The sequence below is a fragment of the Peromyscus leucopus genome, chromosome 1, assembly GCF_004664715.2.
Source record: "Peromyscus leucopus breed LL Stock chromosome 1, UCI_PerLeu_2.1, whole genome shotgun sequence".
Classification (NCBI taxonomy): domain Eukaryota; kingdom Metazoa; phylum Chordata; class Mammalia; order Rodentia; family Cricetidae; genus Peromyscus; species Peromyscus leucopus.
The window spans coordinates 181043058-181187236 of NC_051063.1; the positions used below are offsets into that span (position 1 = coordinate 181043058).

The window sequence follows — 144179 nt, forward strand, 5'->3', positions numbered from 1 at the left end:
CAATCAAGTCTAACCCTCAAAGCTCTGTGAGATTTTAAAAACAGTGATAATGCTAGATGCATACCCACTTAGACATGTGCACAGGTATGGAGAGCCATATCGACAGAGGCTTGCCCTGAGAGCATAATGTGAATAGTGGGGACACAGCTTCTTCTTTACAACCAAGAATATGCTTGGCAGAATTGGTAGTGGACTTGGGCTGAGACTTGGAGGAGTTTCAGCTTCTGATCCTGAGAACACAACACTTAGCACCCAAGGGAGAATGATAATCATTCCCTAGGAAACTGTTTGATCTCTGTTGTCCTTGAAATATCCTGTGTTCCCCTTATGCAGTATTGTTTGATTCAGCCTCCCATTGACTCTGCCTCATTGTATGGCATCCCCTCCCTTTTTTCTTACTATCATTGTCTTATTTCTCCTTTCAGGAAAACCAAGTAAGATGCTGTATAAGTAAGATGAAAGTTTCTTAATAAACCTATTTGGCTTGAGACATAACTTTTGTAAAACCTCCAGATTCCAAAATTTATCTCCTTTGTCCTCCTGTCTCTTTATCTTCTGTTCACCTGGTCCTCTCTCTCTCTGAAGACTCTGACACTGAAGAATGACTTGCTCATCCAGTTCATGTAGGAACACACATGATAATTCACACATACACAGAAGCAAATGTGCACAAGAAATAAATAACATACACCTATCATTTTTAAACCAGTATTGCAGTTGTTTATCATTATCCATAGTGAGTATATATATGGAAAGAAGCAAGAAGCAGCTCCAGAAACTGCTAATTTCAAAAGGTAGCAGAAGATAGTAGTCTCCACTGCTGAGCAAACACCAAGAGCCACAACAGCAGAACCAGTACTAGTGGTTAGGGTCCACAGACTTTCTGCCAAGAAGCTAAGCCACGAGCGAGGTTAACGACAAGCAGCAGATTGGAAAGCCCTGCAGAGATGCCATGCTGCAGGAAGGGTGAACAGCAAGATTCTGAAACCTTTGAGATGATACACTGTGAGAATGGAAATTGGCAGAGAAAGCTCAGTGGTTTGTGTCACCTGAGAAAAGATCAACAGTGAGCAGAGTAGCGGTGAACAGCAGAGATGGCAGATGGCAGAGTTAGACTACTTCCAGAGTGTACTGCAATGCATTGAAAAGCAATTAGCTGGATAGGTACCACAAACCAAAGCCAAATCAAGACCAGATAAACTATTTAAATAGACCAACAATCCGCAAGGAAATAGAAACAGTCATTAAACGTCTCCCAACCAAAAAAAAAAAAAAAGCCCAGGACCAGATGGTTTCAGCACAGAATTCTACCAGATCTTCAAAGAAGAGTTAATACCAATGCTCTAAGAAATTGTTCCACAAAATAGAAATAAAAGAAACATTACCAAACTCTTTTTGTGAGGCTACAGTTACTCTGCTTCCCAAGCCAAACAAAGATGCAACAAAGAGAGAATTACATAACAATCTCCCTTATGAACATTGATGCAAAAATACTGAGTAAAATATTGGCAAATAGACTCCAAGAAGACATCAAAAACATTATCCACCATGAACAAGTAGGCTTCATCCCAGGAATGCAAGGTTGATTCAACATATGAAAGTCTGTCAATGTAATACACCATAAAAACAAATTGAAAGAAAAAAACACACATGATCATTTCATTAGATGCTAAAAAAGCCGCTAACAAAATCTAACACCCCTTCATGATAAAGGTCTTAGAGAGATCAGGAATACAGGGAACATACCTAAACATAATAAAGACAATTTACAGCAAATCAACAACCACAATCAAATTAAATGGAGAGAAACTCAAAGTGGTCCCACTAAAATCAGGAACAAGACAGGTGGTCCACTCTCACCATATTTATTCAGTGTAGTACTTGAAGTTCTAGCTGGAGCAATAAGACAACAAAAGGAGATCAAGGGGATACAAATAGGAAGGAAAATGTCAAACTTTCACTATATGCAGACTATATGATAGTGTTCCTAAGTGACTCCAAAAATTCAACCAAGGAACTCCTACAGTTGATAAACACCTTCAGTAATATGGCAGGATACAAGATTAACTAAAAAATCAGTAGCCCTCTTATATACAAATGACAAATGGGCTAAGAAAGACATCAGAGAAACATCATCCTTTATAATAGCCACAAATAATATAAAATTCCTTAGGGTAACTCTAACTAAGCAAGTGAAGGACCTGTATGACAAGAACTTTAAGTCTCTGAAGAAGGAAATTGAAAAAGATATCAGAAAATGGAAAGATCTCCCGTGCTCATGGACAGGTAGGATTAACATAATAAAAATGGCAATCTCACCAAAAGCAATCTACAGATTCAATGCAATTCCGATCAAAATCCAAACATAATTCTTCACAGACCTGGAAAGAATAATACACAACTTCATAGGGGAAAAAAAACCAAACAGGATAACCAAAACAATCCTGTACAATACTCCTACCTCTGGAGGCATCACGATCCCTGACTTCAAGCTCTACTGTGGAGGTAGAGTATTAAGAACAGCATGGTACTGGAATAATAACCAACATGTGGACCAATGGATACAAATTTAATACCCTGACATCAACCCACACACCTATAAACACCTGATTTTTGACAAGGAAGTCAAAAGTGTACAGTGGAAAAAAGAAAGCATCTTCAACAAATGGTGCTGACATAACTGGGTGTCAACATGTAAAAGATTGCAAATATATCTATACTTGTTACTGTGCACATAACTTAAGTCAAGGTGGATCAAAGACCTCAACATAAATCTAGTTACTCTGAATCTGATAGAAGAGAAAGTAGGAAGTAGTCTTGAATGAATTGGCACTGGAGATCACTTCCTAAATATAACACCGGTAGGGTAGACACTGAAAGCAACAACTAATTAATGGGACCTCTTGAAACTGAGTAGCTTTTATAGGGCAAAGGACATGGTCAATATGAAAAAATGACAGCCTACAGAATGGGAAAAGATCTTCACCAACCCCACATCTGAAAAAAGGTTGATCTCCAGAATATACATAGAACTCAAGAAACTAGACATCAAAATACCTAACAGTCCAATTTAAAAATGGGCTATAGAGTTAAAGAGAGAATTCTCAGCAGAAGAATCTCAAAGGGCCAAAAAACATTTAAGGAATTGTTCAACATCCTCAGTCATCAGGGAAATGCAAATCAAAATGAACCTGAGATACCATCTTACACCTGTCAGAAGGGCTAAGATCAAAACCCCTGAAGACAGCTTATGTTGGAGAGGATGTGGAGCAAAGGGAACACTCCTTTATTGTTCCTGGGAATGCAAACTTGTACAGCCACTCTGGAAATCAATATGACAGTTTCTCAGAAAATTGGGAATCAATCTATCTCAAGACCCAGCTATATCACTCTTGGGCATATAACCAAGGAATGCTCAATCTTACCACAAGTGCACATGCTCAACTATGTTCATAGCAGCATTATTGTAATAGTCAGAACCTGGAAACAATCTAGATACCCTCAAATGAAGAATGGATAAAGAAAATGTGACACATATACACAATGGAGTACTATTCAGCAGAGAAAAACAATGGCATCATGAGGTTTGCAGGCAAAGGGATAGAACTAGAAAATATCATCCTGAGTGAGGTAACCCAGACTCAGAAAGACAAACTACTCACTCATAAGTAGATACTAGATGTAAAGCAAAGGATAAGCAGACTACAACCCACAGCTCTAGGGAGGTTAGCTAGTAAGTAAGACCCTAAAATAGACACAGCGATTGCCCAGCAATGGAGATATGTATGAGATCTACATGAGCAAACTGGGAGTTGGGGGGTTATTGGAGGGCAAGGAATGGAGGAATGAAAGCTCAGGGTAGTGGGAGGTTTGAGCTGGTTCAGGAAGAAAGTGGAAGAACAAGGAAAGAGATACCATGATAAATGAATGCACCATGGGAATAGGGAGAAAGAGAGTGCTGGGAGGTCCCCAGGATCCACAAAGATGAGTCCACCATAGTATACTGGCAATGGTCAAGAGGGTGCCTGAGCTGACCTACTCTGGTGAGTAGATGACTGAATACCCTGTCATCATAGAACCCTCATCCAGTGACCTATGGAAGCAGATGCAGAGATCCACAACTGGGACCTAGGTCGAGCTTCAGGAGTCCAATTGACGAGAGAGGAGGGATTCCATGTGCAAGAGATTGAGACCATGATAGGAAAAATACAGAGACAACTAGCCAAACTAGTAGAAACACATAAACTGTGAACCAATAGCTAAGGAGCCCCATGGTACTGGACTAGGCCCTCTGGATAAATGAGATAGTTGTTTAGCATGAACTGTTTAGGGGGCCCCCAGGCAGTGGGACCAGGATCTGTACCGAGTGCATGATCCAGCTTTTTGGAACCTATGCCTATGGTGAGACACTTTGTGTAGCCTTGGTACAGGGAGGAGGGGCTTGTACCTGCCTCAACTGAATGTAGCAGACTGAGCTGCCTCACCAGGGGAGACCTTGCCTTGAAGGAGGTAGGAATGGAGATGGGTTGGGGGAAGGTCTGGGGGTGAGAAGGGGAAGGACAAGGGAATCTGTGGTTGATATGTGAAATGAATAGAAAAATCTCTGAATTAAAAAAGGAGAAAAAAGAATGATTATATGCCAGCTTTCTATTAAATGACATAGAATATTAGGAAACCAAAGTAGCATTGAATAAAATACAATTAAAATAATAAAAGAACAAAAAACATACCCTTGAATTAAGACTAGACATAGGTGGTATTACTTTCTTCTAACACTGATATCCCCTCCCTAGCATGAATATACATTTGTTTATGTCACCATATATAATGTTCCAACATCACCTCACACCATACTCTTGTAAATCTCCCCAGTTAAAGTCATTGGATAATCAAACTAAACAAGGGTAGAAAAATATTTTTGATCTCTCTTCAGTGCCTAATGTATTTGTGCCTGTCCTCTCAGAAAAATACACACAATTGTCCGTAATCATATTCACAAATTTCACAATCATCAATAATTTTTTATAAATAAGTCTTCCAATAAAATTGGCAAATTGACCTTTCAGAATAATACAAATTAGTGCATGTGAATAGACTTCATTAATTAAATTAACTGATTAAATTATCAAAGAATGCACGTGATAAATAAATTTTAAAGTAAATGATATTTGGTATTCCTCTTCAGAGTACACACTAAACATTGAAAACACAACACTGGTCAATAACCAGACTGTACTATTTAAATATCAGTGCTTATCATTATGTGTCAGGGACGGCATATAAGATGGCTGATGTGCAGTCAGCAGAGATTGGAGAAAAGGGGACCCGAGATTGTGGGCCATCAACTCTCCATGTGTTCCCCTCTGGATCCTCTGCATAACATGCCTATAGAGGGCCAAGGCAGAAATGCCTACGTGTCCCAAGGTTATGCTTTATGGCATGCACACATGTCATGCCTATCTCCATATAAATATTCCTTGTAATACTAGTCTTCTTCTGTCTGATCTTCATGTTCTGTGTTGCTAAATCAATGGCAATTTCTGTGATACAGGAAAGAAGTAAAGTAAATTTCACAGGAAATTATACAGAGATGATCACTCAGGCTGGGGTTAATACAGTTATGTATTTCATGGAAAAGAACCTGAAGCCTTGAGAAGATTTTTAGGCTTGGATAAACTGTACCAAATGTATGGTCAACTAGCACATGGTATGATGTGTATCAACACACTGGACTAAATTGGCCATGATGAATAATTCAGTTTCTGAGGATATTACAAGGGCATTATGTAAAACTTGAGACCCTAAGGGGTATTGGCTGAAGACTGTGGATGGAGTAACATATAGATGGGATGACAAACTAAATGTGTGGGAACCTAGAATAGGAGGAAAAGAGTGGTCTCCACCAAGAAAGGGAGATGGCAACTTTAATTCAGATACTTTTATTTCTTCTGTAGGAGTGTGGAGATATTGTGACAATGGAGTGATTGCTACAAGCTTTATTGGTTTCCTAGATTAAAAAGAGCTGCCAAGAAAGGTGAGCTTCCTATCATAAAAGCTATATAAATTAGATTAGGTCTTCCTTGGGATTGTTGTATATAGAAGGACAGAAGTTGCTGAGTTGCAGAGATAGATTACTTCTCTGAGGTCATTATAGCCCACCAGTCATGGGGCTTGGTGTTTGCAGAGGGCTGAGGAGGAACTTAGGTGGCTGCAGGGGTCTTGAGGTCAGAGCAGGCTGTGTGAGAAGGAAATGACTGTCTGGTACATTGACCACCATTCTTATTTTTACCTTTTTTGTGAAATTACATGTTACTAGCCTTTGGGTCAAGTGCTCAAATGATTGTATAATCACTAATAATAAAAATAGATTATGCTTGCTTTGGTGTTAAGTTTGAGATAGATCTTGTGTTTAGTAAAAGATGATGAAGAATATATTGGTGATTGTTTAAGAATAATTTTTGGAATCATGAGAACATTTTGTCTTGGGTGATTTCCTCTGTTCTTTCTGTTCCCCCTTTACTTATGATAATAAAAGACTGAGGTCACCAGGGCAAAGCAGGAACTAAAGTTAGAGAAGCCAAGAGAAGTTAGAAAAGATAAGAGAAGTTAGAGAAGCTAAGAGAAGTTAAAGATGTTAAGGAAAACTAAGAGAAGCTAAGAGAAATTAAGAGAAACTAAGAGAAGCCAGGGAAGCAAAAGAAACTTAGCAACTGCAGAAGCCTGAAGTGATATATTTACACAGGAGTATTACTTAGTTGTTAGACAAAATGACATCATGAAATTTGTTTACTGATGGAAGTAACTGCAAAAAAATTTCTTTATCCATTCTTCTTTGAAGAGACATCTAGATTGTTTCCACTTTTTGGCCATCATGAAAAAAGCCACTAGGAACATAGTAGAGTCAGTGTCCTTGTGTTAGGATGGGGCATCTTTTGGTTACATGTCTAAGAGTTGGTCACCAATATTCTGAGGAGCTGTCATATTAACTGGACAATGTTGCACTCTCACAAGCAATAGAGGAGTGTTTCCCATGGTTCACATCTTGCCAGCAAGAGCTGTCAAATTGTTATTGATCTTACCCATTCTGAGAGGTATACGCTGGAATTTCAGTGTTGTTTTGATTTACATTTCTCTGGTGGCTCAGGATGTTACATTTCTTTAAGTGTTTCTTCCTCTATTTTGGATTCTCTGTTTATGTATGTCCAGCATGTTTTTTATTCAGTTCTTTGGTTTGTTGATGTGCAGTTTCTTGAGTTCTTTATGTATTTTGGATTTTAGCCCTATATCAGTTGTGGAGTTGATGAAAGTCTTTTCCCATTCTGTGGACTGCTGTTTTGTCTTATTGATAGTGTCTTTTACCATAGAAACACTTTTCAGCTTCATGAAGTCCCATTTATTAATTGTTGATCTTAATGCCTGTGATATTGGTGGTCTGTTTAAGAAACTGTTCCCAGGACTAATTCTTTTAAGGATATTCTCAACTTTCCCTTCCATCAGGTTTAATATCTGGCTTTATGTTTGGGTTTTTGATCCACTTGGGCTTGAGTTTGGTGCAGGGTGATCAATATTGATTTACTTGTATTCTTCTACATGCACACATCCAGTTAGACCGATACCATTCACTGAAGATGCTTCCCTCAAACCCCAGCATGTATTTATGGCTTATTTTTCAATAACATTTTTTAACAATTCTTCTCTAATTCTTTACATCCCAACTGAAGTTTCCCATACCTCCATTCTTCCACATCCTCCTACCCAATCACTCACCTCCCAGTGGGTCTACGTTCCCTTTAGCATTCAACACTTGGCATATAACCATTATCACTATCATGCCATTTTGTCCTTTTAGATATTTTTTCATTTGTTCTCTTTTGCTGACAGCCAGCAATACTTGATTCTGCAATTTAGGATGTGAATCTAGGTGCAGACCTGCACTGGTTCACTTTTGGCCTGAAGGTAAAAATGTTGATTGAAAGTCCTATATTCATAGCCCAGCTAAATCAATATAGTCCACATAGCCCCACAGCTTAATTATCTCTGCTACTGTGATGTTTTCCATGGAAACAATGAGCTGTTATTTCTAATACAAACTATATTAGGAAGAAACTTTGGAGATTATCTGCATGTACTCTGAAAGTTCATATTGACAGTGTGTTCACAGAAAAGAAAATAGAAGGAGAAATGGAAAGAGGGATGCAGACAGCACAGCTTTTAGAGCTCACTGACTACACAAGCACAGTGTGTTGTCTGATGAGAACAGGTGCTGTAAGTCTGAAGAGTGAAGTGTGGTGTCTGATGAACAGAAAGGGTCAGAATGCTGGGAAGAATGCAGCCATGGCTACACCTGCATAGGACAGCCTCCTGGTGTCTTCAGTGACAAACAGATAAGATGTAAAGACAATAGAGGTTACATAGAAAAACACAAAGATGCTCACTAAGGTAAGGATGTTTTGGGTTGCTCTGGTCTCAGGTGATGACCTAGGAGATAGGGATTTGTGGATATGTTGAACCCTCTGCTTGTGTTTGAGCAGAATAAACACATGTAGCCACTGGCCCACATCATCAGTCCCAAAAATATGACATCATTGGATGCCAATAGGATTGTATTAAGTATACCAAGTAGTCATCCAGGATTCATAATAACACAGAATCCAAAATCTTTTATTCCAGTATCATTTTTTTCTACCCAATATATCAGACATATACCAACAGCTGCAGTGGCCAGCCCAGCCTCAGAGAAGAACTAATGATCCTGGGGGCTGTGCCCTTGAGCTCTGCCAACTTGGAATTATTGGGGCTGATGGTGATGGCCTGAAGGACACTCAGCATGGATGTGGAGCCCAGGGACATTTTTCTGGCAACTCTATGAAAATAAAAGATGAGTTTACATGAAACATAATCTAGATAGTAAGTTTGACTAAAAGCAGCAATGGTCTGTGGGATTCCTTTGCAGAGAACAATGAAATTGGCCCAGGTCAGGTGTTTGGGCTTTTCCCTGATTCCAGAGACATCAGCAATGATAAAACAACAAAACATGGCTGAGTTACCCACCATTCCCAGTGTAGTCTGGGACAAGAAGAAGATTCCTACAGCCAAGTCTCTGGTTTCCATTCTGTCATGGTCCTGGGACACTGCATAACACATCCAGAAGACACCTGTTATAGAAGTTGGACTATCTTCTCCATAGCATGTCACATAATGTACTACATAGACACTATCATCTTATTTCCATAAGTATTGTTAAAATGCATCTTGATAGTAAGAAGTTCACTAGGTCTCAATGATTTCCTATTGTTTGAATTATAGGTAATTACCTGGAACATTGTGGTAAAAGTTAAACTTTGTAGAGTCGTTAATAGGTGTTACCATTTTTCAATGCTTTACAATTAATAGCTGGTTTAAAATCCACAAATGCACTTGTGAGAGGGTTTAATGATGAAACTACACTCAGAATAGTGTCCTCTGTGCAGATACAGTGGATTCCAATGTCCCAGCAAGCAGTAAAAGTCAGAGATTTACTAGAAATGAAACTGCCTGACCCCATGGGAAATCCTAACCCCAAACTAAAATGTTACTGACAAACTGATAGCTACTAGGAGATGGGGAATGGCCCCCAATAATTAAACCATGCTCCTGTGGATAACCACACTCCAAAGAGTGTATGGGTAACACAAACTGTGTTTTATGGGTTAAAACATTAAAAAGATAGAAGGATGGTGTATCTGTGAGGAGTTAGAGAGGTATGAAAATGATCATCATACTACTGTGATATTCTCCATGGAAACAACAAGTGGTGAATTTTTCCACCACTCACAAAATACAGGGTGGATTGCCTGTGTCCCAGGCTAAAGTACAAGCAGTATTTGGAAGAAACTGTGTAGATAGTCTGAAGCTACTTTGAAGGTTCATATTGTCAGTGTACACATAGTACAGAACGTAGTAAAAAAATGTAAAGAGGGATACAGACAGGACAGCTTTTAGAGCTCTCTGACTGTACAAGCACAGGGACTTGTCTGATGAGAACAGGTACAGAAAAGCCTGAAAACAGAGGTGTGCTGTCTGATGAGCAGAAAAGGGCACACTGTTGGGAAGCATGCAGCCATGGCTACACTGGTGTTGAACAGCCACCTACTGGTTCCTTCAAGGACAGACAGATAAGATGTAAAGGCAATAGAGGTTACATGGAAAAACATAAAGCTGCTCACCAGTGTGAGGATGCTTTGGGTGGCTCTGGTCTCAGGGGATGACCTAGGAGACAGGGTTCTGTGGATGTGTTGCAACCTCTGCTTGTGTTTGAGCAGGATGAACACCATATAGCAACTTGCCAAAATCATAAGTCCCAAAAAGATTATATCATAGAATGAAAATAGGATTACAAATATTGTCTCTATTAGTCTCCCAGGACTCATAACTGCACAGTATCCATAATCTTTTAACCCACTAACATTTCTTCTACCCCATATGTCAGTTGTGTACACAGGAATGGAACCATATCTCAAAAGTTGGAGGGCCCAACACAGAGCCATTGAAGGGCCAACGATCCTGGGGGCTCTGACCTTGAGCTGGGACCACTTGGAATTAGGGCTGATGGTGATGGCCTGAAGGACACTCAGCAGGGATGTGGAGGCCAGGGACATTCCTCTGGCAACTCTATGAAAATATAAGGCAAGTTTACATGAAACATAATCTAGATAGTAAGTCTGACTAAAAGTAGCAATGGTCTGTGGGATTCCTTTGCAGAGAACAATGAAGTTGGCCCAGGTCAGGTGTTTGACAATCAGGTCTGTGGGCTTTGCCCTGATTCCAGAGATGTCAGCAATGATAAAACAACAAAGCAAGGCTGAGTTTCCCAGCATTCCCAGTGCAGTCTGAGATGTGAAGAAGATGCCCACAGCCATATCTCTGGAAATCATTCTGTAATGGTCATGGGTCACTGCAAAATGTTCCAGGGGACACTCATTAAACAAGTTGGACTATGTTCTTCATAGCATGTCAAAAAGGTATAGACACTATCTACTAATGTTCATAAGTAATGTTAAATTATGTCTTTGTACTAAGAAGTTTCCTGGGTACCAAAGAATTCCTGTTGTTTGAATTGCTGATAATGAACTGGAACAGTGAGGAAAAAATTCAACTTTATAGTGCTATTAATAGGTATTAGCATTTTTAGATGCTTTACAATTAATACTTGGCTTAAAATCCATAATGCACTGGTGAGAGGGTCCAATGATCAAACTGCATTCTGATAAGAGTCCTGGATGGAGAGAGACTACAGGTTTCTAAGATCTCAGCAACTAGTAACAGGTAGATACTTACCAGAAAGGAAATAGTCTTGCTTCAGAGAAAATTGTAATCCCTAACTAAGATGCTATTGACAATGGATAGCTACCAAGAAAGGTGGAGTCAGCTTCCTTTGAACTGTAGCCCCTAACAGGCTGACCATGACCAGTGGATGGTCCCACACCCAGGACCATGTGAAATATCCAATCTGTGCTTCAGATTAAAAAAAAAACTAAAAAGACACAAAGATGGGTGGGTAGAGAATGATGACAATCTGGGAGGAATGGTCAAAGTATAAACATGATCAGTTTAAATAACACAAATTCCTCAAAGATAAAAAATGAGAATAAATATATTGGAAAAATAAAAAAATCAAATTTGAGTAACAAAAATGAGAAAAGAAAATAGTGATTGTGATAATTTGAATTGTTATGTCCCCTATGGCCTCATGTGCTCCAATGCTTGGCCCACAGGGAGTGGCACTGTTAAGGGCTGTGGTCTTGTTGGAAGAAGTGTGTCACTGTGGCAGCAGGCTTTCAGGTCTTATGAGTTAAGATCTGTCCAGTATGGCAAAGTCTTCTTCTCCTGCCTGCAGATCAAGATGTAGAACTCTCAGATCCTTTTCCAGCAAGATGTCTACCTGCATGCTAGCATTCTTCATGCTATGAAAATAAGGAATAAAATTCTCTGCAATTATAGGATAGCTCCAATTTAATCGTGTCTCTTCACAGCAATAAAACCCCAACTAAGACAATGACTATCAGATATCAGGAAAGATAATTTTTGAATTCTCCTTTGTCAGCACATTCACGTATAATTGCAATTGTATATGTCTGTGTGTACATATATGTGCTATGTTTGCTTTTAAGTGGTTCCAAACTTACTTTATAAACTTGAAATTGGTAAATGTTACTTAAAATATCACCCAATCATATATAATCACTTTACAAAAATATAAATAGCAATTACTTGTGAATGTGCCTAAAACAGGGTTATATGAATATATTTCTTTCATAGGAGGATCACTGCTGAGATGTTTGATCTTTCTCTATTCTAAAGCACAATAGATACTATATGAAAATAGTCAGCAACCCTGGCATCTATTTTGAACTTTGGGATATAAAACTTAACTAATATAAATATAATTGGAACATAAACAGACAAGCATTAGAATAGTGTCAAACATGCATGGGTAGCTAATATAAAGCCTAATAATAATTGATATACCTCTTTGATTCAAAAGCAATATCTGGGCTGGGAAGGGTGACACATGCCTTTAATTCCAGCACATTTTAGGCAGAAGCAGGAGGATTCCTGTGGTTTTGAGGCTAGTCTGGTCTACACAACAAGCTGCATAACCACCAAGATTATGTGGGAACCCTGTCTCCAACACCAAATGAGCAAAAAGTAAGCTCTGGGGGACAATGGATATGTGTTTGGGGGAAGTTGATATAGCAAGAATCTCCTACCTGCGTGACATGAGGTTGCACTCATTCAGTTACTAAAATGACCATGGACTTGAAATTTGGATATTGAAACATCAGTTTAACACTTGCTCCTTTTTCACAGCCCCAAATTTGAAGACCTCTAAGAAGGATATTAATTTCTCATTATATCATGCTTCCCAATCTTTTCCAATAAAAAGAATCTGAATCCACACTGAACCCCATTGGAAAGCAGAATTTGGGTATAAACATGCAGAGGCCAAAAAACACAACTCAAATTGCTCTTGTAACTAAACTCTGGGAGATCTTTCACCAGCCTAGTGAACAGTGTCTGTGTTTTCCAAATAAAAACAAGTGCAGGTGAATTCTGAGAAACATTCACAGTTTTCATCACCAGGACCCCACCTTACTGGAAACAGGCACACTGCCACTGTCTTTAAAAAGAGCACCACAAAGGATTTTTCCAGGATAGCATCTCTCACCTGCAGCCCCCTTGAAGCTATGTTAGGTTTAGGTCTTGGACTGATCCTTCCCACTATGAGCATTCAACTTAAGCAGCTAATCTTCCCTGAAAGGGAAGTATCAATTCAGACATCTGCACTCACCCAACTTCCAGAGACTGTCCTGTCCTTTTCAGACTGGGTGCCTAAAAGAAAGCACCTCACCTGTGCAGGTAGGATGCACCTGTGGTGTTGGCTTCTTGATGGAAACTCACTGGCTAATTGGGCCTACACGCCTACTATGGCTACACATTGAAGGCAACTCCCAAGATGAATGCTAAATGTTCTCCAAGCTCATCTCCAAGAGGCTGACAGGATCATGTCACAAGAAGTAACAATGACAGGGTGAGAGAGTTGGCATCACCTCTTAAAAACACCTGTTCCATCAATAAGCAAGAAAAACTCTTAACTGAGTAGTGCACATCACAGAGGGGCAGGCTAGAAGTGTAAAGTGACTCTTCTCTCCTGTGATGTCAGAAGATGAAAGTGTGGTTAGGAGCACAAGGAAGGCATTGCATTGTAGGGAGCATGTACTGATGGCAAAGGAAGAACTTGCATGTACACTCCACTGTGTGAATACATCATTATGAAAATATCCCTTACATCCTAAGAACACAGTTTTCCTGGACCTCACAGCCACAGTTACCGCACCTTGAGGTCATTAAAAATTTAAGATTGCTATCCAACTGTGCTCTCGCTGTTTGTTTAAGCTACTTTTAGAGAACAGTGCAACAACCAATCTTACTTAACTTGGGTTGGATTTCCCATATAAACAGCTTTTAAAACCTAAGCTAATGAATAGCTTTAACCCTAAAATATGAAGTATTCCCTGCCCCTGACCGAAGTATGATATAGGGGTGAATGTATGTTATGGTATTAAATGCTGGAAACAGCAAGTAGTGTGAAAGCAACATTATGAACAAATATGTGCTATAAATGATGTAAGTGAAATGGATATACATTTATACCTGGGTGCAGTGAAATTTGTTATCTGGGTAAGCTGAGTGCAGTTGGAGTCAGTGATTTACTCTCTTGTAAAATATATTTAATGATTTCTGTAAAGTACCCCTCATTACTTTTAGCAGGTAAAACTCCCATGCCAATCAGTAAATACAAAGCATAGTCTTTTTTGAAGCCTACAGAGAGACAGAAAGAACAGGGATGGAAAAATCCACTAGTTATTGTGTAGCTAGACACAGATTCAGACTCCAAGAATAGACATACAGAGAAGGACAGAAGAGGGAGAGAGAATTAGAGAATTCACATCTCGGATATCTCTGTAGTTTTTTTTTTAAAATATATCCAGGGGACATGCTTCATCTTTTATTTCTTTTAATGTGACCCTGACAAATTTTGGGTACTTTGGGAGTTATTATTAGGGCATTCACACGAATTAACTCTGTTTCTTTATAGCCTTTCTTTCTAAAATTTAACTTTCTCCTCCAACCCCCATCTCAAGTGGACCACACAGTTTTTCCCCTACTACGTTCCCTCCTCCTCTCAGTGTTTTATCCCAGCTACCAACCTCAGGACTAGATTGTTTTAGCACAAAAGTGTATCAGAGTTTCAAAGAATAGTTAATCCCAGTCCTCCTCAAATTATTTCACACAATAGAAACAGAAGAGCATTGCAAAACTGTGGTAATATTGTATTCCCCAATATATTGTGCATCCTAATAAACTTATCTGGGGTCAGAGGACAGAACAGTGACTAGATAGACATAGAGGCCAGAAAATGGTGGCACACACACCTTTAATTCTATCACTTGGGAGGCAAATATCCATCTGGATCTTTGAGTTTAAAGCCACACTGGAAACTGCCAGGCATGGTGAGCCTTTAATCCCAGGAATTAATGGCAGAAAGCAGAAAGATTTATAAGGCATGAAAACCAGGAACTAGAGCTGGTTAAGCTTTCAGTCTTTCAAGAAGCAGTTCACCTGAGATCCATTTGGATGAGGACACAGAGGCTTCCAGTCTGAAGAAAGAGGATTAGCTGAAGAATTGGCAAGGTGAGGAAGCAGTGCCTTGTTCTGCTTCTCTGTCTTCCAGGGTTCACCCCAATACCTGGTTCCAGGTTTGTTTTTATTAATAAGACCTTCTAACAATTCATGCTACACACAATTAGTTTTATAAAGCCATAGATACTGTGATACCCAATCCACAAAAAAGATTCAAGAAAGGAAAAAGAATTATAGATCAATTTCCCTTGTGAGTATAGGTGCAAAAATTTTCAATACATGCTTGGCAGCAGCATTCAAGAATATATCAAAGACTTCATCCATCATGTTCAAGCATGCTTCATTAAGAAGGTGCAGGAATCACCAACCAACCAAGATGCCTGACATGACAAAAGCCACAAGAAAAGCAGTTTTATTGGCAGCTGTTTTGCTAGGTCATTTATGCAATAGCTGGGGGAAAGGAGGACTCTAGTAGCTGTAAATGTGGGGTTCAGTGAGTCACATATGGTATGATCAGCTCATGTAAGTGGCTAGTTCACCAGCTGACAAAACCTTCCTACTAATTTGGTTACTCACTGAAAGAGAAGGTAGTACTCCCTTAACTTTCTATATTAATGATCTGAGGGTGATGGGGTAGTACCCTACCAGATACAGTGTAAAAAAAAACATGATTTACATATTAAATATGCACACATTTTTGTTCCTCATTCATACTAAACTATCTGGACACACTGAAGTAATGATTTATAAGAATAATGGGTAACAATGAGGGAGAAAACAAAGAAATGAAGTGATTGGTGTTCACTAGCCCAAAATTGTGATTATATGAAGAGATATGCAGCCCTGAAGACAGAAGAGAGCATATAAAAAGCCCGTGAGTGCTGTGGATGTGTTGAACCCTCTGCTTGTTCTATATATATAAAATGACAACCATAGAGCTGCTTGACCAGGCAATCAGTGCAGAAAATTAAACTTCAGGACAAACCATCAATGCTGCATGAAGTTACTCCCTGATTTCATGACTCCCTGCATTGCTACAATATCCCAAATCTCGTTTCCTTGTCTTGTTCTTTTCTATGCATTGGGAAAAATGGGTAAACAAAGAAAAAGAACCTTTTCAAATTGCACTGGATCCAGAGGGAGTAAATGGAACAGTCAGCATACCTTGCAGGGTTGACTTTATAATTCTTCCAACAGTCCCTGGGACTGCTGATTGTGGACTGGAAGACATTCAAGAGGCAGATGATGCTAATGGACACACTCCTGCCAAACCTTTGAATGTACAAAAGGAGACTGCATATAAAATAATTCAAAACTGCCCCAGGGAGATCATTGTTTCTCCTGTCAGTCATCAAATATGGAAGAACAGTCAGCTGGACAATCATGAACTGGAGTAGAACTGGCCGTGAAGCCTAGGATCTGAAGAAGTATAAACAGAGTGATGAGATGAGCTGGGAACCTAGGAACTGCCAAATATGTATAGTCTCCCCTTCGTCATGGACTGGTTCTATAGTACACTACAGTACAGGTAATGACTGCAGCAGAAAATGGAAACTCCTCCATTAAGTGAGTAATCCATGTTGACAAAGACAGATACCACTGTCCCAAATGTGATTTCCCGGCTTCCAATGTTTATATGTGTGTTTAAGTGAGAGTGAGTGTGTGTAGAGTCCAGGAAACAAAAAAGGGCCCATTAGAGCTTCTAGGAGGAGTGTGCGGACTATATTATTACACATGCTTAAGAAGTGAGAGAACAAACAGCAAACATAGAACAGTGTTAGCTAGGATGAGGCCAGGGAAATGGGGAAGCAGAGGGTTAGGCCAATCAAAGTACTAAGTATTAAAATGCTGAAAGAAAGTTGTTGCTCAGTAAGCTAATAAAATAGGGGGGGATAGCAAACCAAACAAATAGAGATCAATAAAAAGTAAAGGTAGAGAAGTCTGAAAAAAAAAAGATGGGCATCCTAGTAGATGAATGAGGAATCTCTTGCCCCAACAATGTATGTGAATGTCATCCCAGTGTTGAAAAATGAGTTGCACCTGCTAAAGTGGAGCAACTAGAATGCTACACACTGGTAATAACAACCTTTTTCATTTTTCCAAATCATATTCAGTATTTATAATTCTGAGTAGAACATTGTATAATTACAATTTAATTCATGCTACAGAAGTTAAGTTTTTTAATATGCTGTTGTTCCATCGCTTTATTTTTTTAGAAATTAAAATATAATGATATCATTGCCCCTTTTTTCCTTCAAACCACTTCCAAGTCTCCCACCATACAGTTTCTCTAAAATGAATAGAGATTGGCCCATTTTCTATAATTGTTGTTACATATATACATATATGTACGTGAGTGTATTTATATTATATATATATAAAACTATGTATATACATATATACAAACACACAATATATATGTATATGTATATATATATATATATATATGCACATACTCAATCTGTATAATGTTAATTGTATATACATGATTTCAGTGTTCACCATTTTGGGTTGATTTGGGGCTCTTTCCTGGGGAAGACTTTTTTCTCTGGCTTTCAGCAATCATTCATTATTTGTGGTTCTTATCCTTCACAAAGAAGCATCTTTTTACAAAAAGGCCAGACCATTACAAAAGACCACAAATGATGAGTATCAGAAAACGAGTGACTGTATGGTTCTTCTATCTAGAATACAAGTCCTGAACTAATGGCACAGGGAACATTTGAGTAGAAGAAGCAGGAATATTATAAGAGACAAGGGATCAGATATCAGCTCTGGAATTCCATCTCCTAGAAATGTCAGAGAAGCTACACCCTTTAAGCCTCAGCATGGCTGCCTAAATAAGACCTGAAATATGTCACAAACAAATTGCTAACATGGATGGGGAAAATCTCACTGAGCTCCATTAATCCCACATTTTATAATAAATTAATGAAGTACAGTTTTACATCATCCAATAACAATCATGGAAGCTTTGAACTGTAAACCTGCAACATATGACCTGTAACAGACTATGACTTTTTAATTGATATGAGAAAAATAAAATTCTACATTCCTATTCCTGACTCATCATATTCCCTCTCTTCACTGCCTGGGGAGCATGGATGGCTGTTTTTCCCCAGCAATATAGGTATGCACATCAGTCACCATGCTCCAGAGATGAAGCAGTCATCATAACCAAACTTTGTCCTGATGGGTTCACAGCATGAGCCAAGTGTCCTTGCTGTGCTGGAGGATCACACCATAGCCCACAGCCTACAAGAATAAGAGGTTGTACAGTACATGGCATCAACTATTCAGCAGAACTATGTTGGAGGGCTCTGCTGGCTTGTCAAGGCTGCTGCTTTTCTCAAAAGCTAGGTAACATGGGAACTCCCTCCCTCCCCAGCAGAACTTCCTGCCTTTACCTGACTTTATCTGGAAAAGGTCCCTGGGCCTGGATTACTGACATTCTTTGAAAGCATTCTCTAAATAAAAAATAAACTGACATATTTATCTTGAACCCTGGCACAGACTCCTTCTAGAATCCTTTTTGTTGCACATACTAGGAGACTTAAGAGCTTGCCTCTCAATGCAAATTAGGTGATGCTCCAGCCACTGTCCCTAGCCTTTATATTCAATTTTCTTCCTGGAATAAAGTGGAGTTGTAATGCTTAACCATCTCCCCAGACAGCTGTCTAACAAGTTGCCAGACCCCGCTCACTCATTTTGGCTCCCTCCATATTGAGGAGAAAGGCCAATGATCCAGAGGAAGAAATGGGGAGCCACTGAACTATTTGGACCAGCATCATCTCCAGGTGGATAAGCAACTTCAAAAGTAATATCTAAAATCCCAGACTTGGTGAGAGAAATACTACAAAGACCATGAATTAAAAGAGTGAGAAACATCTCAGGAAACCATAAAATGCTGGCAATTGAGGTGGGGAGTGTAGGCATTTAAGAGAAGACAAAGGAGGTCATAGTGCGTCTTTTTAAAAAATGAAGGTTAAAGGAAGAGGAAAGGAAAAAGCATACTCCAAAGTTCTTTGGAGGCATCAGTTACTATGAAGAGGATGGATGACTTTAACCAAGAGTGATGAAGAAGCCATCTCTGCTCCAGCATCAGTGACCCACAGTAATCATGAATGTGATATTGCTGAAACTGACTAGAAATTGCAAAAAAAATATTGTGAAAATTGCTTGATTTCTGATGACTGTTTAAAAGAATGTTACAAGAAAGCAACAGAGTGAGAAACCTTTGGCCAAAGGAAAACTTGTCCCTGATTGCAAGGAAAAGCAGCTAAATCAACACACTCAAAATCAAAAGACAGTGATTAACACAATACTCTAAGATTGACAGGCCATCCCAAACACCACAACATACAATGATGGACCCTGGGTACCTGGATGACTGATATTTTACCAACCAGCATAATGCCATTCCTCATTTCTCAAAATCAGAGTTTTTGTAGAGGAAGCCATAATAAATAATGGTAAATATGCAGCCCTATAAATTGTCTTGTTGAAGCAAATAGTACTGAAAGATAGAAAATGCACTCCACATTGGTTGTTTGTCTTCTATCTGGCATTCTGGAGGGTTACTCTCACTTGTTTTCTTAACTGCAAACACTTTAGATCACTTTTGAAATGAGAATTCCACATAATATTCCTAAGGGAGACAATATATTCACAAATCATATGGGCTAATAAAAACATCAAAATGTGCAGTAGTTACTGATGTAGGACTCCACTTATAAAAGCCCCATGCAAGTAAAAGGTGCTCTAATCTCTCAAATGTTTACCAAGGGGTCTGATCCCTTCAACAGTGCAGCAGAGCTCTGGTTTTGGTTAGTTAAAGGGAACTTTTGAGAGTCCTACAGTATGGTGTTTCCTCTATCTACTCTGTTGCAAGTAGTTCTTCACTTGTAAAATCCCCTTGAAATGTACAGTTAAGATTTTTTCTTTTAATTTAAAAACTACATCACATAAAAAGGATGGAATAAAGGTAGAGATGGAGAGAGGGACAGCCCAAGAAAGGAGGAGAGGGAAACAAGGAGAGAGAAAGAGATGGAAGGAAAGAAAGGAAGAATGAGAGATACAGAAAAAGAGAGATGAAGAAAGAAAGAAAGAAAGAAAGAAGGAAGGAAGGAAGGAAGGAAGGAAGGAAGGAAGGAAGGAAGGAAGGAAGGAAGGAAGAAAATTGAGTTTGGTGAAATGTCACCTAGTTTACACACACACACACATACACACACACATAATTTATGAAATCACAATTTGAGACCATGTACCCAACAATTGTGAACTATGATGCTGGCTCAGATATGAGTTCAATGAAATGTTGTCAGAACCATATCACAAATATGTTCACTATTTATTATTTCATTGCTCCAACTTAGAAAATATGACTTCATTTAGGATACTCACTGTCCAGTGTGGGTCAAGTGAAAAGTTAACTTCCCTGGAAGCTCTATAAAGCTCTACCTACCTAGGATTGTACTTTCTGAGAGACTATTTGTATTCACAGGAATGTAATGGCAGTAGAACTACCCCACCACTTCTGTGAGGATGGAAAAAAATGCAGTTATTGACCAGATGCTCCAACCTGAGGTTTGCTGTGGCCTCTGAGACTCCCTGAATGACAATGACTAAGCAGTATCTGTACCATCTGCTTGAGATTTGAGTATTTGGGTTTCCAACTACATTCAGTGTAGTGTGGTAAAAAGCAATGTTAAAGAAAAGAAACCTAACAACATCTACCACAGAGTGAGATCACTCCTGTGCCCAGATGTGTGAGGCCACTGTTAAATTCAGAAAATGGCTATTTGTCTTCACAGGCAAAGGGTTTTGAAAACTAAGGTACTATGTGTTCATAATAGTCATATCCACTGAAATACCATTATCAATGTTAAATATTTCACTTTGTTTTATTTTGTTCAGAGTTAAATGCATACTTGAAAATGTAATTTTTAAAAATATTCATTTATTTTTATTGTGTGTAGTCTGATCTGTATCATTCAAGACTTACAGCCCTTCTACCTGATCAAGTCCTATGGTGTGGACCAACACAGACCTAGACAAGAATATCAGTGATGGGGTCATGATGATTATTCCTTTTTTAACTCAACAGTGAACACAGACCTATTCTTTTCAGTGAAATGAACAAAAGCTGGCCCTCATGTGTCCAGCTCCATCAATCATGCCTGACCATCTTCTATGATATCTCAGTCTGTTATACTCACTGAAATATCAGCCCATCCCTAGTAACTCATATGATCCAGTTAATCAGGGATTTATTCATCTTACATGGACTCAAGTGGACCTTTTGCTCAATGAGAGGTAGTATCTTCCATTCCTCAATTTCTCTGCATTCAAAACTCTCTCACTGATCATATAACATCCATTTTCAGTGAACTCATATGCCAATTTATGAGAGACACCTTATTTCTTGTTCAGAAGACTCCCCAATATAGGCACTTCAGATATAGAGTATACCTTAATTTTACTAATACCCTGTCCTGGGCCATGATAAAGACCCTACCTCCATGCTCAAACTTAGATCTTTTGCTTTTTATGCATTACAGATTAGACTTCATGGCTGTTTTATACTGTTTTTTTTTCTCTATTTACTCCTCTTGCATCCTTAAAGTTTTAAGAAATCTTAAATGTAACTTTGTATTAGTTAAGTATAGAAACGGCCAGTGGCAGTAACAATTTAAGAGTCACTGCTCAGCTGTCAGTTTGACACCTTTTCTCTTTTTTACTTTTGTAACTGTCTGATGTGGATTGTAGCATTGTTTTCACTGTCTACACCAGATCTTAGAAACACAAAAGTTAGTTGACTCTTTAAATCTAAAAGCTGTTTGTGTCAGGGAGGATACTGGAATGGTCTAGAACATGGCTAGTGTGGTGCAACCACAGTCATCTCAATCTCTGTTCACAAAGCCATGATAGATGTTCTAAAACATAGACCTGTCTTATATGCAGTTTTATTTCCCACTTTGACACTTTGTACCCATTAGTAATATTTATTGTATACTTTCGGTTGTAAAAAAAGTTTTCATTTTGCAGGACTAGAGAGAAGGTTCAGTGGTAAGAAACACTTGCTGCTGTTGGAGAGGAGCTGGGTTGGTTCTTGGCACCCCCCTGGTGGCTCATAACTGCTTGTACCTCTAGTTCCAGGAGGTTCAGACACCCAGTTCTGTCCTCTGTATACAATGCATTACCGTAGTACACATTTACACATGCAGACAAAACATTCAGGCACACAAAACAAAAATAGATATTATCTGTCTAAAACAAATAAATATTTTTAAAGAAGTTTTCTGTTTTTTACAACTTAAAATAATTTAATTAAATATATTGACAATACATCACAACATCTGCTCTTCCACTTTCCACAGATAAACTATATAATACATAAAATAATGATCACAAACATGGATATAATAAGCTGTTTTAGCATTATTCATCATCCTTAACTTTGTAATATCTCTAAGGCAAACATTTCATTTCTTCTATTAATTAAATTACCACCCAACTCAGAAAAATAATACAAAATCCTTTGTCAATGTTAAGTCAGAATGCACATGCCTGCCAGCCTTTGACAAGATAAAAAAAGAACAAAGCACACTTATCAGCACCTCACAGAATCGTGTCATTGCAGAACTTCACTTCTGTGAAGCAGCACTTGTGGCTAATCAAGGTTAGAATCCTTTCCTTATTAGGAACTCTATTATGTCACAACACACATTATTATTTAACTAAAAGACTACCAAAATGCTTCCACTAACAGCTATTTCTTAACCAAAATTACTCCAGCAGACTAGAAAAGACAAAGTCATCCAAAGTAAAATTTTTAAAAAGGAAATTTGTAAAATGATATCTTTCCAGGTTTTACATTATTTAAGAACTGACTGATAAGACATTATTTCAGACTTATATACATCATGATATAGGTCTCAGAAAAATGTACTTCAATTGTAAATGCTACATTATGCAAAAATAAATTCATCACTTTTTTTTAAATTTTAATCACTCTTCCCAATTCCTATATAAAAAAACACTGAAACAACTTAAAATTTAATATGAACAAGGCACTTTCCCAATTTATTAAAAAAATTGTTTTTGTCTTAGTAACCTACAATGTCCTGTTTAAGGCACAAAAATTTTTTGCTTAGGAAAACATGACTATTTTTTTCCTACCTAACACAGTTATAGGACAAAGATATTTTGCATGTATATTGTTAAAAACATCTATATCCATAACTAAAATGAAAACCTACTCTTTGCAGGGAGCAATGATCTACAGAGCCAAGATACGTAATTGCACCTGGAATAATAATATCAACAATTGTTGCTTAAATCTTTCAGGTTGTCCCAGGGAAGCTACCATCAACTGTCACCAAGAAAGTAAAAGTGGGTACCTCCTGTTTTGCATAATACCTCCGCTGTACTTCTGCCTGGGTGACTGGTCTGGCTGAAGTTATTATTTTTAAATACAGTTATATTTTGATAGGCTAATGCTGAATACAAGTAAAGTTTGTGAGAATTTACTAAAATGTAGTGTTCTTTAGTGTGGTTTGTCATGACAGAAAACTGTCCTATCTCCCAGTTTCATTTCACAAACACAAAATGGACCTGATAGGATGCCAACAGAAATATGCTTTGTTTTCACTGCATCAGTAAAGGCTTGTAGTGGTAACTATATGTGGGCTGAAATATTATAAGAAGAAAATTAAGTTAGTAAATTATCTCATTTAAAATTCTGCATATATTTGCTAATTTTTGTATTGATGAATTTATTATAATACAATTTATAATACACTCTAATAGAGGAGATATATTTGAGATATATAAAAAGGAATCTGAAGAATGTAAAACCTTAACATTGATCAAATTAAAATAAAGAACTCAGGTGGAGACAAATGTAGCTGAATAATAGAGCCCTGCTCTGACATGCATAAAGTGCTGTGTTCTGTTAGTAACAATGATAAACAGTAAGGAAAGTAATGGCATCAGTTTGTGCTTATCATTAGAATATAATTGAAATGGGAGATCCCATGTACAAGAGGGAGGTTTCAAGCTGCTCATTTTAACACTGGTCATTCAATACAGACTCAGTTCCTGTTTCTAACTCATAAATGTAGTGTATATAAGAATACCTTTTACTCCAGGAGAAGATTTACATCTATGTCTTCCAGAGTTGTATGCTTCTTATATTTCCATTCGATGTTTACTAGGGGTGTGAAACTCTGGTAAGTTCAACTATAAATATTAAACTGCAAAACAGTCTACACATTTTGTAAGGTAAAGTGAATTATCACATTAACTTTTTACCACAGTCCTTCAGCACCTTCACAGAGAGACTGCATTACCCTGGTGTTACCCACAGTCACCCTCTGTCAGGGACCTATGAACAGAAACAACAGGGACTGACTCGAGGTTGTGAGCACTTCTGTCTTTCTTACTCATCTCTTAGCTATGGAATTCTGTAATTATGGATTCTCTGTCTGTTCTGTAGCTCTGTTTCTACAGATCAAGATTTCCATTACTAAACACAAGCAATTACTCAGGCCTCTGTTCTTTGCTGGCTCCACCACTCAGACTGAAATACAAAGTACTCACCTGGCCTCTTGCTCTTTAGGATGGTGGATTCATTGGGCAGATCCTGACTCATTAATAACCAGTATAGCAGGAGAGTCAGCACATACCTGAGGTAGAGGTCTATGTGACCTCAACCCCTCTAGAACTGCAATTTTCATTTCACATTCAGTGGCAATGACAGCACTGGCTTTGGGAAACAAAATAATTTATGAACCTTTTCTCATTACAAATTAACCAAGACACTTAAGGGTTTTTGTAAATGTCTCCAAAGAGATGTGGTGTTTTGAAGATTCATTGAGTTTTCATGATCTCTGAAGACTGAAGTGGGTCCTGTGTAAGGGGCTAGAAACTTTGAGTTGAGATTTATGAGAAAGATAGAGATCTTTATATTTACCATTGGCTCCAGGGTTCTCTGACTTCCCCCATCACAAATAAACCTATTTTTCCTTTCCCTTCTTTTCTTTTTTTAAACATATTACATTTATTACTTAATTGATTCTTTAAGTATTTTATTCATGCATATATGTTTAGATCAATTATACCCTGCACTATCTTCTTTTTTGTTTGTTTTGCAATATCTTTTTTCCAATTCTTTTATCTCATGTTACTATTCCCTCCAATTTCATAAGAGCAAACAGAAGGGAAGGAGGGAGTGAGGGAGGGAGTGAGGGAGTGAGTGAGTGAGGGAGGGATGGAGGGAGGGAGAAAGGAAAAGGATTGTCTACTTAATGATGGTCACACGTTACCATTTCAGGGGAATCTATGAAAGCAAGAGTAGCCTCTCTCTCAAAGATTGTATTCTTAAAGATTCTGACACTTTCTCTCCCTGAAGCCAGACATGCCCATCAGTTCTTCAGCTATGAATTGGATCTTCTGCCACATCTAATTTGCTTGGATTTTGTATAGCTTGATTTTATGCAAACTGTCCTAACAATTGAATTCATATATGCAGTTTCCTGTTCTGTCTGGATAAAACCTGTTTCCTTGGAATCATCTACCATCTCTGGTTCTTACACATGTTGGCTTCTTTTTTTCCTGATGATTCCTGGGTCTTGGGAAGAAGAGGTGTGATGTAGATGTTCCATTTTAAGCTGGAGTCTTTGGAGTCTCCTATTCTCAGCCACTTTAATGACTGTGGGCTTCTGTGTTAATCACCATAAACTTCCAACGGAAGCTTCTCTGATTAGGATTGAGGGACAGACTAACCCCCCCCAGAATAAAATAAGAGCTTAGGGAGCCTTTTATTGCTCTGTCAACATAGCAGAATATTAGTATTATGTTCTTCCCCAGAATCTCTATACTCTCTAGACTCATATTCTTGTGCATAATGATGGGTCCATGTAAGGGTACCCTCTTGTGAACTGGGCCTTCAATTCAGTCAGTCATGAAGCAGTTTATTACACCCATGATGTTAATAACCAGACTTGTTATTGATCTCAGGGATTGTATCTCTGTATTGTTTATAACTATGTTAAGCACTTTGAAAACTAATCAGTTGGAGGTTCCACCATGATTTCATGTTCTTTGACTCAAGTATGTGGTATTAGCAACAAGGTCTTACCATCTAGGGACCAGAGACCTCTAGAGAATACAGGCTATTGAATATGTTTTTGGTTGTCTTCATTTATTTCTTAACTTTTTAGTTCCTGACCTACCCTATTTTAGATACTTGTCAGAGGAACATAGATAGTTCAATCTGAGAAAACTATCTAAAGGAGTGGGATTAAAATGGAAAGCATGATGTCACAGTTGGCATTGGATATCATTAGAACACTTAGTAAAATATAATACAGATTAGTTTTGTTATAATGGCATAAAATATTCTGAGAAAATAAAAAATAATATTGACCTTGTGAAACAGATTTTTTTCAATTTTAAGAAATATTCTTTGTCATTGAAATTTAATATGATTATCTCATTTCTTCCTCCAACCGTTCCAATAGACACTCTATAATCTCTTTCAAATGAATGGCCTCTGTTTCTTTAACTGTAGTTACTCCCATCTTATACATACTCACATACACATATATACATGTTCTCAATATATGAATGCAACCTGCTTCATCCATATATGTTACTTATATGTATAAAATTTCAATGCTGATGATTTGGTATTGGATGGCTGACTGGAAAGTTCATCCTTTTGGAAGACTATTTCTCACAATTTCATCATTCCTTGGTTGCCTGTAGTTCTCTGTCTGTGGCTGAGTGATGAAGGGCTTCACCTCATCCATGTTAGCATATCCACCAATATTCTTGTTCAGGTATTGTTTAAGAAGTCACATTGAAGAGACTTCATGGGTATACCCTGTATGATATTTGATGAAGATGAATTCTCACAGCAAACTTCCTGTTCCTCTTGCCTTTGCAATATTTACAACCTCTCTTCCACTATGATTCCTGCGCCATTAATGCAGTTCTGTTTAGATGAATCAGATGGGGATGAGCACCTCAAGGTCATTTGCTATTGGAGAAATTTTGGCCACTCCACATAGTTAAAAGGATATTTATTTAATGGCGTAACTCACAAATTAAGTAATGGGTAGGTCGCAGGGTCTGGGGAAGGTGTAACGCAGTCCAGCGGTGTTCTTTAGAGCTCTGCACAGTCCACCTTCACCGCTCAGCATCCCGGCACTGAGAGAGCACACAGAGAGAGTGCTGGCCCATCCAGCTCTCGGATCCCCAGGTGCCTCCCCTCGCCCCACCTCGTAGGCGTGATAGTTTCCAGAGTCTCAATGGGGGTTGGAACTTCCAGATCCAAGCTGGAATGGCTACCTACTACATCTCCCCGTTTTTGTCTAAATAAGAAGATTCTAAACTAATACAAAGGAATGGTTATCAAATATTGTCCAGAAATAATGAGGGATAATGACCTAGATAAGAGGTAACTACAAACAATGCAAACAATATCAAGCAAGAAACACATACTAAAATCCAGAGAAGTATAGAGCATAGGTAAACGGCATGTTATAAAGATCATTCAAAGGTGTCCTATCCTAAAGAACCTGAATCTAATACTTAATATGTTCTATCTAAGATATTATATATACTAAGTTGTAACTATAACTGGTAGTCTTCAATCCCATCAAAGACCTGAGAAGGAACATAATGGTACCTGAGAAATGGTAGATGGATGTAAGCAACTTTTGGGAATCTTGGAAGAGTAGACCAAGACAGCTGGCAGCCTGGACAGTCACCTAATGTTTCTCAGCATTGTTGGTGTATTCAAATTGGCTACCGGCCTAGAGTATCTGACAGACCTGAATAGTTGGTGACTGATTTTTATAGCATGTTATGATATTATTTCTAGAAACATGTATTGGTCTGTATTCCTTTTTTGAAAGTGTAGGAATTTTAATCTGGGTATTTCACTGTTGTAACAGATCTCGGCCCCAAAGATTTATTGTTACATTTGTTACATATGGCTTCAGCCTTCCTCTCTGTCCTTCTGGCCCTATGTATTTAACCCATCTCAAACTCTGTTTTATCTGAGATAGGGTGCCAATCCCTAACAGTTGGACATCTACCTCTTGAAGAGGCCAATTCGGATGCCATGATTTTGGTGTAATTAAAGTCACATCTGCACCTGTGTCTACCAGGCCCTCCAGAACCAGGCCATTAATTCGAATTCTAAGCTTTGGTCTTTGTTCATTTATGGAAGTCTGCCAAAATATTTGTTTTATAATGTTCTTTGTAAACTGTGATCCATCTAACAAAGCTGTTTTATCATCCATTGTAGTATCGGTTTTTACATTAGGCATTGGTTTATTCAGTTGTCCTGGAGAGGAATTTCTTTCACAGTGGCTGGGAATGTTCATACTACGTTTGATTTGGGGGCCTGCAAGAGGCCCCCTGAGGCGTTTCCCGCCAGTAAGGGTTGACTTGTATATCTATTTTTGATCTGCACTCACTGGACCAATGTTGGCCTTTGCCATATCTTCTACATAATCCAGGAGGTGGTTGGGGTCTCCTGTTTAGGCTATTCTTAGAAGGAGTATTGCTTCTAGGAGTACCCCATGTACAGTTTTTACTTATATGACCTGGTGTACCACACTTAAAACATTTGGTAACACGGGGCCTTCTTTCACCTCTGGGATTTGTCTCTCCTATCCAAGCCTCATTACTGTAGTTAAAAGACTGAACACCATTAGTATAGTGAATCCATTCTTCCAAAGGAGCTGATCTGATCTTTAATGGTGTAAGTATTCTTCTGTATTCTGTGTTAGCATTTTCGAATGCCAAGGACTCAGTTAATACTTTTCTTAATTCTTTGTCTGACACAGCTCTTGTTATAGCTGTGTTCAGTCTTTGTAAAAAATCAGTGAAGGATTTGTGCGGTCCCTGAAATATCTTTGTGTATACCTCAGTTGGTTTTCCAGGTTCTGGAATTTTTTTCCAAGCATTTAGAGCTGCTGTATGGCATAGGGATATTGTATGTTCATCATAAGTGGCTTGTACATTTCTGTCAGCGAAACAACCCTCACCAAGTATTTGATCTTGGGAGATCACAAAACCTCTGATTTTACCTTGTTATTCTAAATTTTTTGTCTCTTCTCTCAACCAGCTTTTCCACTGTAACTGCTGGCTATATTCTAGAACAGCTCAAATTAACTGATGCCAGTCATCTGGAATGATTCTATGTGAGGCAGGCCACAAATTTAACATCTGTCTTACATATGTGGAATGTATCCCATATGTAACTACTGCTTCCTTTATATTTTTAAAGTCCCTTGTTGAAATTGGTTGTAATGTATATGTCATATATGGCTCGGGGTGTGTGTCATCTGCTGGCTTCTCATGGACGAAAACAGGATAAGCCATTGTATGATAGCCATTTGGAGATGTTACAACCTCTATGGTCTTGACCTTCTGCTTATTAGTTCCCTTGTCATTTTACTGAGAGTTTCTTCTAGGGCTTGCAAACGAGCACATAGGGTCTGTTCTAGGGAGTGAACCTCCTCTCTTGCAAGGGACTCCATATTTCTCATGGAATCATAGAAGTTTTTATGTTCCTCAGAAACACATGATTCCATGGACCTTATCCTATCAATTAACGATAATCTTTCTTCCTTATATACTGTCTGAGTAGTCACAACTTCACTCTGGAGAGTTAGTGTTCTATTCATTAAATATTCATATTTATTATCAATAAAATCAATTTTGGGTACAAGCCTGTTTTGTAAATCCTGATTAGCAGATTCTAGAGAAAGAATCTTTTTCTGTAAGCCTTCATTGATATCTTTTAAAGCCTGTATCAGTCCCAATAATGACTCATCTTTGTTCTTAAACCAGTGTTTGAACACTGTGTGAATTATTATGATGAATGCCAAAATGGTATAGCCCAGATATGCCTTAGGAATGTCGTATATTTCCAGGAAGATGTCATTCATCATACAGGCAAAAAGGTTTTTAAATTCTTGTGAGGTAATGTTGTCGGCCATATTACATGAATTGCTCCAAATTTGTTAGTCAATTTTAAGGTGTAAAATTATCAAGTACCTTTGCTTGAAACAATATGCTTACCTTTCGTGGGTTTGGGGGCGTGTAGTAGCACTTTTCAGCCAGCAGGTGGCGTTGGTACAGCTCCAGAACAGGGCCTGCTGGCGATCTTGGCTGGAGTCAGAGGGAGATGGCAGAAATGGTGGAGATGGCAGAAATCGGAGCTAGCACTCCCCTGCCTCTTTCGCTGATCTGGGGCTAAGCTAGGGAATTGAGATCGGACTAGCTGCTCCCTTTTTCAGGAATGGAACTGTGTAGGTGTTCCCTGGTTATATGGAACTTTGCAGGCAGGTTTAGGTACCCACCAGCTAGGGAGGAGAGGGCGGGAGGAGCCCAGGCCTTTGGAGTTTGCCCCATGTTGGGCGCCAGATATTGGAGAAATTATTTTGGCCACTCCACGTAGTTAAAAGGATATTTATTTAATGGTGTAATTCACAAATTAAGTAATGGGTAGGTCGCAGGGTCTGGGGAAGGTGTAACACAGTCCAGCAGTGTTCTCCAGAGCTCTGCACAGTCCACCTTCACCGTTCAGCATCCCGGCAACGAGAGAGCACACAGAGAGAGCGCTGGCCCATCCAGCTCTCTAGTCCCCAGGCGCCTCCCCTCACCCCGCCTTGTAGGCATGACAGTTGCCAGAGTCTCAATGGGGGTTGGAACTTCCAGATCCAAGCTGGAATGGCTACCCACTACAATTTGCTCTTAGCAACTTAGTTTGATGTAGTTCTATGCAATGGTCTCCATCTGTGTCAAGTCACATTTCTTTGATGCGATGTGAAATGTAAACTTATTTATGATTTAAGGATAAATATTTACAATGTATTTAGGAATCATGCTGGTTTAGTAAATAACAGTAGCCAATTCTCCTCTAAGATGTACGAGGTCTTGGTAGTTGGGTAGATTTCCACCACCAGGCATTTTTCCCTGACTAAATGCGAAACATTCCCAAATTCTCTATATACAGCCATTATTAGCCTGAAACTAAACACAGTCAAAATCCAACAAAATGTGAGATATATGTGTATATATATATATATATTTGTATATAGACATCTATAATAATTTTTTTCTTTCTAACACTAACTAGGATAAAGTTATGTTGCTTCTATGGAAATGCATTCAAAGTGATAATTATATTAAGTGAATAAAGCCAGTTACAGAAAAAAAGAATTATATTGAATGCATAAAGCTAATCATAGAAAGAAATATTTACAAGCATGGTATGGTGGTGCAAGCTTTAATCCCAGCACTCAAGAGCCAAAGAAGACAGATCTATGAATTCTAGATCAGTTTGGTCTATGTAGTGAGTTCCAGGATAGCGAATGCTATAGAGAGAGATGGTGTTTCAAAATCTATCAATAAATCAAAATAAAAAAGGAAAGAAAATATGAAGAAAAGAAAAAAGGAAAGGCAGTTACATATATATATATATGTGTGTGTGTGTGTGAGTGTGTATAGATTTTGTTTGATTCATATATATTATATAAGAACATAAAATTATGGATGCATACACTTTGCATGAAGACATGAGAAAAACTGTCAAGGGAGACAATTGGGACAATTGTGCAGAAAAAGACATCAGAAGACTACAATGAAATATGGTCAGTGAAATATATGGTTGTATGGAAAGTCCTATTGTGTCACTGTTTCATGTTCAATGAACATTCACAGTGAAAATCACAGCAATAAGATAAAAAGAAGTTTGATACCTCATCCTACAATAGTCCTGTCACAAGGGACTTCCCTGAAGTTGCATCCTTTTTCTGCTGAAACAACTTTTGTCTTCATTCCTCCATCACCTTTCTTTATGCTTTACATGTCTGCTCCTGAGTCTCCAGATGTAGGTCAGTTGTTATCTTGCTGCCATAACATGCATGGAGCCCATCATTTGACCTCTCACACTTTATACACAGAGTGTGGTGTCACATTCTTCTAGTTCTATAGCAGGCAGAAGATAATGACAAGGCACTCAGAGTCATCCTCTGCTACATGTCAAGCTTTAGGATAGCCTAAACTACATGAAACTCTCAGAAAAAAATGATAAGAAGGAATGGAAGAAAAGATTCTATTTTTTGAGTATATTCTCTATTTTTAAACACTTTCTAAAGTATGACTCCCATTGTTTCCTCTTACTGCAAAGTTGCTCACAAGTTTTATATGGAAATGTGAATTTTTTCCTAGTCCTTTGTAATATTTCCTATTTTCACTGTCACTAAATTAGATTTTTTTTGCTGTTACTCCATAGTTAAGAGTGTTATGCCCAGATTGTGACCCCAAAGAGACCACTAAAGACCTTGGATGTCCAGAATGCAACAGCAAGGTTTATTCTGTAGATACAAGTCTAGACAGGGAACTCATTCCTGCACCCAATAGAGTGAGGCAGGGAGGAGTTGCTCTTTCTTTGTGTGGCTAGCTTTTTAAAGGCAAAAACCATAAGCCCTTCAGGGTGGTTGGGGGGGGGTTGCATGGGTGCAACTCAAATTGGTTTATTTTTATCTCTGTTCTCTTTTAATTGGGTGAGGGCATGTAACCTTTGAATTTACTGGTTGGTGGTTACAATTAGCATTTTTGTGGCAGTCCAGCACAAGTCCCAGACTTTGTCCTTGAGCCATCATGGGGGCTGCCTGGCCAAGCATGTACTGACTGTGGGGGCTGACTCAGTGGCCCAGGCTCTGGCCTTGACTCATTCACATAACTCTAAGTTGGTGAGGGGTCCCAGACAGTAAACATCGGCTGAATGTTGAACAGTCAGAGTACATGCAGAAAGGGAGCTACTGCAAGGACTATGTCTTTTGTTCACGGCCCTCCCAGAGACTGCTTGCTTAGTCTCAGGAAAGTGAAATTGAGGCCTGATCTCTGAGAGAAGACTGAGCAGCCTGTTATGGCATCTGCTTGGTCCTTTCAGTCCCCCCTTGAGTTGTATATCAACTCCAATCTTGGAGATGTTGCTTTTGGTAAAAGACTTTAACACCAGGGTAGTAGATCATATCAGAGACTAATTGGACCATAACATAAGAGGTTTCCCAATATCAAAGGCAAAGTGAGCTTCCCTTATTCAGTTTTTGCCATCTGCAAGTGTATCATGGGTTCAGAGGTGGATATTAGAATTCTAGCATCCTCAGTTTAGTGGTGCCCAGACACAAATCATCATTCAGTTAATACATCAGTGATATAAGAGCCAACAGTAATTAGCAGAAGCACAAGGGTCAAAAGGCCTGTGATGGCTGACAAAGTTCCTTATCCTGAAGGAACTTGGAAATGAGAATGGGGACCAGTTATTACTTTATCTCAGGTTCCCTATGACAAGAAATTCCCTTTTGATCTAACATTGGGGGGGGGGCAAGAGTGATGTTTTCTCTTCTGTGATTACTTCCTGCTGACATTGATACATTGTTGTTAGGGCCCTGGAAAACAAGAATGTTAGTTAAAGACAAGATGGAACGTTTTATTGATCAGCTGAAGAGATGGTATGCATATCGGCTGAATTGGTCCATATCAGCTTTCAGCAAGTTCAGGGCTCACAGTCATTTGCAGTAGGTTGTCACCAGCAAATGATGCTTGGATGTATCTGTCAGCCAAGTGGAAACCTATTAAGACAGATATAAACTAGGAACAGGAGTTAAAACTTATGAATTTATTTGGAACTTTTAGAACCATAGTCTCAGTAATTGTAGTATTATCAATTTTCCCTGAAGTCCATACTGTCTTTTCTATCTAGAGAACCAAGTATAGATTGGACTGAAATTTCTTTGGCCCAATGAAAAGCATTGGTAAGTCTATATTTAGAACCTGTTTATCTTTTTTTAAAGAGACTTATTCACTTTAATTAATTAATTCATTGATCAATCTATTACTAAGCTGACAAAACTATAGCTAGTCCAGTCATCAATGTCATCAAAGATCTGAGGATACATTGTACCTGAGTGCAGACTTCCAAATCTATTAAAAAATGACAGAGACTATCCATTACCCAGACTGCCATCATTCCAGGCTCCTGTAGTCTTCACAGTGTTGGCAGGACAGGTGTCAGGACAGCATCAGTCTTGGCTGCTGGGCCCATCATGTGAAATTCTCCCTGTGGGGGAGCAACTTGGGTATGGAGGACACTGCAAAGCCTTCAGACAACTCATAATGATAGAGAGTGTCCTTTCCAAGTGAATCAGTTTGTCTAATCATATTCTATTCAGCTCTGATGTTTTGCTTTCTCCAAGCAGCTGGTCTTGTCTCAAGGATTTTTTTTTTTGCGTATTATCTTGTCTGAGTCTCTCTGCTTTTATTGTTTACTCTGGAAAAGAGGGACATTGTGAATCACATTACTATCAGGGATTTTCTGAGGCCATTTTGAGTCATTTGCCTTCCTGCTAGTGGTAGTTTGAATGAAAATAGGTATCATAGGCTTATAAGGAGTGGAACTCTTAGGAGGTCTGACCTTGTTGGAGTGGTGTGGCCATGGTGGAGAAAGTGTGTCACTGGAGGTGGACTTTGAGGTTTCTGATGCTTGAGTTTCCCCTTGTATAATTCTATTCCTGGTTCTTGCCAATCTGAATGTATTACTCTTGACACCTTCTCCATTACAATGTCTGCCTGCATACCTCCATGCTCCCCACCATAGTGTTAATGCACTAAACCATTGAGCCTGTTAGCCAATACCAGTTACTTTTTTTTCCTTTTTATATTTGCTGAGGTGATGGTATCTTTTCACAGCAACAGAAACTTTAAATAAGACACTGATTAAGGAGATTCCCTGCTAGATGGAATGATTCAATGAAAGAGAAAACTGTGATACAACAGCAGGTGTAGATTTTCTCTCAAGATCCATGACCCCAGTTGCCCATGATTTCTGTGACACATCTCTAAAAATGTTGCCAAGAGAGTTTCAGTGAGTGCATGCCAAACACTGTCTTGTCCTCAAGTCAACACTTCTAATACCATTGATCAGAGAAAAGGTAGCCTGGCTTTGACCTCTGGGGACAAAAGTGCTATCTATGGTAGTTTAAACAGATACTCTGCTGGAATGAATTCTGTAAACTTTCCTATCCAGTTCACACTGCTCTGGGCATCAACATAATCTTCTGTGAATGATCCTTGGAGACCAGACACTACACTGTGCCTAGAATCCAGAAGGCTGTGGGCTCCAGGACTTTAAGTGGAACTATGTTGTCACCAGTGTACTCTCTTTTCTAACAGAAACCAAATCCTAACTGTAAGCATTGCTGATGGAAAGGTACCCTGGCATTCAGAAGACGAAGAATACCACAAAGTCACTGTAAGTGTAGCAGCTTACAGCTCTGCTCCAGGGAAATATTTCCCCAATGCAAATTGTAGAATTCCGCTCAGGCAGTGGAGAGTTTCCCCAGTAAAGTTGTTGCATCTCTTCTCTGCTCTGGAGAAGTTTTACAGCCCTGTTCATGTCCTGAGAAGTTTTGTAACTTTGTTCTTCTAGGAGATAGGCTCCCAAGTGAAAGTGTCACAGTTCTGCTCCACTCTACTCAAATTCTACTCAAAGTTGTTAAACCCGGGCTTCACTCTGGCAAAAGTGTCACACTGCAGGACATACCACACTCAAACAATTTATTGGGTGGAAAAGTCCAGGAGGGTGGCTGCCTCTTGGGTGGGAAACAGCATCTTATGGAACAGGGTAGAGTGCTTATATAGTTTTTCTTGGGGGTGGTGGGTGCAGATCTTTCCAGTGTGACTTGGGATTGGTGGGATTTTGAAGCTTGGTTCTGGGGCAGCCTCAGGGATTGGTGGTACTTCAAGCCCTGGTCCTGGGATCAAGTCAGGAACAGCATGTTTTCTGCTTTTTTCCTTGGAGTTTTTCACCATACATTAACAATCTTGTGAGGCATGAGGTACCAACTCAAGTGTAACTGGTGTAGGAGGACCTGTATCTTTGAGAACTCTGTTCTCCTCCTCCTCTTCCTACTTGTTCTTGTTTTTCTCCTCCTCCTCTTCCTGCTCTTGCTCTTCTTCCTCCTTTGCCATCTTATCCTACTCATCCTCTGCCTCTTTCTTAGTTCTAAACTGATCCACTTACCTTAATATCCTTCTTCAACATGACTCCAGCCAAGATGCTATTCAATACTCACAGCTTTATCAGTCTCTGTTTCACACAAAAAAGCAACTCTACAACCCACACTTTCAACATCTTCCATAATCAATTTCACAATGCTCCCTTCTCCCAGTATGGGACCCCATGATGTCATAATGGCAGTGTTCTGAAATCATAACCTACCATCTCCATGGCATACAGACACTTTAGAAGTTTCCATGATTATAAAGGCTTTACTAGCCACCGAAATCCAGGAGGAATCACAGATATAACACTGAGAAGCAGAAGAGAGACAGCGTGTTCCTGGCAGACTCAAAATTATCTGGAAGCACAAAAAAAACCAAGGTAATTACAGCTCAGGCAGAGCCCTGTGCTAAACTTCTTGTAGTACACGAGATACCCCCTAACTTCTTCACTAATTCTGTGGGACTGTTGTGTGAGAGTATATCTCAGAAATCCAATTAAGCATCTACTGACTGACATCATTATTGATCATTTTTAGTAATGCTTGAAGACTTGTACAGTGCACAAACTCCTCAGCAGATAATCTTAAGTACTAATATAGAAGCTTTGAGTAAATTTGTAGAGGAGATGGTGATCACTTCCCTATGAAGAGTGGAGATCATTCAATCATAAATCTATACTACATTCTCCATTTCATATCTGCATACAGCAACCCACTATGCACTGCTTAGGTATCAAGAACTCACAGGAAGGTATTTTGTGGAGGTGATAGTGTGATATATGTTATTCTGGGCTTCAAATATCTTAAATAACTTGTTCATGGAAATTAAAAAGATACTTATATTATTCATTGAGATCTGAGTGGCTTTGTAATTGCAGATTTGGAATCTTCCGAATTCAAATGAGGGAGTGTGATCAAGCATCACTCTCTCTCTCTCATTCTGTGTGTGTGCCTGTGTGTTTGTGTGTGTGTGTGTGAAGTGTGCTTTTCACACATCTGTTTAAGTTTTAAAATCTCTCTCATTATCTCCCACTGATGCAGTGAACCATTGTCTTCAGGTCCTTCATGGCTTTTGTATAGATTTGTGGAACCTGATATCTTCTGTCTGCTGACTTTGAACAGAACTACATCTGTGACGGCGGAAAAAAAATCACAGGTTGTGCATGTTACTAACACCTGTTGAAATTGATTATCAAAGATACCCATAAGGATAGGCAGAATTACATGCAGGACACTAATACTAAAAATATGGAATAACTATATATAAATATAACATAGGTCCTTTGAGGGATCCTGGCCACAGAAAAGTATTTGCACTGAACACTCATCCTCCATGGCCACCCTGTATACACCATTGAGCTGAAAAGATTTGATTGGATTCATTTAGATGCAAGAAACTTTGATGACATAAACAAATCTGTAAGTCTGTGTCTTAGACTATAGTAATGTAAGTCTTTGTTAGTAACTTAGAATCTACTGTGGGAAGGGATATATGCACACAGAGAGCAGGATGGAAGGTATGGGCAGATGGACAAACAGGAATGAGGAAAGAGAGAGATACATGGTAGACAACCTTTAGAAAATTCCTCTCATATTACCACCCCACTCCCTGCACAGGATGAAAACAGCATCTCTCATCTTCCTTGTTACAGTCCTGACTGAAATTATCCTCATTAACACAACAATAAAGATGCCATCATCACTCTACCCAGACTAAGATTTCAAAGCTAAGACTTTGATGGAGCCATGAGACAGAAGATAAGCTCGAAAAAAGAAAAACAGTCACCTGTGACTGAAAGGGAGGTGTGGGTATGTGTTTAAGATTTGCTGTTTTCTTTCTTTCCTCTTAAGTTTTAGGGAGAGTATATGGACCCAAGGGAGTCTGTGGTGGTATTGTGTTCCCCAAAATATTGTATACTCTAATAAATTTATCTGGGGTCAGAGAACAGGACAGCCACTAGATACAAAGGCTAGAAAATGGTGGCACTCACACCTTTAATCCTAGCACTCCAGAGATAGAAATCCCTCTGGATCTCTGTGAGTTCAAGGCCACATTGGAAATAGGCAAGCATGGTGACACACGCCTTTAATCCCATAGATCTCTGTGTGTTCAGGTATACAGCCAACATTGGAGACATATGCCTTTAAGACCTAGGGGGCTGTACATTCAGACAGTGACGAGGCAGTCAGGTGTTTGGGTTTACAACCAATGAGAAGGCAGAACAATAATACTATAAAAAAGACGTACAGACAGGAAGTAGCTCTCTTTCGGGAAGCTGGGACACCGCAGGCGGAAGGGTGAGATTTTAGCTCTGAGCTCTGACCTCTCGGCTTTCTCTTTTACATTGTTTTTGTGTTTCTTATTTAATAAGACGGTTAGTTACATCTACATCTTTTCAAGATTCCCTAAAGATATCTTCACCCCTAGAAAGCAAAAAGAAAAAGAGAATATAGATATGAGATAGATCATTGAATCTACTCTGAGAAAAAAGATAAAGAAATAATAGGATAAATAGGTGGATCATTGAATCTACACTGAAGAAAAAGGGGAAGATATAAAAATGACAAATGGTAGACTACTGAATCTATTATGAAAAGAAAAAAGAGAAAATATGGATATGATAAGATATAAAGGGAGATTATGGAATCTACTTTTAAAAAGGAACTACTTGTTTTAAATAAGATAAGTAATGAAAATTTTTTGGTCTGAGTTTATCAGATGTTACTGGACTGGACATTGTTAATATATATAATGGAGTTTTTTGTCTGGATCTGTCAAATGTTAATGGACTAGACATTGTTAATGTAATCTTGACTGTATATGGCATATACTTATTGAAGATAGTTTTTCTTGTATTAGTTATAAGCTTTTTTAATTTTAGACAAAAAGAGAGGAAATGTGGTGGTATTGTGTTCCCCAAAATATTGTGTACTCTAATAAATTTATCTGGGGTCAGAGAACAGGACAGCCACTAGATACAAAGGCTAGAAAATGGTGGCACTCACACCTTTAATCCTAGCACTCCAGAGATAGAAATCCCTCTGGATCTCTGTGAGTTCAAGGCCACATTGGAAATAGCCAAGCATGGTGACACACGCCTTTAATCCCAAAAAGCCAGCCTTTAATCCCAGGGAGTGGTGGTAGAAAGCAAAAAGATATATAAGGCGTGAGGACCAGAAACTAGAAGCATTTTGGCTGGTTAAGCATGTGGCTGGTTAAGCTTCAGGCTTTCCAGCTGCAGTTCAGCTGAGAGCCATCGGGAAGAGGACTCAGAGGCCTCCAGTCTGAGGAGACAAGACCAGCTGAGGATCCAGCAAGGTGAGATAGCTGTGGCTTGTTCTGTCTCTCTGATCTACCAGCATGGACCCCAATAACTTGCCTTGGGTTTGATTTTATTAATAAGAACTTTTAAGATTCATGCTACAGGAGTCTACAAACTGTCGTTCTAACATGTATGTTTGTTTTTTAAAAGAAAAACAACATTTATGTATAGGTCAAGAAAGCCCATTCAGTTCTCCATGTTAAAGAAAAAGGCTTGCATTACAACACAGGTGGTTAATGGTTATTCATTGGGGGTGGAGGCATACAGAGAAAGACAGAATCCAAGGAGGGATTTGAACATGTCAATGTAAGAGTTCACCATTATGTTGGTTTGAAACCAGGTGTAGTCAGTGCGGTGCTGTTTTCTTTCCACTATCAATGTTACTATTAGCTATTCTGCAAAATCTTCACACACAAAAAATTAAACTAAAGATCCCTCCCATGGGTGTGTGTAATTTGATACTTGTGTGAGGCCTGTGGCACTGATGTCAGTCATTTCTTCACTTCTCCAGACTCCTGTGATGAGCAGAAATCCAGTACATTCCGCAAAGGTAGATTTCTGCACAAAATTATGAGAAGAATGAGTCAAGCCCACAATTTCAAGACTCCCAGAACAGATTTACAAAAAAAAAACCTTACAATTCAAAATTCATCTCCTCTGCCAGCTGTCCCCATCTTCATTTTGGCATTTGCCTCCCACATCTCCCCCAGTCTTTCCCTTGCACTCAGTTCCCTGCTATACCAGGTCTTGTAGGGTGTGCAACATCCCTTGATTACATGGTACATTACCATGAAACTGGAGAATTCATAATATCTTAATTGAGGAAAAGATAACAGTGCTCTGAACAAATTTTATGCTTTTTAATTTCATGTTCTGTACTGTTTTAATAAGAAATGATATTTTGATGTTATTCTTTCTGCCAGAGTTTCCTATTTCTACTACTTCACTGAAGATAAATAGAAATACAGATTTCTTTAAAAATTATAAGGAGCATATATTAATTATTCAAATAAAACACTAAAGTCAACAAAGTCATGGCCCAAAATGCCCAGGAAATTTGGGACATCATGAAAAGTCCAAAACTAAGAATAATAAGGATAGAAGGAAAAGAATACCAACTCAAAGGCTCAGAAAGTATATTCAATAAAATCATAGAAGAAAACTTTTCCAACCTAAAGAAGGAAATGCGTATAAAGATACAAGAAGGTTACAGAACACCAAATAGGCTGGATCCAAAAAAAATTCTACTTGCCACATAAAAATCAAACCACTAAACATACAGAAAAAAGAAAAAAATATTAAGAGCTGCAAAGGAAAAAGGCCAAGTAACACATAAAGGCAGACCAATAAGAACAACACCTGACTTCTCAATGGAGATTCTAAAAGCCAGAATCCTGGAAAAATGTTATACAGACACTAAGAGACTATAGATGCCAACTCATACCATTATATCCAGCAAAACTAGCAATCAATGTAGACAGAATAAACAAAATATTCCATGATAAAACCATATTTAAACAATATCTTTCCACAAATCTATCCCTACAGAAAGCAATAGAAGGAAAAATCCAGCCTAAGGAAGTTAGATACACCCACGAAAACACAGGCAATAGATAGTCCCACACCAACAAATACCAAAGAAGGGAAACATACAACATGACCAACAAAAAATAACAGAATTTAACAATAATGGTTTATTAATATCCATTAATATCAATGGTCTCAATTCAGCTATAAAAAGACACAGGCTAACAGAATGGATATGAAAACAAGATCCATCCTTCTGCTGCATACAAGAAACACACCTCAAATTCAGAGACAAACACTACCTCAGGATAAAAGGCTGGGAAAAGACCTTCCAATCAAATGGATTTAAGAAGCAAGCTGGTGTAACTATCCTAATATCTAAAAAAATAGACTTCAAACTAAAGTCAATCAACAGAGATTGGGAAGGACATTACATATTTATCATAGGGAAAAATCTGACAAGATGAAGTCCCAATTCTGAACAGTTATGCCCCAAATACAAGGGCACCCACATTTGTAAAAGAAACATTACTAAAGCTTAAATCACACATCAAACCCCACACAATATATAAAATTTCATAAGTCTTTCAAAATGTTTGTTTCTGCTCTTCTCTAAAGACACTTAACACAAATGGTCTTTGTGTAGTCCCAGTTCAATTAAAAATTAAAACTGGCTTTGGAGTTGGAGAATGGCTTTCTCATTTTCTGAACTCAAGCATGTTTATTAAAAGTAAAACACAAAATTTATGTATCATGTCACAAAAGCCATTTGATATGTGACAGAAGAAAACCAAAATTAATGGACTATTCTATTGCCACTAATCTCAGTTCTTTGGTTCTATTTTGATTCTTTAATGGTATGAATTTTATATCAATATTTATAAGATTAATATATATTTTTTCAACTTTTTGTTATGATATTAATAGTCATATAGAGTACTAATTAATTGTAGAAAAGAGTCTTCATTTAACTGCCTATACATGCATTTGTATTAGAGTCTCTATCAGTTTTTTGTAGGGAGTCAAGACCACACTTAACAAATTTGAGATCTTCAAAATGATGATGGGGCCCCACAATGATGAATACACATGGAAAATAATAATACCACTAAGCAGACAAATGTCACCCAAAGATCATATTTAGAGTAAAAACTGCTCAGGACAATTTTGAGATGTCTAGCTGAGATGATTCAGCCTCATAGAATATTCGAGTGGGGACTTGAGATAAGTCCTGCACTTTTGTATTATACAGAGACTGGACAACAAATGATACAGCTACCTCTCCCAGGATTTGACAATTAACTCCAAATTTTTCTTTTGAGGATCCCCTAAAGATGCTTTCACCCACAAACAGCAGGAAGTACATTATGCCCACAATCCCAAGAGGTACAGCAGGTGATTTTTGGTCTTTCAATGGGTTTTGGATAATTGTCATTGTCTAGGATGGGTGGTTACAGTTTTTTGTTAATGGTCAATAAAAGACTAAATGAAGGAGATCAGATTTAAGGTTCTTGTTTGAAAAAAAAATAAAAATGAGGATATAGAGAAGAGGTAGATTATTGAATCTACTCTGAAAAGAAAAAAGGAAAGGCTATAGATTATATATATATATATATATATATATGTATATATATATATATATATATATATATAAAGGTAGATTATTGAATCTGCTTTTAAAAGGCAACTACTGGTTTTAAATATTTTAATTGGATTGGATTTTTGGATATTGTATACAAATTATATATATATATATATATATATATATATATATATATATATATATATATTTATACACAAATTTGAGATTGATTTTGGTAGAAATTGATGTACATATGTTTCTAATCTTTTTCAAGATATTGTACCTATACAGCTCATTTAACAATGTAACACAATTTGCTAATCCTTGAAAGTTATTATTACCAAATATTATGATATAAAGAAATGAAAGTAGTCATTACAATTGAACTTGTAGTCATATTAGATATGTTTTCAAGGTCAAAAAAGATATATTTTAGATAGACAGGTCATCTTCAAACATTTCAGAGATCTATAGAATATAGCATTTAATATATTTTAATAACAGATTTTTCCTATGTTATTAAAACAGTCATTTTTATGACTATGAGACTTGTCTGCTCCTGGCGACACCAATCTACTTCAGAGAAGATATGGGCATTGAAGAACCTCCATAGGGAGTTAACTTTCATTGTGACAAAAGTTAGCCACTGGGCAAGAAATTGCCCTTGCATAGATTGCTGACAGTATGCTGTCCAAAATGGACGATCAGGACAATAAAAAATGTACTGATCCTTGCCAAACTAGTGTGGTTGCAGCTTTGGCAACAGATGTCTTCTGAGGCCAGGACAATATGGCACCATTGCTGAAGTGGATTTACACTGGTAAAGGTACAATGGCCCTTTCTTTGAAGGGAGCTGAACAGGCAGTGGACAGATGGCTTCTGGTGTGCAGTGGAGCAGTAGCTTAAACAGTTATTCTTGAAGGAGTAACTAAGCTGATGGAGTCTAACCTCTCAATGGTAGATTGGAATTTAATAAGGAGATAAAGCCACCCACAAGCTGAGAAGAATGGGATGCAGAGAAAAATGGGATGCCAAGATGAAACCATCCATAAGCCGAGAAGAATAGGCAGCAGAATTCCAAAACACCAGCAATTTCCAGAATTTAAATTCCTGAATCATGACAGGACATTGGTGAAATTCAAGTTTATCTGGTACATGAAATTCTTGAACCAAATGTGGGATTGAGCTCTAGGCCTTGTTTATATCCCACTTCACAAATGAGTCTGTCAGATATTCTAAGCTTGTAGGCCAAAGATGATACCCCAATATTGCAGAGAAACCTCAGGTGACTGTTCAGGAAGCTGGCTGTTTCTGCATTAACTCACATTTTTTGGAAGTCACTTGGTTGCACTTCCTGTTTTACTAGGTAATATTGTTTCCTCTTTTGGTCTCTGAGGGAGTTGAGATTAGATAGTTGTAGTTACACTTTTCCTTGTTACAAATTTAAGGAAAGAAACTTATTAGGAGGTGTTAAGTGTATAAATTTGAAAGACATCATATGATAGTTAATACAAGATAGGATAGAACGTGAATTAGGTACATTTTGGACTCACCAAAATAGGATAGATAATGGAATATTTTCTCTGAATTTGTCAAATGTAAATGGACTAGACATTGTTGATGTACTTATTGCTTGCATATATTGTATATAGTTATTGTACTTATTGTATATAGTTTTTCTTATACTAGTTATAATTTTTTAAATTTTTTTAATTAGGCAAAAAAGGGAAATGTGATATTTTATTTGTGGTATAATAAATAAAGCTCACCTGGAGGTCAGAGGAAAAAGTCAGCCATTATAAGTAAACAAAAAATTCATGCAGTGTTAGTACACACCAGAATCCTATCACTTGGGATGCAGGGATCTATCTGGATCTATGTGAGTTCAAGGCCACACTAGGAATAGAGCCAGGCGTGGTAGAACATGCCTTAAATTCCAGCACTAGTTAACCATGGAGGTATGGAGGTCTGTACAGCCAGACAGGAAGTGATAGAGCTGGAAAGAAAGAGGATGTCGTGTAGTTGGACAGAGAGAGTAAATCAGATGACAGAAGAGCAAGGCATATAGGTGTGGGTAGATAGAAAATATCTCATTTTTGGAATCCATGGAATTGATAAGGTAAGGTTAGCTGTGGCTTTCCCTATTTCCTTGATCACTCAGGTTTTCACCCCTATATCTGAATCTGATTTTTTTTAATTTAATAAACCATTTAGAAATTTGTGTACAGATATGGACCCTGGCTGGTGTAAGCTCACAGACTCAAACATGTTCTGCTGCAGTTTAGGTCTTGATAGCCTTCCCGGCCCTGAGTAGCAGTGCAGGCCACTCATTTTGGGCATGTTCCTCTAGTACCAGTGTGGCACATGAAGAAATAGTTCTAATTTAGAGAGGGAAAACATACCTCATGCTCGAAGCGTAGCCATTTAACAAAAACAATTGAGGTTATGGATTTTAGAGGATAATATGCTACTGCTACTATACTAAACCATTGTGCTTCCCAACCAGCTTCTAAATATTTATTCTTCTATGTAACGGTGACACCCATGCTACCACCACCCTTTTACCATGTCTGAGCGATGGGCTGTGGATCAAAAAACAGAGACAAGAGACAGTGGGTCATTCGCCTCAGCAGAATGTTGAATATCATTGAAGGAGGGAGGAGGTCTTAAATACAGGCTTACAGCACAATGGGAGAACCCCGGAGGGCAGAAGTTTGCTACCTATATTCTACATTCTTGCATCTAAGCTGTTAACGTCCAATATGCAGGATACACAAACAAGGAAACTCCCATAAGCATTCTGGAAGGAGGAAACTGGCAGGGGATTAGTATAGGGAGGACATACATCAAGGTCAAGGTCAGTAAGCAAGGCAATAGCTACCCAAAACGGGGGGGGGGCGGGGTAGGGCCCTACACTTCTACCAATAGAAAGGATAGGTATTGGGTGAAATAGTCTTCCCCTGGTAGGAGCCCTCCAATTGCTCATCCAATACAAGTAATCAGCATTGAAGTCTTATACATAGGAGAAACTGTATATGGACTAATAATAAAAGCTACTAGGGTCCAGACACAAAAGCTTTCTCCCAGAGTCCAAGGAAGATGCAACAACTGGTGAAGAAGACTACTTATTTATGAATAAATCTATGCACACTGTGATCTTTCAGTCCATCACTTTATTGTTCTAAGTAGGCCATAATTCCTCTCTCTGCTTTCTCTTTGTTCTACTTTAGTTTTCTAAATCTACAGCTTCTTTTCCTGCTCTCATTCCTCGCTCCTCTCTTGCCTGACAATCCCTACATTTCTAACAGGAGACTTTTTGCAGTTCTGAGAAAAGCTTCAAAATCCTCAAGGTCACAGCACATTTCTAGGATAGACTATAAGGAGCAGAACTATTACCATGGTAAGTCAAGGTTCCAAAGCCTCAGGACCAGAGGGAGGGGGCACAGTGCCCAGTGCAACAAACTCTGAGACATAGCTTGTTAGCAGCAGACTTGGCAAGTGAAGAACTGACAGGTCTTTCTTGTATGCGCTTGTGTGTGTGTGTGTGTGTGTGTGTGTGTGTGCGCGCGCGCGCGCGCACACTTTCTTTCTTTTTTTTTCACTTTTCTGTATTAAGAAATTTTCTACTCACTCTACATTCCACACACAGATCCCATCTCCTCCCACCTCCCACCCCCCAGCCCTCCCTCCCAAGCCACCCTGCATCCCCACTTCCCCCAAATCAAGGTCTCCCGTGGGGAGTCAGCAGAGCCTGGCACACTGAGCCTAGGCAGGTCGCAGCCCCTCCCCACTGCACCAAAGCTAAGCAAGGCATCACACCACTGGCACTGGGCTCCTGAAAGCCCTGGCAGGCCTTTCTTAGGGTGTTTTGTGTCAGGAACTCTGGTAAGACACCCGTAACTCCGATCTTGTGTGTAACTGCAAAGTTTTAAACTTATGATCTATTTAGAAAGGCCTTTAGTCTAGTTTGAACTTTCTCTGAGGTAAAAATGAGCTAAATACACGCAGTATTTTAGACTGAGGAGAGATTATTATTTTCTGTGTTTGAGCAAAACGAACAAAGCAGGCTTGAAGTGTTTAGAGTCTCATGGGACTGTGGATCTGGCTATGAAACATATCCTAGTATATTTTCTACATATCAAAATTATACAGCTATATGAAAACTCATGTTCCTGACCACCCACAGATATATGTGCCCAATAGGTTGCGATATAATCATGAGATTACATATATACATTACATGAAGATGATTGGTAATGGGGAGATACCATAGCTGTAATTGCACAAGAAATCTACAAGAAACAGCCAAATCATTCAAAAGGTAATACTTCCAACACACCTTGCATGATGGCTTAGTCCTCTACCAGGACTTTTGTTCTGACAGGTTGACCTTTTGAACACTAGTTGTCACCTGCTGTATACTCCCATGGCCCTTTGCTATCAGCAGCTCTCAACAGACTAACTATGTATATTTTTACGTTTAAGACCATACATGTTTACATATGTATATTCATGTGTATTTGTTTATGTGTATGTTGTAACAACAATTAAAGAAAGACAGACTACAAATTTGAGAAAGATTGAAGGGTGTCCAAGTGAAGGGGCAGAGGGAGGAAAGAGAAATTGGAAATTGTGTAATTTGTTACATTTCAAAGTAAAAAATATTTTTAAAAATCTAAAAATCTTATTTTGTGACTTGGTCTAGATTTTTTCATTTTCCCCAGAATATTTTCAAGGCATCCTTTTAAGTTTAATTTTTATTGTATTATACTAAGTGTTCTAGTGATCTCCTGCTTCATTAGATATTCTCCTCAGATGTGACTATGTTCCTCTGCTAAGTACTCTAAAGTGGAGAAGGTTATGGGTTGAGAAGTTAAGAAATAAATTGAGGAAAACCAAGAACAACGTCAACAGCCTGTAATTTTTAGGGGTCTACGATTCATATGTGATAACACTCTATTGCAGAAGATGCCATATACTTAAGTCACAGAACATGGAGAAATATGGCTGAAAGTTTCAATCCTACTGGATAGATTTCACAGTGATAGAAATCATCATAAGTATTACCTAGGTATGAATGCTGAGAGCTAACACAAACCACAGGCATGGTGCAATAATGTCATGACCAACCAATACATGACTGAACTGAAAGCCCAGTTTACAAGATGGAACCTGTGCCAGGCACAAACATCGGGGACAAGGATACATGACTAGAGAGCTACATAAACCCTAGGGGGAAAACAAACGCTATTATTCTACTAAATTAGCATAGTAACAAACTGCCCAATAAGCTCTTATTTTTTAAGGTTTTTTTCTTTGTGGTTTTCACATCATGCATGTTGATCCCATTCACCTCTCTCTCTCTCTTTGTATCAGCTATCTGTCCTTACAAACTCTCCCCAGAAATAAAATCAATCATTTTTTTTGAGACAGGGTTTCTCTGTGTAGCTTTGAGCCTGTTCTGGAACTCACTCTGTAGACCAGGGTGGCCTCAAACTCACAGAGATCCACATGGCTCTGCTTCCCAAGTGCTGGGATTAAAAGTGTGTGCCACCATCACCACCCAACCAAACAAAATTTAAGAAAAAAGAGGAAAAAAATGTCTCTTAGTAGATGCTATAGCATGACACAGTGAATGACACAATATACCCATTAGTCCATATATCATTTCTTGCAAGTGTTCATTGCAAAGAGATATTTGTCTTGTTCGAAACTTCTGGTTTCTGCTTTGCTATTGATATGATAGTGAGTCTTTATTGGGATTCTTCTTGTATCTCCTGTTGTTATCCTGTGTTGTGGAGATCCTACAGGTTTGGAGATGCAGGACCAGCCCCTTCACTTGCTTCAGGAGATCATTAATGGGGTGGATGTTGGAGCTAGCCAACTCATGGCCCTCATTCTGTGCCTGGGTGGTTGCATGATTGGTCAGCCCACCAGCTGTCCTCCATTCTCACCACCAGGTTGAGCTCTCTAAGCATTTCCGCAGCTAGTTCATGCTAGACAGCAAGGAACAAGGACAGGGTCTCTTCTCCTTTCACACTTTCTGGCCTAGCTCTACACCTAGCACTCCATGACCAGCCCTACTGTATTGTCCAAGCAAGGTATAGGGTCCACTCTCCCGAATGCTGCAGCTGGTGAGGGGTACAAACAGCTCTCCTGCTCTTATGACCTAGGGACAGCTCTCACACCTACTACAGGCTTTGAGGGCCTGGGTAGAGGAAAAGGCATCACTCTCACAACCATGCCACCTTATGGAAGAAGAGAAGGGCCATATCTCCCACTCTCAAGCCTTCAGGGCTAGCTTGCCAATGCTCCACCAACAGTAAATTATTTTTGTACGGGTAGATTAGTCTATCCCTTATCCTTCATCAAAAAAGGTTCTTTTTGCATACTACGGTGATTAACACTCAGGCCCACATTCATTCCAAGTGCTGAGAATAAGAGTCTCTGGCCCAGTTTGACCATGGCATATCTATACTACACTTCTTCCTCCCAAGACTCAAGGATTATCATGGAAGAAAAGGTAGAAAGTTTGTAAGAACCAGTGGTGAAATAAAATTCCAAGGAAGCAGATTTTGTCTGGAGAGAACAGGGCATTTACACATGTGAATTCACATGTTAGGACAGTATGCTCAAAATCTTCACAAGATCAATCTAGACAAGATCCCAGCACAGTGGAGGTGGTCAATAAGTCCCACTTTTGGCTGAAGAGCTATTGGCCACAGATGGCTTCTGGGAAAGGAAGTGTCAGATTTCCTAAAGGAGTTGACCTTTAAGAATCTACCCACGCTTTCAGAGATGCCACTACACTAGGCACATACTAGCATTATTACATAGACTCAGTTTCTTTTCTTTTTTATGGAAAACATGAGATTTAGAAGGAAAACTGGTGCAGGGATAAGACCTAGAAAAGGATATAATGGATGGGCGCCCTAGGCTAAAATACACATGGCATTAATATAATACTAAAAGAAACATTTATGTAGTAAATATTCTAAACCTTAAAAAAATCTAAGTTGATTTGTGTTGGAAGAAGGCAGACAACCATGGATCCAATGGGACTCAGAGATCTCTATAACTTTCTCATGAATCAGACCTCAAACCTTCTAGCACCTTCCCTATGATCCCTGTAAAGTTTCAGGGATGAAGAAAACTCAGTGCTTCTTCAAAACACCTTGTGTCTTTGGAGAGATTCAGCAAAAGACTCTTAAGTGTCTGTTAATTAACAAGTGAAACAAAGTTTTATAAATGACCTGGTCTCTTAAACCCATCCACTGTCATGCCCATTGTAGGTAATATGAAAATTGCAGTTCTAGAGGGAGGTGAGGTCACAGAATCCCAGACCTCTACCTCAGGCTTTAAGTGACTCCCTTACATTAATGCCTGTTAATCTGCCCAGTGAATCCAACATTGTTCAGTGGCCAAAAGCCAGGGGAGTACTTCATATTTTAACCTGAGCATTAGACCCAGCAAAGAAGAGAAGCATGAGTAAGTGTTCATCTTCAGTGATGGGAATGTGGAGGCGAAACAGATCTGTGGAACAAACAGAGAAATCAGAAGAATAATTCCATAGCTAAGAGGTGAGCCAAAAATAGGCACACCAAACCTTGGGCCAGTCCCTGTTGGTTCTTACTGTAATATAAATCTCTGACATCAGGTCACTGTGGGTACCACCAGTGTAATGCAATACATCTGTGAAAATGTGGAAATATGTCAATTTGATAATTTATCTTATGTTAAATGACATGTAGACTATCTTTGCAGCATGATTGTTATAGCTGAACTTAGTATAGTTTTATGCCCATAGAGAACTTTCATATTTGAATGTAAAAACTGTACAATCTTGGAAGCAGTAGCATTTGAATCTGATTCTGGATTAAAGGATGTTTTAATGTAATGCTACATTTAGAAGTTATAGGGTCAGTAACTGAGTCTGTATTGAATGACCAGTCTGTTTGGAATGACTAGTTTGAAACCTTCTTCTTGAACTTTGGAAGGTAACACTGAAGGCAAATTGTAGAATGAATATCAACAATGACAGCCAGAAATAAATGTGTCTTGGGTTATCTCCCCTGGCTGAATCATATTCTAGTATTAAGCACAAAGTTCTGACATGTCTTCTATCACTGTTTTATCCTTGTTGATAATGGAAAATACAACCATCTACCTTTGTATACATGCTTAGCTTTTTTATTTCAAATTAGACAATATTTAAGGTCTCATATTCTTCGGATTCCTTGTTATGTATCATTCATGAAGCTTTTCTAATTGAGTGTGTTACAATTTTTATTATAATAGACAAATCAACATAGAAAGTAGCAGGTATATTCACAATTTTAAGAAAACATTTTAGCCTCATAATTTTCTTCTCATGCTATTTCAGCACACATTAGTATCTCGTGTTGCATTTTACACAGAGTAATGGTGTTAGTAATTCATCTGTAGTTACCACTCTAGCCATTAACCATCATTGAAAACAATGCATATTTTCCAGTGGCATCATAAATATCAGGTACAACTTGTGCTTGTGAAATCAATCTGTGAATTAGAACAACTGTCACCACAAACCACGATTAGAACACTGCACTTTATTAAAATCCGAAAAGCCGTATTTGCACTTAGCATTTGTCTAGGAAATGAATATTTATTTCAAAATGAAAACTTTTTAAAAATATATCTACTTTTATTTCATGTGCATTTTATTTTATTTATACACTTAACTGATAAAAATTGCACCCACCATTTCTCACAATGTTTAGGATATTAGAAGGGAGAGTACAGATGAAGCGGTAGAAAACAACCGTGAAGTCTAACATTTAATCCATAGAAACTGATATTTCTAAGATTGAGTATGGACAAGGGGTCTTCATCATTGTCCAGTACATGAAATTATAAATGTTATGGCATATTTTCTCTCTGAACTGCCTACATTGTTGAGTCCTCTGTACTATGAAGGAAGGCATCTCTCATACCCTGGCTCATGGAGTCACTGAAAAGGGACTAATGTGAACAGTGTGAGAGCTTTGGGAGCAGAGAAATTGAGAAATGCAAGTTACCACCTCTCCTTGAGAGAAAATGCACACATATGAGTCAATATAAGATAGGTCCCCAACTGACAGGCTTTTATGCAATACTAGAGAAATGCTCTCATTTCTGACTGATATGTCAGTGAATATAAGGAACTGAAAGATAATACAAGATAGTCAGGCATGATTTAGGGAACTGGACACCTAAGATGTGCTTTTGTTGTCCAGATCCCTGAGTGAATTAGGACTATGTTCACTGTTAAGGGAAAATTAAAATCAGTTGGACGTTAGCACTGGTATTGGTCTTTAGGTCTGTGCTGATCCTTAACATGAAACATGATCAGGTAAGAAAAGCTGTAGGGTTTGAATGATACATATTAATGTACATTCAATAAAATTAAATCTTTTTTAAAAATTGTATTTGCCAATATACATTTAACTCTTAATACTTAAAATAAAGTGAACATTTACAAGTGAGAATATTGGATTTCTGTGCATGTGACCAGTGTAACCACAACACAACTTTGTGTGCTAATGCTATAGCTGTGAAGAAAAACACCCATTTCCAGAATTGTGCAGACTGACCTCACAGATCTGAACGCAAGATCAACCATGTAACTGTGGTAGATGGTGGTCACTGTGGTGGATGGTGGTCACTGTTTCTTTTCTTTATCGTTTTTTTTGTTGTTGTTTTATTTCTTCATTACACTGAATGCAGAAGTATACCCAGATACCCAAACCAAATCAGGTAGTATATATTCTTCTTAGTCATTGTCATCCAAGTAGTCTCAAATGCCACAGAGCTCTTAAGATGAAGCATCTTGCCAATATATTGAATTTGTTACCATCTTCACAGATGTGGCCAGATTGATCCACTGGTATCATCTTTCTGGGAATATGCCTAGCCTTTCAGAAAGAAAAAGAACTGCAAGTAGGTAGAACTTTAAAATCTTCCTGGGATGTTGTGTTTTCATTTGTGCCCTGTTGGGCAGAGTATATCTTAAATGATTTCATATTTCCTATGTATACATTATTGTCAGATAAAGCCAGCAAATGCATAAATTAAAGAACATGATTTTGATAGGGTTCTAAGGAAAATTTAAATGGACTTACTCCTCTGGCAGTATCACATTCACAAACATTAAATGATGTTTGCTGGAATCATGGTTGACAAACAGGTACAGAACAGACACTAGCTCCATACAACCAACAACCTTAACCAAAACTCTTATCTTTCCTTAATTCCTTCCTTTTTCCTTCCTTCCTTTTTCTTTTTGTTCTTTCTTGCTCTCTTTCTTTCTTTCTTTGCTTTCTTTCTTCCTTCCATACTTTTTTTTGGTTTTTCAAAGACAGGGTTTCTCTGTGCCTTTGTGCCTTTCCTGGAACTCCCTCTTTAGCCCAGGCTGGCCTAGAAATCACAGAGATCTGCCTGGCTTTGCCTCCCGAGTGCTGGGATTGAAGGTGTGCACCACCACCACCCAGCCCTTCGATTCTTCTTTCCTTCCTAGCCCTTTCATCTCTTCCTTCCGCTCTTTCTTCTCTTTTCCTTCCTTCCTTCCTTCCTTCCTTCCTTCCTTCCTTCCTTCCTTCCTTCCTTCCTTCCTTCCTTTATTCCTTCCTTCCTTTATTCCTTCTCTTTTCCTTCTTTCCTTCCTTTGTTCCTTCATTTCCTTTCTCTCTGTGTCTCTGTCTTTTTCTTTCTTTCTTTCTTTCTTCTTTCTCTCTCTCTCTCTTGTCCTTCCTTCCTTTCTTTTTTCTTTCTTTCTTTCTTTCCTTCTTTCTTGTCATGAACATTTTCAAGCAGTAAAACATCATAACCATGCATCTAAGAAGAATTTTACAAGTGAAGCAGAACTTGTGAATCATAGTAGAGAAAGCAAAATCAGTTCTGAAATATGATAAAAAAAATCTGTTAACTAATTAACCAAAACAGACCTGTGCTGCATTGTTGAAGGAAACAGAGTTATTGGTAAACATATCAGAGGACAGACAATGTTTTAATTGTCCAGGCCTTTTATCAATGGAGTCCTCCATCAACAACTATTGTACATTTTGGTGTTTCTATTAGTCTATATGATTTTAGGAGTTTATTATTGTTTTCTTCAGCAAAGGTTGTGGAATTTTTTTTAAAAAAATGATCTGAAATTATAATTAGAAAAATACTTTAGCATAACTCCCTAGAATGCCAGATAGAAGGAGAAACTACCAAGGTGGAATGCATTTTGTATCATACAGTCATGTTTGTTAGAGCAAGATCATTTTCAAGGTAGATATTTTTAATTACTGTTATATATGAAATCCTTTTGATTTCATATTTATCAATCATATGAATCTGATTTTGAGAAATAAAGAGTATCATTATGCTTATTTGTAAAATGGCAGTGATACAAGTCATTGGGGGTACAATGTTGAAAGTGGTAGTTTTTGGGATAGCCTATCAATCTTTTTATCACTATCTTTTGAATTTGTAAGTGTTGGCATAGCTGTTTTTGCTTTACTCAAGATCATGTTCTCCTTTGTGCAAATATCACTTTTCTCACTCTTTGACTTTTTTGTAAGGTTTCTTTCCTTCAGTCATAAGACATCAATCAATTTCTGGAAGTAATTTTCTTTGTTTTGTCTGTGTAATTTCAGAATCATACCGTTTCTGATCCCTGGGGGTCACCTGTGATGGAGTAGAGACAGCTTATTTCATCACTCTTGATTCTATTCCTTCAGCCTCTCCATAGTAACTGCTGCCTCCAGAGAACACTGTGGTGTTCTTCTTTATTTTCCTCTTTATAGAACCACCACTCCTCTTTCTGTAAAAGATACACTATGTCCTCATTTATCTTCTCCCAAATGCAGCTTTGATTGCTATCTTCTAATTTCCAGAACAGTTTCTAAACTTTTTGTTCAAGATCATTGTAGCAGGCCCCCAGCTCCCAGCCTGCCCCCGACTTCCCTTCTGGACCAGAGGTGAGTACCTGGGTCCAACCCGGACCCCATCCCTGGGCACCAGCCACTCCGGGAAGACCTGCCAAACTTGGCACCAGGTTCTGGCTACCAGACAGCTCCCCTTCTAGCCCCACCGGGAAGGATCCCCTTTTCCAAGCCCCCCGGCAGCCCCTGCAATCACTGCGCCCTGCCCCCACACCCATCTGCCCGAGACTCCAGCCACTTCCTGAGACTTAGAGACTGGCCCCCAGTTCCCAGGCTGCCCCCGACTTCCCTTCTGGTCCAGAGGTCCCAGCCTGCCCCCGATTGCCATTCTGGACCAGAGCCTGCCCTCGACTTCCCTTCTGGACCAGAGAGTTGGACAAGAGAACTCCCTTTTGGACAAGAGAGAGAGTCTTCCTGAATCTGTCAGCTCTTTCTGAAACAAGTACACTGATAAGACCAAGAAGAAACCACAAGGAGATGGGCAGACGTCAAGGCAGAAGTACATACAACAAAATGAAGAGCAATACAGCATCACCAGAACCTAGCCCGCCTCCAACATCTAGACCTGAACACCAAAAATTGGAAGAAGCAGAAGAAAGTAGCCTTATGAGTAACTTCATGAAGAAGGTAGAGGCCTGTATAGAGGAAAAAACAAGAAAATTGGAAGAACGCTGTAAACAACTAGAGGAAAGGGCAAACAAATTAGAAGAAAACAATAAAGCCCTCCAAGAAAACAATAAAGTCCTGGAAGAAAACAATAAAGCACTGAAAGAAAATCATGAAAAAGCAATGAAACAAACAAAGGAAACAGTCCAAGAACTGAAAAGGGAAATTGAAAAAATAAAGAAGACACAAACAGAGGGAATGCTGGAAATAGAAAACCTGAGTAAAAGATCAGGAACTTCGGATGCAAGTATAACCAACAGAATGCAAGAGGTGGAAGAGAGGATTTCTGGCATTGAAGATACAGTAGAAGAAATAGTTTCATCAGTCGAAGGAAACACTAAAGCCAACAAAGTCATGAACCAAAATGTCCAAGAAATCTGGGACACCATGAAAAGACCAAACCTACGAATTATAGGGATAGAAGAAGGTGAAGAATACCAACTCAAAGGCACAGAAAATATATTCAACAAAATTATAGAAGAAAACTTTCCCAACTTAAAGAAGGAAATGCCTATGAAGATACAAGAAGCCTATAGAACACCAAACAGACTAGAACCCCCAAAAAAGTCCCCTCGACACATAATAATTAAACAACTAAATGTACAGAATAAAGAAAAAATATTAAGAGCAGCCAAGGAAAAAGGCCAAGTGACCTATAAAGGTAAACCCATCAGAATAACACCCGATTTCTCAATGGAGACTTTGAAAGCCAGAAGGACCTGGACAGATGTAATGCAGACACTAAGAGACCATGGATGTCAGCCCAGACTAATATACCCAGCAAAACTCTCAATCATCATAGATGGAAGGAACAAGACATTCGAAGACAAAGCCAGATTTAAACAATACCTATCCACAAACCCAGCCCTACAGAAAGCACTAGAAGGAAAATTCCAAATGAAGGAAGTCAGATACACACTCGAAAACACAGGCAATAGATAAAGCCACAACAGTAAACCCCAAAGAAGGGAAGTACACACACACTAATACCAAAAATAACAGGGATGAACAATCACTGGTCATCAATATCCCTTAATATCAACGGACTTAATTCACCTATAAAAAGACATAGACTTACAGAATGGATACGAAAGCAGAACCCAACTTTCTGCTGCATACAAGAAACACATCTCAAATTCAAAGACAGACACTACCTAAGAATAAAAGGCTGGGAAAAGACTTTCCAATCAAATGGTCTTAAGAAACAAGCAGGGGTAGCCATCCTGATATCCAACAAAATAGACTTCAAACTAAAATCAATCAAAAGAGATAAAGAAGGACATTACATATTCATCACAGGAAAGATCAACCAAGATGAAGTTTCAATTCTGAACATTTATGCCCCAAAAACAAGGGCACCCACATATGTAAAAGAAACATTACTAAAGCTTAAACCACATATAAAACCCCACACATTAATAGTGGGAGATCTCAACACCCCACTTTCACCACTGGACAGATCTCCCAAATCAAAACTTAACAGAGAAATAAAGGACTTAACTGATGTCATGACCCAATTGGACCTAATAGATATCTACAGAACATTCCATACTAACAAGAAAGAATATACATTCTTCTCAGCACCCCATGGAACTTTCTCTAAAATTGACCACATACTTGGCCACAAAGCAAATCTCAACAGATACAAAACAATTAGAATAACCTCCTGTGTTCTATCAGACCACCATGGGTTAAAGTTAGATTTCAACAACAACAAAACCTACAGAAAACCTACAATCTCATGGAAACTGAATAATGCTCAACTAAATCACCAATGGGTTAAGGAAGAAATAAAGAAAGAAATTAAAGACTTCCTAGAGATCAATGAAAATGAAGACACCACATACCCAAACTTATGGGACACTATGAAAGCAGTGCTAAGAGGGAAATTCATAGCACTAAATGCCCACATAAAGAAGTTGGAGAAATCTCACACTAGTGACTTAACAGCACACCTGAAAGCTCTAGAACAAGAAGAAGCAAAGTCTCCCAGGAAGAATAGACGCCAGGAAATTATCAAAGTGAGAGGTGAAATTAATAAATTAGAAACTAAGAGAATAATACAAAAAATTAATGAAACAAAGAGTTGGTTCTTTGAGAAAGTCAACAAGATAGACAAGCCTTTATCCAAACTAACCGAAAGACAGAGAGAGAGAATCCAAATCAACAAAATCAGAAATGAAAAGGGGGACATAACAACAGACATTGAGGAAATCCAGAGAATTATAAGGTCATATTTCAAAAACCTCTACTCCACAAAACTGGAAAACCTAAAAGAAATGGACATTTTTCTGGATAAGTACCACATACCTAAGTTAAATCAAGACCAGATAAACTATTTAAATAGTCCAATAACCCCTAAGGAAATAGAAACAGTCATTAAAAGTCTCCCAACCAAAAAAAGCCCAGGACCAGATGGTTTCAGCGCAGAATTCTACCAGATCTTCAAAGAAGAGATAATACCAATACTCTCTAAATTGTTCCACATAATAGAAACAGAAGGAACATTACCAAACTCCTTTTATGAGGCTACAATTACCCTGATTCCTAAACCAAACAAGGATACAACAAAGAAAGAGAACTACAGACCGATCTCCCTCATGAACATTGATGCAAAAATACTCAATAAAATATTGGCAAACAGACTCCAAGAACACATCAGAACAATTATCCACCATGATCAAGTAGGCTTCATCCCAGGGATGCAAGGGTGGTTCAACATACGAAAGTCCATCAACGTAATACACCATATAAACAAACTCAAAGAAAAAAAACCACATGATCATCTCACTAGATGCAGAAAAGGCATTTGACAAAATCCAACACCCCTTCATGATAAAAGTCTTGGAGCAATCAGGAATACGGGGAACATACCTAAACATAATAAAGGCAATATATAGCAAACCAACAGCTAACATCAAATTAAATGGAGAGAAACTCAAAGCAATTCCACTAAAATCAGGAACGAGGCAAGGCTGTCCACTCTCCCCATACTTATTCAATATAGTACTTGAAGTTCTAGCCAGAGCAATAAGACAACATAAGGAGATTAAGGGGATACAAATTGGAAAGGAAGAAGTCAAGCTTTCCCTATTTGCAGATGACATGATAGTATACTTGAGTGACCCCAAAGATTCCACCCAGGCATTGATAAAGCTTATAAACACCTTCAGCAACATAGCAGGATACAAGATCAACTCAAAAAAAATCAGTAGCCTTCCTATATACAATGGACAAAGAAGATGAGAAGACAATTAGAGATACATCACCCTTTACAATAGCCAAAAATGACATAAAATACCTTGGGGTAAGACTAACCAAGCAAGTGAAGGACCTATATGACAAGAACTTTAAGTCCCTGAAAAAAGAAATTGAAGAAGATGTCAGAAAATGGAAAGACCTCCCATGCTCATGGATAGGCAGGGTTAACATAGTAAAAATGGCAATCTTACCAAAAGCAATCTACAGATTCAATGCAATCCCCATCAAAATACCAACACAATTTTTCACAGACCTGGAAAGAATAATACTCAACTTCATATGGAAAAACAAAAAACCCAGGATAGCTAAAAGAAACCTGTACAATAAAACAACTTCTGGAGGCATCACAATCCCTAACTTCAAGCTCTACTATAGAGCTACAGTAATAAAAACAGCTTGGTATTGGCATAAAAACCGACTTGTGGACCAATGGAATCCAATTGTAGACCCTGACATTAACCCACACACCTATGGACATATAGTTTTTGACAAAGAAGCCAAAAGTGTACAATGGAAAAAAGAAAGCATCTTCAACAAATGGTGCTGGCATAACTGGATATCAACGTGTAGAAGGCTGCAAATAGATCCATATCTGTCACCGTGCACAAAACTTAAGTCCAAGTGGATCAAAGACCTCAACATAAATCCAGCTACTCTAAACCTGCTAGAAGAGAAAGTAGGAAGTAGTCTTGAACGCATTGGCATAGGAGATCACTTCCTAAATATAACACCAGTAGCACAGACACTGAGACAAACAATCAATCAATGGGACCTCTTGAAACTGAGAAGCTTTTGTAGAGCAAAGGATACGGTCAACAAGGCAAAGCGACAGCCTACAGAATGGGAAAAGATCTTCACCAACCCCACAGGTGACAGAGGACTGATATCCAGAATATATAAGGAACTCAAGAAATTAGACATCAAAACGACCAACAGTCCAATTGAGAAATGGGCTTTAGAATTAAACAGAGAATTCTCAACAGAGGAAACCCAAATGGCTGAAAGACATTTAAGGAATTGCTCAACATCCCTAATCATCAGGGAAATGCAAATCAAAACAACTCTGAGATACCACCTTACGCCTGTCAGAATGGCTAAGATCAAAAACACTGAAGACACTTTATGCTGGAGAGGTTGTGGAAATAGAGGAACTCTCCTCCACTGCTGGTGGGAATGCAAGCTTTTACAACCACTTTGGAAATCAATATGGCGCTTTCTTAGAAAATTGGGAATCAATCTCCCCCAAGATCCAGCTATACCACTTTTGGGCATATACCCAAGAAATGCTCAATCATATCACAAGAGCACTTGCTCAGCTATGTTCATATCAGCATTGTTTGTAATAACCAAATCCTGGAAACAACCTAGATGCCCTTCAACTGAAGAATGGATAAATAAATTTTGGCACATATACACAATGGAATACTACTCAGCAGAGAAAAACAATGACATCATATGGTTTGCAGACAAATGGATCGATCTAGAAAAAATCATCCTGAGTGAGGTGACCCAGACTCAGAAAGACAAATATGGTATGTACTCACTCATAGGAAGATGCTAGATGTGGAACAAGGATGACTGGACTGCTACTCACATCACCAGTGAGGCTACCTGGAAAACGGGACCCCAAAAAAGACAAGGAGAAATGGATGAGATCTACATGAACAGCCTGGTCATGAGTGGGAACAATGAAGAGCGACGGTCGAGGGAAAGAGAGTGGGAGATCCTAGCTGGATCAAGAAAAGAGAGGGAGAACAACGAATAGGAGACCATGGTAAATGAAGACCACATGAGAAGGGGAGGAAGCAGAGAGCTAGGGAGGCCCACGGAGATCCACAAAGATACCCCCACAAAAGACTGCTGGCAATGGTCGAGAGACGGCAGGAACTGACCTACTCCGGTGATGGGATGGCCAGACACCCTGTTAGTTGTGCCATAAACCCCATCCAAGGAAGGTCTGAGGAATCTGGATGCAGACATCCACGGCTGGGCCCCTGGTGGTGTACTGGGAGTCTAATTAGTGAGAAAGAAGAGGGTTTATATGAGCGAGAATTGTTGAAGCCAGGGTTGGATAAAGCACAGGGACAAATAACCAAATGAATGGAAGCACAGGATCTATGAACCAAAGGCTGAGGGGCCCCCAACTGGATCAGGCCCCCTGAATGCGTGAGACAGTCATTTGGCTTGATCTGTTTGGGAGGAAGCTGTGTGTTGGTGCCGGATCCTGGGCTTGTTGCATGAATTGGCTGTTTGAATCCTGGGACCTATGCAGGGACGCTTGGCTCGGTCTGGGAGGGGGGGACTGGACCTGGCTGGACTGAGTCTACCAGGTTGATCCTGGTCCTCGGGGGAGACCTTGATCTGGAGGAGGTGGGGATGGGGGGTGGGGTGGGGGGAGGGGGAGGGGGGCGAGAGTGGGAGAACAGGGGAATCTGTGGCTATTATGTTGAACTAAATGATGTTGTAAAATAAATCTACTAAAAAAAAAAGATCATTGTAGCATTTCTGGCACTGAGTTTGGGATTTTAGATTGTTCACTTGCAGTTTCTCAGCAGCTTGCAGATCATGCTTGAACAAATGACTCCACTGAATGTTTGAAGCCAATTGTTCACAAATTCTTTTTCCTGTAGGCTATCACCTCACTTATAGCAAAATTTCCATATACTTCCTTCATGATGTGGAATCCTTAATGCATACATTGCTCATGGTCTTTGGTGCATGGTCTCTGCTGACCAAAGTGCACACTCCTCCCATTGGTCAATAGCAGCCTCCCAATTGCCCCAGTAATAATGTCACAGAATTCCCTCAGGCTGAAATTGTCAGGTAAAAGTCTATGTTATGAGTTTCCATCATTGATCATGGTGTGCCACTGGGCAATTGTGAGTGTTCTGCAGGATGAAATTCCCATGATTGAAACTGGATGATGTAAAAAGTAAATTTAGTTGTGAGGTAATTCTTGTAAGTGGGGATTCTAGGGCCCGTTAAGATTCTTCCTTCAGTATTAGCATGTCTCTTGGTGTCCCTTTTAAGACTGCCAATTTCAGCTGGGTGGTGGTGGTGCATACCTTTAATTCCAGTACTCAGGAGGCCAAGGCAGGCGGAGCTCAGTGAGTTTGAGGCCAGCCTTGTCTCCAAAGTGAATTCCAGGAAAGGCACAAAGATACACAAAGAAACCCTGTCTCAAAAAAAATAAACAAACAAACAAAAAAAGACTGCCAGTTTGAGACTTAATGGGTGCAGTTTTCCCAATATTTGTATGAGATGGAGTCTCACAGCACATTTTGGTTTCTTGGGTTTTTACAACAATGTTCCCTGAGCCTTGAGTGAACAACTTGCATTATACATAAATCAACTGGTGTTTGACACTACACCAATACTTGTTTCTGGGTTTTGATCAGTTGAATTAATGCAAGGTCTCTTTGCTTTTGAAGAGAAGTTTCTTTGTTGAGGTGTAAAAGCTACAACAAGAGATTTCGAAGAATAGGAGAAAACAGACTTCCCAAGGGATGAAGTCCCTAATTGGTTTTCAAGTATCAAATGGTTTACCTTGAAATCATATACATATAAGTAAAATTAAACACCACATACACACACATTTATGTAACAACAATTAGATTAAAAGACCACAAGCCATGAATCTGAGAAGACGGTGTGTGTGGGCACTTGGGAAGGGTTGGAGGAATTGAAAAGGACAATGTCAAAACTCTATTTTAATTTAAAAAAAGACACAGAACTATAGCCCATAAAAATATTTAGATTTGCAACATAAATGAAATTGTATAACATGTTTCTTCTCAGAATAATAAAATACTAAATAGAGTATTGGCAAAATGAAAAAGAGTATGAATACGGTGGGTATAGTAAGTAAGCAGGTTGACAGAATACAAAAACGTGCAGTTAACTGCACATTTCAACTACCAATTTCAAGAATGAGGTTGGATCCTTTTCCATTAGACTTGCCATGGAATGGCTAAGAAAAGGATGATGAGTTTAAATTATACCAAAGATGGATCCAGTTGAGACAAGATGGAGGAAACTTGGCCCTGTCACAAGACCACAGATATACTCAGAGTGATATTATACATTTCTCATTACTTATGTTTTAATTTACATAATATGTACATTAATAATAATTATATTTATATTTTGTTGTAATTTTTGAAGTTGTCTTCTTTAATATAAGGACTAGCAAATATAAGTATTTTCTGGAATTATGTTTGTTTTATGCTGTCACTTTTCATTTTTTCTTACAGTCCAACATCATATTGTCCCCAATGCTACATTTTTATGAAAATTAATGAACATTCTACTAGCAATACAGGCATTCTGAGGTATTGAGCAATCCTAGAGTAACATACATGGAAAGCAACTACAATCAATACTTTGGGATGAGGTCTTTTTATGTGGTCTTGGCTGCACATCAGCTCCTGAATTTAAAGGATTCTCTATTTATGCCTCTTAGCAGTAAAGGTTCCTTCTTCCACAATAAATCCACATGTATTTGTTTTATTCATTTTGCTAAGACAAAAAGCTTGTCCAAAATCTAAAGGAAATTGTTCCAAAACACATAATGAACTTGTGGAACCTCATAATCAGAATCATTTTCTTGTCACAAACTACAGTTGGAATTCTGGGAAATTTCTCTATTATATTCTACTATCTAGTCCTTTACTATAGAGAATGTACATTGAAGCCCACAGATTTGATTCTCATGAATCTAATGACAGCCAATGTCATGATCATTCTTTCTGCAGGAGTACCCCACACAATGACTCGTTTTCTGTGGAGGCAATTATTGAATGATTTTGGATGTAGATTAATTTTATACATTCAAAGAATTGGCCGGAGTGTGTCCATTGGAACCTCCTGTCTCTTGAGTGTCTTCCAGGCCATGAGCATCAGTCCCAGAGAATCCTGTTGGAAGAATCTTAGAGTCAAAGCTGCCAAGTACATTGGCTGCTTCATTATCCTCCTCTGGTTCTTCTATATATCAATGCATTTCATTTTCTTTATATACCCATTTATCAAAAGGAGTAACAAAAATATGACAAGAACACGAGATTTTGGACACTGCTCTATTGTAGTGCACAATGAAATCAGTGACTCACTCTTTGCAGCAATGGTGATGATCCCTGAAGTCCTTTTTTCTTTGCTCATCACCGGGACCAGCAGCTTCATGATTGCCATTCTATACAGACACAAGCAGAGGGTTCAACACATCCACAGCACTCATACTTCCAGCAGAACCTCCCATGAGTCCAGAGCCACCCTGAGCATCCTGACACTGGTGTCTACCTTTCTGTTTTTTTATACATTCTCCTCCATCTTGCAAGGCTGCATTGCTCTTTTGTATAATCACAGCTGGTGGCTTTTGAACATCGCTTGCCTTACTTCTCTGTGTTTTCCTTCTTTGGGGCCCTTTGTTCTTATGAATCATTACTCCACTCTGTTCAGATTAATTTGGTCCTGGATCAGGAATACACATTGTTCAATTTATTTTAAATATGTAAATGATGTTTTATGTGGGTTCATGTCTTTACTCACCCATCACCCTCAAAAGGTCAATACAGAAAAATAAGTAAGTAGCAGCAAGTTGTTTTTTTAAAAAAAAAAAAATAATCATGGGAGATTTGTCAGCTGGCTAAATTAGCCGACATGAGCTGATCATCCTGTGTGTGACCATTATACTCTTCAACTTACAGAGTCTTCCTCTTTCCCATGTGATAAGCAAAAGAGCTAGCTAATTCACTGCCAATATAGTCACCATTCTTGTAGTTTTCATCCTGTCAGGCATCTAAGATGCTTGGTGCTTTCATAGCAACTTTGAAGGCCCTGCCTCTCAAGCTTCAAGGAAGACTGAAACCATGGATGCCCATGAACTTGTGTTTCAGAATGCTCTGCTCCAGTCGCAACTGCTTCAACCTGCACCAGTAGCAGAAACCTTTTCATAAGTACCTTTCCAAATACCATGCTTGCAGCCAATGATGAGAAATTCTTGTTCAGCTGATCTAATCCCTTAGCAGCACTGCTTAACAAAGTCTGGGAAGAAGAGCACCTCCCCTAGAAACTTAGAATATAAAAAATATGTCATTTATATCCTTTGTACCTTGTATAAAAATTAATTTGAAATGAAGCTATTGAATGTTGTTTGCTTGTTTTCTGTTGAGAAAATGTTGCATTCACGGTCTTCAGGAGACGGCTCTGTAATTTTTTTTTTGTTGTGTAATTAACTGATTTTTGAGTTACTTGGAAAGCCTAGTTACATCAAAAGTTTTTTTAAGATGTCTATCATTATCTTTTTTACTGATTTGAGTAGTATTGGTGTCAGTTCTTAGAATAGCAGGCAGAATTCTTCTGTGGATCCATTGGAAAATTACTTCTTTTTAGTTGAAACATTTTTAAAATCACTGTTTCAATCTTTGTCATTTAGGTTATCATAATTTTGTTAATTTTTATCCAGTTTCCCAGTTCTGTTCCATGGGTTTGTTGTTGATTTTATGCCTGTTGCAAGCTATCTCTATCACTATGGCTCTTTAGTGTAATTTGAGGTCATGTGTTGTGATTTTGCAGCTGTGTTCTTACCGCTTAGGATTGCCTTAGATAATTGTCCTGTTTTGTGGCTTCATACTATTCCTGTTAATATAGTCTGAACCTGTGAACTATGACACCAGAATTTTGACAGAAAATTCATTAAATCTATAGCTAAACATTTTTTCTCAAAAAGTGTCCTTGTATTGAAAACCGATTATTTTTTCTCACATAATATCCAGTGATTATGATTTTCCCTCTCTACCTCTCCCAGTTCTCTCTCACTTCCTCTCCCATCTGGATCTACTTCCTTTCTGTCTGTCACTTGAAAAAAAAAACAGACTTCTAAGGGATAATAATAAAATATGATAACATAAGACAAAAACTGATTGATTGGTGTTTAAAAAATGACAAATAGAAGAAAAAGAGTGAAAGTGAAGGTATAAGAATCAGAGATCCACTTGTTCCTACACTCAAGAATCCAACAAAAACACCAAACTGAAAGCTATAAAATATACTCAGGAGCTCCCATCACGTCCAGAGCTCCCATCCAAACCAAAGGTGAGTATCTGGGGTCATACCCAGGGAGGCCTGCCCCTAGGTCCCATCTCTGGACATCAGCCATTCACAAGGAAGACCTGCCCAACTTGGCCCCAGTTGTTGGCCATCGGGAAGGGATCCCCTTCTACAAGACACCCCAGCAGACCCCACAATCTACATGCCCTGCCCCCACACCCATCTGCCTGAGACCCCCACCACTTCCTGTGACTTAGAGACCAGTCCCCAGCACCCATCTGGCCTGGAGCTCCCATATGAACCAGAGGTGAGTGTCTGGGGTCATACCCAGGGAAGCCTGCCCCTAGGTCCCGTCCCTGGGCACCAGCAGTTCCCTGGGGAAGATCCAACCAACTTGACCTCAGTTGCCGGTCATCAGTCTGAACTAACATGGGAAGGTTCCCCTTCTCCAAGTCCCCCGGCAGACCCTACAATCTACACGCCCTGCCCCACACCCATCCACCCAAGACCCCTGCCAATTACTGAGAATTAGTGACCAGCCCCCAGCTCCCATCTGGCCCAGAGCTCCCATCTGGCTCAGAGGGTTCCCATCTGGCCCAGAGAGCTCCTATGTGGCACAGAGAGCTCTCATCAGTCCCAGAGAGCTCCAACCTGGCCCAGAGAAAGAGAGAGCTCTCATTGGACAAAGAGCCATCATTGGATCAAGAGTAAACTCAGGAGACAAGGAATGTGCCAGCCCTGATTAGACCAAGAGTGGCTTTCTGAGAAGCAGAATCCGCCACTTCTCATTGGACCAAGAGGGGCTTCCTGAAACACCAAATCTACTAGCTCTGACTGGACCAAGAGCACTGATAAGACCAAGAATGAATCCACAAGGACATGAGCAGAAGTCGAGGCAGAATTATATACAATAAAATAAAGAGCAATACAACATCACCAGAACCTAGCCCTCTTCCAACAGCAAGACCTGAACATCACAAAGTGGAAAAAGTAGAAGAAAGCAACCTTAAGAATAACATCATGAAGATGCTAGAGGCTATTAAAGAAGAAATTAAAAATGAAATTGAGAAAAAGATTTCAAAAAAAGTGAAGGAAATCAATAAAGAAAATGAAAAGTCAAACAAAAATTGGGAAGAACGATATAAAAATACTAGAGGAAAGGAAAAATAAAGAAGAAGAAAACAATATATCCCTAAAAGGAAACCATAAAAAAGCAAGGAAACAGATGAGGGAAACAGTCTAAGACCTGAAAGGGAAATAGAAACAATGAAGAAGACAAAAACAGAGAGAATGTTGGAAATAAAAATAATCTGAGTAAATGAACAGGAAACACAGATGCAAGCATAGCCAACAGAATACAAGAGATGGAAGAGAGGATCTCTGGTGTAGAGGATACATTAGAAGAAATGGATTCATCAGTCAAAGAAAACATCAAAGCCAAAAAAATTATAACACAAAATGTCCAAGAAATTTGGGACACAATGAAAAGACCAAACCTACAAATAATAGGGATAGAAGAAGTAGAAGAATACCAACTCAAAGGCACAGAAAATATATTCAACAAGATCATAAAAGAAAACTTCCCCAACATAAAGAAGGAAATGCCTATGAAGATACAAATAGCCTATAGAACACCAAACAGACTAGACCCCCCAAAAAAGTCCCCTCACTACATAATAATTAAACAACTAAACATACAGAATAAAGAAAGAACATTAAGAGCAGCAAAGGAAAAAGGTCAAGTAACTAATAAAGGCAAACCCATCAGAATAGCACCCAATTTCTCAATGGAGACTTTGAAAGCCAGAAGGACCTGGACAGATGTAATGCAGACACAAAGAGACCATGGATGCCAGCCTAGACTAATATACACAGCAAAACTTTCAAACACCATAGATGGAGTGAACAATACATTCCAAGACAAAGCCAGATTTAAACAATACTTATCCACAAACCCAGCCCTACAGAAAGCACTAGATAGAAAATTCCAACCTAAGGAAGTCAGATACACCCTCAAAAACATAGGCAATAGGTAATGCCACAGCAGTAAACCCCAAAGAAGAGAAGTACACACACACTACCACCAAAAAACAACAGGAAAGAACAATCACTGGTCATTAATATCAATGAACTTAATTCACCTATAAAAAGATACAGGCTAACAGAATGGATATGAAAGTAGGACCTATCTTTCTGATGCATAGAAGAAACACACCTCAGATTCAAAGATAGACACTACCTAAGAATAAAAAGCTGGGAAAAGATTTTCCAATCAACTGGTCTTAAGAAGCAAGCAGGTGTAGTCATCTTAATATCCAGCAAAATAGACTTCAAAATAAAATCAATCAAAAGAGATCAAGAGGGACATTACATACTCATCACAGGAAAGATCCACCAAGATTAAGTTTCAATTCTGAACATTTATGCCCCAAACACAAGGGCATCCACATATGTAAAAGAAACATTACTAAAGCTGAAATCACATAGAAAAACCCCACATATTAATAGAGGGATTCTTCAATACCCCACTCTCACCACTGGGCAGATCTGCCAAATCAAAACTTAACAGAGAAATAAGGGACTTACCTGACATGATGACTCAAATGGACTTACTCAATATCTACAGAACATTCCATCTTAACAAAAAAGAATATACTTTCTTCTTAGCACCCCATGGAACCTTTTAAAAAATCGATCACATATGTGGCCACAAAACAAACCTCAACAGATACAAAACAATTGGAATAATCTCCTGCGTTCTATCAGACCACCATGGTTTAAAGTTAGATTTCAACAACAAAAACTACAGAAAACCTACAATCTCATGGAAACTGAATAATGCTCAATTGAATCACCAATGGGTAAGGAAGAAATAAAGAAAGAAATCAAATACTTCCTAGAGATCAATGAAAATGAATATACCACATACCCAAACTTATGGGACACTAAGAAAGCAGTGCTAAGAGGAAAATTCATAGCACTAAATGCCCACATAAAGAAGTTGGAGAAATCTCACACTAGTGAATTAACAGCACACCTGAAAGCTCTAGAACAAGAAGAAGCAAAGTCACCCAGGAAGAACAGACACCAGGAAATAATCAAATTGAGAGGTGAAATCAATAAAATAGACACAAAGAGAAGAATACCAAAAATTAATGAAACAAAGAGTTGGTTGTTGGAGATAATCAACAAGATAGACAAGTCCTTATCCAAACTAACCAAACGGCAGAGAGAGAGCATCCAAATTAACAAAATCAGAAATGAAAAGGGAGAAATGACAACTAACACTGAGGAAATCCAGGTAACCATCAGGTCATACTTCAAAAACTTCTACTCCACAAAACTGGAAAATCTAAAAGAAATGGATAATTTTCTGGATAGGTACCACATACCTAAGTTAAATCAAGATCAGATAAACTATTTAAATAGTCAAATAATCCCTAAGGAAATAGAATCAGTCATTAAGAGTCTCCCAACCAAAAAAAAAAAAAAACAGCCCAGGACCAGAAGGTTTCGGCACAGAATTCTACCAGATCATCAAAGAAGAGTTAATACCAATACTCTTTAAATTGTTCCACACAATAAAAACAAGGAACATTACCAAACTCCTTCTATGAGGCTACAATTACCCTGATTCCTAAGCCAAACAATGATGTAACAAAGAAAGCAAACTACAGACATGAACAAATAAGGGTGAAGGCTCTATGTAGGCATTAGCCAAACTTGTTCATGTTCAAAGAGATGTGGCCTTGCCATCATTTTGTGGTGAAAAACCCATACTTTTGGCAATATCCTGAGAAGGCTGGGGATTCCAGTGGGATCCCTTTGGCCACCAATTCAAATAAATATAATGTAATCACTGTACTGGAGGCTTCATTTGGTGACAAGGGATGTCCAGCTGGCATGCTCTCTCCCCCTTTTATGAAGATTGCAGTTAGATCACATTCACATACATTCACACATGCACACATACAATCACATTAACATATGCCCCACAAATGACACTTAATTTTAGCTGTCTTTCCCTGTACTCCTTCCATTGTTTTGCTCATTCTTCTCCATCTACACTTAATGACCCTGTCCCATCTCCCCATCCATCCATAACTATTACATTTCTATTCCTTAATGATATTTATCTTTGTACCTAGTTTCTTAGGCTATACCTAACATCTGTTTTTTTTGGGGGGGTTGTAGATTGTTTTAATCAGCTTAAAATGTAATATCCTCATGTAAGGTACTGTATACCACATTTTCTTTCTGGGTTGGGATACCTCACTCAGGATGATTTTTTCTAGTCCAATCCATTTACCTGTAAATTTCCTGCTTTCATCGTTTTAATGGCTGAGTAATAATAAATCATGTAAATATACCACATTTTTTTCAACTTTTCTTCTGTTGAGGAACATCTAAGTTGTTTCCAATTTCTGCCTATTGTGCACAGAACAGCAATGAACATGTTTGTGGAATGTTCTCTCTGTGGTTGGATGAAAATGCTTTCAGTTATATGCCCATCAGTGTTATAGCTTGATTGTGGGGTGGATAGCTTCACATCTTCCTGAGGAACTGCCACTCCACACTGATTTCCATATGGGTTAGATATGTTTTCATTCTGACCTGCAGTGGATGAGTATTTCCCTTACTCCTCATACTTTCCCAAATGAACTGTCACTAGTTTTATTGACTTTAACCATTTTGATATGTATATGAAGAAATCACAAAGTAGTTTTGATGCATAATAAAATTATGCCAGCACACTGCATGAAGGCCCAGAATGCAGACTTGGCACTTCCAGGGTTGCTAGGCTATGATCCAATTGCCCAGCAATTGTACTTCCAGCATTAGTCAAATGATCTGTCTCCTTAATTGACCTCTCTTTTCAATCCCATTTCTTTAAAGCAGTGCATAACTGTCACTTCAAGCATGCATCTCATCAATATGCAATTCCTGTTTTCAATATAAATTTGTGCCCGTGTTTCTGTATGTGCATGTTTTGTATGGGGAACAATCCATAATGTCTGTGCTTTCAGTTTTGAAGAACTGAGTCTAATCAGTACACAGCCCCCAATAGTGAAAGAATGCAAAAGAAAACAACAGGAAGGCAGTAAAGTTCCATATCAGATAGATAGATGCTCATGGCATCCAGTGGACACTGACCAGAACTACCTAGAAAATATGAGCTAGCTGGAGCTTTGGTAGAACAGAGCCTATCAATCAAAAGGTCTGCCTTTGGGTGAGCCTTCCCATCAGCCTTTTCCACCACAGGCCTGTTTACATTTACGGATGCACAGTAGCTAAGCCTTCTGCTTCTGAAGAGTTATTTACCTTCCATTACTTCAAAGAACAAAGTGAATTTTCTCTAACATTTTACCCTATTTCTGCCTTCCAGGACATGGAATATTCAACCTTATGCTACTTGAGTATTCTCCTTTCCATTTGCCAATGACTGAGGTTGGGAGAACATTGGAGGACACATTAATACAAGCACACTGAGGCCTAATTTGGACAACACTGTCTCCCGACCCAATTTGTTAGTAAGCAACAACAGCACCCCATAACTCACCAAAACAATGTACAACATAGTGTGTGTGTGTGTGTGTGTGTGTGTGTGTGTGTGTGTGTGTGTGTGTGTATATAAGTGTGCATGTGGAGGCCAGAGGTACACATTGGTATCTGTCTCTATCTTATACTTTTGAGTCAGAGTCTTTCACTGAACCCCTAGTTTCTCTATTCATCTATATTGCTTGGTCAGCAAAAGTAAATCAGTTCTCTCATGTCTGACTCTCCAGTGCTGACAGTATAGGCACTGCTATACATGGACTTTTACTTTTCAGATTTCTATTATTTTGTAAGTTCTCACATGCATATATGTTATGTATTTTGATTATATCCACTCTTAATTCATCTTTAAAACCTCCACAAACCCACCAGATCCCTTCTTCATCCCCAAAATTCTGTCTCCTACTTTCATTTCTTGTCTTATATATGGACCCTAGCATTGAATCTTTAGATTTTCCTGGTTAACTTGGAGCATTTGTAGAAATGAGGAAACTAGAAATTAACTGTTAATATATGGAATGCCTTTAAGGACAAGGGATAATAAAATACAGGTTTTTTTTTTTTTAAAAAAAAGTACTAGGGGGAAATTAAAGGTGTAAATATTTAAGCTATGATGGAGGTTAGAATTGGTACAAATATAAATATAAGAAGGCAGTTTGATCCCATGTCACATTAGCAAACAATTGATAAAAGTTCTTTCAGGGATTAAGACCACTAAGTCTTCAGTTTTTAAAAGAGTATAAAGTACCACGAATAGGATCCTGTGTATCTGGCTTCAACATGATACAAGATTGTTTGGCGACTATTATAAAAGCCATGCCACTAATGCACAGGTAGATGTAATTTCTTACTCTTCCTCCTCCCTTAAGACTTCCACACTGGGTTTCCTTGTATAGCCCTGGATGCACTAAAACTCACCCTATATGGCATGCTCATTTCAAACTCAGAAGTTTGCCTTGAACTGCCTGCTAAAGCCTCCTGGATGTTGGGATTAAACATGTTAACCACCATACCCAGCTTTCATGTAAATTCCTAACATTTTCATATTGTAGTTAGTAGGGTTCAGATCTGGGTAACATTGATGATGCCTTTTCTCTCTAAGCAGCCCACACAGCAACGTATGATAAGATGAAATTTAGCAAGGAGGGAGGAATTTTTCAGACTAATTACAGCTTATTATTACTATATTTAGCTATGAAAGTGCCTCTGAATATCATGTGTAAATACTGCTATTACAACAGGAATTTCTTCTAGTGGGTAAATATTAGTTAATATTTGTTTCTGTCTAAATAATATGATTGTACAAATTTTTATTCTACACATTCTCATTGCCTTACACTGTTTATCTGTTTTTAAGTAATGAGTTATGGTGCAAAACGAGTTTTTCAATGTTTTATCTTTATATTCAAGTTTTCATGTATTCAACTCATTCTCATGATTTTTCAGTGTTATGAAAGAGTCTAGAATTCTTAGTTTTTTAAAAATTATATATAAATATATAAAATTACAATATATATAAAATATGAAATATAAATAAAATTACACAGATATAATTTTATTTATATTTCATATTATATATACTCACACAGAGACACACACACCACACATGCAGTGATATGTTGGTGTATATGTGTGTATATGTGTGTATGTGTGTGTTTCCAGCACGCCAGGGTGCACATATGAAGTTGGTTTAGTCCTTCTACAATGTGAACACCAGGAGACCTCCTGAATAATCTGAACAATAGAAATGATGGTCATAGGAATCTAACTTTCATGCATTTCCTTCTCCTGACATAGGAACATTTAACATAATGATTTGCAGCTTCCATATGTGAATATAGAGACCATGTCTGCTTCAGTTGGAGAAAATGTCTAGCATTTGTTTATTGTTGTTTTATGTATATGTGCATCTTGCTTGAATGCTATGTTTGTGTATCACATGTTTGCAATACCTAGGGGGAGCAGAATAGAAAGGTAGAAACTCTGGAACTGGGGTTCCAAACTAATGTTAGCTGCCATGCAGGTGCTTGGAACAGAATCCAAGTCCTCTGGAAGAGCAACCCCTGAGCCATCTCTCCAGCTACAGAGAAAATTGTTTTACTGCTGCCTAACTTTGTTTGCACTGATAACTGAATGATAAAATATTTTTCCTTATTTAACTCTTGTGAGGAAATAATAAATGCACAGACTTATACTCACTTCCTACAAGATTCCTCAACCAACATCCCTTTCCTTATACTTATCTCATCATTGTCCTCTCTGCTAAACATCTTCTAGTAGTTTCCATTACCTAATATTTCCTTTCTCTTAATTTTACTATGTATTACTTTTTTTAGACATGGACTTTCTATGCATTCCTGGCTATACCGGAGCTCAATATCTAGATCAGACTTTGCTTCAAATACAGACATTTCCTGGCCTCATCCTTCTGATTGCTGAGGTCAAAGGTGTGTGTTGCTAGACATGAGATTTAATTTTTTGAAATTCATTTTGTGCATATGTGTGGTCACATGGGTAGGTCAACATTCATTCACTTCAGTCACTTCTTACCTTTGACTATTTGATACCTCATTAAAGAATTTATGTCATTCGTCTTGCCAGCAAATTTCTTAACTCACTGAGATCTCTACTCAGCTCCTTGCCATGCTTGAAAGCTTGTTTGGAAAGACACTTACGTTTTTCATTGACATTCAACTATTTTCTTGAGATGGGTCTCACACTCTAGCTTAGCCTTTCTTGGAACTCACTATGTAGCTCAGATTGGCCTTGAATTCAAGGCCAGCCTCTTCCTTCAGCTCATGGATGCTAGGATTAAGGCATGTGTTATTATGCTCTGCTGATTTTTCATTTCCTTCTTTAGATTAAAGTAAATTTATTTATTTTTCAATTATGTGTATTTGGGTTTTGCCTGTATGTAAGTCTCTACCTACATTGATTCAGTGCCTAAAGTATCTGAAAGATTCCCTGCAACTGGAGTTAAAGGGAGTTGTTGAACTCATTGTAGGTGCTGGGCCTCAAAGTTCTCAGGAAGAGCATGAACTGCTCTTAATTGCTGATCCATGTTTCTCCCTTTCTCCCAATTCTTGATGAGTTTTGTGTAACTATGAAAGTGTTTTAAACTCTCTGCTGATGGAGAATTGGCTAAAGCAGTGAGAGTTCCGTGCACCATAGCTTCTTTGTGGATTTTGACCAAATTCTCTTTGCAAATTCTTTGTCTTTATCTGGGCAGTATGTAGACAGATGCTTCTCTCCTTCAGGCCTGGTCCCAAATACCTGGCAGCCACTTCCAAAGTAATTGACTCAGGGGCTGAATATAAATTATAAATGCTCGGCCAATAGTTCACGCTTATTACTAACTAGCTCTTACATTTTAAGTTAAACCATATTCGTTATTAATGCTCTGCCACATGGCAGCATGTTATTAGCATGGCAAGTCCACCTCCTGCTCTCACTGCATCTGGCTGGCTACTCCAGACTCCACACTTCTCCTTTCTAGTATTCTCAAATTGGCTTTCCTGCCTAACTTTATCCTGTTCAGTTACTGGCCAGTCAGCTTCCTTATTAAATCAATCACAGCAACAAATTGCCACAGTGTAGAAAAGGATTATTCCACAGCTTTAGTACTCAAAAATAATTACTTGTTTATTTGTTTGAGATAATTTTGTTCTCTGTACCCCACACTGGTCCTGAACATATGATTCTGCTGCATTTGATTCTTGGTTGCAGAGATTGCAGGCATGGTGCACCAACTTTGGCTCAATAAATAATTGTATTTTGAAGACAGACAATTTGCAGAGAATTCAAACCAGACTTTAGCTGCATTCACACATTCAAACTAGTTTTTCATGCCCAGTCACCCAAGTTCCTTTCTCATGTATGTGTGTGTGTGTGTGTGTGTGTGTGTGTGTGTGTGTGTGTATGTGTGTGCACATATATAGAATTCAGAGGTTGCTGTCCAGTGTCTTTCTGAAGCACTCTCCCTACTATGTTTGGGACAGGGTCTTTCACTGGACTCGGAGCTCTGTTTTTAGAATAGGCAGTCTGCCACTGACCCACAAAGATCCTCTTTTCACTGACACACAACATGAGGAAACAGGCCTGCATTGTGTGAAAAACCTTTAGATGGGCTGCTGGGGATCCCTACTCAGGACCTTCTGCTTTACAGCAAGCTGTTTTTCCCCATGACTCCTCCCCAGCATACAAGTGAATTTTTCATGGTGTCTATGGAATAACTGTCAGTAAATGTTTGGGAAGACAGACTCTGCATGAAGGTTGAGTCTACCTAGACCCTCATCCTTGGCCTTTAGTCACTGCACTCTAGAATACAAGCCTTGTCTAGTCTCTTCCCAATGCTTCCTCAGATCCTGACACCACAGGAGAAAAGAGACACTTCGACACCTCCATTCTTTCCATTTGTGATGTTTACAACTCAATTAAAATTTTTCTTTCTTATATTGATGGCAATAAGTCTTTTTAAGGGCTGATGTTGACACCCTCATAAGACACACCATTCCATGATCCTTTCATGTGCTAGGAGGATGAGCTGTGAGAATATTCAGTCTTCATCATGGCAGTGACTTTCAACTTCCTACTATATGGAGGCTGTGGGTCCCAAATTGGCCACACATTCCCCATCCAGCAGCCAGAATCTACTGATGCATTCTACTTACATAGGTGTGCTGCTTTCTTTCAGGCACAAGAGTTTGCAGAGGACAGGACAATCTGGGTGAGAACAGACCTCTGAGTTGGCCTCTTACTCCCTGTAGCTAGCAACTGTCCATGACAATTAACTTAAAGTTTACTCTTTTCTTTGGAGACAAGCAATCTCAGTCCTGTTTAGTCTATGTCTTTTATCAGTGGTGAAACCTGAGGAAACTGTACTGTGTCTTCATACAGGAAATCAGCTGATTGTAGTTTGATCATTAGACCCACTCAACAGGGATGTTGTGGGTTTTAAACTCAGCTATTAATTATGAAACATTGTGAACAGTGCTGATACTTGTTCATGGCAATATAAAGTTTGATTTCATCTCAATGCCATGGTTAATTACCTACAACTCAAACAACTGGACATTTATTGAGACTTGGGTAATTCATTCATTCAATTCATTGAGACTTTTTGAAATCTCAAAAAAGACACATTTTATCATTACTTATGAATAGAAACTAGCAGCCACTGTGCAGCACAGTAGTTAAAATGCTGTGAAGAATATAGTACTGCTTGTCTACCAACAGTTCTCTGGGTCTTATTTGGAATGACTAAGGGCCATGACAGAATGTCATCAAAAGGCTTGACAATAGCAATCCTCTATCTTTACAGGTCCTGCAGATCCTTAGCTGCAGAAGCAACAGCAGTATATTCAAGAGAAGTTTCAGTAAATGTCTGATTTTAATGGTGTAGCAGAAGTCCGAGGCCATGAACCACACCAACAACTCTTTGCAATGAACAATTACAAGTAAAGCAGAGTGGACAAAACGGTATACTGTGTAACACAGCTCAGCTCCTAATGCCACTAAGATGATTGGAATGGTCAGAAAAATGAAGGTAAAAAGTGTGATTTATGTTAGTTTTGTTTTTAATTCATTTTTTAACTTTGTTATGGGGAGAGGACACTGGGTTAAGGAGTGGATATGTGGAGATTCAGCAATGAAAGATATCAGGATGCCTGATATGAAGTTACCAAAGAATCAGTAAAAATATGTTTTAAAAAATTAACTATAAATTAAGGGGTGATATATAGCAATACAATTTGACACAGTCATTTTCCATAATATATAATACTTGTCATGTAGATAGACTGAATCTTTCTAGACTGAGAGACATTTAGTATTTAGGTTATTTAGAATGTTTTGCTCTTATTATAAGTATACTACTAGAAGCATATTACAGTAATATATTTACACATAGTGTTCCTCTTTATGTTAATATTTAGAAGTAGATGGTTGAATTTAATAAAATCCATGTTTTATATTCTATTTAAAACAAAAGAATCCTCTTACTGTCCCAGACTGTGGTGAGAATGGAGGAGAATTAAACCTTGCTTTGCTGCTTTATACTTTGTGAATTCACTGACATTAGAGTTAAGTCATAGATATCATTGTCAAATGTCCAACCTAGCCTTACTTCATGATTCTTCTCTGTAAAGGAATTCCATAGAAAATGGCTGCTAGGTAGCCCAACAGGTATAAGGTGCAAGGTGTTTGCTGTTCGTGTTTTCCTGTCAATGGAGCACTTGTGTTCTACACATTAGCTATTATATCTGGATTTTCAATGGTTTCTAGCAATCTGCATGCAGATCCTCTTGTTTGTGCAGCAAGCAGTTTATCTACTGATCAGTCTCCCCTGATCCAGAATAGGATAACTAAATATAGTAACACAGTGGGAATTTCTACTTCATCTTGCATTTGACAGGCTAGAACAATACAGTATTTTCATAAAATTCCAGAGCTATCACTATAACCACACACAAGTAATTATGATTGCACCTCTGAGGACATCACTAATACTTGAAGAGGTCATGAATCTGTTTCACTCACCATCATCAAAAATATCACTAAATACCCACACCCAAATTTTCTATTTTTGTCACTTTTTTGGGGGACTCAAGTGATTTCAGTCAATACTTACATTATATTAGTTGCAGTGCAGTTAATGTTATTCATTAAAACATTTCCCTCTTTTAGTGTCTTTTATATTTTTTTAAAAAAAGAAATTAGATTGTTTGGGGTAATTTCCATCATTCTACTATTTCATGGAACCCGTGTAGCCTTCCCTGCTGTGTGACAATTGATTAGCAAGTCTACACACTCAAGCATCTCCTTTAAATGTATGTTACAACTGCCAGCCATCCTCTGTGTCAGCACTTTCCCATGATCATTCCCTAGATCAGTTAATGTTCTGTTACCATTTCTACATTTTTACTTGATAATCTGCATCAGGGAATTCTTTCTCTCATTCTATATTTTATTACTTTAAAATACTGTCTATACTGTGAAGGACAGAGAAATAAGTAAATAATATTTTGATAGGATCTGCAAGGAGATGCAGTATGTTGGTTTTAATGCAGCAGTGCTGGGTTATTCATTAAATGTCACTGTTACCATTTGGCAAGATAAAATCCCAGTATCAGAGCTTTATTAGGAGAAGGGAGGGACAGAAGAGAGCATGACCAGGCCTGTGGAAGACATGTGCACAGAGAGAGGGGGAAAAGAAGGAAGATGCAGAGGAGGAGGAAGAGGAGTAGAAGAGGGAGAAAAAGAAGAAGAAAGAAGAAGAAGAAGAAGAAGAAGAAGAAGAAGAAGAAGAAGAAGAAGAAGAAGAAGGAGAAGAAGAAGAAGAAGAAGAAGGGGGAGGGGTCTGTGTCCGATTCCTTATGGATTCCCCCACACATGCACATATGGGCTTGTGGAGCTAGGCCACACATGCACAGATTGCATGATCACACTGCCACAAATTACACAATCACACAGCACACAGATTACATAGGAATGTAAGGCCCTTTGTTTGGCTACTAAACTGCGCATGGGTGATCATGTAGCTGGAGGAGTGGTCGGGAATTCCAACATTACAAACTCTTTGCTTATTATAAAAAAAGACAGATGAACAGCAATAGGGATGCTGTGTGTCCCAATAACTGCTTCCAGCTGATTTAGTGGGGGTCTCTTGACTCTTGGTTGGGTAGGGAAGGGAGCTTCTGAGGTAGACAGGCATCTTGGGATGGTGGATTGTTGTCTGCTGCTTTGGAGCTGTCCATCATCTTTCTCAGCTTGGGACTCTAGCTGCCTGTGTTTCTGAGGGTACTGGTGAGACAGAAAAGCTTAGAAAAAAAGAATTTTATTATATATTTTGGGGGGTGTGAGTCCCAGGGTAATGGAGGGGGTCCTGGGAATAGGAAAGTTTGGTTTATACTTATCTAAAGCAGATCTGACCTGTCCAGATGGATTCAAGCTGGTTTCTGAAGCTTAGAAGAATTTTTAAACATATTAAGAACCAGATATGGAAAATTTAAAATCGGAGTAGTTATTTAGCTGAGAGAACCAGGAAGGGAAAAGCATGTGGGGTTAGACCTTGTTCTTCTGGAATTGGTGACAAGGCAGTCGATCCTGGTGTCCTCTGTAACTTGAGAGAGAGAAGGACCCTGTCTGTGTCACTGTGCATGAGGAGGAGGAGAGGCACTGTTGATGGATCTGGAATGAGGAACCTAGAAGGAAGGAGCAGATAAAACAAAAGCTCCTACCTTAGCTGGAAAATCTCTTCCCATTAGGTACCCCTGAAATTAGAATTAAGTGGTGAGGTCTGTTGAGGTGGGTAAGACTGTCCCTCTACCCCAACACTAGGGAAATGAGGAGAGATGGGACCCCAAAACTTCCTCACAACTGAATAAGTGGCTTGGAGTCCAAAAGGAAGGAAGTGGATTGCCCCATGCTGCATCATGGGCTCCCTGTGAGCCTGTAGCTAAGTCTAGGTGGTCTGCTGGAGGTCTTTGTTTGATGTCCCTATTCCAAGAGGTGCATGAGGGCAGTCAGCTCACCAGGATCCCTCTCAGTGGCACTTCTGACAAGGCTCCATTGATGGCCCAAGTGGGGCAGTGGGACAGGGCAGCCTTTTCTTTTTTCTTTTTTTTTTTTTTGGTTTTTTCAAGACAGGATTTTTCTGTATAGCTTTGCGCCTTTCCTGTAACTCTTTCTGTAGCCCAGGCTAGCCTCAAACTCATAGAAATCTGCCTGGCTCTGCCTCCCAAGTGCTGGGATTAAAGACGTGCACCACCACCGCCCGGCTCCGTGTGGCCTTTTCTACAACACATTTAAAACAGGGACATGGAAGACTTTATGCAGCCAATTAGATAGCATGTACCAGCATTTGGCAATTCTGTTCATGGGCACCTTAAATGCCATAGCTGAGACTTCTGCCTGTGGGATCAGGGACCCTCTTTTCCAGATGCTTAAATTATCCCTGATGTCAGGAAACTCTGGGAGACACAAGATGGACTTTATTCCATATCTTAAATTACATTTTTTTTGTAGCTTTTGATAGTTTGCTGGTTTGAAGACAATTTTAGGAGGACCCGCCAGGAAGCAGGCTGTAAACTGATATCTGGCTACAGAGCCATCCAGATTATTATAATCCCAATGTGGGCCCTGATCATAAACTCATTTGCATGCATCCTATCCTGCTTCCAGACCTGTCCATGCTACTCACGGCAGATCAAAAACAGGTGACAGTAAGAGTGGAAGTGGGAGCCACAGTTGGGCAGTTAGAAGAGCCTGCCTGATACTGGAGAGTAGAGTGGAGAGGTTCTTTAGAGTCAGAGATTCCTCAGGTTTAGGAATGCATGTGAGCAGGATAGAGAAAATCAGAAAGGGAGGGTTCAGAGCTTAGGTAAAAAGCTTGGGGATAAGGTAACTCTTTTAATTTGCCTGTTCTCTGGCAGGAGTTAGATAATTCCCATGAAATATTGGGGTCCAAGCACCTATTGTGCAGCCATATTTACTGGTATTTAGGGATATTTAAGGCATTTCTCAGAGGAAGAATGGGACCAAGAGGAGGAAGCCTTTATATCCCATGACTACAGCTGAGAGGAAAAAAATAAAAAATTAAAATAACAAGTGGAATCCAAGAAGCCAATCTCAGGCATCCCTGAGGTTAGAGGAAGGATCTGTGAATCAGCACAAGTTATCCCACCCTTCGTCAAGAGGGGGTAAGGGTTAGGGGAGTACATAACCAGAAGACCCCCTTGGGGGTCCAAGAGTATTCAATGCTACACCAAGAGAGAATGGGTCACAGTGTATGCAGCCTGGGAACCCCCTGAGGGTCTGACAGTGAGAAATATTTCTCAGGCTACAGTCATGGGAAATGGTGAGGAATTGGAAAGGAAAGACTCACCAATCTGGGCAGCTGTTGTGTTGTATAGAGCAGTCTGGTGGCTGGGCAAATGGAAAAAGCAAGCAATGGTAAATTGAAGAAACCTCAATACAGAGTCCTGGATGCAGAGTGCTGGGAAAGCCTGCTTCATCACAGCAGCAATATTGGTTTTAATGTCGTGGTGCTGTGTTATTCATTAAGTGTTGCTGTTACCCTGTGAGAGAAAGGCCATGAGGCACAATAAGATCCAGTATCAAAGCTTTATTAGGAGACAGGATGGACACAAGAGAGTTTGACCAGGCCTGTGGAAGACATGTGCACAGAGAGAGAGAGAGGAGGAGAAGAAGAAGGTAGGAGTGGTCTGTGTCCCACTTCCTATGGATTCCCCTGCACATGCATATATGGGCTTGCGGAGCTTTACCATGCATTTGCAGATTGCATGATCACACTGCACGCAAATTACATGATCATGCAGTGCATGAATTACATAGGATGTGAGGCCCCTTACTTGGCTACTGAACTGTGTATGTGTGATCATGTAGCTGGCCAGGAATTCCAATACAGTAGATACTAGCTGTTAGTTAAGGCCAACACAATAGATGCCCAACTAATCTGATGGAGAATATGTTCATAAGCAAGGCTTATGAATAATATTGCCTATAAATAACTGGCTGTTTGTCTGTGATTCTCTTATGTTGTCCCATGGTTTCTCTTTAAAACAGTTAGGGACTTGTCCCATAACCTTAGCAGTGTATTCCTCATTTTTTTGCACACAGCTTCCCCTGTGTACTAATAGAAGGCTGACTTCACCCTACATTGTGTAATTCTGGTGAATAAAATGAACACTCAGAATTGTTTTTTGTTCCACATTATGGTGAGAAACTTATAGGTCCATTCCCTATATATGACTTATTGGCAAGGCAATTTGGCCAAGGTGTCTTTGTAGATAGATCCCAAGCAGGACATTCATAGATTTTACTCAAATGTGCAATTGTAAAGTGCCTGGCTTTGTTGAATCAAAGCCCTTCAGAGATGAAAGAGAAATGAATTGCTGTGAGTTTACCCTGCCAACTGATAACAGACCTTCAGGGCTTCCCTGCTTTGACCCCCAAAGCTATCCACACTTTGTATATACTTCCACCCCAGTTTATGATGCAAGATTCAATAAACTATTTATGTGTAAGTCCTGAGATTTGTGTAACTAATAGGAAAAAGCTATTAACCAACTAACCATGTCTGGAGAGAAATATCTTTCTCAACAGTTACCATGGGAGAGGACTCCACAGATGGCTGGAACAGCATGGAGACACCCAGCCCAGGCCTTGAACAAAAAACTACAAGGGCTTCATTTTGTGTTGTGAAACAATGCACAGTATAGAAAGAGTATTTTTAGAACTGAACCACTTTTTCTGCCAGCAAGCCAGCCTTCTGGCAAATGTGCTGGTGTGAATCTGCACTGTTAGTTTTCCCCTTGGTTTACACAGGTTGCCTTCGTTAATCAAAGACAATTCACTCTGTCCATTGACTTTTGCATGCTGATTTCAGCTGCAGCCATGCTTTTCTGAGCCAGAAAAAAAAATAGTCATTTTGATTTTTTTCTGTTCACTAATGCTAGCCTATAGTGTTACTTTCACCTTAGAAATATAGGTTAGGACAGTGCATGACTTCTTTACCCCTCCCTAGGAGTTTAGTCTTTCTCCTTTGTGACTCTTATAGCTGCCCCTTTAAGAGACAAGGTTACTTTTACAACCACAGCTCCCTGCCCTCCAGGAATTAAAGCTGATAGGCAATTGCTACCTGTGACTCAGTGTATTTACAAGAATGATATGTGACCCTGAGAAACAGCCTTGTAAAACCTTTCTACTGTGGAAATTTGCATTTGTATGTATATATATATATATATATATATATATATATATATATATATATATATATATGCAATGGAATGTGGAAGCAAGGAGAATAATAAAGGTCATGACCCAAACAGTTCATGTGTGGATTTATCCCATACCCCTCTGATAGAAAGGTCCTAAGTCCCATTTTGCTTTGCTGTGGATTTTTTTCTCTGAACCCTGTATTTAACTGGGGAGCAGGTCTTTCAGATTACATTAATATTTCTTCCTGTATTTTACTGTCTCCAAATACACAGAGATGGTTTCTATAATGAAGTCTTTCTTCTTTATTCATTTACCTTTTCATGAAGATTTACTGATACTGTCATTGGGAATCTAAATTCATTTCAATGCCATTTCTGGGACAGCCTCTCCTTTAAGAAGCCTTAGCCTCTGTAGACTTTCCTCTCATAGCCTAGCCCTCAAAGTAGACCAGTCATTAGTTAGCCTTTTTCATAAGTTCTGAGCCATCATTGTCCCAGTGCATATTGTGGACAAGACAGGTAGTAGTAGGTTTTGTGGCTGAATTGGTGTCCCAGTCCCAACACTGGGACCCTAGCCTGGTAACAGATGATGGCTGGTTCATACTCAATATGTTCCATTACAAGGAATCCTTGCTAGGGTCATCCTTATAGGTTCCAGTAAGTTTGTACTGCACTATGTTTCTATATTGCCACCTATTTTAGTTATCTCTTTCCACACTCTCCACTCTGTCTCTCCTTCCCCCATCTGATCTCTCCTGTTCCCTTCCTCTATGTGCATACAGTCCACCCACAAAATCTATTCTATTTCCTCTTCCAATGGAGATCCATGTATTCCCCCTTAAACATCTCCTCTTATTCTAACATCTCTGGATCTGTGAATTGTCGTGTGATTACACATTACATAATAACTAATATCTACTTATAAATGAGAACATACTGTGTCTTTCTGGGTCTGGGTTGCCATACTCAGGATGGTTTTTTTGTTTTATGTCCACCCATCTGTTTACAAACTTCATTATGTCATTTTGTCTAACAGCTCTGTGATACTGCATTGTTTAAATATACCACATTTTCTTTATCTATTCTTCTGTTGAGGGACATCTAGGTTGTTTTCACTTTCTGGCTATTAAGAATAAAGTCACTATTAACATAGTAGAGCAAATATCTTTGTTTTTGGATAAGGCTTCTTTTGGGGATACGTGCAAGAGTGGTATTGCTGGTTTTTTAGGTAAGTTGATTGCCAATATTTTGAGGAACTGGCATATTGATTTCCATAATGTCTGCACAAGTTCACACTCCTAACAACAATAAAGGAATGTTTCCCTTGGTCCATATCTTACCAGTATGAGCTATCAAATGTGTTATTGATCTTAGCCATTCTGACAGGTGTAAGATAGAATCTCATAGTAGTTATGATTTTTATTTCCTTAATGGCTAAGGACATTGAACATTTATTTGTTTCTCAGTCTGTGAGATCCCTATATTTAGAATTCTCTGTTTATATATGTCGACCATTTTTAGTTTCATTATTTGGATTGTTGATGTCTAGTTTCTAGAGTTCTTTACATATTTTGGACATTAGCCCTCTACCAGATATGAATTTGATGAAAATATTTCTCCATTCCTTGGACTGTCATTTCATCCTATTAACAGTGTCCTTTGCCCTACAGATGCTTTTTAAATTCATGAGGTCCCACGTGTTAATTCCACAATAATCTGTGTTCTGTTTAGAAAATTGCCTCCAACTGTGATATTTTAAAGGTGTTCCCTACTTTCTCTCCTGTCAGGTTCAGTGTCTGATTATATGTTGATGCCTTTGATTCACTTAGGCTTGAGTTTTGTGCAGGGTGTTTTTGACATGCAGACATCCAGTTAGATCAACACCATTTGTTGAAGATGTTTTCCCTCAGTATATATCTTAGGCTTTTTTTTTATCAAAAACAATGTTTTGAAACTTTCTCTCTTATACATTACATCCTAAGAGGAGTTTCTCCTTCCTCCTCTCCTTGATGTTCTCCTCCCCCACAATCACGTTCCTCCTACTGATTGTTATGTTTCATGGACTGTCGTGGTCAGTGTTTGTGGGACCCTGTGAGCTCCGGTCTGATACGGAACTTCACTGCCTTCCAGTTATTTGCTGTTTTGTTCCTTCACTGCTGCTGTCTGTGTACTCAATGAACCCACTTTTCAAAAACAAAAGCTGACAATCATGTGTCACTTCCCATACAAACCTGGGACATATATGAAGTCAACTATAAATTTAGATTAAAAAGGAGTTATGGGGTGATGAGTTAAAATTTCACAGTGACAGTTATGTACTGCTGGAAAGGAACGAGACCAAAAGATCAATTAAGGAGCCTGATCATTTGATTGAGGCTGAAAGCATAATTTCATGGAATGTGCTAGTAGCCAGGAGAACCAGGAAACAACAATGCTTCATTCTGCCCCCTCTTGCCATGGGCTAGTTGAATTCTCTTCAGAGTAGGTCAGTGTTTTAATTCAGTTAGTTTTGGAAAATAATGGACAGAAACTAACAACAAATTAAAGGAAAACATGTGAAGCTACTCCACTAGAGAGACTTTAAAGCAAAACATTTGGCTTAACTGTCCTCTTTAAATTATATATCCTGATTTTCTGAAGATCAGACTCCAGAACATTTCAACTTTGTTTTGAGGGTGACAGAATTTCACTATATCACCTAAACTGGACTCAAATCCCAAATTTACCCACTTCTCCCACTTAAGAACAGGGACAATAAAATCTGTGCTACCTAGTAGTCCATTTTTAATTTCCCATCTTTCATTTAACATAAATAATCTGACAATTTCTTGCATAAATGCCTCCACTATTTATTATTTGTATGCAGTTACTAAATTTCAACTCTGAAAATTTTCATTTGAATGTTGATATAAACCTGAGTTTTATAAGTGTATTTATATCAAATTTGTAAATTTCTCGGGGTTTTGAATTATACTTCAGATTTAAGAAACACATTGTCGCCGGGCGGTGGTGGTGCACACCTTTAATCCCAGCACTCGGGAGGCAGAGGCAGGCAGATCTCTGTGAGTTCGAGGCCAGCCTGGGCTACCAAGTGAGTTCCAGGAAAGGCACAAAGCTACACAGAAAAACCCTGTCTCAAAAACCAAAAAGAAAAAGAAAGAAAGAAAAGAAACACATTGTCAACTGAGTCTACATTCCCTTCAGTGCTCAGAACGTGCATATCTTCATTATCATCCCAGGCCATTCTGACCTTTCTCAGATGTTTCATTTGTTCTCTATTGCTGACAGACAATAATACACGATTCTGCAATTTAGGATGCAGATCTAGGTACAGACCTACACTGGTTAACTTTTGAACTGAATGACAAAAAAAAAATGTTCATTAAAAATACCATCTTCGTAGAAGCTCCCCTAAATCTCTATAATCCACATTGCCACCCAGCTTAATTGTCTCTGTTGCTGTAATACTCTTCATGCAAACAATGAGTTCTTATCCCTAATACAAACTGTATCAGGAAAAAACTGTAAATATTCTTAATCTACACTGAAGCATCGTATTGACAGTGAGTTCACTGAACAGAACTTTGTAGAAGACATGGAGAGAAAAATGCAGACAGCTCAGCTTTTAGAGCTCTCTGACTACACAAGTACAGCGTGTTCTCTGACATGAACAACATGTATCGCAGAGCCTGAAAAATGAGGTGTAGTGGTTGATGAGCAGAAAGGGGCAGAGTGCTGGGAAGCATGCAGACATGGCCACAAGGGCATTGGACAGCCACTTAGTGGTTCCTTCAAGGACAGAGAGATAAGATGTTAGGACAACAGAGGTAACATAGAAGAGCAGGAAGCTGCTCACTAGGGTGAGGATTCTTTGGGTGGCTCTGGTCTCAGGGGATGACCTAGGAGATTGGGATCTGTGGGTGTGTGAGACCTTCTGCTTGTGTTTGAGCAAGATAAACACCATGTAGCCACTGGACCACATCATCAGTCCCGAAAAGATGGCATCATTGGATGCCAGTAGGATTGCAATAAATGTACTGATTAGTCTTCCACGACTAATAATAACACAGTATCCATAATCATTTATACGAGTAACATTTCTCCCATGCTTTATATCAGTTGTGTATACAGGAATGAAGACATATACCAACAGCTGGAGGGCCCAGCACAGACCCAGGGAAGGACCAATGATCCTGGGGGCTCTGACCTTGAGCTGGGCCCACTTAGAATTACTGGGGCTGATGGTGATGGCTTGAAAGACACTCAGCAGGGATGTGGAGCCAAGGGATACTCCTCTGGCAACTCTATGAAAATATAAGGCAAGTTTACATGAAACATAATCTACATAGTAAGTCTGACTAAAAGCAGCAATGGTCTGTGGGATTCCTCTGCAGAGAACAATGAAGTTGGCCCAGGTCAGGTGTTTGACAATCAGGTGTGTGGGCTTCACCTTGATTCCAGAGAAGTCAGCAATGATAAAACAATAAATTAAGATTGAGTTGCCCAACAATCCCAGCACAGTCTGGGACAGGAAGAAGATCCCCAAAGTCAGGTCTCTGGTGTCCATTCTGTAAAGGTCCTGGGTCACTGAACAACAAATCCAGAGGACATGTGTTATACAAGTTGGATCATGCTCTTCCTAGCTTGTCTCATAATATACTGCATACACACTATCACCTTACATTTATAAATAATGTTAAAATGTGTCTTTCAAGTAAGAAGTTTGTTAGATCTCAATGAATTCCTATTGTTTGAATTGCAGATAATTAACTGGCACATTGTGGTATAAATCAAACTTTATATTGTCATTAATAGATGCTAGCTTTTTTCAATGTTTTGCAATTAATAGCTATTTTAAAATACACAAGTTCATTGGTGAGAGTCTAATAGAGCTGCTTGACAAGACCATAAATACAATAGAGGGTACCTGTAAGTTCACCCTTTGCCCTTAGTCCCTGCTCCATGGAATGGAGTGTCTGTATAGAGTCCTTAATTTCATCACTCCTTATGTTGCAACAGCATCCCAAATCTGACTTTCTTGTCACTTTCCTTCCATTGTTTAGGATAAAAGGTTGCACAAGCAATATGAAATTTATCAGTATCTATAAGACCTACAGGAGGTAAATGGAGCAGCCAACCTATGTTGCAGGGTTGCCTTTATGATTCTTCCTACAGTCCCTAGGCCTGGAAGACATTCAAGAGGCAGATGGTGCCAAAGGACACACTCCTTGCAAATCTTTGAGTGTACAAAAGGAGACTTTATATAGAATCATTCAAGAACTCTTTCAACCCCAACACTACTTTTTTGTGGGTCACTCCTGAAGAGAGAATGATTAAGATGTTGGCATCCATTAGCTGCATTAGAATCAAACCTGTGGACTTTATGAGAATTCTTTATATTAAGTGATTAGATAGTAGAAAATAAGAGAAATTTCCAGAATTCTTGTTATACTTTGTGAAAAGATAATTATTCTTGTCAAACTCCAGAAGTCCATTATATGATTTGGCACAATTTTCTTTAGAATATGATGAGCCTATTGGTCTGGTTATAATGAATAATGACAAAATATTGTATCGTGAGGGAAAGGATGATAGTGTTAGCTAGAATGAAGCCAGAGGAATGGGGGAAGCAGAGGGTTTGTGACAATCAAAACACTATGAAAATGCCATAAAACCTGTTACTATAAAAAAGAGAAAATAAAAAAAATCCAAACAAATAAAAAGTCATACAAAGTGAAGGTAGCAAATGCTGAAAACAGAAACTCTACATGCCAGCAACCACTTTTTTATTTTCCAACATTCTATTCAGTATTCATTTATTCTGAGAATAAGTACATCATATAATTACAATTTTATATGTGCTACCAAAGGTAAGCTTTTTATAAGCTCCTGTTCCATCACTATTTTTAAAATTAAAATATAATTACATCGTTGTTCCTTTCTTGCCCAAAACATTTCCAAGTACCTACACACACACACTCCCTCTCAAATTATTTGAAATTGGCCTATTTTCTTTAGTTGTTGTAACATACATATGTGTGTGTGTGTCTATATTTATATATGCCTATACATATGTATATACACATGTAAAGATACAGACATATACACAAACATATATATGTATATATACATATATATACATATACATATACTCTTCTCAATCTGCATAATGTTACTCGTATTAAATGATTTTGATGTTCAACAATTCCCACTGGATTTTCAGGTTTTCTCTGGGGAAGACTTTCTCTCCTGCTCTCAGCAATCCTTCATTACCTGTAGTTATTATGCATCAGAGAAGAAAAATCTTTTACAAAAAGAGGAGACTGTTACAAAAAGCTACAACTGATCAAAATTCAAGAACAAGTGGTTTTGTGGTAGCAAGCCTGAACTGACCCAACTAAAGTACAATGCTTGTCCTCAAAACTCAGGGTATGTTGTCACAGAAGAAGGAGGAAGACTGTAAGAGTCAGAAGAACAGATATTGGTTGTGAAATTGCATCTCCTAGAAATGTCAGAGAAGCTACAGCCTTTAAGATTCTCCATGGCAGCCTAAACAAGGCCTACATATGACACCAACAGAACGCTAACAATGAAGGGAGAAATCTCCTGGGCCCCATTAATCCCACTTTGAAGAATAACTAAACAAGGAATTAACATTTTATATCATCCAGTAACAATCATGGAATCTTTGACATGCAGACCTGCATCACATACCCTGTGACAGGCCATGATTTATCAATTCATATGTGCACAATAAAATTGTACATACTAATTCTAGGCTTGGGAGATTCCCTGTCATCACTGCTTGGTGAATATAGATAGTTATTTCTAGCTAGCATGATAGATGTGCACATTAGCTAACATGTGACAGAGGCCCAGCAGCCACTATGACCCACCATGTATTGATGAGTTCACAGTGTGAACAAAGTGCTGTGCTGGAGGACCACACCATGGCTTACATTCTACAGGAATAAGATGTTGAGCAGCATTTGGCATCAGACCTTCAGCAGAACTATTTGAACCAGAATCATCTGCAGTTGAGTAAGCAACGGCAAGAAGAAGCTCTAAAAACCCAAACTCAGTGCCAGAAGTACTACAAAAATCTTGAAGTAAGAGATTGAGAAACTGCTCAGGAAATCAAGAGAAGCAGGCAATTGAGGCATTCAGGAGAGAGACAAATGAGGACCTAGTGAGTCTCTTACAAAAAAAAAGGAGGTTTACCAGAAGAGGAAAAGGAAGAAACAAATTCCAGAATTCTCTAGATTCTGCAGTTACTATTGAGAAGATGGAGGAATGGAACCAAGAGTGATGAAGAAGCTGTCTTTACTCCAGTGACCCACAGGTATCAGGAATGGTATGATGCTAAAATTGACCAGAAATTGGAGGAAAACTTTTGTAAATTTTTTCAAATTCTAATGATGGAAGTAAAGAAAGCTTACAAGAAAACCAAATGAAGAAAAAAGTTGTCTTTGGAGATAGGAAAACATGAACCTGAGTGCAAGCAAAAATAGCTAAGTCAACATATTCAAAATCATAAGACAGAGATGAATACAATGTTTTATGGTTGACAGGCCATCACAAACATCACCAACAACAACAATGGGCACTGAAGATCTGAATCACACTCATTTTACTAATGAGCATAATGCCACTCCTCATTTCTCAAAATGAGACTTCTCTATTACTGTCATGCTTTTTTTTTAAATAAATAAACAAGTTTATAAAATTTCTACAAAGATAATTCCAAATCTCAGCACTGAGGAAGACAATATAAATACACAAAATCGTATGGACTAAAAAGATCCTCAAAATATACAATATTTACTGATATAGGACTTCATTTATAAAAGCCCCACACAATTAAAATGTGCTCTAACCTCTGAAATGTTCAGAAAGCTATCTGATCACTTCAGCAGTGCAACAGAGGTCTAGTTTTGGTTAGCTCATTAAAGGGAACTTTTGATATTCTTACAGTATTGTTTCTGTTCTACCTATTGTGTTGCAAGATGTGCTTCACTTGTAAAATCCACATGAAATGTATGTTGATGTTTTGTTTCTTTTGTTGAAAAACTATGTCATATGGAATAAAGAGAAAAAGAGAGACAGAGAGACAGAGAAAGACAAAGGGGGAAGGAAAGAAGGAAGGAAGGAAAGGAGAGAGGGAGGGAGGGAGGAATTGTTTGGACTTAGGTTGTTGGTTAAATGGCAGCTGGTGTCTGTATACAATCCTCATGGAATCACAGTTTAAGATTTTGATGCCAAAAACATTTTATATTTGCCAACTCTGATGCTGACTAGGATGTGATTTCACTAACACGTTAGAACAATACCACAAACATGTTCTTCAATTGTGATTTTACTGCTCTAACTATTGATCATACATGTAGGATATAGGACATCATTTAGGATACCCACTGTCCAACAGGCTCACATGAAAAGTCAATCTCTCTGGAGGATTTTTTAACTCTGCCTCTCTGTTGTACTTACCCAGAGGCCATGAAGTTTCTCAGGAAGATGATGCCAGTGGACCTACACTGCCACATCTAGGAGGGTGGAAAAAATTACAATTATTGACAAGATGATTGATCCTAAGAGTTTTTGTGGCCTTTGAAACTCACTGAATGACAATGACTAAGATGTATCTGTAGGGTGTGCCTGAAATTTGATTATTTGGTTATGTAACTACATCCAGTCTAGTGAGGAAGAAGTAATGATAAAGAAAAAAATAGTGACCAACATCCACCACTGTGCAAGACCATTCCTGTGCTCAGATCTGTGAGGTCACTCTGTTCAATTTGGAAATAGGCGTTTGTCTTCACAGCCAAAGAATTCTGACCAAGAAGGTACTATGTGTTCCTTTTGGTCACATCCACTAAAATGCCATTCTCACTTTTAAATATGCACTTTGTTTTATTTTGATAAGAGTTAAATGTATAATGGAAAATATGACTACAATAAATATTTATTTTTATTGTATGCATAGCAAGCTGTATCATTCCAGTCCTACAGTCTTTCTTACCAGATCATTTCATGTTTCAGATCAAAAAAGACCCAAAGACCAATATCAATGTCCAGATCAAAGTGATTCCATTCGTCTCTTAACTCAGTGGTGAATAGACCTATTCCACTCAGGAAACTGCACAACAAAAGCTGCCTGTCTTGTATCCAGCTCCCTCAATCATGCATGACCATCTTCTTTTGGTTGTAAAAAAGTTTTCATTCAAGGCAACTAGAGAGAAGGCTCAGTGGTAAGGAACACGTGTTGCTGTTGGAGAGGAGGTAGATTGGTTCCCAGTGGCCACATGGTGGTTCATAACTGCCTGTAACTCTAGTTCCAGGAGGTTCTGACACCGGTTCTGTTCTCAGCAGGCATGGCATTCTCATAGTGCACATTTGTCCATGCAGGCAAAACTTTCAGGCACAGAAAATGAATTAAAAAGATAAAGGAATCTTTTTAAAAAATAAGTTTTCCTTTTTGAATAAACATTTCTTTTTATAGGCAAATGCCAAGTGCAAACCAGGCTTTTTAGGTTTTACCAAAATGCAGTGCTCTCTAATTGTGGTCTGTCATGACCGAAAACTGTCCCCTTTTCTAGTTTGAATTTGCTAGCACAAGATGAGCCTGATGTTGCTTACAACACTGAAAATATTCTTTATTTTCACTTCAGGGATAAGGGCTATAATGGTAACTATGGAGGAATTACTAACCCCATTACTCTGTAAAATATGCAAGATAAAACACTAATGATTGCTGAAATACCATAAGAAGAAAGTTATCTAAGTAAAACATTTCATTTAAAATTCAGCATATACTTATTTTTTATATTGATGAATCTTTTACAATATTTATAATACTCTCAGATAGCAGAAAAACATCTTAGATACATAAAAAGGAACCTGAAGAATGTGAAAAGTTCACCATTTTCCAAACTAAAACAAAGAACTAAGTGTGGAAATAAATTTGGCCAAGGGGTAGAGCCTTGCCCTTGCATGCATAAAACCATGTGTTCCTTTAGCAGCAATAGAAAAGAGTTAAGGGAAGGCATGACACCAGTTTGTGCTTATCATTGGTGTATGATTCAAGCAACAGGGATAACTCAAACCCAAGTAAATGAGAGCGGTTTCAAGCCACCCGTTTTACCACTGGTCATTCAATACAGACTCATAAACAGTGTTGCATGAGAATACTGTATACCCCAGAAAAGGATTTACATCAGTATCTCCCAGGGTCATGTGCTTCTTATATTTCTTTTCAAATGTTTACTATGGGCATAAAACTATGGTAAGTTCAACTATAACAGTCATACTGTAAAAATTATCTACACATCATGCAAGGTAAAGTGAATTATCACATTGACTTTTTAACACAATACTTCAACACCTTCACAGACAGACTGCATTAACCTGGTGTAAGCCACAGTCACTCTAAGATGGGCATTTATAGTCATAACCAACAGGGACTGGTATAACTTTATAAACACTTCTGCCTTTCTCACTCACTTCTTAGCTATGGAATTATTCTTGTGCCTTCGGTCTCAGTTTCAGGTATCGGTTTCTACATCAGATTTCCATTACTAGACATGAACAATTACACAGGCCTCTCTTCTTTGCTGGTTCTGTTGCTCAGACTGAAACATGAAGTACTCACCAGGCTTCTTGCCTCAGAAGGAAGATGAGTTCATTGGGCAGATCTAGACTTATTAATAAGTAGTGCTGTGTGAGAGTCAGCTCAGACCTGAGATAGAACTAGTGACTCTGTGACCTCACCTCCCTCCAGAACTGCAATTTTCATTTCATCTGCAGTGACAATGACAGTGTGGCTTTGGGAGACAAAATAATTCATGAAACTTTTTCCAGTTGCTCATTAACAAAGATTGTAGCTGAAGTTTTCTGTGTTCTGGCCTGCTGACAGTCAGGAAAAATCTCTCCCACTGCCGTCCCCCAAGTAAACACACAGAGGCTAATATTAATTAAACTGTTTGGCCATTAGCTCAAGTCTATCCACTATTATCTCCTTTCCAATTCCTTTCTTGTTTCACATCAGTATTCTCTCCAAATTTCACGTGCTTCATTAAGAAAAGAAGAAATAAAGGGAGAAAGGAAGGGAAGGAGAAAGGAAGGAAAGCAGAGAATACTTAGTGATGCTTATATGTACCTAAGGCAGGGGCATATATGAAAGCAAGGTTTGCCTCTCTCTCTAAAAGACTGAATCCTTAAAGTTATCTGGCACTTTCTGTCTCTGGAGTCTGAAATTCCCATCAGTTCTTCAGCTAGGAGTTGGACTTCCTGCCACATCCACTCTGCTTGGATTTTGTCTTCAAATATTTTGTAGGTTTTGTGTGTACTGTTCTGGAGAGTGAATTCACATGTGCAAGTGCCCTGTTTAGTCTGGACAAAACCTATTTCCTTGGAATATTCTACCACCTCTTATTCTTATATTCCTTCTGCCTCTTCTTCCATTATGATCTCCTAATCTTGGGAGGAAGAGCTGTCATATAGATGTCCCATTTATAGAAGGACCCCCAGAGACTCTCATTCTTAGCACCTTGAATGATGGTGGGATTCTCTGTTAATCACCATAGAGTGCAAAACAAAGCTTCTCTAATGAGAGTTGAGGGATAGATCTACCCACTCCCAGAATAAAAATATTTGTAACACGAATCTTTAAAGGTCTTACAGTAAAAAAAAAAAAAAATAAAAAAAAAAAAAAAACAGAGCCAGATATTGAGGTGAAAACTGAAAGATCAGAAAAGCAGAACAGCTAGCCATTAGCTTACCTCTATGAAATCCTCAGTCTCAAGACAGTGAGTTCCTGTTTCCATGTCTTATGGACCTTTCTCTGCTCAGACATCACTTCCTGGGATTAAAAGTGTGTGTGTTTCCCAGTACTGGGATTAAAGGTATGTGTAACTACTGCCTGGCTTTGTTTCCACTGTGCCTTGAACTCACAGAGATCCAGAAGCATCTCTGCCTCCCAAGTGATAGGATTAAGGGTATGTGCCACCACTGCCTGACCTCTATGTCTAACTTGGTGGCTGGCTCTGTCCTCTGATCCCCAGGTAAGCTTTATTGGGGTACACAATATATCACCACAAAAAAGAGCTTAGGGAACATTTTATTACTATGTCATCTTAGCTGAATATTAGTATTATGTTATTCCCCAAGATCTCTATACTTTCTAGACTCATATGTTTGTGCATAATGATGGGTTCAAGCAGGGGTATATCAACTTGTGAACTGGGCCTTCAATTCAGTCAAGAATCAGTTTATTACACCTGTGATGCTAATGACAGTATTGCACCAGACTTGTTGTTGGTATTGTTCTCATGGTTCATACTTCCATAATTATTTTATTACCTCTAGCAGTGTGAAAACCATCCAGTATAGATGGAATTTCCACCTTGATTTCTCCTTGTACCGTGACTCAATATATTGTGTCTTTATCAACAGGGTCTATCAATCTAGGGACCACAGACCCCCTACATATTACAGGCTATTGACGTTGTTCTTGGTTGTCCTCAATGTATTTCTAATTTTCAACACCTGACCTGCAACATTTTAGAGTACTTGGAAGAGTTACATAGAGACTCATATCTGAGGACAATACCTAAAGATGTGGGAGTAAAAGGGAAAACATGATGTCACAATTAGCACTGGTGATCATTAGAACACTTAGTAAAATAAAATAAAAAATAATTTTAAAACAACGGCATGAACCAGTGCCTAAGGTGTGACACCTTGCACAGCCTCCGTGCAATGGGGAAGGACTTGGACCGCCCTCAGCTGAGTATGCCGAGCTCTGCTGACTCCCCATGGGAGACCTTGATTTGGAAAATGTGGGGTTGGGGGGTGACTTGGGAGGGAGGTCTGGGGGATGGGAGGAGGGAGGAGGTGGAATCTGTGGTTGGTATGTGGAGTGAGTGGAGAATTTCTTAATTAAAAATTTAAAATGGCATGAAAATATTGAGATAATGAAAAATGTTGATCTTGTAAAACAACCTTTTCTTAAATTCTAAGAAATTTTCTTTACTTTTGAAATTTAAATATAGTTACATCATTTTCCCTTCTTATTCCTACCTCCAACACTTCCCTATAATGTCTTTCAAATTTATGGCTTTTATTTCTTTAAATATAGTCACTTACCCCAATGCACACTCACAATCATAAACACTCTCTTTATGTAAATACAAACTGCTTAGTCCATAGTGTTACTTGTATATATGAAATTTCAGTGCTGATGATTTGGTATTTGATGACCAAGTGGAAGGTTCTTCCCTGGGTGAGACTATTTCTCCCAATCCAGCATTCCTAAGTTGTCTAAAGTTCTCTGTCTATGGGTAAGGTCTCAGGAGATTCAGCCCTTCCATGTTAGCATGTCTATCAATATCATCATTGTTCAAGTCTTGTTTAGGAAGCCACATTGATGAGACTTTATGAGTTTAGCTTCTCTGACATTTGTAGGAGATGCACTCTCACAGAAAACTTCCTGTTCCTTGCAATCTATTCAACTTCTGTTTCACTATGATACTTGAGCCTTTAGTGTAATTGTGTTTAGATGTATCAAATGGGCTGTACATCACAAGGTCACTTGTTCTCAGCAATTTGGTCTGCTATAGTTCTCTGTAATGGTTTCCATCTGTTCCAAGCCACATTTCCTTAGCAGGGCATGAAACTAGTTAACTTCATTTACTTAACTGTGGTTTAAGAATAAATATTTACAACATCATTAGGTATCCTGCTGGTCTAGCAAAGTGACAGTAGCAGGTTCTTCTCTAAGATCCATGACTTCACTAGTTCTGAGTAGTTGGCTCAGTTTTCTAGCACTAGTACTTTTTCCTTGCCTAAGGAGAAACATTTCCAAATTATTTTTATGTAGCCATTATATAAGTATATAAATATAAATATATGTGTATATACAGACAGATACATACATATGTAATAAAATTTCCCTTCTATCAATGGCTTAGAGAGAGTTAAGTTGCTTTTAGGAAAGTGTATACAAAGAAATAATTATATTATGGGAATGAAGCCAGTCATTAAAAAAACAGAGAATTATACCAAGTGAATATAATCATACAAAAGAGTTTCCAGCCTGTTATGGTGTCTCACACTTCATTCCAAGTACTAAGGAGGCAAGGCAGGCAGATTTGTGAGTTCTGGATCAGTTTGGTCTATGAAGTGAGTCCCTGGACTCACCCAGCACTATGAAAAGAAACCTTGTTCCCACCCCAACAAACAAACAAACAAACAAACAAACAAACAAATAAATAAGAAGGAAAGAGTAATAAAGAAAAGAAAAATGAACAAGAATCAAATGTAGTTATGCAAATTCTCTTGTTTATGAATCATAGATCTTATATAATTATACAAATTTATGGAAGCAAATACACCGAATAAAAGACATGAGAAAACCTGTCAAGGGGAACAAAGGGGACAAACAGAATGAACAAGAAAATGGAATCTGAAGAGCATGAGGGAAATATGCTCACTGAAATATATTGTTGTATGAAAATCCCTATTGTGTCAATGAACATCCACAGTGAAAATCAATACAAGATAAAATGATGGTTGATCCCTTCTCCCAGCAATTGTCCTGTCATGAGGGCTGTCTTTTCCTTGACTAATTTTCTTGCTGTGACAACTTTTGTCTTTTATCCTCCATCACTTTTCTTTATGTTTAAAATGTCTGCTGCTTAGTCTGGAGATGTGGCTCAGTTGGGAGACTGCTACCTTAGCATACAGAAAGCTCTGCATTTGAATTCTCACACCTCATAAAAGGGTGTGGTGGCACATTCTTGTAGTCCTAGAGCAGTCGGAAGATAGAGGTAAGATATCCAGGGTCATCCTTTGCTATATATCAAACTTAGGTCAACCTGGACTACATGAGACTCTGTCAAAAAATGATAAAAGAAAGGAAGGAAGAAAAGGAAAAGAAAAATAAAAGCCTATTTTTGAGAGTATATTGCCTATTTTTGAAGCTCTTTTTTAAGTTTGGGTCCAACTATTTCCTCTCACTTCAAAGTTGATCACAAATTTCATATTGAAATCTGAATTTTTCCTGGTTCTTAGTTGTAATATTCCCTATTTTTCATTGCAATTAAAGTAGATATTTGGCTATTACCCTGCAGTTTTTATTCGAGTCCCTTCATCTTTTTCCCCATACATAGCAGCCAATGGTAGCCTTATGTCTGTCCCAGGCTTTCAGAATCAAAAGGAACAGGTGTAGATCCAGATGTCCTTGATCTCTTAATTTTCCTTGCACATATCCTTCAGCATTAGTTACTGTCTTTTGCAACCAAGGAAATGCCAGACTTTTCCTCATTTCATTTTGAAGTATTAGAAATTGCTGCTAGGATCTTGTGCACACTCAGCAAGAACTCTAGGACTCAACTTGTATTATTTTTAAAATGATTCAAATCCCTATGTGCAGGGTTGGTAACCAGCCTGAATTGCTATTTGGAGATAGTGGAAAGTTCACAAGTACAGTCTAGTAGTTTAGTACTAGATGGGTCATTTAGGATGTATATTTGAAGAGGACATTAGGAACACGGCCACTCCCTCTCTCTTCTCTTTGTTTCCTATAACGCATGGGGTGGATAGGTTTTCTCTTCCCTCATCATGTACTGTCACACCACAGGCCAGGGAATCAATGGGAGCAAATTCCTGTCCATTGAAAATTGTAATTCATATGTTACACATTGTAAAACATATTAAATGATATTGTAACATCCCTATTATATGCAATTGTATTTATAGTACTGTACACAATAAATTTCTCTATATATTCAGTGGATGAAGTATATCAGGCACATGACTTATGGAAGACAGAGCTTAGGGGTGAATTAGCAAATATCTAGTCCTGCTAACTTGTTTATAATTTCAAGACTAATACATAGAATCCTATCTCATTATTTGATTTTGAAACATGTCACATATTTTCAAATGTTCCAAAGTGGTTCAAACAGGCCAGCATCACAGCAGATGTTCTGTCATCTGGAATTTAGAGTCTCTCTGCCCCTCTTCTGTGATGTTCCCAGAGCCACAGATGCAGGACCTGTGATGTAAATGCATACACTCTAGCTGGGCTCCCCACAATCTGTTGATCTCCACATTTTGTGTCCAATTTTTTTTGTTATAGTTTTTTTTGTGTGTGTGTGGTGGTCTCATTTGATGTAAAAAGAAGCTTTTTGGTGAGGGATATGAGCTACATTTATGTGTGGTTCTAAGGATAGGACATAGTAAGGCACTATGCTGGCCTAGCAAAGTGGGTGTTGTTATATGTCAAAACGTTTTCTGGCTACATGCAACACACATGACTGCTAACCCCAGATAGGGATCCCAGAACAGACCAAAGTATGGATATCACTGTAGTCCACCTTGGTGAATTTTGAGGTTTATTGTGGTTACTTACAGGAATATGCATGAGGGGTTATTTAGAAGAACAGAAATCACATTTATCATAGAAGTCCACCTAAGCCTGTGAGACAACTCACAAGAGCTTGAAATCTGGAGTTCACTTCACAGCCTTCAGATAACTCAATGGGTTAGAGAGTGTCTGTTCTGAGTGAATTGGCTGGTCTAATCCTCATCTATTCAGTTCTGCTGTTTGAGTTCTTCCAAGCAGCTTGTCTTGTCTCAGAGGTCTCCTTTAAAGATGGACTTTTATTGTTTACCTGGAAGAAGGGGATCTTGTGAACCATATTAGTATCAGGGACTCCCTGAAGTTATATTGAGTCATTTAGCTTGCTGCTTGTGGTGATTTGAATAAAAATTGGCATCATAGGCTCATAAGGAGTGGTAGTATAAGGAGGCATGGCCTTGTTGGAATGGTATGGCCTTGTTAAAGGAAGTGTGTCATTGTGGGTGGGCTTTGAGGATTCAGATGATCCAGCCAGACCCTGTGTATCTCTCTCATCCTGCTGCCTGTCAATCTGGATGGAGAATTCTTGGCTCCTTCTCCAGTACCATGTCTATTTGCTTCCCACCATAATGAGAATGTACTGAATCTCTGAGACTGTAAGTCAGCCCCAACAAATTTGTTTCCTTTCTGAGTCACTGTGGTCATGGTTATATTTACAGCAAGAAAACTCAAACTAAGGGACTGCTTGAGGAGATTCCTTGCTAGATATACATTTTCAAGCACAGAGGAAACCTTTACGTTCATTTTCACAGTTCATGACCTTAGTAGCCCAGATGTTCTGCAGCACATATCTAATAATGCTTCCAGGAGAGTTTCAGTGAGTGCATGCCAAATAATATCTGGTCCTGAGGTCAACACTGCTAATATCAATGACAGAGGAAAGGGGGCCTGGTTGTGGCCTCTAGGGACAAAAATGCTAGGGCAGTTAAAAGAGAAACTGTGCCAGGATGCATTCAGTAGCCTGGGTTATCCAGTTTATACAGCGTTATTCATCATCATGATCTTCTATGAATGACTCCCAAAGTCCAGATGCTAGAATCCAGAAGGCTGTGGGATGCAGAACTTTAAGTGGCACTATGTTGCCACCACTGTACTCTCTTTCTTAACAGACTCAAATCCTTACTTGAAGCCCCTCCAGCCACACCAGTGGCCAGGCCCCTCCCCTCAGCCTCCAACTGCCAGGCTCTGCCCACAGAACACTTTTACTGCCTTATTAGTTGTACCTTGCCCCCACTCTTCTGAGTAAAATACTGCACTTCTGGACTTGAAATCCCACCAATCTCTACCCTGGAAATCTTCACCCTGAAAAGTCCCACTCACATGCCACACCCTAAGAAACTATATAAACCCTGACTTCTGCTCCATTCTCTGCTGTCTCTCACTCAGGCAGAGGAAGCCACCCTCCTGGTGTTTTCCCTTCCAATAAATCTCTGTGTGAGGTTTGTTGTGTGTGTAACTTTGTGATACTCCTTGGCTCCCAACTATCAGAATTCCTTTGCTCCTGAGTTGTAATGTGTTCCTTTGGTTCTGAAACCTAGAAAAGTCTCTCCTAGTGCCTAGGGTGCCTAAGCTGCACTGGACCCTATCCCTCTTCTCCAGACCAACAGCAACAGGTTCACATCCTGGCTCATCAATCACTCAGCACCCCATCCAATAGCAGCAATTAGGTAAGTGTCTCCTTTGGTCAGTGTAAACATTTCCCTGAGTTTGAGGAACATGCAGTTGAGTCTCCAGCACCCCTCTGGTATTCTTGGAGGTGGGGGATACCCCTACTCATGGTCTTTGAGGCAACAGCTAGCCCTCTTTTCCTGACCCATCCCCCATTCTTGGAGCTGCTATCCTGCAGTTTCTTTAGGCCAAACCAGGCTATTGTGCCCCTCCCTTTTCTCTTCTTCTACCCCCCCCTTCAAATCTGCTTGTAATCCCACAGTTCATCTAGGACCCTGTGGCTTTTGAGACCTCATTCCCAACCCTTTCCTGTGGATGAGTCCCTCCTCCTAGAGCTGAGTGTTTCTCTTTGTCATCTGGCCTCTAGGAAAGCCCTGTTACCAGGTGATGAATCTTACCAATGGATGAGCCACTGACCCCCATTGAGTGTGGTGATGACATACTAAATGGTCCTTGTCTGTTCCTCTGAGTCCTAGGGATGTTCAACTACTACAGACTCCAGTAATATTTTCCTTCTCCTTCACTCATGGAAACGTCATCAATATTTTCTCATTCCCTCTTGGGATGCCTTTTAAGAAAACCTGCAGCTTCTCCTACTGACACCCAGTCTGAAAGGCACTAAATTTATGCATTTTGCAATCAAATTTTGTCTCAAAACTTCTTCAATAATCATTCTAAGGACACACCTAATGGCATTTTATGTCCTAATAATATTTGGAACCTTTACAAATACTGTGAGTGATCATGGAAATGGAAAGACATTCCCCATACCCTATCTCTTCTCTGCTCCAAGCCCTGTTTGTTTTTGTCTAGTCTCTCTCCCAACACTGTGTAATTGTCCTGTCTTTTAAGGCACTATTGATGGATCTGTTAGTTTATCACGAATTGGGAGCCAGGAACCAGACCTAATGAGAGGGTAAAACAAAGCAGTAGGCTAATGCCAAGGTGCACAGAGCACATATCCTTCACACACTCTCTTTACTTGCTGGTGCATCTCTCTGCTCCCTCCTGAATCATCCTCTGTCTGCAGCTCTGACTCAAAAATTTCTTACCTCCAAGCCTTCTCTGTTCTCAGCTTACCAGATTCAGTATTACCAGGGTTGAAGTATGTTTTTTATATGAGTGACAGTACACTGTTGCTTTATGCTGCCTCACTTGAATTAAAATCCAACTCTGGAGTTTGTGTATGGTTCTCACTCCTCTAAACAAGTATGCTTGTTTAAAGGTTTCTTCCAAAATCTCTTTCCCATATCAGGCAGGAGAGCAAAACAAAACAAAAAGGGACAGACTATCCCCAATAGGGACTATTGCTACTCATCTCATACTCTTTTGATTTTTATTTAATCTTAAAACTTTTACTAAGGCATAAATCTTATCTCAAGATTTGTAAAAATATTGTGTAAATTTTCTGTAACAAAAGGGTTAATTTAAAACACATAACACCAGGGTTGCTAGTTAAGAATCCACGTGTAGGTAATCTTAAAGCAAACATGTGGCTTGCTGCCACCATAACTGCTCCCCCCTCCACACACACACACACATATTGGGATGGAAGTAACCATGTGGCTGAAAACTCACTTTGCTAGGATTTCTTAATTTTTTAAGAATTAAGAATTAATTTTCTTAATTCTTCTGGTTGCACCCTGACTTACAAACTTCTTGTCTAGATTTTTGTGTAGTCTCTTTTGAATCTGTTGTTGAATCAATCTTTCTAACCAGACTTTCAATCAGTTGGTATTACAGGATTACCAGCTCCTAGCTCCAGAGCCAGAGGCCAATGACCCCTGGGTCTACTCTGATGGGGAAGATCAAGTTCTCCCAAAGGTATCGATGCCCTGATTCAGCAGGACATAGTCTAATGACCCTTTTCTTGTGACCTGATTTTATATCAATAATAAACAAAAAAGGGGGAATGTAAGTCCCTCAAGCCACATGAGTGGCCAGACCCCTCCCCTGAGTACCTCCAAAAGTTGGTAGAACTTGGGATTGACTGGGAGGCCAAAGATTTAAAAAGCAGAAGATTCTCTCAAGACACAAGTTGTGTGATAATAGTGTGTTTTGTGTGTGTGTGTGAATGAGAATTTGTAAATGTTGAATTCTAGGCTTCGACAATCATTGTCAGTGCAGATTAAGCTGCAAGTATTTATGCTTTAAAACTTAAATTATAAAGCTAGTTACGTCTTTCTAACAACTAGTTTTAATGTTTATGAGCATATTTTACCTACATTACCTTTTCAGGATGTTGAGAAAGATGCATCACAAGCACAGGCTGGAGGCTGGGGGCTAGATGGTTTTGAGGAAGAGGTCTTGGTGGACTCTTTCATAGAGCAAAGGGAAGCAATGCCTTCTGGAAAATGAGCTAAGTTTTAATCTAGTCTTTAAGATTAGAAGTCAAAAACAAAAATATTAAGGAAAGGAAAACCTAATTGATCTTTGAAGTATTGTTATGTGGAATTGAGTGGGACTTTTGAGGCCTTTCTTCCAGGCAACAAGGACTTGGTTGTCAGGCCTATATTAGGCCTAAACCTTGGTGCCATGTATTTGTACTTAAATCATTTCAATGGAAAGTGTCTTAGTGATTGGAACTTCTAGTGCAGTTTGGAGTTCTTCCATTTGAAAAATGTGATATTTGCATGGGATTGTTTGAATCTTGTTTTCTAGTCCCTCCCCATCACCATCCTCATAGTCTGAAGGTAGATTTTTCTCTTGATAAAGGAACAAAAAAGGTGAACATCTTGTTTGTAAATAGGTATCTAGTAACTAGTGGTAAACTTGAAATGGTAGAATTCTTTAAAGCCTAATTCTAGATAGCCTCAAGAAAATGTAACTTAATTACTTTTGAACCTGTATTCACCTTGTTTTTTTTCAAATATCTTAAGTTATATTTTCTTTTTCAGAGCTGCTTCTTATTTGGGGCTACTTTTTTTTTTTAATTGAGGAGTAATTCATAAAAGGGTATATTGTTTTGATGAGACTTTTTACAACTGTGGCTGGATGTCTTTCTTTAGTCTTCCAAGAAGGGCCATTTTACTTTTTTAGAGTTACTTTTAAAAGTCATGAGGTCAACAACTTGGACTACTATGCATGTAAGTGCTAATGCAAATTAAAGCCCAAGTTGACTTCCAGCAGCAGTTCATTCTATGTTGACAGTGAGAGAACACTTTGCCTGTTAGGATACTGTTACTCGTGGACTGAAATGCTGAAGAAACCCTCCCCTATTTTGTTTTTTTGCAAAAATCAAGGTATATTCTAGGCTTTCCTGGTTGACCTCAACAGATAAACTGAGATGATAGTCTTAGTTCAGAAATGATCTGAATGTAGATTTACAGTCTATGTGTACAGCTGGCTAAGTGAGATCGCTTTCACAGTTCTGCATGTATCCCATCGGCTCCCCATTAGTCACTGAACTCTTAAAACTGGTATTGTAACATTATCACAATGTTTTGTGCCAATTTTATAAACTTTACAGTGCAATATGTGTTCCTTTTCCAAGGCAAACCAAAGGTATATTTCTCAAGGTTCTGCTGCTATCAGCAGCGTTGATGGAGGATTTTTTATACATTTGTAATAGATATAAATAAACCAGAAAAAAAGAAGAAAAAAAAAGTGGTGGAGGAAAAGGTGAACATTGCAAGAATACTCAAAAGGGCTGAGAGTTGCAAACGCCAAGAATGGCTTTGCATAATAAATGGAATAGAACAGCTCTGAACTATAGCTTACTTTTCCTGGTTTGGTCTGACAGAATGATTGAATGCTTTTGTACAAAAATCAGAGCCTTAAAAACAAGGATTTGGTGAGAATGTAAAATGGTGTGCCACTTTGGCAAAACAGTTTGGTGGTTGGTCAAAATGCAAAACATTGTTACTCTGTTACTCAACAATTCTACCCTTAGGAATATATCCTCAAACTACTGAAAATGTGCACCTATGAAACATGTACATGAAGGTTTACAGCAGTGTGTTGCTAATAGTAAAAAAGTTAAAACAACTCAAATAGCTATCAAATACTGGAGAGAAATAAAATGTGGCTTATTCATACAATAGAATATTATTAAGACATAAAAATGAATGAGAAACTGACAGATTAAATGACTTTGGTGAACCTTCATAATTTCATTTGTAGATCTTTCCATTTCTAATTTATAAATACATTTGGGGTTATAAATGTACTGCCTCCTGTCAACATTGTATACTTCTATTTGATGATTTCTGTGTCAAACATTATATGGAAATGTTTCCAAGTATTTTCTGTATTAACTGTGAATGAATAGAACAAAATAAATTGCCTGTAATGGAAAAAAAAGAATTAAGAATTAATTTTCTTAATTCTTCTGGTTGCACCCTGACTTACAAACTTCTTGTCTAGATTTTTGTGTAGTCTCTTTTGAATCTGTTGTTGAATCAATCTTTCTAACCAGACTTTCAATCAGTTGGTATTACAGGATTACCAGCTCCTAGCTCCAGAGCCAGAGGCCAATGACCCCTGGGTCTACTCTGATGGGGAAGATCAAGTTCTCCCAAAGGTATCGATGCCCTGATTCAGCAGGACATAGTCTAATGACCCTTTTTTTGTGACCTGATTTTATATCAATAATAAACAAAAAAGGGGGAATGTAAGTCCCTCAAGCCACATGAGTGGCCAGACCCCTCCCCTGAGTACCTCCAACTGCCAGGTTCCACCCACAGAACACTCTTAACTGCCATAACTACTGTCCCTACTCTACAGAATAAAAAAAAACAATCTCTGGACATGAATTTCCACCAATCTCCAACCTAGAAAACTTCATGTGAAAAGTTCTAACCTCTCCCCAAGAAACTCTACTTAAGCCCTGCCTTCTGATCAGTTATCTCCTGTTTCTTGTTGAACAGAGGCTACCCTCTTGGTTTTTTTTCTGTCTCAATATATCTTTTCTGTGAGGTGCACTGTGTGGTGTGACTTTGTGGTATTCCTTGGCTACTGACTTTCAGAATACATTTCTATCAAGGGTTTAATGCTTATACTCAATAACTTGTGAGGCGTTAGGCACCAAATCTAGTGGAACTTGAATACAACCTATATCTTGTCATTGAGAATACTTACTCTTCTTCTCCTCCTCCTCCTCCTTCTTCTCCTTCTCCTTCTTCTTCTTCCTCTTCCTCTTCCTCCTTCTTTTCCTTTTCTTATTCTCCTCCCCCACTTCCCCCTATCCCTTAAACAACTCCTCCTCTGCTTCCCCTCAAACTGAGTTCTAAACTCATCCACTTACCTTAATATCCTTCTTCAACATGATTCTAGCCAAGATGCTATTCAACAATCATATCTTAGGTAACCACATATTTATCAGTCTCTGTTTCAACAAAAAGCAACTTCACAACCCACATCTTCAAGGTCCTCCATAATCAATTTCACAATACTCCCTTCTCCCAGTATGGGTTCCAATGATGTCATAATAACATCATTCTGAAACCATATTCTACTGTCTCCATGGCACACAGACACCTTAGAATTCTCCCTGACTACATAAGGCTTCATTAGCCACCCAAATCCAGGAGGAATCATAGATATCGTATGATTCACTAGGAAGCTTAAGAGAGACACCATGTTCTCAACACTCTCAAAATTAGCATGAAGCCAAAATACCAAGGTAATTAAAACTCAGGCAGAGCCCTGTGCTTAACTTCTTATATTCCATAAGACTGTCTATGAATTCCTTCATGAATTCTGTCGAATTATTGTTTTTTGAGATTGTGTCTTAGGAAACCAACTGGGCAACTCCTCATTGACATCATTATTGATCATTTCTAGTAGCACTTCAAGACTTTTAAAGTACACAGACTCCTCTGCACATAATCTCTGGTCCCCAGATAGAGGCTGTCAGTTGACTTGTAGGGGAAATTATGATCACTTCCCCTTGAAGAGTTGAGATCATTTAATCCCAAACATATATTATAGCACACATCAACCCAGTATGCACTGTCCAGATAAGCCCTCAAAGGCAGGTATTTGGTGAGGGTGACAGTGTAATATATGTTATTCTGTATTTCTAATATCTTATATAATTGGTTAATGGAAATTATAAAATTTACTTTGTAGTATTCATTCAGATCTGGGTGTTTGGATAACTGTAGATTTGGAATCTTCAGAGTTGAAGTGTGATCAAGTCTCTCTCTCTCTCTCTCTCTCTCTCTCTCTCTCTCTCTCTCTCTCTCTCTCTCTGATTGTGTATGAAGTATGTAGGTGTGAAGTCTGCTTTTCACACATCTGACTAAGCTTTAAAAATGCCCCCCAGTGCGACCTTATGTGATAAGGGAGAAACCTCGTGCTGAGGATGGCCCCAGATTAGACTACTAGCAATACTGGAGAGGGTGCCTGAACTAGCCTACCATGGGAATCAGATTGGTGAATACCCTAACTGTCATCATAGAGTCTTTATGCAGTAACTGATGGAAGCAGATGCAGAGATCCACAACCAAACACCAGGCTGAGGCCCGGGAGTCCAGTGGAAGTGAGTGAGAGGGACTATATGAACAAGGGAAGTCCAGGTCATGATGGGGAAATCTTCAGAGACAACTGAACCAAGCTCATAGGAACTCATGAACTTTAGACCAGCAGCAGTGGAACCTGCATGCAGCCAGCCTAGACCCTCTGCATACAGGAAACAGTGGTGTAGTTTGATCTGTTTGAGGGGACACTGGCATTGGGATCAAGATCTATACCTGCTGCATGAGCTGGCTATCTGGGAGCCCATTACCTATGGTTGGATACCTTGCTCACCCTTGGTGTAGGAGGTAGGTGCTTGGTCATAACTCAATTGAATGTATCGGGGTTTTCTGTACCCCTACGGGAGGACTTAGCTTTTAGGAGGATGGGATGGGGGTAAGTTGAAGGGGAAGGCAGGGGAGAGAGAGAGGAGGGATAGGAGGGGATCTGTGGCTGGTTTGTAAAATGAATAAAAACACTTTTTTAAAATTTTGGGAAAAAATGCCCCTCAGCAGCTCCCAGTGGTGCTCTGAACCACCGACTACAGGTGCTTCATGCTTTTGTGCAGATTTGTGGAATCTGATATTTCTCTCTGCTGTCTATGAAAAAAACCACATCCCTGATGGCAAAATCAAATTTAATAGGCTGTTCATGTTTCTGACTAATGTTCAAATTGATTCATAAAGAGAATAATCAAGACAGACAGAAACACAGGCATGACACAAATGTCCAAAATATATAATAAGTATATATGACTATGACAAAGATTCTTTGAAGTATCCTGGCAGCAGAAAAAATACTTGTACTGAATATTAGCCCCCATGGCCGTCCCCAAAGCAGGCAAGTCAGTCAGAGACAGAGACACTCTTTGAAGTCTCACAAAAATATTAAGCTATACAACTGTCACATATATGCAGAGGACCTAGGTCAGACCCATACAAGCTCCCTGATTGTCCATTCAATCTCTGTCAGCCCCTATGTGCCCTAGATGATTCTGTAAGCCATATTATCCTGGTGTCCTCAACCCCTCTGCCTCCTACAATTCTTCTTCCTCCTCTTCCCAGGATTCCCTCAGCTCTGATGAATGTTTGATTGTGGCTCTTTGAATCAGCTCCCAACAATTGCTGTTCGAAGTCTCTCTGATGGTGTCTATGCTAGGCTCCAGTCTAAAATTATAGTACAGGATCTTTAGGGATCATTTCACAGGATGTTTTACCACTTGTGTTTGGTGTTTAAGTCTATTCTAGGTATCTGGGCTATCCAGACTCTGGTTCCTGGCTGTCCAGACAATGTCAGGCATAGTTGCCCTCTCATGGAATGGGTCTCAAGTTGGACCAGTCATTGATGGGCCACTTCATCAAGTTATGCTCCACCATTACCCCTGCACATCTTGCAGGCAGGACAAATTTCAGGTCAAAGATTATGTAGCTTGTTTGGTGTCCCAATCTCTCCACTGGAAGCCTTACCTGGTTACAGAAGATGGCTAGTTCATGCTCCATATCCCCTATTACTAGGAGTCTTCTAGTATCTGCCCGGTAGAGTCCAGGGAGTTTCAATTGTACTAGGTTTCCACTTTGCCCCTGAAATGCACACCAATCCAAATGTTTCTCCAAATACTCCTGTGATTATTTTTTTATCTGTATGTTCTTTATAGTAAAGGGTTTTTTAAGACAATAAATGAAAAAATTGAGTGTCAAAACCATTCTTTTGTCAATTTTCAAATATAAAACATACTTATATTAAATATGATTATACTGCTCTTTCAGAACATCTGATCTTAATCAGGTTTCAATGGACATGTGTGAGGGTTGTTATTCTCTTTGAAAAATCTCGTTATGGTTAATTTTCTATGAGGGCTATGTACTCAGAGTGTGAAGAACAATGGTCTTTACTTCATAATAAGATCACTAGAGACTTAGTGTACAAATGCTAGATTGTTTAAATGTTGATTGTGCAAGGCCCAGCATACATCTGTAGTGGAAGTCATCCTGGTTGAGTGTTGATAATAAATTATAAACCCCAACATATGACACTTCCTCCTCTCTAAGTAGCAAGGATGGTACAGTCTTATAATTTTCTAGCTCTTATCTTTCCCTGAGTCATTCAGGGTTATCGTTTTTACAATACCATGCTCAGGATATTCAATAAGTACCATTGGTTGGAGGACCTGGAGACATAGCTCACTGGTTAAGAGCAGACACTACTCTTGGAGAGGAACAAGTTTAAATTCCCAGCACCTACTCTAGGCACAACTGCCTATATTTCCAGGTGATCTGATAGCCATCTGACCTCTTGTGGACACACACACACACACACACACACACACACACACAAGCACACACAAAGTATTAATTAAAATAAAAGGAAAAATTTATAGTATTTTATTTTATAATTAGCTTAATTTTGACATATCAGCCACTGATTCCCCCATCCTCCCTCCTCCCACCCCCAGCCCTCTCCCCCAGCCCACTCCCACTCCTACCAAGGCAAGTACCCTCCTCCCTACACCAAGGCTGTGTCTCAGCATAGGTCCCAGTCTCCAAAAAGTCAGCCCATGCACCAAGGACAGGTCCTGACTCCACTCCTAGGGGCTCCCAAACAGTTCAAGCTAATCAACTGTCTCACTTATCCAGAGGGCCTGGTTATGTTCCATGGGGGTCCCTTCACCATTGGTTCACACTTCATTCGCTTCCACTAGTTTGGCTATTTGTCCCTGTACTTCCTCCAACCTTGGTCTCAACATCTCTTGCTCATACAATCCCTCCTCTCTCTCAACGATTGGACTCCCAGTGCTCCACCTGGGGCTTCGACATGGATCTCTGCATCCAATTCCATCAGACACTGGATGAGAATTCTATCATGACAAGGTTTTTGGCCATCTGATCACCAGAGCAGGTCATCTCAGGCACTCTCTCAACCATTGCCAATAGTCTACAGTAGAAGTATCTATGTGGAATTCTGGGGACCTCTCTAGCATTCTGCTTCTTCCTATTCCCCTGGGGTCTTCATTAATCATGGTTTCTCCCTCTTGATTCTCCCACTCTGTTCCTGATTCAACTGGTACTTCCCTCTCTGATAAGCTCTCTTTCCCCTGACCCTTGCCATCCATTAACCCCCAAACCCCAGTTTGCTCATGTAGATCTCATCATCTATTTCTCTCTTGTTGGGTGATCTGTGTGTCTTTCTTATGGTCCTCTTTACTAGGTACCCTCTCTGGAGTTGTAAGTTGCAGTCTGGTTATCCTTTGCCATCTAGTATCCACTTATGAGTGAGTACATACCATGTTGGTCTTTCTGAGTCTGGGTTACCTCACTCAGGATGATTTTTTTCTAGTTCCATCCATTTGTCCGCAAACCTCATGATGCCATTGTTTTTCTCTGAGTAGTACTGAGCTGAGTAGTACTCCATTGTGTATATGTACCACATTTTGTTTATCCATTCTTCAGGTGAAGAGAATCTAGGTTGTTTCCAGGTTCTGGCTATTACAAATAATGCTGCTATGAACATAGTTCAGCATGTGCCCTTGTGGTATGACTGATCATTCCTTGTGTATATGCCCAAGAGTGGTATAGCTGGATCTTGGGGGAGATTGATTCCAAATTTTCTAAGAAAGCATCATATTGATTTCCAAAGTGGTTGTACAAGCTTGCATTCCCACAAATAGAGGAGAGAGTTCCACTTGCTCCACATCCTCTCCAACATAACCTGTTTTCAATCTTAGTCATTCTGATGGGTGTAAGATAGTATCTCAGAATCATTTTGATTTGCATTTCTCTGATGATTAAGGATGTTGAGCAATTCCTTAAATATCCTTGGGACATTTGAGCTTCTTCTCTTGAGAATTCTCTGTTTAGCCTATATTTTAATTGGACTGTTGGGTATTTTGATGTCTAGTTTATTGAGTTTTTTTTATATATTCTGCATATCAGCCTTCTGTCATATGTGGGGTTGGTGAAGATCTTTTCCCATTCTCTAGGCTGTCTTTTTGTCTTAATGAGCATGTCATTTGCCCTAAAAAAGCTTCTCAGTTTCAAGAGGTCACATTTATTAATTGTTTCTCTCAGTGTCTGTGCTACTGGTGTTATATTTAGGAAGTGATTTTGGGTGCCAATGTATTCAAGACTACTTCCTACTTTCTCTGCTATCAGATTCACAGTAACTGGATCAATGAATTCTTTGATCCACTTGGACTTAAGTTTTGTGCATGGTGTCAGATATGGATCTATTTGCAGTCTTCTACAAGTTGACATCTAGTTATGCCAACACCATTTGCTGAAGATGCTTCCTTTTTTCCATGGTACAGTTCTGGCTTCTTTGTCAAAAATCCTATGTTCAAAAGTGTGCAGATTAATGTCAGGTCTTCAGTTTAGTTCCATTGGTCCACATGTCGGTTTTTATGCCAATAGCAAGCTGTTTTTTTATTTATTACTATAGCTCTATAGTAGAGCTTGAAGTCAGAGATTGTGATACCTTCAGAGGTTGCTTTATTGTACAAGATTCTTTTGGCTATCCTGGTTTTGTTTTTCAATAGGAAATTGAGTATTGTTCTTTCCAGGTCTGTGAAGGATTGTGTTGCGATTTTTATGGGGATTGCATTGAATCTGTAGATTGCTTTTGGTAAGATTGCAATTTTTATTATGTTAATGCTACCTATCCATGAGCATGAGAGATTTTTCCATTTTCTGGCATATTTTTCAATTTCAGTCTTCAGGGACTTAAAGTGCTTGTCATACAGTTCCTTCGCTTGTTTAGAGTTACCTCAAGCTATTTTATATTATTTGTGGCTATTATAAAGGGTGATGTATCTCTGATTTCTTTCTCAGCCCATTTGTCATTTGTATATAGGAGGACTACTGATTTTTTTTTAGTTAATCAGGTATCCTGCTACATTGCTGAAGGTGTTTATAAGCTGTATGAATTCCTTGGTCGAATTTTTGGGGTCAATTATGTATACTATCATATCATCTGCAAATAGGAAAGCTTGAGTTCTTCCTTTCCAATTTGTATCCCTTTGATCTCCTTATGTTGTCTTCTTGCTCTGGCTAGAACTTCAAGTACTATATTGAATAAGTATGGAGAGAGAGAACTGCCATGTCTTGTTCCTGATTATAGTGGAACCACTTTGAGTTTTTCTCTATTTACTTTGATGTTGGCTGTTGGCTTGCTGTAAATTGCCTTTATTTTGTTTCGGTATGTTCCCTGTATTCCCAATCTCTCCAAGACCTTTGTCATGAAGGGGTGTTGGATTTTGTCAAAGGCCTTTTCAGCATCTAGTGATATGATCATGTGTTTGTTTTCTTTCAGTTTGTTTATATGGTGTATTACATTGACAGACTTTCGTATGTTGAACCACCCTTGCATCTCTTGGATGAAGCCTACATGACCATGATAGATAATTGTTTTGATGTGTTCTTGGAGTCTGTTTGCCAGTATTTTATTATTTTTGCATCAATGTTCATGATGGAGATTGATCTGTAGTTCTCTTTCTTTGTTTCATCTTTGTTTCACTTGGGAATCAGGCTAATTGTAGCCTCATAGAAGGAGTTTGGTAATGTTCCTTCTGTTTCTATTGTATGGAACAATTTAGAGAGTATTGGTATTAACTCTTCATTGAAGATCTGGGAGAATTCTGCAGTGAAACCATCTGGTTCTCGGCTTTTTTTGGTTGGGAGAATTTTAATGACTGTTTCTATTTCCTTAGGGGTTATTGGTCTATTTAAATAGTTTATCTGGTCTTGATTTAACTTAGGTATGTGGTACCTATCCAGAAATTTATCCATTTCTTTTAGATTTTTCCAGTTTTGTGGAGTAGAGGTTTTTGAAGTATGACCTGATGGTTCTCTGGATTTCCTCAATGTTAGTTGTTATGTTGCCCGTTTTATTTCTGATTTTGATAATTTGGATGCTCTCTCTCTCTTTTGGTTAGATTGGATAAGGGCTTGTCTATCTTGTTGATTTTCTCAAAGAACCAACTGTTTGTTTCATTGACTCTTTGAATTGTTCTATTTGTTTCTATTTTATTGGTTTCAGCTCTCAATTTGATTATTTTCTGGTATCTATTCCTCCTGGGTGACTTTGCTCCTTCTTGTTCTAGGGGCTTTCAGGTCACTCACCTCTAGGTCCAGATGGAGCTGGGGGTTGGTTTCCAAGCCTTAGGAAGTGGCTGGTGTCTAATTGGAGCTGCTCTATGGTCAACACAAGCTAGTTGATTCTGTGAGTCACAGATGCTTTCTTTGTCTTCTAAGGACTCTTGGACCAGTCACAGCTGACTGATTCTGTGTTTCAGGTGGCCTCTCTTGGTCCAATGAGAGGTGGGAGATTCTACTTCTCATAAAGCCACTCTTGGTCTAATAAGGGCTGGCAGATTCACTGTCTACTGAGGTTAATTTGGTCCAATGACAGCCCTTGGTCCAATGAGAGCTCATTCTCTAGTCCTGAATAGAGCTTGAGGTTGGTTTCCAAGCCTCAGGAAGTGGCTGGGGTCTCTGGCAGATGTGAATGGTGTCAGAGCATGTAGATTGTAATGTCTGCAGCTGAGCAATCTTGGTGAACAGGGAACCTTCCCATAGGAGCCCTGGCTACTGGCTGGCAATTGGGGCCGTGTTGGGCGGGTGTTCCTGGGCAAGGGATGGGGCCCAGAAATGGGTCCTAGGAGTGGGCTTCTCTGGTTATGACCACAGTCACTCACCTCTAGGTACTGATAGAGCTGAGGGTTGGTTTCCAAGCTTCAGGAAGTGGCTGGGGTCTCTGGAGGAAGGGAATGGGGTAGGGCGTATAGATAAGAAAATTATTTTTGACAAAAATTTTATTCTCTACATTTCATATGTTGTGGATCTTGTTTGCAAATTTAGCTTTTAGGAGTTTTCTACTCTAAGTGTTTAGCTTGGGTAGAGGGTTAACTTGCTGAGTTTGAGTGAAGGTAGAAAAAACAAGACTAGTATACACTAACTAGCACAGCAGGGTCTAGAGTTTTGTTTATTTTTATCTGGACCTAAGCTAGCTCAGGGAACCTTGGAAAGGGAATCATAGATTATATTTCTTATGAACCTATAAGAACACCTTCTTTTTAGAGTCTGGTGTTGTAAAACTGGTATTGATCAGTACCAAAAATATTTACCTCCATTTATACATATAGTCACAATAATCACAAGGAAATAGTAGTCCTCCTCACCCTGCAAGAAAAACAGATTCTGTTGTGTTTGGATTTGAAAGTTTTAGGTGTAGACCTTCTTAATCCTTGCTTCATAGAATCTACATTTGTCTGATAGGATTTTAGATTACAATCCATATTCTTTGTCTGTAATGGATGTACTTGGAGTGACTGTGGAAGGATGGATCAATTTGGACCACAAATATGTAGCTGCTGAAATAATTTCAGTAGCTTCTGTTACATGCTGGGCAACACAAAGTTTAAAATCAACCTTTCTGACAAACTTGAAGATCATTGCCCACTGCATTTGGAAAGTAAGTGATGGCACTGAAGGTGGATCAGGTTACATTCCTACTACATACACAGTAAATGTCATTTCCAGACTTCTTCTATAGTCCATATTAGGGGAGATTTGATGGCCACACTGGGGAGCAGAAAGAAAGTACTACATTTTCCTATAACATTCTAAGATAAGCTGATGCATGATCCAGCTTATAAAATCGCAGAAAAAATATCTTATTTACATTTGTATTGCCCAAGGCAACTAATAGAAGAAAGAGTTTATTTTGGGCTTGAGGTTCCAGTGGGTTAGGCTCTATGATGGAGGACTGTAGGCCACAAACAGCAGTTGGCTGAATCAACAGCTGGTAGTTCACAAATTGACTTGCAAGCAGGAGGCAGACAGCATACCATGAATGGCACAAGTGTTTTGAAATGTCAAAGCCAAGCCTATCCCCAGTGACACATTTTCAACAAAGCCACACCTCTGAATCTTTCCCAAACAGGTCTACCAGCTGTGGACCAAGTGCTCACATATGTGAGCTGTTCTCATTCAATTTATCATAGAGACTTTTTCCCCCATATCCTCATGTCATCTGTGCAAGACTTCAGGAATCCTTCTCAGAGTGTTACCTAGTTTCTTCTGATGGAATTTATTCAATAATAGGCTCTGCAGCACCAGATTGGGGCCATATTTTCCTATGAAGATTCTGAAAGCAATGAGATCTCCACTCACACAGAGGTTGATATGAAGCATGGTGGAAACCAGAACTCATCTCTAAATGGTATTAGATAACTGGATGCCAATCTCATCCCTATGACAACACCAGTCAATGGCCCAGGCTGTTCCATAGCATTCAGATTCTTACTACATATGAAGCCTTAGGTCCAATTTTTACCATTCCAAAAACCCACATGAAAGAAAAAGCAACAAACAAGGAAAACTTTCATTGCTGATGGTTGTTTATAATCATTTCATAGTATTAGAAAAACTATCAAGTTGGGGATCATTTTGAAACAAATGTTAAAACTCAGGCTTTAGGAATGTGTGACCAACAAAATGAAAGTTTTGAAAGTGACAGAAGAAGCCATCATTTCGTACTCAGAGTCTGCAGTTACATGTCGCTACACCAAGTGTTTGCCTTTGATATGTGACTATTCTCATGGTTGTTGGGGATCTCAGCTACATTTATTTTGCTGACACAACAAGCGGTTTACTCACCAAATCTCCAGCACTTACAGATGAATCTTGTGAATTAGATACAAGGAATTGTCAGTTAAATTTGAGGGACACAAATGGCAGGATATAAGGGTCCACTTGGCTACACTCTTTGTTATCAGTCTTTGGTTCCCAGAATCCAACTCCTGTCCATTCTTCCTCCCCAGACTCCCTCTCTTGACACCCTAGAAGAGAATAATATCATACTACCAGCCTGTACCTATAGGATGCCAACTGTTCAGTTAAATCTTTTCTATTCCTTGATGTGAACAGTGTTGTCCAGTGGTGATGTCAACTCCCTCACAAATGCTATATCAATGTTGTCTTCTCTAATACAACCCCATAAGCCATTGGGAAGAAGTTCTTGGAGCATATACAACATACATATTAGGTGTTGCTGCCAATCTCCTGCTGTAGGTAGTCTGCCTGTGCCTTTACTCACTTAGTCTCCATCCAGAGACAAGCATCACAGATATGTTATATCTACACACATGAGTACTTTCTTTCAAATCTCCAGAATGCAGAGGACCGGACATTCTCAGGTAGAACATATAATTGCTGTTCCCTGAATTAACATCTTTCTATCATGGGATTCCTCCTGAACAGACTCAATCCACACAATGGAGAGAATCAAACCTGAGGCTTGAGCCTAACATAGATAAAGGAAGGTTGCAGGTGAAAAGCATTTCAAGGCTAGACCCTCCCTTCTTGCAGCTATTTTCAAGTCAGTAAGAGGAGGTCTGCTCCCAGGGAGGTCCCTGGGTTAAATGTTTTCTGAATATATTCATTTTCTTATAAAAATCCCATACTCAAACATTAAAGCTCATGAACTATAGAGGTATTTATTATTCAAGTCACCACAGATGTTTAACTGTGTAAGACTCAAGGAACATCATGGAACTTATAATTGTCTCTTTCTACCTCCCAAGGTGATGCTAAAATTAAAGGTAATCATCATGCAAAACCAAACTTTTTTATGGGTTTCTAGAGATTTGAAGAATCAAGCCATTTACAGACCTCATAATTCATTTTAAATCTGCAGCAACTTATTGGTTTTTATATAGAAATGATGATAGTATGAGTTTGGTGAATCCCTGGTCTACAATGACCTAAGGAGAAAGGTATATTTATTGACTTGATCCCCTAATATATTACAGAACCAGCCTCTCAAAGTTTTACTGTCTCACCCTCCCTCACCACCCACTGTGTCTCATTCTCAGTATCACACAATGTAGAGTATTTGAGATCCTACTAATCTGTGTGTTTATTCTCATTCAGCCTTCTTCCAAGGTGTCTTTTCTTTATATGAATCCACTGAATTCAAATTTATCTATAATTCACATATTTTGAGGTATGACATGAAAACAATAATGGCATAGTATTTTATCTCTAATTTTGATGGTTTGATTCATTACATTTATTCAAAACTTTCTCATTCCTGAACATTATGTAATATATAAAATTTTATTAAATTCATCCTGCATTGCTGAGTATGCTGATTCTGCCTACTGTCCTTGCCCTCAGCAGGTGAAGCCAGAAGGATCATGAGTTCAAGGTTAGCCTTGGATACACAGTGAGCTCAAGGCCACCCTTGACTACATATGACTCTGTCTCAGAAAAAAAAAGTAGTACAGGAGAGATATTTCAGTTGGTAAGAGCACGTGATGCTCCTCTAGAGGCCCCAAGTTCAGTTCTGAATACCTATGTAACAGGAGGCTCACAAGGACCTGAAACTCCAACTCTGGGCATGTGACAATAACTTCTTGGGTCTGTTGGCACTGCCACACAATGTCCCAACATACACATGCACATAAATAAAGACAAAAATAAACCTGTTACTGTAAAGAAATAAAAATAGCAAACATGAAATCTTGTATGATTGTGCTTAAATTTTTATGTTTTGGCTCAGGATGGTGAATGTAGCTCTGTCCTCAGGGGCAGTCCTCAGGGAGAGGCTGTGGCTATGAGGGTGTTGAACTTGCTGCTTGTGACTGTTCAGGACAAGGACCAAAGAATCACTGTCCCAAACCATGAAGACCAAACACATAACAGCAATGACAAATAACAAGACCAAATTTAATAAAATTATGCATTTTTTCAGTATGGGTAAGCAACAGCATCTGTAATTCATGTTAATAGTTATATTTTATCTGCCCCTTAGTTCAGTTAATCCAACAGGAATATATTCACCAAAAATTTCAGCATCCAATAATAGAAGCTACAGACACCAACACACCTTGGGTATCTCTTTCTGAACTATTTACAATAACTAACAGAACCTGTGACAAAACTAGGTGGCCTAGAAGGCACTCAGAAGGCAGGAAGTGTTAATAGAAACCTCCGGGCTACTTATAAAGATATAAAACAACTTGACATTCAGCATCACCCAGGAAATCCTCACATACAAAAGCTGACATAGTCTGAGGGATCCCTCTGATGAACAGAACTAAATTTTTGACAAAGGCCAGTTGATTGAGGACCAGGTCTGTGGGTCTCACGTTTTGTCCAGTGAGAAAAGTGAAGCTATAAAGACAGGGAAGTAAGAAGTTTGGCTGCAGCAGATAAAGAAGATAATCCCCACTTCCAAGCTGAAGTCATTGATCACTTCCATATCAGAGAGATACAGTTTTTAAGTTGAGACAGAAAAAAATGTTTTTTAAAAAGTTACTTTCTTCAACCCTGTAATTTATACTGCTCAATCTTAGATATATTTCTATTTCTATAATATATATTTTCTATTCTTATTTTTTAATATTTATTTCATGTCTATGGGTGTTTGCCTGCATGAATATCTGTTCACTATTTACAATTAGTGTAATAATTGCAGAGCCCAGAAGTCATCAGTTCCCCTTGGATTGTTATAAACTACTGTGTAGGTGCTGATAACCAAATTCAGGTTCTTTGCAAGAATAGCAATTGCTCCTAAACACTTAGGCATCTCTCCACTATCTTCTTTTCTCGTTTTGAATGATTTTAAAATTAAATACATGTAGATAAAGTGGATATTACATAAGATGTGAGAGTGGCCTCTACTTAAGTAATATCTTGAGGGTCTCTTTGACAATGTAAGTCACCATAGATATAAAATTAAATGAAAATGTTCATCCCTCCCAATAAACAAATTTACCCTGAAGATAAACCTTAAATGAAAAAGGTTTCACAAAAACAAGAAACATAGTATGGTTTGATTCTTATGATTATAAAGAGATAAGAATAAAAATAAATATGAAAGGATGCTCCAAAACACATTGAGCTGCAAATGAGTGTTTGTGAGTTCATAGTTTTGATAAAAATATTCAGAACTACAAAATTAGTAGCATAGAAAAATATAGACCAAACAATGTAGAAGGAAAGCAGCAAACAGTTTTGCATTTCTTTTATTATTTTAATGTTCAGATTAACATACATTACATTACATTTGTAGAAATATTTTACATAGCACTTTCGTATTTGAGGCACTTTATACAATATAACATACATAATTTCATTTCATCAGAATCCAAATTCAGGGACAATATTCAAAAATAGTACATAAGATTTACTGAATAATAAGATTTTAGTCAAGCCATTAAGGCAATTTTATGTTATATTTAATTGTATTTATAATATGGAGAATGGGTCATCTTTGCTGTTCAGAATATTCTTGAATATTTGGGATTAAGTGAAACTCTTTCCTCAATGTACCAACATGCTCTAACTTCAGTTATGTACTATTATGAGATTTATTTAAAGTTGAGGCATATATATATATATATATATATGTGTGTGTGTGTGTGTGTGTGTATGTGTGTGTGTGTACATATTATATTTGTATTACTATAATAATTCTTTATAGTTTGTTTATAGATAAAATTCCCATAAAAAAGCTATTGTTAATATTTCACATTGAGAAGCAAATTCATTATATAAGTTGAAACATAGGATTTATCAATAAGAAACAATCAAATTTAATTAAGATTGCCTAATTTCAAATTTATTTATAAGAATCAGCAGTTCTGAACATGGTGTGTTTCCCTAAAAAAATCTATGAACAACAACCCTGTCTTGACTACTTATCATCTCAGTTACCCAAGTTATGCTCTTAACATGCAGTTTCTCACCTCCATGCCAGACTAAGGACCTAATAATTGTTACTTGACAGCTTCTGGGGAGAGTCAATTTTCCTCAAGGTTGAGGCCCCTGAGAAGTTGCCATACTCTATCGGATGGCAAACACAGGTGTATATGTGCTGCACAAATCATAGCTGATGGTTTTTATTTTTTTAACAAGACACACAGTTGGGGTAAGGAAATAGGAGTGGATCTGTGAGGAGTTAAATTTGGAGAAATGGAGGATTGTTCCCCTGGCTCCACATCCTTGCCAGCATGAGCCAAGGATATTTGTTATTGATCTTAGCAATTCTGGCAGGAGTGAGCTGGAATCTCAAAGTAGTTTTGTTTTGCATTTCGCTGATGGCTAATGATGTTGAACATGTTTTTAGTGTTCATTGGCCTCTGAGATACCTCTCTTGCAAACTCTGTATATATACCATTTTAATTGGGTTCTTTGGTTTGCTGATGTCTAGTTTCTTAAGGTCTTTATATATTTTGGATATTAGCCCTCTATCTGATGTGAAGTTGATGAAAATTGTTTTCCATTCTGGAGGCTGCTGTTTGGTCCTATTGACCAAGTCCTTTGATGTTGACTTCATTGATCCACTTGGCTTGACTTTTGAGCAAGGTAATGTACAAGGGTCAATTTGTATTCTTCTGGATGCGGACATCCAGTTAGGCCAGAACAATTCAATGATAATATTTTTCTTAATTTCAAGTGTGTAGTTCTGGTTTATTTATCAAAAAAATTTTTAATTCTCCTCTCATACATTACATCTTGAGGGCAATTTTATTCTCTCTACTCCTCCATGTTTTCTTCTGGCAACATTTGTATCCTCCCACTGATTCTTAGGTTTCTTTGGCTGTCCAGATCAATATGTACTGGATGCTCTGAGCATCAGTCTCATCTGAAAATTTACTATCCTCAAGGTATTTGCTGTTTTCCTCTTTCACTGCTGCTGACTGTACACTTAATAATCTCACTTTGCAAAACTGAAAGCATGGCAATTGTGAATCATTTCCCATACAAGACACAGACATCCATGGAGTCAAATATAAATTTACATTAAAAAGGTTTGTGGATACATGAGTAAAATTTGTCCAGTAAATATTATGTACTACTCTAAATCATCCTCAATGAGAAGAGAGCTCAATTGAGGAGATGAACCACATGAATGAGGGTGGAAGTACAATCTCTGTGGAATGAGCTCTTATCCTGGAGAACATGAAAGCACCAATGCTGCATCCTTGGCCGTCATGGGAAGTGCAGGCAGAATTCCCTTCTCTTCAGAGCAGATTAGTCTTTTACATCAGTTAGCTTTGGAAGTTAATGATCAATACTAACAACAACTTTAAAATAGAACAGGTACAGTTACTCCCCCAGAGAGACTTTTTTCCATTTATCTTTATTAAGAAATTTTCTACTCATTGTACATGCTACCCACAGATCTCACCTCCTCCCTCCTCCCACCCTCCAGCGCTCCTTCCCAAGCCACCCCACATCCCCACATCTCAAATCAAGGTTTCCCATGTGGAGTCATTAGAGCCTAGGCAGATCCAAGCCCCTCCGGACTGCACCAAGCCTTAACAAGGCATCACACCTCAGGCACCTGGCTCCCAAAAGCCTGACCATGCACCAGGGATGGATCTCGACCAACCTGCTTGAGTGCCCCCAAAGCAATTCGAACTGAACAATAGTCTTCCATATCCAGATGGCCTAGCCCAGTCCCGTGGGGGCTCCACAGCCACTAGTCTACAGTTCATGGGCTTCCACTTGTGCTGCCAGTCATCTCTGCACTTCTTTCCATCATTGTCTCACTATCCTCTGCCTGCAGAATCCCTCCTCTCTCTCTATCAATTGGATTCCCAGAGCTAAGCATGGAGCCTGTCCGTGGATCTCTGCATCTGCCTCCATCAGTCACTGGACAAAGGCTCTATGATGACAATTAGGGTATTCCTTAGACTGGCCACCAGAGTAGACCAGTCCAGGTACCATCTAGAAAACTGCCAGCACTCCAAGGTAGGTCATCCTTGTGGATTCCTAAGTGCCTCCCAGCACCCTGCCTCTTCTTATTCTTTTATACCCCACCTATCATGATATCTCCATCCCTGCCCTCCCACTCTGTCCCTGTTCCAATTCGACCCTCCCATTTTCATATGTTCCTCAGAGAGACTTTATAGCACCATAGTTGCTTAAATGTTCTCTTTTAATTATATAGCCTAGATTTACATCTGATCATACTCCAAAACTTTCCAACTTTCCAAATTTGTCTTTTCTTATATTTTTGGATTTTGTGACAGAGTTTCACAATGCCACCTAGGCTGAACTCAAATACACAGTCTTCCCACTTCTTTCTCCTCAAAACAGGGACAGCAAAGTCTGTGCTACCTGCTAATCCACTTGTAGTCTCCCATGTCTCATTTGTCTTAATTTAAACTATCAACATAATGCTTACATATGTAAATGTTTCCAGTACTTACTATTGTGCATGAAATTACTACAGTTCAATTCTAAACAATTTTATTTGAAAGTTTACCTAAACCTGACTTTTAAAAATGTATTTCTAAATACTTTACAGGGCTGGGAGTTATACTTTAGATTTAAGAAACATGTTGTCTATTAAATATACATTCCCTTCAGTAGCCAACACTGGCATGCTTCATTACCATCACTGAATCATTCTAACATTTTTCATGTTATTTACTTGTTCTTACTTTCTGACAGCCACCAACACTTGATTTGACAGTCCAGGTGCAATCTGCAATGGTTAACTTTTGTACGGAAGGTGACAATGTTGACTTAAAAAGTCTCATCCTCAGAGAAGCAAACCTGAAGGACTACACTCCACATAAACCCCACAGGTTAATTCTCCCTGATATTGTGATATTCTCCATTAAAACTGTGAGTGCTGATTGTTTCAGCACTTATATCATACATCTTGGTTGACCTGTGTCCCAGACTACAAGACAAACTGCATTGGGAAGAAACTTTGTAGACAATGGGTTTCTTTTGCAAAGGTTGATATTGACAGTGTGTTCACAGAATAGAAACTGAGTAGAAAACATGGATAGAGGGATGCGAACAGCACAGCTTTTAGAGTTCTCTGACTATACAAGCACAGTGTGTTGTCTGGTAAGAACTAGTGCAGCAGAGCCTGAAAAAGGAAGCGTAGTGTCTGATGAGCAGAAAGGGGCAGAGTGCTGGAAAGCATGCAGCCATGGCTGCACCAGTGTTAGACAGCCACCTAGATCCTTCACGGGCAGATATATAAGATGTAAAGACAACAGAGGTTGCATAAAAGATCACAAAGCAGCACACTAGGGTGAGGATGCTTTGGGTGGCTCTGGTTTCAGGGGATGACCTAGGAGACAGGGATCTGTGGATGTGTTGCACCCTCTGCTTATGTTTGAGCAGGATGAATACCATGTAGCCACTGGCCAACGTCATGAGTGCCAAAAACATGACATCATTGAATGCTATTAGGATTACAATAAGAATGCTGATCAGTTTCTCAGAATTGATAACAGTACAATATCCAAAATCTTGTATTCCAGTAACATTTCTTCCACCCCTTATATTGGTTGTATATACAAAAATAAAAATATATAACAAAAGCTGTAGTGCCCAGCATAGGCCCAGGAATGGACCAATAATCCTGGGGGCTCTGGGCTTGAACTGTGCCCACCGAGAATTACTGGGGCTGATGGTGATGGCCTGAAAGACACTCAGAAGGGATGTGGAGACAAGGGATACTCCTCTGCCAACTCGATGAAAATATAAGGCAAGTTTACAGGAAACATAATCTAGATAGTAAGTCTGACTAAAAGCAGCAATGGTCTGTGGGATTCCTCTGCAGAGAACAATGAAGTTGGCCCAGACCAGGTGTTTGACAATCAGATCAGTGGGCTTTGCCCTGATTCCAGAGAAGTCAGCAATGATAAAACAGCAAAGCAAAGCTGAGTTCCCCAGCATTCCCAGTACAGTCTGGGACAGGAAGAAAATCCCTACAACCATGTCTCTGTTGGCCATTCTGTCATGGCCCTGGGTCAATGCAAAACATGTCCAGAGCACACTTGTTAAACAAGTTGGACTTCCTTTTTCTTAGCATGCCAAACAATGTACTGCATATACAATATTACCTTACATTCATAAGTAATGCTAATGTGTGTCTTCCTAGTAAATAGTTTGCTAGGTCTCAGTGAACTGCTATTGTTTGAATTGCAGATAATTAACTGGGACATTGTAGTAAAAACTAAAGTTTATTATGCCATAAATAGGTCTTAGCATTTTCCAAGCACATTGCAGTTAATTGCAGGTTTAATATCCACAGTGCACTGGTGAGATGATCTAATGACCAAACTACATTCAGATGAATGTCCTGGTTGCAGAAACACTACAGGTTACAATGCTCTCAGCCACTTGTAAAAGGCTGAAAAGAGGAGACTGTATGCCTCCACAGAAAATAGTAACCCCTAACTAAGATGTTATGGACAACTGATAGCTACTAGGTAAGATGGAGTCAGTTCCCTTAAAAAATGTGGCCCATAGGAGGTTGACAATGGCATAGTAGATGGTCACACACCCAATATCATGTGCAATATCATGTGGGCACCACAAGCTATGCTTTATGTGTTAAGAAATTTAAAAGGCAAAACATGGGTGGGTCAATTTGTATAATTGAAATTGAAAACATGGTGTAACTGTGTGGAGTGGGGTAAGTATGCAAATGATCAAAATACATATAAATTTCTCCAAGTTAAAAAATGAGAATTAATAATAGAGAATAAGAAGAACTGTACAATGTGGAATAAAAAATAGAGAGTAATAAAAGATGTAAGGCTTCTAGCTGTCAGGAATGATAACATTTGAGTTCTCCTTTTTCAAACACACAAATGTAATTGCATTTACATATGTCTGCATGTACATATATGTGCTCATGTTGGCTTTTAAGTGTTTTCAACATTAATTTTAACCACTTAATTTGGCATGTATTATTTTGAATAAAACTCTATCACACTTAACCATGACTAAAGTCATGTATAGCAAAAAAAAAAACATTCAGTATATTTACAACAGTATGAAATGAAGGTGATTACTCAATAGAAGGATCACTAGTGAGATTCTTCAATTATTTGTATTAAAAATAAAACACAATAGAGACCTATGTAACTGTTGAACAATAGGAGAAGGCCTTCTGAATTGTGGGCCATAAAATTTAACTAATATAACTGTAAGTATTATAGAAATTGACAGATACTAATATACTGTCAGTCAATGATATAATGGGTACCTAACACATAGCACAATAATAATTGACATATCTGTGTGATTCAAAAGCAATATCTGGGCTGGGAATAGTGACACATGTTTTTAATCCCAGTTCCTAGTATGCTGAGGCCAGAGGATCTCTATGAGTTTGAGGCTAGTCAGGTCTATCGAACAAGTTTCAGGACAGGAAGGACTCCATAAATAAACCCTGTCTCAAAAATCAAACAAACAGAAAGCAAATTCAGGGGAACATGAAGATCCATGTCTTGGGGGAAGTGGACATATCAGAGGCCTCAGACCTGAGTGACATTAGGCTGCAGTTATTCACTTAGTCAAATGCCCATGGACTTGAAATTTGGATACAGAGACACCAATTTACCAGTTACTCCTCTTTTCACAACCCAGATAACATAGCCCTCTAAGAAGGATATTAAGTTCTCACTATGCCACTGTACACAGGCATTTCCAATAAAGAAAAAAATCTGCATGCATATAAAGCCCCAATGGAAAGCAAAATCTGTGGTGTAAATATGCAGAGGATATCAAACAACTCTCAAAGTTGCTCTTATAACTCTTTAAATTCTGGCAGAGTTTTACCAACCCACTGCACAAGCCTGAGATTAGAAAATGAAAATAGAACAGATGAATCTGAGAATAAGTAATAAACTGTCTTCGTCACCAGGAACCCTCCTGACTGGGAGCAGACACAAGATCATTGTCTTAGAAAAAAGCATCAAGTGGGAATCCAGGATAGTCTCTCAACCTGCAGCCTCCAACAAATCTTGTTGGGGTCATGTCTCTGGCTGATTCTTCCTACAATGAAGTTTCAACCTGTGCAGGACCCCTTTCCTGAAAGAGAAAGATCATTTTGAAAGTCTGAACTCACCTACCTTCCAGAGACTGCCCTGTCCTTTGAAGATTGGGTGCCTGAAGAAAATTAACTCACCTATGCAGATAGAATGCATCTGTGAAGCTGGCTGCTGGATGGCAACTCAGTTTCCAATAGGACCCACAACTGTCATATAGCTACAAAGTTGACAGCAATCCCCAAGATGAAGGCTGAATGTACACAGCTCTCATACCTTAAGAGTATGACAGGATGATGTCACAGGAAGTAACCATGACAGTGGTGCCCAGGGACTTTACATCACCTTTGAAAAAAATAAGCAAGAGAAACTTTTAACTGAGTAGTGAACATCACAGAAGGGTAGGCAAGAAGAGTAAAGTCCCTCTTCTCTCCTGTAGTATTAGAAGTTTAGAGTCCTAGTACCAGAACAAGCAGTGATTATAATCTTGGGAGCAGGGACCAAAGGCAAAGTGTGAAGTTACAAGTGCACTGTACTTTGGGGATGCATCATTTCGAAAATGTCTCTTTCATTTGAAGAGACTGGAAGTTATACTGGACCTCACAGGAAGAGTTAAATTGAGGTCACTTAAGATTTAACACTGCTATTCAACTATATGCTTAGACTTTGTGATTAACCTGCATTTAAGTGAACAACATAACAACCAACCTTATTTGCTTTGGATGTAATCAGTTTTTACAACCTAAGCTAATGCATAACATTACTCCTAAAATATGTAACCATGTGCTGACACAAGAGCAATGCTGGTGCATTTGTATGTTATAGCAATAAGTGATTAAAACAGCTAGTTTGAAATCAACCTAATGAAACAAATATACACAATAAATGTTGTAAGTGATACAAATATAGGTTGATATATATCTATGTCCAGTGATATTACAGTACTGTTTCTTATCTGAATCAGTTGAGAGCAGTTGGTATCAGTGTCTCAATCCCTTGTAAAAATTCTTTTAAATATTTTGGTAAAGCATCCCTCATTCCTTACTCATGTGACGCTTCTTTGCTGTTCAATAAATAAAGAACAAAGAGCACCTGATTGGATTAAGAAGTAAGTCTTTATCCTCATACCCAAACACCTCAGTCCCTAGTCTTTGGGCCCAAGAGCACAACCATGCACCCCTATACCACCACCCATTGCAGTCCCAGGTTCAGGCCAGTCTGTAGGCAGACCTGCTGCAGGCAGGTCAGACTACCATCATCCCCCATCAGAACCTGTAACCCAAGCCCCACCTCCCCCAAATCCCATCTGCCCTCCAAGACTGCAACTGTTCCCAGAGACAGAGCCTGCCAGCACCCGATTGAACTAAGAGGTGATACCTTGTCTAGGTGGGGCCTAGGGGCACAACCCTGCACTGCTACACTATCACCCATTGCAGTCCAAGTTTCAAGTCAGTAGGCAGGCAGACCTATTGCAGACAGGTCAGACTAACTGCAGACAGGCCAGACAACCACCAGCCAGCAACAGACACAAGCCCCACACCCTCCCAATATCAGAATTGAAAAAATTACAACAACTCCCTGAGACAGAGACAATGAGTGCTAATTGGACTAATAGCTGCTCTCTGAGTCAGAGTCCATCAGAACCTACTAGACCAAGAGCTGCCACTGGACCAAGAGTATCAATCAGACCAAGAGAGCCTCTCTCAGACACAGACACCACTTTCACCAAGTGGAGAAAAAGATGGGTAGATACCAGTGCAAAAATACAGTCAACAACAACAAAACAAACAAACAAACAAACAAAAATACAGTATGGCTTCATCAGAACCTACATCAGCAAGACCTGAACATCCCAACAAAGAAGTAACAGAAGAAATCGACCTTAACAATGACCTTAAGAAGACGATAGAGATCTTTAAAGAGGACATAAAAAAATCCCTTAAAGCAGTTGAGAAAGAATGAGGGAAACAGTTTGAGATTTGAAAACTGAAATCAAGACAATAAAGAAGATACAAACTGAGGTAATGCTGGAAGTGGAAAATCTGAGTAAACAAACAGGAACTACAGATGCAAGATTAACCAACAGAATGCAAGAGATGTAAGAGCAGATCTCTGGCACTGAAGATACGATAGAGGAAATATATTCATCAGTCAAAGAAAACACTAAAGCCAACAAGGTCATGACCCAAAATGTCCAGGAAATTTGGGACACCATGAAAAGACCAAACCTAAGAATGATAGGAATAGAAGAAGGAGAAGAATTACAACTCAAAGGCACAGAAAATATATTCAACAAAATCTTAGAAGAAAACTTTCCCAACCTAAAGAAGGAAATGCCTAAAAAGATACAAGAAAGTTATACAACACCAAATAGACTGGATCCCAAAAAGTCCCCTCACCACATAATAATCCACTAAACATACAGAATAAAGAAAAAAATATTAAGAACTGCAAAGGAGCCAGGTGGTGGTGGTGGTGGTGGTGGTGGTGGTGGTGGTGGTGGTGGTGGTGATGGTGGTGGTGGTGGTGGTGGTGGTGCTGCATGCCTTTAATCCCAGCACTTGGGAGGCAGAGGCAGGAGGATGTTTGTGAGTTCGAAGCCAGCCTGGTCTACAGAGAGAGATCTAGGAAAAGCGCAAAGCTCCACAGAGAAACCCTGTCTCAAAAAAACAAAAAAGAAAGGAAAAAAGGCCAAGTAAAATATTAATGTAGACCAATAAGATTAACACCTGACTTCTCAATGGAGACTAAAAGCCAGAAGGGCCTGGACAGACATTATGCACACATTAAGAGACCATGGGTGCCAACCCAGACTACTATACCCAGCAAAACTCTCAATCAACATATGGAGTAAAAAATTTTTTCACGATAAAACCAGATTTAAACAATATCTCTCTACAAATCAAGCCCTACAGAAAGCAACTGAAGAAAAAATCCAACCTAAGAAAGTTAGATACACCCAAGAAAACACAGGCAATAGGTAGTCCCACACCAACAAATTCCAAAGAAGGGAAACATACAACACTACCACCACCAAAAAACAGGAATTAACAACAACTGCTCATTAATATCCATTAATATCAATGGTTTCAATTCACCTATAAAAAGACACAGACTAACAAAATGGATACCAAAACAGGATCCATCCATTTGCTGCAAACAAGAAACACACCTCAACTTCAAAGACAGACACTACCTCAGAATAAAATGCTGGGAAAAGACTTTTCAATCAAATGAATTTAAGAAGCAAGCTTGTGTAGCTATCCTAATATCTACTAAAATAGACTTCAAACTAAAATCAATAGGTAGGTAATTGATTTCAAACTCTGGAGGAGGTTCTCAGTAGGAATAATAAAGAAAATTTGAGTAGAAGGGCAAAACCATTCAAAGATTAATATCACCAGATGGCTCTTATAAAATGGCTTATTCTGTCATCATGCTTGAGAGCCAGCAAGCAATACTCATTCTGAATAACATATACAATATATTTGGCACCCTATTCATATGAGAGATTTAAAACATATTCAGGAAGTGGTAGTCACCTATGGAATACATTCAACATATATAAAATACATGTTAAATACATTGTTTTCTAGAAATAGCATTAAACCAGATGACTGGAATCAGTTTATCTCAGCTGTGTTAGAATAGAGCCAGCAGTTACAATGGAAAATCTGGTTGAAAGAAGAAACTAAGGCCCTTGAACAGCAAGGTGAGATCAGAGGTTTTAAGATCTCCCAAGAGTATATTCTTGGTGAGGACCATCTCACTGATTTAAATGTACAAACCATCTTGGATAAGCATAAATGTTTTCTATGCCATACAGCAGCTTTAAATTGGCCTCTTCAAGAGATAAATGTCTAATATATAGGGATTGCCACTCTATCACTGCTAAATTTTATGATGTGCTGAATACATAGGGCCAGAAAGACAGAGAGGAAGGCTGAAGCTGTATGTGGCAAATGTAGCAGTGAATCATTATGGTTGAGATCTGTTACAATAGTGGAATACCAAGATGAAAATTCTTCCAATCTCAGAAGTGAGATATAGACCAATTCACGTTCTGGAGAATAATGATAAGATACTATATAAAACAACCACCAACCATTGAGGCTGTACATAAATAGCACAACCGCCATTGAACTCTCAGAAGTACCAATGGCCTTAATTTAAAAATGGCTTACTGATAAAAGAGAAACTACAAGCTTTAGAAGAGCTGGTTCAGGAAAAGTTAAATGTTCAACACATTGAAGAATCTTCCACCCTTTGGAATTATCCTGTATTTGTTATTAAAAAGAAATCTGGTAAATGGAGAGTGCTGACAAATTTGAGAGCCCTAAATAAAGTAATTCAGCCCATGGTCTCATACAAAATGGGATTCCTTGCCCTCTCTGTTACCCCAAAAATGGCTTATTATACTTATTGACTTAAAAAATTGTTTCATCACCATATTGGTACAAGAAAATAGAGAAAAAATTTCCCTTACAGTACCTACTTATAATAATTCCCAGCCATTCAAGAGATATCAATAGAAAGTCTTCCCACGGGGAAAGTTAAATAGCCCTACCCTATGTCGATATTTTGTACAAAAAATGTTGGAAATAATTCATGCAAAATTTCCACAACCTAAAATCTACCATTATGTGGAAATTTATTAGCTAATCCAAAGTTAGGTGCCTAGGTAAACATGTTTGAAGGAGTAAAAAAAAAAAAAAAAAAGGTTACCTAACCAGGGATAAAATGTTCCTGAGAACTACAAAGAGGAAATTCTACTATTTAGGATAAGATAGATGTACAAAAAAAATTAGACCTTAGAAGGGACAACTGAGGAGAGGTAGATAGCAGACTCTTCCACCCCACCCCCTTTTTTCGAGACAGGGTTTCTCTGTGTAGCTGTGGGCCTTTCCCGGATCTCACTGCATAGAGGAGGCTGGCCTCGAACTTACAAAGATCTGCCTGTCTCTGTCGCCCAAGGTCTGGGATTAAAAGTGTGTGCCACCACCAGCCAGCAGACTGCAGACTCTTAATTGTTTTCAAAAATTGTTAGGAAGAATTTCCAACTTACAAACCATCATGGAAATGTGTAAAGATGGACTAGTAAATTTGGCCAATACCCTAAAGGGCAATGAGGATTTAAACAGTCCAACAGAATTATAAACTGACCCTGGGAAGGAATTGGCTCTAGTGGAAAAGAAAATATGACAGGCACATGTGGATGATGTGAACCTTGAACTCAACTGCCTTCTGGTCATACTACCTTTCTGACACTCCCGCACAAGATTTTCATGCAGAGAGAAGATGTTATATTGGAATGGATATTTCTACCACATAAACCAAGTAAAAAGTTAAAGGCCTCTGTAGAAAACATCCCTGATTTGATGCTAAAAGGTAAATTAAGACTTCATCAGTTGACAGGAATGGAACCAACTGAAATTGTAGTACCTTTAATTAATGAGAAAAATGTCTCTTCATGGAAAGATAATGAGTACTAGCAACCAGCCTTCAGTAACTTTTATGGAGAGATCTACAACTGTTATCCCAAAAGAAAGAGAATATAATTCATAAAAGATCTGAATGGTCCTTTCTCATGGTGTACAACAAAAACTTATTTCTGGAGTCCCCATACTCTATACGAATACAAATAAATCAGGGAAGGCAGAATAAAGTTAAGCAGTATATTCAAGCTGGAGAGAGAAGAGAAAGAAGGAGAGTGTGGAGGATGTTGTGAGCCACCACCAAAGGAGCAACAAGATGACAGCAGACTGGTAATGTCACAGCTATGTGTCAACATATGCATAATAGGAATGGATTAAATTAAGTTGAAAGTACTAGCTAACATAATTTGCCCCTCTGTGTGTTTATTTGGGTCCAAGTGGCTGTGGGACTGGGTGGAAAACTCACTGCTATAGAACAAGACCTAGAGGAGGTAAATGGAGCAGCCAACACATGCTGCAGGGTAAATTATGATTCTTCCACCAGCATATCCTGGTACTGCTGATCATGACCTGGAAGACATTCAAGAGGCAGGTGGTGCTAATATTTTGAGTGTAGAAAAGGAACCTGCATATATAATCATTCTGGAACTGCTTCAACCCCAAAGATTCCATTTTGTAGGTCCCTCCTGAAGAGAGAATGATCAAGGTGCTGGCATCCATTATGTACATTAGAATCAAACCTGTGGATGTTATGAGCATTCTCTATATTAAATGACTGTATAGTAGAAAATAGGAGAAATTTCCTAGAATCCTTGTTATACTTTGTGAAAAGTTAATTAGTCTTATTGCCAGACTCCAGAAGACAATTCTGTGATTTGGCACAATTCTTTAGATGATGGTCAGGCTGTTGGTCTGGTTACAATGAATAATGACAAAATATTGTTTCCTGAGGGAACTGAGGACAGTGTTAACTGGAAAGAGGCCAGAGAAATGGAGAAAACAGAGGGTTTGTGACAATCAAAACAATAAGTATTAAAATGCTTGAAGGAAACTTGTTACTGTGTAAGCAAATAAAAAAGAGAAAATAAAAACACAAAACAAGCAGATAAAAATTCAAACAAAGTAAAGGAAGTGAATGCTGAAAACAGAAATCTTACATGACAGTAATCAAACTTTATTTTATTTTCCAACACTCTATTCAATATTCATTTATTCTTAGAATAAGCTCATTATGTAATTACAATTTAATTTGTGCTACAGAAGGTAAGCTTTTTATAAGGTGTTTTTCTATCATTTTATTATTTTTAATTAAAATATAATTACATCATTGTCCCTTTCTTCCCCCAAACCACTTCCAAGTACCCCCCACACACACACTTCCTCTCAAATTACTTGAAATTGACCTATTTTCTTTAGATGTTGTTACATATATATGTGTGTCTATATTTATACATGTCTATACACATACAAATGCATATAAACATATTCAAACACACACAAATATATATATACATATATGTATATGTATATATATATATACATATGTATGTATGTATGTTCTCAATCTGCATTTGTTACTTGTATGTACATGATTTCACTGTTCACCATTTCCTACTCAATTTGGGTATTTTTTCTGAGGAAGACTTTTTCCTTATGCCCTCAGCAATCCTTCATTACCTGTAATGCTTAGATATCTGAGAAGAAAATTCTCTTTTATTTTATAATTTAATTTAATCTAGAAATCTCATCCAATGACTGAGGGAAACAGATGCAGAAAAATCTTTAACAAAAAGAGGAGACCATTACAAAAAAACACAACTGATCGAAATCCAAGAACAAGTGGTTTTGTGGTGGCAAGCCTGAATTGATCCATCTACAATTTCTGCACTCAGGGCTCAGGGAACATTGTTATAGAAAAAGCAGGAAGACTATAAGCATCAGTGGAATACATATTGGCTGTGAGATTGCATGTCCTAGAAATGTCATGGAAGCAATACCCTTGAATTCTCAACATAACCCTGGCTAAATAAGACCAAAATATCACACCAACAGAATGCTAACATGGAAGGTGGCAACATCCCTAGGCTCCATTAATCCCAGTTTTAAAAATCACTCAAAAAGGAAATTAGCATTTTATATCATCCAGTAACAATCACAGAAACTTTGACATGCAAACCTGCATCACATACCCTGTGACAGCCCATGATTAATTAATTGATATGTGCAAAATTGTACATACCAATTCGAGGCTTGGTAGATTTCCTGTCATCACTGTCTGGTCAACATAAATAGCTGTTTCTGACCACCACAATGGGTGTGCACATTGGTCAACATGTAGCAGAGGCCAAGCAGCCACAATGACATAAATTTGTCTTGGTGAGTTCACAGTATGAGCAAAATGCTGTCCTGAAGGACCACACCATGGCTCACATGCTACAGAAATAGGAAGTTGGGCAGTATTTGGTATCAGATATTCAGCAGAGCTATTTGCACCAATATCATCTGCAGGTGTGTAAGAAACTCCAGAAAGAAGCTATAAAAAAAACAATCACAGCACCAGAAGTACTACAAAGATCTTAAAGTACAGATTGAGAAAATGCTCAAGAAATCAGGAGAAGCAGGCAACTGAGGATTACATGAGGTATTCAGAAGAGAGAAATAAAGGAACTAGTGAGTCTGTTCCACAAAGGGAGATTTTTTTGGGAAGAGGAAAAGGAAGACATACATCCTAGAGTTCTCTGGAGTCAGCAGTTAACTATGGAGAGGATGGAGGAATGGAACCAAGAGTGATCAGATAAGCTCTCTCTACTACAGCATGAGTGACCCCCAGGGTTCTGGAATGATAGGAGTGTGAAACTGACCAGAAATTGCAAAAGAAACTTGTGGAAATTGCTCAGTTCCTTATGACTGAAGAAAAGAAAGCTTCCAAGAAAACCAAAAGAAAAGTCATTATTGGACATGGAAAAACATGACCCTAAGTACAGGAAAATGCAGCTAAATTAATACATTCAAAGTCAAAAGACAGTGAATACAATATTTTATGGTTGAATGGCCATCCCAAACACCATCACCTACAATAGTGAACAATGCAGAACTGAATCACACGCATTTTACAAATGAGCATAATACCACTCCTCATTTCTCAAAATCAGAGTTCTTAAAAAGATATCCATAATGAGGTGAAATAAAAAATATTAGCCCTGTAAATGGTCTTGCTGAAGCAAGTATTACTGGATGATACAAAATTAATTGTACAATGAAGGTTGTAGATGGAATTCTAAATGGTCTTATTACATAAGACACATAGAGTTAAATGCAGAGTTAAAAGCCCAAAAAATCAGAGCACTATCGAAGCCTTTGGCTTACCAGTCATTGCTGTCGTTCCCCTGAGAGAGAGACATTTTCTGTGTGATCAGTCTTTTTATTGCTTTTCTGATCTAGCTCTCCTTGGTTTTAAATCCAACTACATAATTTCTTCATCATTGTCTGTCTATACAGACCTCCAAGTCTCTAAAGTTTGTACTGAGATTAAAGGCTCAGGTCAGCTCTGGCTGTCCTTGAGCACATAAAGACTCTGCCTATTATGTGATCAGATTAAGAGCATGAGTCAACACCACCAGACTTCTGCAAAATGGCTCGGTTTTTGCTTGACCCCCAGGCAACTTTATTTCTTAACATACAAATAAAATAACATTTTAACACAAATAAAATATCACCATAGGATGTGTTCCTTCTATCTAGATTTATGTGAGTTACTGTCAAGAATTTTCATAACCAAACAATTTTATGTCATTTCTAATAGGAGAATTCCAGACCCCAGTGCTGAGGAAGAAAATATAAGTACACAAAAATATATAGACCAACAAAATTCTCAAAATATGCAAGAGTTACTGATATAGGACTCCATTTATGACAGCCTAACACAAGTAAAATGTTCTAACCTCTGATGTCTGATCACCGCATCAGTGCAGCAGACACCTGGTTTGGGTTAGTTAATTCAGGGGATCTTTTGAGATTCTTATAGTATTGTGTTTAATATATCCACTGTGTTGCAGGATGTACTTTTCTTGTGCAATTCCCATGAAAACTATGATTATAATTTTTGTTGAAAAACTTTGTCATACAAAATAAAGAAAGAAAGGGGGAGAGAGAAAAAAAGGGAATGGGGAGGAGAGAAGGAAGTAAGAAAGCAGGAAAGTAGGAAGGAAGAAAGGTAGGAAGGAGGAAGGAATTGAGTTTGGGTTTAGGCTTTTGGGTAAATGTCAGCTGGTGACTTTAACAACCCTCATGGAATCACAGTTTAAGACCTTGATCCCCAAAAATCAACATTATTTTATATTTTCAAACTGTGATGCTTACTTGAGTGTGACATGTTGTCAGAACAATACCATAAAGACATTCTTCAATTGTGACTTCACTGCTCTAACTGTTGATCATACATGTAGGAAATAGGACATCATTTATGATACCCACTGTCCACCAGGCTTATGTGAAAACTCAACATCCCTGGAAGATGTTTAAAGCTCTACTTCCATGTTGTACTTACCAAGAGGCCATGAACTTTCCCAAGAAAATGATGCCAGTGGACCTACACTGCCACATCTAGGAGGATGAAAAAGAAATACAATTATAAACTTGGGTAAGTTCAACTCTAGCAATCATACTGCAAAAATATTTAAAAATCATGTAAGGTAGAATTAATTATCACTTTTCACACAATACTTCAGTACGTTCACAGACAGACTGCATTATCCTGGTGTTACTCACTGTTACTCTAAGGTGGGCATTTATAGTCAAAACCAACAGTGACTGGCAAAACTTTATGAACACTTCTGTCTTTCTCACTCACATCTTAGCTATGGAATTATTCTTATGCCTTCTCTCTCAGTTCCAAGAATCTGTTCCTACATCAGATTCCCATTGCTAGACATGAGCAATTACACAGGCCTCTCTTCTTTGCTGGTTCTGTTGCTCAGACTGAAACATGAAGTACTCACCTCGCTTCTTGTCTCAGAAGAGTGATGAGTTCATTGGGTAGATCTAGGCTTATTAATAACTATTGCCATGTGAGAGCCAGCTGAGGCCTGAGGTAGAGCTCTTGTGACTCAGTGACCTCACCTCCCTCCAGAAGTTCAATTTTCATTTCATCTGCAGTAGCAATGACAGTGTTTGCTTTGGGGAACAAAATAATTCATGAAACTTTTTCCAGTTGCTAATTAACAAAGATGCTTGAGAGTTTCCTGTGAATATCTCCAAAGAGACAAGGTGTTTTGAAGATGCATTGAGTTTTTTTATGCTTGAAAGCTGACCTGTGTCCCACAGAAGGTGATAAAAACTCTGAGGTGAGATTTGTGTGAACAGTAGAGAAATCTCTATGTCCCATTGGATCTAGGCTTTTCTCACTTCTTTCAACAGAAATCAATTTAGTTTTCTTTATTTAGCTTATAACGTTAATAATTATGTGTTTGAGTATTTTATTCATACTAATGTGGTTAAGTAAAAACTACCCACAATTATCTCCTTTCCAAATCCCTTCTTATCTCACATCAGTATTCTCTCCAAATCCCATGTGCTTCATTAAGAAAAGAGGAAATAAAGAAGAAAAGAATGGAAGGAAAGGAGAAAGGAAGGAAAGCAGAGTCTATACTTAGTGATGCCTATATGCTAGTGCAGGGGCATATATGAAAGCGACGTTAGCCTCTCTCTCTCTCTGAAAGACTTAAGTTATCTGGAATTTCCTCTTTCTGAGCCAGAAATTCCCATCAGTTCTTCAGCTAGGATTTGGACTTCCTGCCATATCCACTCTGCTTGTATTTTGTCTTCTAAATCTTGTGTAGTTTTTGTGTGTACTGTTCTAGAGAGTAGATTCACATGTGTAAGTGCCCTGGTTTGGTCTAGACTAGATCTATTTCCTTGAAATCATCTACCACCTCTTATTCATATATTTTTTCTGCCCATCTTCAATTATGATCTCCTAATCTTTGGAGGAATACCTGTCATAGAGATGTCCCATTTTCAGATGGACCCTCCAGAGACTCTTATTCTCAGCACTTTGAATGATGGTAGTTTTCTTTGTTAATCACCATAGAGTGCAAAACAAAGCTTCTCTGATAAGAGTTGAGGGATAGACATATCCACCAGAATAAACATAGATGTAAAATGAATCTAAAAGTTCTTATAATAAAAACCCCAGAGCCAGATATTGAGGAGAAAGCTGAAAGATCAGAGAAGCAGAAGAGCCTGCCATTAGCTTACTTCTATGAAATCCTCTACCTCAAAGAGTGTGTTCCTATTTCCTCAAGACTTATAGACCTTTCTCTGCTCAGACATCACTTCTGGGATTAAAGGCATGTGTGCTTCCCAGTCCTGGGATTAAAGATGTGTTCCAGCACTACCGTTATCTGTTTCCACTGTGGCCTTGAACTCACAGAGATCCAGAAGCATCTTTGCCTCCCAAGTTATAGGATTAGGTGTATTTGCCACTACTGGCTGACCTATAAATCTAATCTAGTGGCTGGCTCTGTCCTTTGATCCCCAGGTAAGCTTTATTGGAGTATAAAATATATCACCACAAATAAGAGTTTGTTGGCCGGGCGTTGGTGGTGCATGCCTTTAATCCTAGCACTCGGGAGGCAGAGCCAGGCAGATCTCTGTGAGTTCGAGGCCAGCCTGGGCTACCAAGTGAGCTCCAGGAAAGGCGCAAAGCTACACAGAGAAACCCTGTCTCGAAAAATTCAAAAAAAAAAGATTTTGGAGTGCATTTTATTACTCTGTCAGTTTAGTAGAATTTTGATCAGTATTATGTTCTTCCCCAGGACCTCTGTACTCTTTAGACTCACATTCTTGTGCATAATGATGTATACCATTGTGAACTGGGCCTTCAATTCAGTCATGAATCAGTTTGTTACACGATGATGTTAATGACAGTATTACATGGGACTTATTGTTGGTATTGCTTTCATATTTCCATAATTATTTTATTACCTCTAGCAGTGTGAAAACCATCCTGTATAGATGGAGTTTCCACCTTGATTTCTCCGTGGACTGTGACATAATTATATTGTATCATTATTGACAGGATCTATCCATCTAAGGACAATATACCCATACATATTACAGGCTAATGACATTGTTCTTGGTTATCTTCAATGTACTTCTGATTTTCAACCCCTGACCTGCACAATTTTAGAGTACTTGGAAGAGTTACATAGAGACTCAAATCTGATGAAAATACCAAAACATATGGGAGCAAAAGGGAAAAAAAACGATGTCACAATCAGCATTGGAGATCATTAGAACATTTAGTAAAATATAGTACAAATTAATTTTAACATTAAAAGCATGAACATATTCTGAGGAAACGAAAGATGTTGACCTTGTGAAACAATCTTTTTTTAATTCTATGAAATTTCCATTACTTTTGAAATTTAAACATAATTACATCATTTCCACTTCTTATTCCTACCTCTAACACTTCCCAATAAAACTCACAATGCCATTCAAATTTATGGATTCTATTCTTTAAATATAGTCACTTACCCCAATCATACTAAAGCACACATACATAAATGTCCACCTTAGGCAAATACAACATGCTTAGTCCATAGTGTTATTAATATGTATACGATTTCAGTGCTAATGATTTGGTATTTGATGAACAATTGGGAGGCTCTTTCCTGGGTAAGAGTATTTCTCCCAATCTTACAATTCCTTGGATGTCTATAGTTTGCTGTCTATGGCTAAGGCCTCATGAGATTCAGCCCTTCCATGTTAGCATGTCTATCAATATCTTGTTATTGTTCAGGTCTTGTTTAGGAAGCCACACTGATGAGACTTCATGGGTTTAGCCTCTCTGACATTTGTAGGACATGAATTCTCGCAGCAAACTGCATGTTCCTCTGGATCATGCAAGCTGTTCAACCTCTCATTCACTAAGATACCTGAGCCTTTAGTGCATTTGTGTTTAGATGTATCAGACTAGGCTGAGCACCACAAGGTCATTTGTTCTCAGCATTTTGGTCTGCTTTAGCTCTCTATAATGCTTGCCATCTATTGCAAGCCACACTTCTTTGGCAGGGAATGAGACCAGTACTTATCTCTAGTTTAAGGATAAATATTTGCAATGTGATTAGGTATCCTGCTGGTTTAGCAAAGTGAAAGTAGGAGATTCTTCTCTAAGATTCAAAGTTCACTAGTTCTTGTAGTTGGTTTGGTTTTTTTTAGCACTAGTCATTTTTCCTTTCCTTAAGGAGAAACATTTCCAATTTTTTTATGTAGCCATTATAGGAATATATAAATATAAATATATGTATGTTGAGACACATATATACATATGTAATAAAATTTTCTTTCTATCAATGACTTCGAGAAAGGTGTGTTCTTTTAAGAAAATGGAAACAAAGAGATAATTATATTAAGGGTATGAAGTCAGTCATAAAAAAATGAGAGAATTATATTAAGTGAATAGAGTCATACAAAAAAGTTTTAGTCCTGTTATTGTGTCTCAAGCTTTTCCCAAGCACTTTGGTCTATGTAGTGAATCCCAGGACAGGCAGCACTATTAATAGAGACTCTACTCCCCCCTAAATAAACAATCAATGTAACAAATAAATAAATATAAAGGAAAGAAATAATACAGACAAGAAAACAAAGAACAAGAAGGAAAAGCAGTTACACAAATTATCTTGTTTATGGTTCATAGATCTTATATAATTACACAAAATTGTGGATGCATATACACTGAATAAAGATATGAGAAAATCTGTCCAGGGGAAGAAAGGGGATAAACAGAATGAACAAGAAAATGGAAGCTGAAGAGCATGAGGGAAATATGCTCACTCTAATATATTTTTGTACAAAAATCCCCATGGTGTCACTGTTTAACGGTCAATGAACATTCACAGTAAAAATCAATACAAGATAAAATCATGGTTAATTCCTCATCTCAGCAATTGTCCTGTCCTGAGGGCTGTTCTTGCCTTGACTACTTTTCTTGCTCTGACAAGAACTTTTGTCTTTTATCCTCCATCAGTTTTCTCTATGTTTAAAATGTCACCGCTGAGTCTGGAGATGTGGCTCAGTTGGGAGACTGCTACCCTAGCATACAGGAAGCCCTGAATTTGAATTCTCCCACCTCATAAACAGATGTAGTGATGCATTCTTGTAGTCCTAGAGCAGTCAGGAGATAGAGGCAAGATATCCAGGGTCATCCTCTGCTACAGAGCAAGCTTCAGGTCAAACTGGACTACATGAGGCTCTGTCAAGAACAAGATAAGAATACACAGAATGGAAGGTATAAAAAAAAAGAAAACAACCTGTTTTTGAGAGTATAATGCCTAATTTTTGAAGCTCTTTCTTAAGTATGGGTCCCATGATTTCCTGTCACTGTAAAATTGCTCACAAGTCTTATCAAACACTGAAATTTTTCCTAGTTCTTCACTGTAGTATTTTCTATTTTTCATTGCCACCATAATAGGTATTTGTCTATTACTGCATAGTTTATAGTTGTTAACCAAGTCCTTTCTTCTTTTTCCCCATACATAGTAGTCAATGGTAGCCTTATGTCTGCCACAGTCTTTCAGAATCAAAAGGAACAGCTGTAGATCTGAATATCCCTGATCTCTTGATTTTCCTTGCACATCCTCTTCAGCATTTGCAACTGTCTTGTGACTAGCCTGAATTATTATTTGGAGAGAGTGGAAAGTTCACAAGTACAGTCTAGTAGTCTAGTACTAGATGGGCCATTAAGGATGTATATTTGAAGAGGACATTAGGAACATGACCACTCTCTCTCTCTTCTCTTTGTTTCCTTTAAGTCATGGGGGTGCACAGGTTTTCTCTTCCCTCACCATGTAGTGTCTCAACACACACCCATAAATCAATGGGAGCAAATTTCTTTCTATTGAAAATTATAATATATATGTTGCCCCATGGTATAATGGTAATTACTTTATTTCTGCAACTATCAATTTTCAACACAAATTTTTTCAAATTAGCTTAACAAGAATTTGGTCTTTTCAATAATTTGAATTATCTTTCTTATAAGTTTACAGCAAGAGATTGTTTAGAAAAAAACTGCTTTAAAAACATATATAGGTAACATGGAATAATATTATACATATTAAATATTTAATAATGATAAGCTAGAGATAAAGGCACTTGCTACCATACCTGAAAACTTCTTTTGATCACCAAGATCCACATTGAAGAAGGAGAGAATCAGCTTCTGCCAGTTGTCTTATGACCTCCACATAAACACCATGTAATTGTCCTTCCCCAAGAACACAAAATGAATAAATTAATTCATAATAAAATGCAGTAAATAATGTCATACCACCCATATTATATGCAGTTGTTTATATAGTACTGTACAAAATAAATTTCTCTTTATATTCAGTTGATGAAGTATATCAAGAGCATGACTTATGAAAGACAGAGTTTAGAGGTGAATTAACAAATAAAAAACTAGTCCTGCTAACTTGTTTATAATTTCAAGACTAATATATAGAATCCTATTTCATTATTTGATTTTGAAACATGTCACATATTTTCAAATGATCCAAAATGGTTCAAATAGGCCAGCATCACAGCAGATGTTCTGTCATCTGGAACTTAGAGTCTCTCTGCCCCTCTTCTGTGATGTTCCGTGAGCAAGAGATGCAGGACCTGTGATATAGATCTATACACTCTAGCTGGGCTCCACACATACTTTTGATCTCCACATTGTGTCCAATTTTTGATGTTGTTGTTGTTGTTGTTTGTGTGATGATCCCATTTGAGGTAAAGAAAAGCTTTTTTTATGGTGAGGGATATTAACTACATTTATGTATGGCTCTAAGGATATGACCTAGTAAGAAATTATGCTGGCTGAACAAAGTGACTGATGTTGTATAGCAAAACATTCCCTGGCTACATGCAGCACACATCACAACTTACCCCAGATAGAGATCCCAGAACAGACTAATGTATGGATATCACTATAGTCCAGGTTGATGAACTTTGAGGTTTATTGTGGTTACTTACAGGAATATGGATGAGGGGTTATTTAGAAGAAGACAAATGATTCAAAATCACCTTTATCATAGGAGTCCACCTCAGCATGTTGGACAATTCACAAAAGCTTGAAATCTGGAGTTCACTTCACAGCCTTCAGACAGCTCAGTGGGTTAGCGAGTGTTCTTTGTGAATGAATCAGCTGGTCTAATCCTCATCTCTTCAGCTCTGCTGTTTGTGCTTTTTCCAGTTAACTTGTCTTGTCTTAGGGGTCTCCTTTGAAGATGGGCTTATCTGAGAAAACCTCCAAGCTTTTATTGTTTACTCTACAAAAAAGATCTTGTGAATCACATTAGTATTACGGACTCCCGGAAATATTATTGAGTCTTTTAGCTTTTTGCTTGTGGTAGTTTGAATAAAAATTGACATCATAGTCTCTTAAGTAGTGGTAGTTGGAGGAGGCATGTTCTTGTTGGAAGAAGTGTGTCATTGGGGCTGGGCTTTGGGGTTTCAGATGATCCAGTCAGACCCCATGTATCTCTCTCATCCTGCCTCCTGTCAATCTGGATGGTGAATTCTTGGCTCCTCCAGTACCATGTCTATTTACATGCCTCAATGCTTCCCACCATAATGAGAGTATACTGAATCTCTGAGACTGTAAGCCAGTCCCAACAAATTTGTTTTCTTTTCAGAGTCACGGTGGTCATGGTTATCTTCACAGCAAGAAAACTCAACCTAAGGGACTGTTTGAGGAGGTTCCCTGCTATATATACTTTTTCAAGCACAGAGGAAACAATTATACAGCATCATGAGTAGATTTCTCTTTCACAGTTCATGACTTCAGTAGCCTAAGTGCTCTGCAGCACATATCTAATAAGGCTTCCAGTAGTTTCAGAGTGCATGCCAAAAAATATGTGGTCCTGAAGTCAACACTGTTAATACCAATGATCGGAGGGGAAAGGTGGCATGGCTGTAGCCTCTAGGGACAAAAATGTTATTGCAGTTAAAAGAGAAACTATGTTGGGATGCATTCAGTAGCCTGGGTTATGCAGTTCATACAGGGTTATTCATCATCATGATCTTCTATGAATGACTCCTAAAGTCCAGATGCTAGAATCCAGAAAGCTGTGGGCTGCAGAACTTTAAGTGGAACTATGTTGCCACCACTGTAGTCTCTTTCTTAACAGACTCAAATCCTTACTTGAAGCTCCTCCAGCAACACTACTGGCCAGGCCCCTCCCCTGATCCTCCAACTGCCAGGTTCTGCCCACAGAACACTTTTACTGCCTTATTAGCTGTACCTTGCCCTCACCCTACAGAGTAAAATGCTGCACTTCTGCACTTGAAATCCCACCAGTCTCTACCCTGGAAAGCTTCACCCTGAAATGTCCCACTCCCATGCCACACCCCAAGAAACTATGTAAACCCTGACTTCTGCTCAGTTCTCTGATGTCTCTCACTCAGGCAG

At 38.6% G+C, this 144179-nt stretch overlaps 4 protein-coding genes and 1 long non-coding RNA gene across 5 annotated transcripts; 2 read left to right on the forward strand and 3 right to left on the reverse strand.

The window, feature by feature from the left end:
• Nucleotides 1–9977: 9977 nt before the first annotated feature.
• On the reverse strand, nt 9978–10898 carry LOC114710880 (vomeronasal type-1 receptor 4-like). The gene has a single exon (XM_028895174.1). The coding sequence runs from the start codon at nt 10896–10898 to the stop codon at nt 9978–9980; it is 921 nt and encodes a 306-aa protein (XP_028751007.1).
• A 25604-nt stretch (nt 10899–36502) lies between these two features.
• LOC119087773 lies at nt 36503–40532 on the forward strand. Its single transcript, XR_005091252.1, has 4 exons — nt 36503–36658; nt 37320–37434; nt 37931–38087; nt 40113–40532. It is a non-coding gene; the product is annotated as an uncharacterized LOC119087773 (long non-coding RNA).
• A 22614-nt stretch (nt 40533–63146) lies between these two features.
• On the forward strand, nt 63147–64163 carry LOC114710881 (vomeronasal type-1 receptor 4-like). Its single transcript, XM_028895176.1, has one exon. It carries the CDS (start codon nt 63156–63158, stop codon nt 64161–64163), a length of 1008 nt encoding a protein of 335 aa, XP_028751009.1. The 5' UTR covers nt 63147–63155.
• A 22385-nt stretch (nt 64164–86548) lies between these two features.
• On the reverse strand, nt 86549–87497 carry LOC114710882 (vomeronasal type-1 receptor 4-like). Its single transcript, XM_028895177.2, has one exon. The coding sequence runs from the start codon at nt 87488–87490 to the stop codon at nt 86549–86551; it is 942 nt and encodes a 313-aa protein (XP_028751010.1). The 5' UTR covers nt 87491–87497.
• A 35806-nt stretch (nt 87498–123303) lies between these two features.
• Nucleotides 123304–125568, reverse strand: LOC114710883 (vomeronasal type-1 receptor 4-like). Its single transcript, XM_028895178.2, has one exon. It carries the CDS (start codon nt 124237–124239, stop codon nt 123304–123306), a length of 936 nt encoding a protein of 311 aa, XP_028751011.1. The 5' UTR covers nt 124240–125568.
• Nucleotides 125569–144179: the final 18611 nt, after the last annotated feature.

Coding starts and splice junctions, on each gene's coding strand:
- LOC114710880 (XM_028895174.1), bottom strand. CDS start 10,898: ATGGCTGTGGGCATCTTCTTCACATCTCAGACTGCACTGGGAATGCTG.
- LOC114710883 (XM_028895178.2), bottom strand. CDS start 124,239: ATGGCCAACAGAGACATGGTTGTAGGGATTTTCTTCCTGTCCCAGACT.
- LOC114710881 (XM_028895176.1), top strand. CDS start 63,156: ATGAACTTGTGGAACCTCATAATCAGAATCATTTTCTTGTCACAAACT.
- LOC114710882 (XM_028895177.2), bottom strand. CDS start 87,490: ATGGACACCAGAGACCTGACTTTGGGGATCTTCTTCCTGTCCCAGACT.